General features: G+C 41.7%; 1 protein-coding gene across 1 annotated transcript; it reads right to left on the bottom strand.

Annotated features, from left to right (window-relative positions):
• Positions 65,514-120,311, bottom strand: PTCHD1 (patched domain containing 1). The gene is made up of 3 exons (XM_021080574.1): positions 119,903-120,311; positions 82,306-82,966; positions 65,514-70,837 (listed from the first exon to the last, which is right to left on the bottom strand). The coding sequence occupies exons 1-3, from the start codon at positions 120,251-120,253 to the stop codon at positions 69,183-69,185; spliced, it is 2,667 nt and encodes an 888-aa protein (XP_020936233.1). The 5' UTR covers positions 120,254-120,311; the 3' UTR covers positions 65,514-69,182.

Genomic DNA, 144,179 nt, shown 5'->3' with positions numbered 1-144,179 from the left:
TCCTGCTCCTCCTTTAAGGATTAATTCTACTTTTCTTGCAGCTGAGCTTATCTTTCTGTCTGAGCTGCTTTTTGGCATCTATCATATGCCCCTTTTGGCAGACACTGTCAACATCTCTATCATATAGGTCCTCAACACACACTGTTGATTCATGTAAACACAAATGTTGGCTTCTTATTAGGAACACTTGCTACTTTCTGCTTCCTGCCTATGGTTTTTTGCTGGTAGAATTATGCCCAGCTCATGTTTAGGGCAAGTGAATGCCCCAGAAGCAGCCTTCAGCAAATGATAGATGAGACGGTGGTGTATAAATTCTGACACTTGCTCACCCTTTGGTAGGATAACTCTGAGACATGTTCTGTAGTGTATCGCATAAGGGCGCCCACTCTAACCAATCCTGTTCAACATAGTACTGGAAATCCTAGCCAAAGCAGTTAGACAAGAAAAGGAAATAAAAGGCATCCAAATCAGAGAGGAAGAAGTAAATTTGTCTCTATTTGCTGATGACATGATGCTGTATGTAGAAAATCCTAGAAATTGCACACAAAAATTGTTAGAATTAATATAAAATTCAGTAAAATTGCAGGATACAAAATCAACATGCAAAAATCAGTTCTTTTTCTATACACTAACAATCTGAAAAAGAAATAAAACAATCCCATTTACAATAGCAACAAAAACTATGAAATACTTAGGAATAAATTTAACCAAGGTCATTAAAGATCTATACACCAGTAGCATAAGACTTTGATGAAAGAAACTGAAGGAGCCACTGATAAATGCACAGATATCCAATATTTGTAGATAGGAAGAGTTAGTGTTGTTAAACAAGTCCATAGTACCCAAAACCATCTACAGCTTCATTGTACTCTTTATCAAAATTCCAATGGAATTTTTCACAGAAATAGAAAAACTAATCATCAACTTTGTTGTATAGAACAACAAAACTCCACATTGCCAAAGCAAGCTTGAGAAAGAACAAAGCTGGAGGCATCATACTTCCTGGTTTCAGAGTATATCACAGAACTGTCATAATCAACAGTATGGTCCTGGCATTAAAAACAGACAGACTAATGAACAGAGTTGAGAGCCCAGAAATAAACCTTTACATATAAGGCAGCTACTATTTGACGAGAGCGCTAACAATACTCATTGTAGAAAGAATAGTCACTTCAATAAATGGTGTTGGGAAATCTGGAAATTCACATGCAAAAGAATGAAATTGCACACTTATCTTACATCGCCCATAAAATTAATCTGAAATTAAGGATTAAGGATTTTAAAGTAAGACTTGTAACTATACAGCAAACTGAACAATAAACAAAATGAAAAGGCAGCCTATGGGATGGAAGAAAATATTTGCGAACCATATATCTGATAAAAGGTCAATATCCAAAATATATAAACAACTCATACAACTCAATAGTAAAAAAAGTCTGATTAAAAATTGTATTGGGGAAATAACAATAAAAATAATAAGTTGAAAACACTGCACTGAGAAAAAAATAAATAAAAATATGGATAGAGTGCTTTATAGTGCAAAAAAAATGGTCAGAAGGAGTTTCCATGTGACTCAGCAGTGAAGAATCTGACTGGTAACCATGACGTGGGTTCAATCTCTGGCCTCACTCAGTCGGTTAAGGATCTGACGTTACCTTGAGCTGTGCTGTAGGTCGCAGACATGGCTCAGATCCAGTGTTTCTGTGGCTGTGGTGTAGGCCAGCAGCTACAGCTGATGCAACTGCTATCCTGGGAACTTCCATATGCTGTAGATGCATAAAAAATAATGGTCAGAAGATCTAAATAGACATTTTTAAAAGAAGACATACAGATGGCCAACAGGTACAGAGAAAGATGATCAGTACCATTAACCATTAGGGAAATGCAAATCAAAATGTCAGTGAGATATCACCTCACCTCATACCTATTAAAATGGCTATTGCCAAAAAGACAAGAAGAAGCAAGTGTTAGCAAGGATGTAGAGAAAAGGGAACTCATGTATTGTTGGTAGAAATGTCAATTGGTATAGCCACTATGGAAACAGTGTGGAGATTTCTCAAAACATTAAAAATAGTACCACCGTCTGATCCAGCAATTCCACTTTGGGGTATTTATCTGAAGAAAATGAAAACACTAACTCAAAAAGATATCCACACCTCTATGTTTATTGCAGCATTATTCACAATAGTCAAGACATGGAAATGACTTAAATGCCTTTCAAGGAATGAATGGATTTAGAAACTGTGATATATATATATATATATATATATATATATGAATGAATATTATTCAGCCATAAATAAGAAGGAAATGCTGCAATAGTGACAACATGGGTGAAACTAAAGGGCTTTATGCTAAGTCAAATAAGCAAGACAGGGAAAGACAAATACAGTATGATCTTACTCATATGTGGAGTATAGAAATGTCACATTCATAAGAAGAGTAGTTTGATGGTTATGTGGGGGTAGAGCTGGGGAAAATGGGAATATATTGGTTAAAGGGCTCAAATTTTTAGTTAGAAGATGAATAAGTGTTAGGAATCTAATGTACAGCATGGTGACTGTTAACAATACTATAATTTATATTTGAAAGTTGCTATGAGTAATGTTCTCATCATAACAGTAACAACAAAATGATAATTATGTGAGGTAAAGCATATGTTAATTAACCTTGTGGCAAACATTTTGCAATATATACATCATCATATTGTATACCTTAAACTTATACAATATTAAATGTCAATTTTATCTCTATAAACCTGGGGGAAATTTTTTTTTGTCTTTTTGCCATTTCTTGGGCTGCTCCCGCGGCATATGGAGGTTCCCAGGCTAGGGGTCTAATCGGAGCTGCAGCTGCCAGCCTACGCCAGAGCCGCAGCAATGCGGGATCCAAGCCGAGTTTGCAACCTACACCACAGCTCACGGCAACGCCGGATCGTTAACCCACTGAGCAAGGGCAGGGACCGAACCCGCAACCTCATGGTTCCTAGTCGGATTCGTTAACCACTGTGCCACGATGGGAACTCCATGGGGGAAAATTTTAAAAATAAATTTGATTTTTAAATTTAAAGTTTGGTTTAACTTATGCCATTGTCTGTGTTTCAGAGTTGAAGCTATTGCTTATTTTTGTCCCTGATCTTACACTTTTTTACAAGATTAAAAAAGAAGGGTTTTTTGGAGTTCCTACAGTGGCACAACTGGATTGGAGGAGTCTGCGGTGCCAGGATGCAGGTTCGATCCCCTCCCCAGTGTAATGGGTTAAAGGATCTGGTGTTGCTGCAGCATGGTGTAGATCGCAGCTGCAGCTTGGATCTGATCCCTGGCCCAGGAGCTCCATTTGCCATGGGTTGGTCAAAAAATGAAAAAAGAAAAAAGAAAGTAGAAGGGTTTGTTTTGTGAGGATACTTTCCAACCTGGGAAAACCTTACGTATTGTTTTTAGTGATTATGGAAGAAGAGATTAGGAGATTTGTTCATGTTTTTACCCAAGAGAACATCTTTTCATAGCAGTAGGCAGGAAATGAAAACTATTTAGGCACATTGAACTTGGCTAGAATGTTATAGGAGAGTTTTAGGTAGAATGAGTTAAGTGGGGGCTAGGAAGGAGAGAGGAATTAAAGCTAGGACTATTTTCTTTCCTCAACATTGGGACCAAGTACATGGCTTCTTTTTTCCTTCTTTTTCCTCCTACCCTTCTCCTGGTTATTTTGGGACATTTTTGCCTTAAGTTCAATGTGAGTGTCTGTATACAGTGTAGGAGAGGAAAAAATTTCATTTATATTCTTGTGATTGGTAAATGGAGTCTACAAATTAAATTGACAAAAGGCGTTTTAACAGGGCAAAACCCCCACAGAATTTATTTACACATGCAACATGCATATATGTGGGGGAACTCAATGATAAGTAACTTAAAGGGATGGTTATACTTTGGGGCTTATATGCCACCTTAACAAAGGGTGATAAATTGTGGAGAAGTGACTAGACAAAGGAAAGGGTAATTTGAGCTTCTAGGAGTGGTAAATTGTGGCAAGGCAGCTAGGAAATGTATGGCAGATAAAGGTTGTTTATTAAAGTTTGTTGTACAGGAGATGGGAATGCCTTTATGAATGGAAAATTATGTCCTGCTTGTAGGCAGAAAGGAGGAGGACAGAGAGTTCCTCTTGTGTCTGCTGTTTCTTAGTAGTCTTCCTCTCAAAATAATCCTCATGCCAAAGTGGCATCTTTCGGAGTGGCATTCTGATCTCTTTTACTATATTTCTCTATTTTCTTTCTTCATCTCAAGTTTTAATTTGCAGAGAGAAAGAATTAGATGGCATTGAAATTGAAGGGAAGATGTATGGGAAGGTGTCTAGAGCATCACTTAACTATAGAGCAATTCTGAAGGAACAGTTCCCTCAGGTCTCCTGTGATGTGAGTAGTCAATAAAAACACATCTAGTTATGCATAGTTTTATGGACCTTTCATATAACTCTTAAACAGTGCTGGTCGTTTTTTTTTTTTTTTTTTTAAAGCATCTTAGGTGCATTGTAATGCTGAAACTAAATACGGCATCTAGTGTAGCTCCTATCTCCTTGTCTCAAGTGTCTACCCAAGTGATCAGAGGGAAAGAGAGAAACTGAGTCAAAATGTGCTCAATAAATTGTTTAGACTTGGAAGATAAGTTAGTAGTAAATAGATGAAGCCTTTTGGATGGAAGTTGCCTGGAAACAATAGACTTATGCCCCTTAAACATGAACTTACTTGTTAAATTAAAGGAGTATTCAGAGACAATGTGGTGTATATATACAATGGAATATTAGTTGGTCATAAAAAGGAATGAAATAATGCCATTTGCAGCAACATGGATGGATCAAGAGATTATCTTACTAAGTAAACTAAATCAAATATTATATGAAATCACCTGTATGTTGAATCTTAAAAAATGATACAAATGGACTTATTTACGAAACAAATTTTTGGTTACCAAAGGGGAAATCAGGTGGGGGGTAAATTAGGTGTTGGAGATTAACAGATACACACTGCTATGTATAAAATAGATAAACAATAAGGATCTACTATATAGCACAGAGAACTGTATTCAGTATCTTATAATATCCTGTAATGTAAAAGAATCTGAAAAAGAATGCATATATATATATATATATATACGCACACACACATACACATGCACACGTATATGTATGAAATTGAATCACTTTACTCAGTTATATATATGTATTCAGTTTTACATAGATATAGTTGAATCACTTTGCTATATACCTGAAACTAACACAACATTGTATATCAACTATACTTCAATAAAAACATTAAATGAGTGTCCAAATGGCAACATAGATTTTTTAAAACAATAATTTGTAATATGTTAAATTCAGGCAAATAGCTAACATTACTTGCGTAACTAGTGACAGTTCTGAAAGGGTTATTACCCCACCACCCCACCCATTTACTAACCCCAAGGCAAATAAATAAACAGAATACCCTGCTACTTATTTTGGGATGACATTGCTTTGTAGTTGAGTTGTAGACTGTGGATTCAAATTTTCTGGGATCAAAGCCCACTTTAGAAATGATCTTTCTCTTCCTTCCTTTCTTTCTTCATCTTTCTTTCTTTTCATTTCCTTCCTTCCTTCCTTCCTTCCTTTTCATTTCCTTCCTTCCTTCCTTTCCCTTCCTTTCCTTTCCTTTCCTTTCCTTTCCTTTCCTTTCCTTTCCTTTCCTTTCCTTTCCTTTCCTTTCCTTTCTTTTCTTTCTTTTCTTTCTTCTCTTTTGGCTGTCCTGTGGCCTATGGAGTTCCTGGGCCAGGGGTCAGATCCCAGCCTCAGTTGCAACCTACACTGCAACTTAACCCACAGTGGGATCCCTTAGACCACTGTGCCAGGATGGGTAGCAAATCTGAGTCCCAGCTCTCCAGAGATGCCACCAATCCTCTTTTGCCACAGCAGGAACTTCTATAAATAATATTTAACAGAAGAAACTTTAGGGGTGTAGTAGAAAAGGCCATTGTCATTAATAAAGCTTTATAGAACCATAGACATGTGATCACCAAATAGATCTCTTGCTGAATTCTCTAAAAATCAAACAAAAAACTTGATTCCAAGATGTTTTATTTGGATCCTTCATCCTGTGGGCCCTTCAGACTTTGGAGGTGTCTTTTGAATACAGCCCTAACCATTAGCTGATTCTCTTGAATGATACATATTGAATTTAATATAACAATAACCAGAAAATACTCACTGTAAGATGAGCAAGGCATCAGCCCCACAGAACCACTTGGAACATGTTCTTTAACAGAGGTGGTTATTATTGGAAGAAGGTATCGAGTAAGCTTCTAGAAAGGCAAATACTATAGCTACCATAGTTTCCTATAGATATGCCCAGGTAGAAGGAAAAGCTGGAAGAGACCTTAAGAGAACTAAACCAGTGGGTCTCAAACCTGGCCGCACATTAGGATCACCCGAGGAGTGTTAAGCATGGTCCTTGCTCAAGATTGATCTCAGAGGTGTTTAACTGGGGAAGGGCCTGGGCGTTCTCCAGGAATTCAGATGTGCAGCCAGGGTCGTGCTAATGTAAACCAACTGTAATTTTCTGAAATGTAGAGATATTAAACCAGATTCCCCAAGTCTATACAGCTATATATGGGGTGGCTGGCTCTAGGCTTGTATTTTCCTCTTATACCATCCTTCCTCCTTCATTACCTTGGCAAATTCTGTTTCCCTCTTTCCCTCCCTCCATCCTCATTCACAGTCCTTCCTTTTGACTTGACAAAGCAAACAGTTTTCTGGCAGCGAAATGGTGTGTTTTGGCTCCAAGAGGTAAATTACTTCTTATGGACAAGCACTTATCCTCCAAGGGGAGCATACTTTATTTACCCTACTTCATAGCACCATGGGAGTTCCACAGAGATGTTAAGCAGCAGGATTTCTTTGTTTGATAAAGAAGGCATTGTATTAAAAGGGCACGACAGTTCTTTGGAAATACAAATAGAAAACAATTTTAGAAGCCTCCTGAATCTTGTACCTTTTGGTTTGGAAATGAATTCTGAGTTCTTGGGGGTTTTTCTGGAACATATGACTTATTTCTAAGATAGAAATCTTTCAAAAAACTACTTTGCAGGACTTGTAGGTTTCTGATGAGTTTTTAAAGAGTGGTATTACAGAGATGTTTGTGAAACTGGTAAAGGTTTCATGCGAAAGATGTAGAATTTCCTTTCTAAAATTAAACAATATTTCAAATATACAGAAAAGAGTAGAGGAGAATATAATGAATAACTGTGTACCTGCCTCTGGCTTTTATAAATCTTAATAATATACTGTAATTACAATATAATATAATCTGGTATATTAAATTTTTTTTACTAGAAAAAAATTTCAAAAATACTCCAAAGCAAATTGGGGTTCTTCTGTGGTACAGGAGGTTAATAATCTAGCATTGTCACTACAGAGGTTCAGGTTGCTGCTGTGGTACAGGTTCAGTCCCTGGCCCTGGAACTTGGACATGCCATGGGTATTGCCAAAAACTCCATTAAATATGTAATATACCAACTACTCATGTAGCCTCTTATCCAGCTTTAGTAATTATCATTTTGCCAACTATTTTTTTAAATTTATTTTTTATTTTTTATTTCTTTATATATATATATTTTTTCTACTGCACAGCATGGTGACCCAGTTACACATACATGTATATGTTCTTTTTTCTCACATTACGTGTTCCATCATAACTGACTAGACAGAGTTCCCAGTGCTACACAGCAGGATCCCATTGCCAATCCATCCCGAAGGCAACATTCTGCATCTATTTACCCCAAGCTCCCAGTCCCTCCCACTCCCTCCCCTTCCCCTTTGGCAAGCACAAGTCTATTCTCCAAGTCCATGATTCTCTTTTCTGTGGAAAGGGTCCTTTGTGCCATATGTTAGATTCCAGATATAAGTGATATCATATGGTATTTGTCTTTCTCTTTCTGACTCACTTCACTCAGGATATTTTAAAATATTCTAGCAATACAAGAAACAGAGGTGGAGGATAGATGAAAATAGTTCGCAAGTTTGCAGCAGCATGGGTGGAACTTCCCAACTATTTTCATCTATCCTCCACCTCTGTTTTCTGTATTGCTAGAATATTTTAAAAAAATATCCTACTGGACAGCTGCATGCAAAGCAATGAAATTAGACACACCTTCACACCATGCATAAAAATAAACTCAAAATGGCTGAAAGACTTAAATATAAGATAGGACACCATCAAACTCCTGGAAGAAAACATTGGCAAAACACTCTCGGACATCAACATCATGAATATTTTCTCAGGTCAGTCTCCCAAAGCAATAGAAATAAGAGCAAAAATAAACCACTGGGACCTAATCAAATGACAAGCTTTTGCACAGCAAAGGAAACCAAAAAGAAAACAAAAAGACACCTTCCAGAATGGGAGAAAATAGTTTCAAATGATGCAACGGACAAGGGCTTAATCTCTAGACTATATAAGCAACTTATACAATCCAACAGCAAAAAAGCCAATCAATCAATGGAAAAATGGGCAAAAGACCTGAATAGACTGTTCTCCAAGGAAGATATACAGATGGCCAACAAACACATGAAAAAATGCTCAACATCGCTGATTATAAGAGAAATGCAAATCAAAACTACCATGAGATACCACCTCACACCAGTCAGAATGGCCATCATTCATAAGTCCACAAATAACAAGTGCTGGAGGGCTTGTGGAGAAAAGGGAATCCTCTTGCACTGTTGGTGGGAATGTCAACTGGTACAGCCACTATGGAGAACAGTTTGGAGGTACCTTAGAAATCTATACATAGAACTTCCATATGACCCCACAATCCCACTCTTGGGCATCTATCCGGACAAAACTCTACTTAAAAGAGACACATGCACCCGCATGTTCATTGCAGCACTATTCACAATAGCCAGGACATGGAAACAACCCAAATGTCCATCGACAGATGATTGGATTTGGAAGAAGTGGTATATATACACAATGGAATACTACTCAGCCATAAAAAAGGATGACATCATGCCATTTGCAGCAACATGGATGGAACTAGAGAATCTCATCCTGAGTGAAATGAGCCAGAAAGACAAAGACAAATACCATATGATATCACTTATAACTGGAATCTAATATCCAGCACAAATGAACATCTCCACAGAAAAGAAAATCATGGACTTGGAGAATAGACTTGTGGCTGCCCAACAGGAGAGGGAGGGAGTGGGAGGGATCGGGAGCTTGGGCTTATCAGATACAACTTAGAATAGATTTACAAGGAGATCTTGCTGAGTAGCATTGAGAACTATGTCTAGATACTCATGTTGCAACGGAACAAAGGGTGGGGAAAAAAATGTAATGTATACATGTAAGGATAACTTGATCCCCTTGCTGTACAGTGGGAAAATAAAAAAAAATCCTAGACTTCAAGTAGTTTTAGTTGTAAATATTTTGGTATGCATCACTGAGGTTTGTTTGTTTCACAGGGCCACCATGCCATTATTATAATTAACAGAAATAGTGGAAATTTCTTAAAATTGCCTAATTCCCAGCCCATAATCAAATTTCCCCAATTCTCTCTCTCTCTCTTTTTTTTTTTTTTTTTTTTTTTTTTTTTTTTTTTGTAGGGCTGCAAGTGCAGCATGTGGAAGTTCCCAGGCTAGGGGTTGAATCAGAGCTATAGCTGCTGGCCTATGCCACAACTGCAACAATGCCAGATCTGAGCCAAGTCTGTGACCTACATTGCATCTCACAGCAACACTGATTCTTTTTTAAATTGATTTACAATGTTCTGTCAATTTCTGCTCTATAGCAAAGCGACCCAGTTATACATATATACATATATGTGTACACACACACACAGCCCAACAAAACTTTCACTGAAAAAGATACATGCACCCCCATGTTCATTGCAGCACTATTTACAATAGCCGTTGGATTCTTAACCCACTGAGTGAGGCCAGGGATCTAACCTGAATCCTCATGGATACTAGTCAGGTTTGTTACCGCTGAGCCACAATGGGACCTCCTCAGATTTTTTTAACTGTTGTTTGCTATAGCAAGTTTTTATTATCACAATTTTCAAATATAATCCAAAGTGGAAAGAAATAGTATAATGTACCCAGTATTCCATCACCCAGCTTCAACCATCAGACAGATGTAGTTTTTAAAGTGCTAAAACATTATTGTACACCTCTTTTGCTATCTGTATTTGGTGTGTTTCACTTCTGAGAATATTTTAAATAATGTTATTACATGTAAGTAATATAATGTAAACAATAAATATATGGTGTTTGTATGCTTTTAATAATACTTGAACATTATACCTATTCTTTGGCAATATGTCTTTCTCACTTGACATCATCTATTTTTAGGTTTATTTTAAAATGTTCCTTCTGTGGATCATCAATTTTTGCTGGGCTGAGCTTTTTCTGCATCAGTTGAGATGATCATGTATTCTTTTTCCTTCATGCTGTTAATGTGGTGTATTACATTGATTGATTTTTATTTGTTGAATCATCTTTGCCTTCCAAGAATAAATCTCACTCAGTCATGGTGTATAATCTTTTTAATATGTTGCTAAATTCAGTTTGCTAGTATATTCTTGAGGATTTTTGCATCAATATTCATAGGGGATATTGGTCTGTAGTTTTACTTTCTTGTAGTGTCTTTGGCTTAGTATCAGGACAGTGCTGGCCTCATAGAATCAGTTATTAAGTATTCCCTTGTCTTCAGCTTTTTTGAAGAGTTCGAGAAGGATTAGTGTTAGTTCTTCTTTTTAAACTTAACAAACATTTATTTTTCGCAGTTCTGGAGACTGAGCAGTCCAAGATGAAGCTGTCACCTTATTCAGTGTTTGGCAAGAGCTCTCTTCCTGGTTTAAGATGACCACCTTCTTGCTGTATCATCATATGGCAGAGAGCAGGAGCAAGCTCTCATGTCTCTTCTTATAAAGGTGCTAATCCCATTCATGAGGGTTCCACTCTCATGATGTGACTACCTCTCAAAGGTGTTAGTTCTTAAAGGTTTGATATAATTCACCATGAAGCCATTAGGCTTAGCTCTTTGTTGGGAGATTTTTGATTACTTATTCAATTTCCTTCATTTATAAGTTTGTTTGGATTTTCTGGATTTTTGTTCAGTTTTGATACATTTTATGCATCTAGGAATTTGTCTATTTCATCTAGATTGTTTAGCTTTTTGGCATACAGTTGTTCATAGTATTCTCTTATAACCCTTTTATTTTGTAAAGTCGTAGTAATATCTCCACTTTCATTTTTTAATTTTTGTTTTTTGTGTCTTCTTTCTTTTTCTTTTTCAGTGTAACTAATGGTTTGTCATTTCTTTTGCTCTCTTAAAAGAACAAACTTGGTTTCATTGAACTGCTTTAAAAATTCTCTTTTTTATTTGTCCCTGCTGTAATTTTTATTATTTCATTCCTTTTGTTAGTTTTGTGTTTATCTCAGTTATTGTATTGTTCATCTATGTTTGTCCTTTAAATCTTATATTTCTTTGTTAAACATTTCTTGTATCTTCTCAGTCTATGCCTCCATCCTTTTTCTGAGATCTTGGGTCATCTTTACGGTCATTACTCTGAATTCTTGTTCAGGTAGACTGCCTATCTTCACTTCACTTAGTCATTCTTCTGGGGTTTTATCTTATTCCTTTGTCTAGAACATATTTCTCTTGCATTTCATTTTATCTGAATTTCTGTGTTCATGGTCTCCATTCTACAGGCTGCAGGACTGTAGTTCCTCTTGCTTCTGGTGTCTGCACCCTGGTGGGTGAGGTTGATCCAGGGGCTCATGCAGGCTTTGTGGTGGGATGGACTCGTGCCTGCCCAGAAGCTGGATCTTGTCCCTCTTATTGACAGGGATGTGTTTAGAGGCGGCTGTGGGCTTAGGACGACCTTAGGTAGCCTGTCTACTGATAGGTGGGGCTCTACCCTGTTGGTTGTTTGGCCTGAGGTATCCCAGCACTGGAGCCTGCAAGCTGTTAGGTGGGGCCAGCTCTCAGTGCCAAAATGGCCACCTGGGAGAGTTCACGCCAAAGAATATACCCTGGAGCCTCTGTCACCAGTTGAAATTTCTTATTGAACAGGTCTAGTTGTGATGAACTCTCTCAGCTTTTGTTTATCGTCCCCCTTCCCTCTTTGCAACTACAAGTCTATTCTCTATGTCTCTGAGTCTATTTCTGTTCTGTAGATAGGTTCATTTGTGCCATATTTTAGATTCTACATGTAGGTGATATCATATGGTGTTTGTCTTTTTCTTTCTGACTTACTTCACTTAGTATGAGAATCTCATCCATTTTGCTGCAAATGGCATTATTTCATTCTTTTTTATGGCTGAATAGTATTCCATTGTGTATATGCACCACATCTTCTTAATCCACTCATCTGTCGATGGACATTTAGGTTGTTTCCATGTCTTGGCTATTGTGACTAGTGCTGCAATGAACATAGGGCTGCATATATCTTTTTTTTTTTTTTTGGTCTTTTTGCTATTTCTTTGGGCCGCTCCCACGGCATATGGAGGTTCCCAGGCTAGGGGTCAAATCGGAGCTGTAGTCACTGGCCTACGCCAGAGCCACAGCAACGCGGTATCCGAGCCGCGTCTGCAACCTACACCATAGCTCACGGCAATGCCGGATCCTTAACCCACTGAGCAAGGGCAGGGAACAAACCCGCAACCTCATGGTTCCTAGTCGGATTCGTTAACCACTGCGCCACAACGGGAACTCCCTGCATATATTTTTTTAAATGAAAGTTTTGTCCAGATATATGCCCAGGAGTGGGATTGCTGGATCATATGGTAGTTCTATATTCAGTTTTCTGAGAAACTTCCATACTGTTCTCCATAGTGATTATACCAATTTATATTCCCATTAACAGTGAAAGAGGGTTCCCTTTTCTCCACACCCTCTCTAGCATTTGTTATTTGTTGACATCAATAATGTTGGCCATTCTGACCAATGTAAGGTGTTACCTCATTGTAGTTTTGATTTGCATTTCTCTAATAATTAGTGATATTGAGTATTTTCTCTTGTGCCTACAGGCCATCTGTATGTCTTCTTTGGAGAAATATCTATTTAGGTCTTCTGCCCATTTTTCGATTGGATTGTTTGACTTTTTTGCTGTTGAGTTGTATGAGTTGTTTGTATAATTTGGAGATTAGTCCCTTGTCAGTTGCATCATTTGCAAAGATTTTTTCCCATTCTGTCTTTTCGTATTTTTAACCAGTTTCCTTTGCTGTGCAAAAGCTTTTGAGTTTAATTAGGTCCCATTGTTTTACTTTTGTTTTTATTGTCATTACTCTAGGAGGTGGATCAAATAAGATGTTGCTGTGATTTATGTCAAAGAGCATTCTGCCTATGTTTTCCTCTAGGAGTTTTATAGTATCTGGCCTTACATTTAGGTCTTTAATCCATTTTGAGTTTATTTTTGTGTGTGGTGTTAGAGAATGTTCTAATTTCATTCTTGTACACGTAGCTATCCTGTTTTCCCAGCACCACTTATTGAAGAGACTGTCTTTCCTCCACTGTATGTTCTTGCCTCATTTTTCATAGATTAGTTGACCACAGGTGCTTGGGTTTATTTTGGGCTTTCTATCCTATTCCATTGGTCTATATTTCTGTTTTTGTACCAGTACCATATTGTTTTGATGCCTCTAGCTTTGTAGTATAGTCTGAAGTCAGAGGGCCTGATTCTTCCAGTTGTTTTTCTTTTTCAATATTGATTTGGCTATTTGGCATCTTTTGGCTATTTTGGTCAGCCGTGGAATGTGTGCTGCTCATGTGGCCCCTGCAAGGGTGCTGGCAGGAGCCATGGAGCTTGTGCTATTCCCCTGGGTGGTTACTCTGCCTGTTGCAGCTTCTCTGTAGTTCTAAGGGTGAGGCTTCTCCCCTGATGTTGCTAGGCAGCAGCTCCTGCTGGGTGGCTCCCAGAGTCATGGCAGTTGTTGTTGTGCAGCCTGAGAGCACACATAGGGATCAAGGCTGTAGTGGTGGATCCCACCCATTCCCTCTAGCACCCCTAAACAATGGCGCCTAGCCTCCAAGCTCAACTGGGTTTCCTTAGCTTACACCCTCAAATGTGGTCACTGCAGATTCTAGTCCCTCCAGGCTGTTTCCACATGGCCTCAATATTTTCTCACATAGCCAGCTCCCCCTCTCTCTTTGAGTCTGATCTCTAAAGCCAGAGTTTCAGTTCCCAACCCCTGCCTGCACCAGCATAAAACGATTGGGAAGTGCCGGTGGTAGCACTGACCATTTGTGGAGTACTCTTTCTGTTTTAACTGCTTCATACCGATTGTTGTGTTCTCCTCCAATACTTTAAAGTTCCTTCTCTGTCCTGGCTGATTTCACTGCTGAGGAAACTTCCCTGCATGCAGCAGCTTTTCCTCTTTACAGCTCCCTCCTAGGAGTGCAGGTCCCGTCCTGCTTTCTTTCTCATTTTCTTTTTATTCTTTCTTTTTTCTTTTGTCCTACCCAGTGTTGTGAAGTTTCTCTTGCTCTGTCAGAATCCTGAGGTCTTTTATTTCGCAGAACAAATTTCCTGTGTGAATAGTTCCACATGTTGATGGATTTTCAACATACTTGTAGGAATAAGTGAGTCTTACATCGTACTACTCTGCCATCTTCTTCCCAGCCCTCTCCTTCCACTCTTAACTTGACTTACATTGAGGCTAGGAATTGTCCCAAGGTGAAAGATTAGAGTCTTCTCAGTTATTTTCTAAGCATGTATCTTGCCCTGGGCATGTGCAAAGCTTTTCAATTACCCATATACACAGGTGCTACTGAATGTCCTAATTTGCCAAAGAAATTCTCCCCAACTTTTGCTCCTGGGACTTAGGCAGTCTGTTGTATATTTCACCATTAATCTTTTGCCCCAAGTACCAGTGGGTTGTTAGTTGGGCTTCCATTGTTTTTGAACAACGCACTTTGCTTTTCTGGCCTTAGTCTGAATTAAATGAAAGGGAGATAAATAGTTCATATTTATCAGTCCTTCAGATAACTCCCAGACATACATACATACGTAATTAGAACTGACATCCATAAATAACTTATAAATGCCTTGTTTTCTCTTGCACCAGGAACTGCAGTCCTATACTGAACATGGGCTACAACACCTGCCACACCAGAGAGGGCTTGGGATAAAGCAAGTAAAAACTTCACAAAGCTTTCCTACTATTTTGAGGTTCCTTTTTTCATAATTCATTGTTTGCTGTAAACCTTTGACTGTTTTCCAAAGTTCTGAGACAATTGTTTTTTTATAGTTTCTGCTCAAAAATGAAGTTTCTGTGGGAGAATGAAAGCTTGGAGCTGCCTACTCCACAATTTTTCTGTAAGCTTTTATCATAAAGTTCCTTTTAAGAGAAACATCCCGCCCATCACCCCTATTCTTACACAAATCAGGTGACTCCACCTTTTTGACCATAGTTGTTAGGACCAAGGAATGTGTACCTGGTTCACAACTTGGCTTGAAAATATTTTGTTAGTAAAACAGATCACCTCTCTTGGGAATCTGAACTGAGAAAACAAAGCAAATAACATCAAGAACTGAGGCTATTTTGTACTATTTTGTACAAAATACTGTGTATTTTGGGAGGTCTCATGATTTAGAAACAGCAGCCAGGGGGCCTCATGGCAAGTTTTGAGAAAGTAGATATTTAGGAAACAGATATTAAGAGCTACAGAGAAGCCATAAATAAGAGATCATGTGGTTGGTGAGAGAAGACGTAACAGCCAATCCCCAGATTTCCCTTGGCTCTCATTGTCTTTCCATTTCCAGTGCTTGTGTATAACACACCCCACTTATCAAAGTTCCTTGTATGAATTCCTGTTTCTCACGACTTGTAGAACTCATTTGGAAGCTGGCACCATTCTCAAAGGCTTCCATAACTACTCAGACATTTATGCAATGTGTTTGAGTCTCCTTCCTAACATGGCATATATTTCTCTTACAAGGCCACCAACATTAATAATGAAAAGGAAAACATCAGAGCAAATGTGTCCAATGAAACCAACTCATGTGAAAAATAGTTCCAAATACCAGATATGACTGGATTCATTCATCCTTAACAGATAAGCAGTTTCCCTCTTTGGTTTTTGTTTGGCAAATTCAAAGCACAGTGGAAATTTAAATTTATCTTTGGGCCATGTAAATTCCTCTTTTACTTGCAGTAGTATACCACAGTGGAAAGGCTCTATATGAAAAGATGGTAGCTATGACTCAGGTGAGCTTCTCCAAGAAGAGTTACAACTGTATTTACTCAAAGGATTCATGTAGTAGCACTTAAGAAGGATGACAGCTGCCTTCTCATGGATAATAGAGACAGAAGGCAAAATGGGCACCAAGTCAGACAATTGTTCTGTGTTTGTTTTTTGAGTACAAGAGGGAAATGTACTCAGAGCAGCTGTGTCATACTGAGAGTGAGTAGTTATACTGCCTACAAAATGCCCCTGCTATTGCTGATATAAGAAGCTTCTAAAATGGGTGAGACACCAGAGCCAGTCTGCCTGCTTACATGCTGAGTCAAAAAAATGGAAAATCCCTTGGGGAGATTTGAGCACGCGATTGATTCTTGTGGAAGTGCTGCTGATTGAAAAGTGGCACATGGCAGGTGGTATATTCTCAATGGGATAAATGCCTTTCGAGTCCATCAGCAGGCACCTCAGGGGCCTGTGTTTAAATCAAGCTGAAGGGACACATGGGGCATTTTCCCTCTTGTTTTATTACTAGATATACAAATTTAGGTAAATAACGTGGAGTAGTGTTTCTTAATCATTTTTCCAAGTCATTTCTTTTTCTAATAAGCATAAAAATCTTATGCCCTCCATTAATGTTATTTGAAATTTCTAAGAAAATTAAAATGTGATTTAAACTAAATCAGTGTAATGAGACAAAGGAATACTTCATTTTCAGACTAAAGGCTGATCCTTTTAAAGTCACTAAACAAGATAACAAAGTTATCAAGTTTGAAGTTGAACTTGAAAGTCAAGTTATCAAGTTACTCAAGTTTCTTGAATGCTTTAAACATATTCGGTAACCTTCATGTTTGTCTCTTGTGCCTCTTTATATATGGAGAGGTGTTACATATATATCATACCTCTTTTGAGAAAGAGAGTTATAAAAGAGCACAAAATTGTTGTTAATACATTTGTGAAACAATACTTTCACATCTAAGTTAGCTATATCATTATAGAGTTATGATTCTACATTGAATCAAGAGAAGATGTAAGTACCAGAAAAAAAGGATAAACAAATACTCCTGGAAGAGAACGATAATAATAAGTTGTTTATGCCAAACAGCTTCTCAAGGTGGGTTAGAGTGGTCTTAAACGGTAGGAATTAGATAGAAAATGAAGAGAGGGTAGCATTTTTCTGTCTTTTAGGATCTTGTGTTCTGGTTTTTTATGTTTTTTTTTTTTTTTAAGAGAATGCCCTGAATCTGAGGACCCTATGTGTACTGTCTCCTCATCTCAGTGTTAAGCCTCCAGAACTTTATTGAGATCCTTGTAAAATCCTTTCTCAAGTGTCAATTGGTAATGTTGGGAACTCACAGGAGGACACATAATTATTTGGGGTAGGCCAGAACCCAACCAGTGATGTACATAAAAGAATGTGAAGAGACTGATGACAAAGAGGAAATACTTCTGTAGGAAAAAAATGGTAACTAGCCTGTGGCTGAACTTCATGATAATCTAGGTTGACTCTGGGCAGTGATGTTGAATGCCTGTCTTGCTATTACTTGGGAAATTAGGTAATGTGACTTCTAAGGTGGCTTGTAGTATCTTTATCTCACTGAGACATCGGGTCCTAAATAGAATGGATAGACATTTTAAAAAAAATCTCAGATTTTCATACATAATCTCTATCTAACAAGCTAAGAAAAACCAGCAAGCTGTCTCAATTCACTGGGCAAAACTTGAGCAGCAAACAATTTTAAGGACTCTTAGACTGAGTTTTTATTAAGAAATAAAGTAGGACAAGGGAAGAAAGAACTGTTGCCAAGGCTAAGGCCTGTATTGCAGCATGAGCTCCTTTTAATTGTGCTTGTCAGCACTTTGTTTTCTTTGCTTCTGCTTCCCTGTTTTTATTTTCTTCCCCTGTTCTGCATTCAGAGCCAAGTCTGGAGTGTTTTGAAAGCTCACCCTGTGCCCTGAAGCTCTTTTCTCTGGAAATGGTATAGACTGGCCACTTAATATTGTTCCCCTCTACTATTGTTGTCTGAGCTGAGTCAAGTGTCCTACAAGTCTATTTGGGCTCCATTTCCACCTCTGTTGCTCTATGGTTATATTACTTAGCATCTTTTCACTTTAAGGGGTTCCAACCTTGAGGGAACAAAAAACCCTTCAAATGTTTTCTTTGTCGACTTTCAGTTGATTTCAACTTGATTTTGGCCTCAAATGAAATCATGCGAGCATTATCAGTGTTGGCCTACTCTTTTGCTTTCTCTCTTGTCCCACGACCCAGAAGTTATCTCTGTTCATGCTAGTCCTTGCCTAGAGCATTACAGATAAAAGCATCAAAAGATAACCAAGCTTTATACTTAGAATCTTTAAAAACTTTTTATGGTTCTAAACAGCAGCAGGGTAAAATTTATACTTCTTAGCCTGGCCATTGGATCTTTATTATGTGACTCCGGCCTACTTTCTCTGATCCAGGATGGTGGGTTAACTTGCCTGCACGGGATATGTGCTTCTACACCACCAGGTCTTTGCTCATATCAGTAACTCTGCCACGAAGACACTTTCCCTAACCTACTTCTACAGCCTTCAGAGTCCAAATAAAGATGTCACTTCTTTCATATATTAGACTTATACCCCATCCCCAAATTAATTTTTTTTAACAGTTGTTTCAGTCAAGATAGGCCAGGTTATACTACAGTAGCAAATGACTTCTAAATATCAGTGATTTAAGTTCTCATTTATGTTACATGTCCATCTCAAGTCAGCTGTGTCTCTCCTCTGAATCATCTTTGCTCTGGGGCTCAGAGTGGCAGAGCAGCCTTTGTCTGGAATATAGCTGTCAGTCGGCATGGGGAAAAGCACTGGGTCTTAGCTCAGAAATGGAGAATGTCAATTCTGCTCATATTTCATTGGCCACAGGAAATCCTATGTCATTAGTCATTGGAATGAGGAAGTATAATATACACCCCAAGAGGAGCAGCTGATATATATTTTTTAATTGAGGTATAATTGACATATAATATTGTACTAGTTTCAGGTGCACAGCATAATGATTCAGTATCTGTATGCACTGTGAAATGATCACCACAGTAAGTCTTGTTACCATCTGTCACCATACAGAATTACAACCTTTTTTTTCTTGTGATTAGGACTTTTAAAGATTTACTCTCTTGGCAACTTTCAAATATGCACAATAATATTGTCGTAAATAATCACCATGCTATACATTACATCCCCATTACTTATTTATTTTATAACTGGAAGGTTGTACTTCATGGTCCCTTTTACCCATTTTGCCCACCTACAGCACCCTTCCTTTCTGGCAACCACCACTCTTTTCTCTGTAAGTTTTCTTTTGTCCTGCTATGTTTGTTCATTTGTTTTAGATTCCACATATAATTGAAATCATTCAGTATTTGTCTTTCTCTGCCTGACTTATATAGTTTAGCATAATATTCTCAAGGTCCATCCATATTTTTACAAATGGCAAGATCTGATTCTTTTTTATGGCTGAGTAATAGTTCATTTATATATAAAGAAAGAGCAAAAAGTTATATAAAGACAAAGAGCATAAAGTTATATAAAGACAAGATGAGTTAGCTCTAGAGATCTTCTGTACCTACAGTCAACAATTACACACACATACATACACACACCACTAGGTTTTTTCCATATCTTGGCCATTATGATACTGCAGAACTTAGTGGTACATATATCTAATTATACCTAATTAATGTTTTAAGCTAATTAAATAGCTTCTTTGGATAAATGCCCAGAAGTAGAATTGCTGAATTATATGGTAGCTCTATTTTTAATTTTTTTGAAGAACCTCCATACTTTTTCCCATAGTGGCTGCATCAATTTACATTTCCACTAACAGTACACAAGGGTTCTCTTTTTCCACTTCTTTGCTAACCCTTGTCATTTCTTGTCTTTTTGATGATAGCTATTCTAATGGTGTGATGTATTATCTCATTATGGTTTTCATTTGCATTTCCTGGATTATTAATCATGTTGGACATCTTTTTATATGCCCATCTGCCGTCTGTATGTCTTCTTTGGAAAAATGTCTATTCAGATTCCTTCCTGACTTTTTTTTTTCAATCAGATTTCTTGTTTTTTTGCTATTGAGTTTCATGAATTCTTTATATATTTGAATGTTAACCCTTTGTTGGATACATGATTTGCAGATATTTTCTCCCATTCCATAGGTGGCCTTTTCATTTGGTTGATGTTTTTCTTTGCTGCGCAGGAGCTTTTTAATTTTATGTACTTCCACCTGTTTATTTTTGCTTTTGTTGCCTTTGCTTTTGGAGTCAGATCTAAAAAATAATCACTAAGACAGATGTCAAGGAGATTTTACACTATGTTTTCTTATAGGAATTTTACTGTTTCAGGCCTTACAAGTCTCTAATCTAATGCATTTCATGTTAAATTTTGTGTATGGTGTAAGATAGTGCTCTAGTTTCATTCTTTTGTATGTGGCTGTCCAGTTTCCCCAGCACCATTTATTGAAGAGACTGTACTTTCCCCATTGTATATTCTTTCCTCTTTTATCATAAATGAATTGACCAAACCAGCATACCTCATTTTATTGCAATTGATTTTGATTAAAGACATTTTTTCAGACACTGATTTTTTTTTTTTTACAAATTGATGAATTTTGGCAACCTTGCATCAATCGAGTCTATCAGCACCTTTTTTCCAACAACTTTTGCTCACTTTTTGTTTTACTATATTTGGTAAAGTGATCTGTGATCAGTGATCTTTGATGTTACTACTATGATTTGCTGAAGGCTTAGTTGATGGTAGCATTTTTTAGCAAAAAAATATTTTGTAACTAAGGTATATATATTTTTTAGACACAATGATATTGCACAGTTGATAGATGACAGTATAGCACATATATAACTTTTATATGCACTGAGAAACGACAGAATTTGTGTGACTCTCTTTATTCTGATAGTTGCTTTCTTTTATTCATCTGGGAACGTAATCCACAATTTGCCTGAGATATGCATGTATATTCATGGGTTTATTTCTGGGATCTCTATTCTGTCCCATTGATCTATCCTCTGTTTTTAAGCCAATACCATATTGTTTTGATTAGTATAGCTTTGTAATGTAGTTCAAAACCAGGTAGTGTGATGCTGTCAGCTTTGTTCTTCTTTCCCAAGGTTACTTTGGTTATTTAGGATCTTTTGTGGCTCCATACAAATTTTAGGATTAGTCTATTTCTGTGAAAAATACATTGGAATTTAGGAATTTCATTAAATCTATAGATTGCTTTGGGTAATATGATCATTTTTTACAATATTAATTCTTCTATTCCATGAACATGAGATATCTTTCCATTTATTTGTGTTTACAAGTTCTTTCATCAGTGTCTCATAGTTTTCAGTGTACAGGTCTTTTATATCCTTGGTTAAATTTATTCCTAGGTATTTTATTCTTTTGGATGCAATCATAAATGGGATTGTTTTCTTAATTTCTGTTTCTAATAGTTTAAGGTTCATATATAGAAAAGCAACAGATTTTTGTATATTGATTTTGTACCCTGCAACTTTACTGAATTTGTTTATTAGTTCTAAAAGTTTTTTGGTGGTGTTTTTAAGGTTTTCTATATATAAAATTATGTCTTCTGCAGATAGTGACAGTTTTGCTTCTTCTTTTCCAATATGGATGCCTTTTATTTCTTTTTCTTGACTAATCAATGTGACTGAGGCTTTCAGTACTATGTTGAATAAAAATGGTGAGAGTGGACGTCCTTGTCTTGTTCTTGATCTTAGGGGAAAAGCTTTCATCTTTTCACCATTAAGTATGATGTTAGTGGTGGGTTTATCATATATATAACTTTTATTATACTGAGGTATGTTCCCTCTATATTCACTTCGTTGAATTTTTTTAAATCATAAATGGATATCGAATTTTGTCAAATGCTTTTTACACCTCTATTGAGATGGTCATGATTTTTATCTTTCATTTTATTAATGTGGTGAATCCTGTTCATTGATTTACAGATATTGAACCATCCTAGCATTCCTTGAATAAGCCCTACTGGATTGTGGTATGTAATCCTTTTACTGTTTTGTGGAATTTGGTTTACTAATATTTTGTTGAGAATGTTTGTGTCTCTGTTCATCAGAGATATTGCCCTGTAATTTTTCTTTTTTTGTTGTATTCTTGTCTGGTTTTGGTATCAGGGTAATACTGGCCTCATAAAATGCATTTGAAAGTGTTCCTCTTCAATTTTTTGGAAGAGTGTGAGAACGATAGGTATTAAATTTTTGAACGTTTGGTGGATTTCATGAGTGAAGCTGTCTGGTCTTAGACTTTTACTTGTTGGGAGGTTTTTGATTACTGATTTAATCTTACTAGTGATCAGTATATTCAGATTTTCTATTTTTATGATTCATTCTTGACATATTGTATGTTTATAGAAATTTATCCATTTCTTCTTCATTGTCTAGTCTGTTAGCATATAACTTTTCATAGTAGTCTCTTAATGATCCTTTGTATTTCTTTTGTATTAGTTGTAACTTCTCTTCCATTTCTGATTTTATTTATTTGAGCCCCCTCTCTCTTTTTCTTGGTGAGTCTAGCTAAAGTTTTATAAATTTTGTTTATCTTTTCAAAGAACCAACTCTTTTTAAAAAAATTTTTTAGGGCCATGCCTGTGGCATATGGAAGTTCCCAGGCTAGGGGTCGAATCAGAGCTGCAGCTCTTGGCCTACACCACAGCCATAACAACATGAGTTCCGAACCGTGCCTGTGACCTACACCACAGCTCACAATAATACTGGATCCTTAACCCACTGAGCGAGGCCAAGGATCAAACCTACATCCTCATGGAAACTAGTCAGGTTTTTCACCCACTGAGCCACAATGGGAACTCCCAAAGAACCAACTCTTAATTCACTAATCTTTTCTGTTGTCTTTTTTGTCTCTATTTCACTTATTTCCGGTCTGATCTGTATTATTTCCTTCATTCTATTTACTTTGGCCTGCATTTGCTTTTCTTTTCCAGTTCCTTTGGGTATAAAGTTATATTATATATTTGAGATTTTTCTCATACAGGCCTTCTAACAAGTAGGCCTCTATTGCTATGAACGTCACTTTTAGAACTGCTTTTGTTACATCCCATAGATTTTGGTACATTGTATTTCCTTTTCACTTATCTTAAGGTATTTTTTAAGTTCTTTGATATATTCACTGATCCAATGATTGTTTAGTATCATGTTGTTTAATTTCCACATTAATTGTGATTTTTCCAGTCTTATTATACTTGATTTCTAGTTTCATACCATTGTGGTCAGACAAGATGCTTTGTATAAAGATTTTAATCTTCTTAAGTTTATTGACGCTTTTGTTGTGGCCTATTCTGGAGAATGCACTTGAGAAGAATATGTATTCTGCTACTTTTTGGTGGAGTGTTCTATATATTTCTGTCAGTATTCCAAAGGGAGAGATCTCATTCAGCATGTGGTTTCAGGCTGATTGGAAGCCAGATCCTCATGCAGTAACTTTCAGAGTATGCAAATATACACAATCCTATGGGAGCACAGTTGTAAACTCTGTTGGCTTCTATACCAGGAGATCTGGAGGTGTCCCTTGGGTGACAGTTGCAAAAGTTGAGGCTCCTGATAAGTGTATAAGCTCCTTTCTGTGAGATGCCGGTAAGCTATAGTGAAGCTGAGGGTATGAAAAGATGGCATCCCCTGGCTTAAATTCCCTGAGAGCACCACTGTAACTTCTAGATGTGTGGCAAAACTGAAGTGTGTCCCTCAGGCTGAAGCTCCAGGACAAGTAAACAGACCTTTTTCACAAAGAAACTGTGAGTGTGTTTCAGTTTGCTGTCTTTGCTGTGCCCTGAGGAGGATACCCTGCCTAGAACTGTCTCTTTGATTGTCATAGTCCTGTGAGACCCAGGAATGCAGACCTCCCTGGCTACCAGAGCCAGGCAAGAAGAGGTGTCTCCTGTGTGCACTGCATGTGCCTGCCAGCTTTAGCAAGGCAGAGGGAGAACATAGGATTGGGGCCCACCTGCTGTTTTTAGCGAGGCAGTGAGAGATTGCAGGGTTTAAGCCCACCCTCTGATTTTAGTGAGGCAGTAGTAGAGCACAGGGGTGGAGCAGGCTGCACCTGCTGGCTTTATCAGGGCAGTGGGAGAATCCAAGTACTGTACAAGCCTGCTGGCACTAGCAAGGTAGTGGGAGAGTGCAAAAATGGCACCTGTTAGTACCTTCGTCCTCAGCGAGATTCCCAAAGAGCCCCTACCCCTCTGGCAGATATTCCAAGAATAGAAAACGAATCTTCTCAAATAGTTTATGCACTGTTCAAACAGCTGCTTTTGTGCTGGGCCTTGGAGCAAATGAGTGTGTATATGGACCCTTTAAGAGCAGTATCCCAGGTCTTTATAGTCCTTTGGATCTCCTAGATATAAACCCTATTAGTTTTCAAAGCCAGACACTTTGGGGGCTTGTCTCTCCAGTGTGGGTCCCAAGGGTCGGGTTACCTGATGAAGAGTGCAGACTCCTCACTCCTCAGAGAGATACTTCAGATTTGTGAGGTCTCTCTCTATTGTGGGTCACCATGCTGGGGGTGAGGTTCTTGGTGAGACTGTGTCTCTGCCTCTTCTTACCCATTCTCAACATCGACCCTTTATCATTCATTGAGAAGGAGCTGTTCAATTAGCTTTCAGGTCTTTTTTCAGGGTGAATTGTTCCATATGTAGTTGTAGATTCAGTGTGTCTATGAGAGGATATGAGTTCATGATCTTCCTATGCTGCCATCTTGGACCTGAAATGAGCAGCTGGTATACAGAATATTAATATAATCAACTCAACAATTCCCCGCATCACTTTGACTATGTCATGGTTGTATTTTTTACATAGTATTATTGTTTATTTGTCTTGTCCTTCTGACCTATTAATTCATTAAAAGCAGGGAATACATTTTATGTGTTTATTTCTATAGTTTATACTGTACCATCAAGGCACATAAGAACTGTTTAATAGTTGTTTGTTGACAGCTGGGGGGTAGATAAATGAATAAATAATTTTTGACTTGAATCCTGTTGGGACGCTTGAAAAAAAATCCTACTCTATTTAAAATTGCTCAGTGTCTTGGGAAAATCTATTTTTGGTGAAATATCCTTATGGTGTCTTTAGGACCTTATGCCTCTGAATTATTTTCATAAAATATGAAATCTTTGTGAGCCAGTTGGCATCATCATTAGTCACTGGAAATCATCCATTTGACACCAGCAAAAATACAGGCATGCCACACTTCTCACAAGGGCTCTAAGTTAGTGAAACACCCAGCAGTGAGAATACATCACTGTCCTTTCTGTTCTGAGACAACATAGATGCTGCTCTCCTTTTCTCCTGTTTGGCTAAGAAGGAGTAGTCTTAGACAAATGAGCTTTTTGGTACTGAATCAAATTTGTCCATAGGGCAGGGCTAACCTCACACAAGGGACTGTGTAAATGAGGTTGCTTCAGGTAACTCCAAGAAGCTCTTTCTGCTCCAAAATGATCTTTACTGTAGTGTTTCAGGGCTCCACATTTCCCCATGAGAACTACTTCCATGTTTGATTCATTGGTCAGTAGTTCTGTCTTGCTTCTGCTCCTTTTTCTGTACCCCTCATTAGAGGCAGCAGTTGTGTGTTGGCTTTTTTCCCATTCTCTAACACAGGCAGCTACATTAAAGAGTTAAAGTGTGCTGTGATAAATGCTATGATAGAGGCACTCCTGGTGTGCACAGACATGTCCTATCTATAGGATGAAGGTGGTCAGGAATTGACACATGAATCTTGAAGGATGCAGGGGTGTCATTTAACTCAGCAGTAGATATTTGAGACTGAGGAAATACCAGGTATCTCCATATGATATGTAGTGTGAAGGTTAGGAAGATCATTTGAGGCTTTTGTGAGCTGGCTGGAGTCTATGATGATGATTCTAGAAAATGATACTGGAGAGGTGAGTAAGGCCAAGTCATGGAGAGTCTTGTTTAAGACATTGATGGAGGCACTTGGTCTTCAGATTTGAGTTTTAGAATATTAATTTGAGGGGGAAGAGTAAAGCAATGAGTGTAAGTGGAGAGAGGGCACTTTTGGTGAGAAATGATGAGGACTATGACCTTAGCAATTGGCAGTTAGATGTCATTGTTGTAGGAAAAGTAGAAATAGTAGGAACCGACTTCTTGCATGTGGTGGTGGGGCCAAAGGGAAGGAGGAAGATAGAAAAGTCTAGGAGAATTGGCAGGTTTCTCATCTGTGTGAATAGATAGTAGTATCTTCTACTCAGGTGAAGCAGAGTACCAGGTTAAAGGGCTGAAGACTAAGGCTAGGGTGAGAGATGGAGTAACAGGTTTTAAAATATTAGATTTAAGGAGCTTATTTGACACTTAAATGGTGATGTGGTTATGTCTAATAGGTAACCAAGTTAACTAGGTTTAGAGCTCAGTAAACTTGTAGTAGAGAAAGGAAGTTGACAACTACCAGTGTATAGATTTCAATTAAATTCAATGGAGAGAGGGAGAGAAAATGAGAGATTGAGAAGGCATAAGGGAGAGACAGATGGAGGTAGAAAGAAATAAAAAATATGATCTGAGAAAATAGGAATCCTAAATCAGTCAGGGTTTTAGTTCCAAGTAATAAGAATTGAGATTGAGCCCTAGTTGTTTTAACAAGAATCACCAGGAGGTCAGGAGAACCAAGCATAGAGGTTTCACAACCAAAATAACTGCTCCAAATCATGCCAAGTGACTGTTAGGCTGCAGATCCTGTTGCTGCTTGTCTCATAGATTTTACCAACTCTGGTTCACTTTTTACCAGCATGGGTTTAGCAATAAAGGGTCCCACTTTATTTTGTTTTTAGCGTATGTATGTATGTATGTATGTATGTATGTATGTATGTAAGTATAGTTGATTTACAGTGTTGTGCTGATTTCTGTTATTAGTTTTTATACCAGGAAGGGTTCTGACAGGAGGTAGATGGCATGCTCAAAAGGGTCACAAAAGAGAATTTGAAGAAGGGACTATGTATTTGCAAAGGAACAGGAAGGGACAATGAAGCACTCAGGAGCTAGCCACAGAAAGAAGGCTTTACCACTCTTAGGTCTGAAGGGGGAAAGAAGGGAGCAATTACAGGAAGCCAGCAAGATCTAGTACTGTAGGAGAAAGGCTATGGCTTTACCTAGAGGAATACAGCTATTGCTAAATTGCATCTCAGCAAGGAAGAAGCAGAGGGAATAGACACCTCAGTCTCACTCTCCTCTTGCCCGCTTATCTCTTGCCAGTGTGTTTCATTGGCCAAACACAATGGAAAAATACTGGCAAGGGAAGACCTGGGAGATGTAGTTTCTGGAGGTCTGCTTCCTGAGCACAGAGCAGGGTGGAAAATGAATCCAAAGGGGTAAATGGGAATACCCAGCGCAATTTCCAGTTCAGATTGTGGTTGGCAGAGCCTAGATTATTTGACCATGGCTTAATTTCTAGGGAACTTGGGGAAGGAAGCAAGCCACTGACATTTTCAGAATGTATACTGGGAATCAGGCTGTGTTCGAATGATAGAGGAGAAAGACCAAACATAAAGAGTGACAGCTGTTCCTTCAGTGGTCAAAATTAATGCCCTAGGAAAAACAAGTGTTTAAAACTATAAACATGTAAAGAGCACACTTTGAAAGGCAAGTAAAATGGGGTGACTAAAGAGGAAGAAAAGAAAACCAGGGAAGACCATAGTCAGATAAGCAGAATCACCAGTGTCAGAGGCTTAGAGGGGTTAATTGGAACAAGAGCTGTTTCTCTGGGATGGTAGGTGTGGAAACTATATCGCCAAAAATGAATGAGAGGTGCTGAGGTGCTGAAAGTGATTGTATATTACTCCTTTTAGAATCTCATGATTTTTTAGAAAAAAAGAGAAAGACAAAATAATCACTTGTTTGGGGATGGTCATGAATTCAGATGAGGATATTTTGTAAAGAAGAGGAAACTTGTATGTTGCTTACGTGTATGGAAAAAGCTTATAAAAAGAGTGGGTGAAGGTACACTATGCACTACCAAGAGAAAGCCCCTCTTACTCTCTTTATCTTTTTCTCATTTGTCTATGCTTTGTCTTTCTACCTATCTACCAACCTATTAAAATTTTTAAATGGGATTATCCAAACTATGCTATTTATGGTTCATATTTTTTCACTTAGTTATATAAAAATAACTAAATATTGCTACATAGTTTTTCCAACTTATTGAGAAAAAAATGAAAAACATAATTATATGAGAAAAAAGAATGTATACATGTATGTGTAACTGGGTCACCATGCTGTACAGTAGAAAAAATAATGTACTGGGAAAATAAAAAATAAAAAAATAAAGTATACAATATAATTATTTGATATATATTCTGGAATGATTACCATTATCAAGATAATTAACACATCTATCACATAATTACTCTTTTAAGATCTGTTCTCAGCAACTTCTTCTTTTTTGTCTTTTGTCCACACTGGTGCCATATGGAGGTTCCCAGGCTAGGGGTCTAATCAGAGCTATTTCTGCTGGCCTGCACCAGAGCCACAGCAGTGCCAGATCCGAGCCGCGTTTGCAACCTACACCACAGCTCATGGCAACACCAGATCCTTAACCCATTGAGCGAAGCCAGGAATTGAACCCGGAACCTCATGGTTCCTAGTTGGATTCATTTCTGCTGTGCCATGACGGGAACTCCTGTTTTCAGAAACTTTCAAGTATACAGTACTGTATTATTTACTACAGTCACCATGCTTTACATTAGATCCTCAGAATTCGTTCTTCTCATAATTGAAAGTTTATACCCTTTGACCTACATCTTACCCATTTCTTCCTCTGCTCAGCCCCTGAAAACCACCCGTCAACTGATGAGAGTTCTTTTGTATGTAACTTGTTGCTTTTCTCTTGCTGCTTTAAAAATTCTCCTTTATCTTTAATTTTTGCCATTTTAATTACTGTGTGTCTTGGTGTAGTCCTCTTTGGGTTAATCCTGTTTAGGATTTTCTGTGCTTCCTGGACTTGGATGTCTGTTTCCTTTCCCAGGTTAAGGAAGTTTTTAGGTATTATATCTTCAGATACGCTCTCTGCCCCATTTTCTCTCTCTTGTCCTTCTAAGACCTTTGTAATTCAAATGTTAGTACACTTCATGTTGTCTTTGAGGTTTCTTAAACTATCCTCATTTTAAAAAACTCTTTTCTTTTTTCTGTTCAACTGAGTGATTTCTCCTATGCCAGTTTGCTGATTGATTCCTATCATCTTGTCTACTACTGATTCCTTCTAGAGTGTTTTTGTTTCAAATTATTGTATTCTTCCGCTGTTTTTTTTTAAATTTATTTTCTCTTAGTTAAAAACTTCTAACTTCTCACTCTGTTCATCCATTCTTTTCTCAAGTTCTTTGAGCAACTTTATGATCATTAGTTTGAATCCCTTATCAGGTAGATTATTTTCATCTCCATTTCACTCAGTTTGTCCTCTGGGGTCTTATCTTGTTACATTATTTGGAATATATTTCTATTTCATTTCATTTTGCCTGATTTGCTGTTTTCCCCTCTGTGTATTTGATAAGTCAGTTATATTTCCTGATCTTGTATAAGTAGACTTTTTAAAGCAATGTGCTATGCATCCCAGCAGCTCACTCCCCTTTGGTCACCAGAGATATATCATCTAGGAGGCCTTCTATGTGGGTTGCATGCACCCTTCTGGTGTACCAGGATGACATAAGTGGACTGTCTGGTAGCCATAGATGGACCTTGGTCCAATAGGTTGCTAGGCCTTGCTTTGTGTGGAGGCTGGCATTTACTGATGCACAGGGCCAGGTCACAAGGCAGCTGGACCCCAGCATGGGTCCTGGGGCTAGTCCTTGCTCACTGGTGTGTGGAGCCAGGCTTTGAGATGTGTGATTTCAGGGCCATTGGTTTCTCATCTGGTGTTGGCCTGCTGGTGGGTAGGGCCAGTTCTTAACATGGCTAGCTGCAGGGTCTGTGGTATCCCAAACCTGGAGCCAGCCTGCTGGTGTGTTGGGCCTGATGGTGGGGCAGCTAGCCAAAGGTCTCAAGGTGTCTTGGAGATGGTGTTGGTCTGCTGGTGAGTGAGACCAGGACGTGGTATGGTCTTGGGGCTGCTCCTGGCCTGCTGATGGATTGGACTGGGTTCTGGGGAGTCCTAGGGCTGGTACTAGCCAGTTGGTGGTTGGGCTATGTCCTGACATGGTAGGCTGCAAGGCTGTAGTGATCCTTGGACCGATATTAGCCTGCTGATAGGGATCCTAGGGATGCTGCCCACCCATTGGTAGGTGGAGCTTTGTCCTAGGACCACAGTCTGCAGGGCTCTGGATGCCCTGGAACTTGTGTCGGCTGGCTGGTGGGCAAGGCTTGTTTCTAACACTGCTTGCTTTGGGTTTGGAATATTTGACAGCTGGTTTTGGTTCACTGGTGGTGGGGCCATTGACTGAGGGTCCTGAGTTGTCCCAGAGCTGGTATAGGTTTGCTCATGGGTGGAGCCAGGTCTCTGGGAGTCCCAGGGCTGGTGCTGGGCTGCTGTTATGTGGGCTGTATACTAACATGGTAAATTATGGGGCCACAGTGGTCTTTGGACTGATGTCCACCCACTGGTGGGTGAGGATGGGTTCTGGGGCTCATGCTGGACCAGTGGTATCCAGAACCACGTCCTAGGATCTCTGGCTCCAAGGCCTAGGTGCCCTGGAGCTGGTGTCAGCTCAATAGTGGTCACAGCCTAGGTCTAGAGCATCCTTGATATAGTGCCAGCCTCTGATGGGTGGAACTAGGTCTTGAGGTTTCTGATTACACAGCTGTCTGTGTCCTAGAGTTGGTATTGGTCTACTTTTCAGTTCAGCCAGGTCCTGGAGAAGCTGAAGGCTCAGGGAGTCCTAAGGCAGCTGGCCTGCTGGTAGGTGAGGCAGTGTCTCTGCCTGGCTAACTACTTGGTGTGAGGCATCCTAGAATCAGTGCCAACAGGCTAGTAGATGTGCCCAGGTCTGGTGGTAATAAGCTAGAGGGAGAATTCCAAAATGTATTCCAGCACCAGTGTCCTTCCAAAAATGCTTTTAGCCGGCATCTGTATCCCCAAGGTGAGCTCCGATTGCCTCCTGCCTTTCTAAGATCAGTAGATGGGTCTGACATAGGTTCCTTTCAGATTACTGCTTCTGCCCTGGGTCTTGGAGCATGTGAGACTTTGTGTGAGCCCTTCTAAGAGTGGAGTCTCTATTTTCCACAGCCCTCTGGCTCTACAGCCTCTCTGGACCTCAAAGCCAAATGTCCTGGGAGCATGTCTTCCCAGCACAGGTCCCCTGGGCTGGGAAGCCAGATGTTGGGCTTTGACCACTCACTCCTTAGGGAGAACCTCTGCAATTGTAATTATCCTCCTGTTTGTAGGTTGCCCACCTGGTATTATGAGTCTTGACCATACCTCATCTCTGCCCCTCTTGATTTCACTGTGGTTTCTTCTTAAATCTTTTCTGCTAGACTTCAGGTATTTCTCATCAACGTTCGCCCTGTTTAATTTTGGTGTGCCTACGGGAGGAAGTAAGCTCAGGGTTTCCCTACTCTGCCATCTTGGCTACAACCTATGAAATTTGCTTTTTTTTTTTTTTTTTTGCTTTTGCTGCTCTTGTGGCATGCAGAAATTTCTGGGCCAGAGTCTCAAGACACATCAGTGAACAATGCTGAACTCTTAAACACTAGGCCACCAGGGAACTCTGAAATTCATTTTTTTTTTGTCTTTTTAGGTCTGTACCCACATCACATGGAAGTTCCCAGGCCAGGGGTCAAATTGGAGCTGTTGCTGCTGGCCTACGCCACAGCCACAACAATGCCAGATCTGAGCCATGTCTGTGATGTGCATCACAATCACAGCTCATGGCAACACTGGATCCTTAACCCACTGAGCGAGGCCAGGGATCAAACCCGCATCCTTATGGATACTAGTCAGGTTCATTACTGCTCAGCCACAATGGGAACTCCCCAAAATTCACTTTTTGAAAAATGATTCTAATATAAGTGATACCAAACAGTATTTGCCTTTCTCTGTCTCACCTGTTTCACATAGTATAATGTCCTCCAGGTGCATCCATGGTGTCACAAATTGCAGACTTTTCTTCTTTTATACTGGTTGAATAATATTCCATTGTATCATTATATGCCACATTTTCTTTATCCATTCATCTGTTGAAGGACATTTAGGTTGTTTCTATATCTTGGCTATTGTGAATAGTGCTGCAGTGAACCTGGGGATGAAGATATCTCTTTGAGGCACTGATTTCATTTGCTTTATGTATATACTCAAGAGTGAGATTGATAAATCATAAGGTAGTTCTATTTTTAATTTTTTGAAGATCCTCCGTACTATTTTCCATAATTTCTGTGCCTGTTAACAATCCCACAACAGGTTATAATGGTTCCCTTTTCTCCACATTTTAGCCAACATTTTTTATCTTTTATCTTTGGGGTAATAGCCATTCTGACAGGTGTGAGGTGATATCTTGTTATGATTTTGATCTGCATTTGTCTGATGATTAGTGATGTAAGTTCCTTTTCATGTACTTATTGGCCATTTGTATGTCTTCTTTGAAAAATTACTATTTGGGTTCTTCATTCCTTTAAAGGTTGGATTATTTGCTTTTTTGCCATTGTGTTGTATGATATCTTTATATATTTTGGATATTAGCCTTTTATCAGATATATGGTTTGCATATATTCCATTTGATAGGTGGCTTTTTCAATTTATAGATTTTTTACTTTTCTGTGCAGAAGTTCTTTAGTTTGATGTACTCCCGCTTGTTTATTTTAGCATTGGTTGCCTTTAGTTCTAGTGCTTTATCCAAGAAATCATCATCAAGACCAATGTTAGGTAGCTTTTAACCTTCATTTTTTTCTAGGAGTTTTACAGTCTCATGTTTTAGATTGCTAAATTTCAGGGCAATTTGTTATACAGCAACGATAACCAAAGTAGTGGATTGAAATAACATGTCCCAGACTTATAAAGCATGAAACTCATTTTAAAGTGAATTTTGTTAACTATTTTAACATTAAAAATCATCTTAACCTGCTAATTAAAAAATACTTGGAGTTCCTGTTGTGGCTCAGTAGGTTAAGAACCCGATTAGTATCCTTGAGGATGTGTGTTTGACTCCTGGCCTCTCTCAGTTGATTAAGGATCTGGTATTGTTGTGAGCTGTGGCATAGGTTGCAGTTGCAGGTCAAATCCCTCATTGCTGTGGCTGTTATGTAGGCTGGAAGCTGCAGCTCTGATTCAGCCCCTAGCCTGGGAACTTCCATATGCTGCAGGTGAGGCCCTAAGAAGGAAAAAAAACTCAATCCCCAAAGCTACTACAATTTTAAAATTGTTTTAATATAAATTTGTTTTGTTAACCAAACAGTACCTATATATATTTGAAAAAAATCTATGAGACATGTGAATATGTTTAAATGTGTAAAGCTTCATACCTATTCTTCAGAACCCCAAAAATCTATGGCCCATTGGTGTTAGAGACCAAAGTAATTCTTCTTATCTTAATAAATGTAAAAAAATTGGCTGTGATTAAGGAGTTAGTGGAACCAGTTCTTTGAAGCCCAGTGATGATTTATTATTGAAAGATTTTGTCTGCAGGCCAGAGTTCACATATTGACTGCAAAAAGTTTGGTATCTAGGCAATGGGTAAATATATATATATATATATATATATATATATATATATATATATATCACATTTACTTATATTTCATGATGTTCAGAAGTTAGTACTCGATTATTTTCATAGTTATGTATTTCCAGGAATTATTTTCTGAATACCCAGCTTGACTACTGAATATATTATAGATACTTATAAATTCTCATAATATCATTTGACCTTTGACATTTATGTTGATCAAATCTTGCTTTTAAATGTCTCATACTGTAAGATGGGAAGCCTTATCTAGAAAAGTAAGTTAAGGAAAAAAGATACTAGGGTTTTTTTCTTAAAGATAAAATGTCCAATTTTAAGCTAGTTCAGTGTTACAGTTGCATCAAGTATCAGTGTAATTTCTTTTACATTACTTGGTATTATGTGTCTGGTATCTTTTCAGAGCAGTTTGAAAAGCAATTGAGTAGACTATGTAAGTGTTCTTTCTAGTGAGCATTACCTGATACAAATGGATTATATAATAAGACCATTTACCTCTGTGGAATTCAGTGTGTGATAGATAGATCTACTAAATTTATTCCTGGCCTTATAACCCACAGGGTATAATGCTTAAAACTGGAAAAAAAAGTAATATCTGAGACTAAATCTACTGATGTTGAAACTTCTCCTATAAAATGAATGTAGCTAAACATATGAACCTATCTGAAAATAGAAGGAGGGTAGCTCATAAAATTGTGTTGGGAGCAAACCCCCATAAAGACTTTAGCCACAAGGGGGGCAGATACCAGAAGTAAGAGAGGCTATAACCCTATTATCTGTAAAAAGGTCACCACACCAAAAACCTATAAAAATGAAAAGACAGAGAACTATAACTCAGATGAGGGAGAAAGGAAAAACCCCAGAAAATCAGCTAAGTGATGAGGAGATTCTTAGCCTCCAGGAAAGAGACTTTAGATTGTTGATGCTGAAGATGATGCAAGACATTGGAAATAAACTGGAGGCAAAGATGGATAACTTACAGGAAACACTGAGCAAAGAGATACAAGATATAAAACCTAAACAAGAAGAGATGCAAAATACAATAACTGAAATAAAAAACTCACTAGAAGCAGCTAACAGCAGAATACAGGAGGCAGAAGAACGAATAAGCGAGGTGGAGGACAGATTAGTGGAAAATACGGATGCGGAACAGACAAGAGAAAAAAGATTGAAAACAAATGAAGAGAGTCATAGAGAACTCTGGGACAACGTTAAACATACCAACATCCATATTATAGGGGTTCCAGAAGGAGAAGAGAGAGAGAAGGGGACAGAAAAAATATTTCAAGAGATAATAGCCGAAAACTTCCCTAACATGGGAAAGGAACCACTCACTCAAGTCCAGGAAATACAACGAGTACCATATAAAATAAACCCAAGGAGGAATACACCGAGACACATAATAATCAAACTAACCAAAATTAAAGACAAAGAGAAAATCTTGAAAGCAGCTAGGGAAAAGAAACAAGTAACATACAAGGGAACCCTGATGAGGCTATTGGCAGATTTTTCAGCAGAAACTCTGCAGGCCAGAAGGGAGTGGCATGATATACTTCACGTGACGAAAGGGAAAAACCTCCAACCAAGATTACTTTACCCAGCAAGGCTCTCATTCAGATTTGAAGGAGAAATCAAAAGCTTCACAGAGAAGCAAAAGCCAAGAGAATTCAGCAACACTAAACCAGCCTTACAACAAATACTAAAGGAACTTCTCTAGGCAGAAAAGAAAAGACAGCAACAGGAAACAGAAATTCCACAAATGACAAAGCTCACCAGTAAAGGTATATATATATATATATATATATATATATATATATATATACACACAGTAAAGATACAAAATCATCCATGCAAAATTATACCACCAAAATCAGAAATCATGAGAAGAGGTAGGTACAAATGCAGGACACTGGAGATGAACTTGCAATTAAGAGAACAACAACTTAAAACAATCTCATATACATATAGACTCTTATATCAAAACCTCAGAATAACTGCAAACCAAAAATAAAATTGATACACAAACAAGGGCTCTCTGGAGAAGAAATATATCTCATAGTAAATAAGTGCATAATCCACCATGAAGGGGGTCATTTGACATCATTCTTGGAATGCTGAAGTCTTCTTACACCTGATTCTGATTTCCTCTCCATCAAAGAATTTATGATAATTATAATTAAATAATGCAACCATACAATTAAATAAAAAAAGAAAAATAAAATTGTGTTGGGACATTTGACTATTCATTGGAAAGAAAAAGTTGTTTTCTTCCTCATACAACTAACAATAATAAATTCCAGGAGGATCACATATTTAAATATGAAAAGTAACACCATATAATTATTAGAGGAAAAATTAAGAAATCATTTTCAATTTGGGAGAGGGGAAGGGAAAGGATTTTCTTAGTTTGGCCCCAAGGTTTTACCACATCAAAGAAAAACTGGATCAGTTTTACTATATAGTAGTAACCATATAGTAGTAGTAGTAATGGTAGTAGTATTAGTAATAATAGTAAAGTCATTTACATGACAAGACTAAAACAAATTTTAAAAACCCATAACAAACAAAGATGTCATGGGTTAAGAACATATTCTTTTTATGTAAAGATATTTTAAAAATTAATAAAATAGATAAACACTTAAATAGAACAATGGGCAAGAGATTGAAATAGGCAATTTTCAAAATAAAAATTCATATAGAGGCCAATAAACAAGAGAATATGATTAATTTCACAATAATTAGAGAGGTACAAATCGAAATGACAATATGGTGGTGTTTTTTCAGCTACCATCTTTTCAAAGATGAAAAAGATTGCTAATAGCCTGTGGATGAAGGTGTGAGGAAGCAGGCAATCTCTTGCACTGTGAAGGCGTTCTAAATTGGCTAACCTGGAAGGCAAGGTTGCATTAAAGTGTATTTACCATTTTAAAATTTTCTTGGTTAATGTTTTCTAGTTCTCTGCAAATAAGTCTTTCACCTCCTTGGTCAGGTTTATTCCCAGGTATTTGATTTTTTGGGGTGTTATTTTAAAAGGTATTGTATTTCTGTATTCCTTTTCTAATATTTCATTGTTATTTTTGACTCACTTCTAGGTAATTATTCTAAAGAGATAATCATATAAGTATCCCAAAGCTGTTTTATTTTAGTGTTGTATATAATAGCAAAATTGGTATGAACCCAAATCTCCATCCATCCAATAGAAAAATAAGTGTTCACTTTAAAATACTGTCTAAGTGTCCATTGATGGATGAATGGATAAAGAGATTGTGGTATTTATATGCAATGGAATATTATTCTGGCATTAAGAAAGGAGATCCTGACTCTTGCAACAACGTGGATGAACCTACAGGACATTATGCTCAGTGAAATGAGCCAGGTACAGATAGAAAAATGTTTCATGATCTCACTGATAAGTGGAATCTAAAAAAAGTCAAATACAAACAAGGATAGAATTGAATGGTTGTTACTAGGGGTGAGGAAGTGGGAGAAATTGGGAGATGTTGGTCAAAGGGTACAAAGTTGCAGTTATGACGGGCGAATAAACCTAGAGAGCTAATGCACAACCTGATGACTATAGTTAATAACACTGTATGGTAGAGTGGAGATTTGTTAAGAGAGAAGGTTTCAGATGCTCTTACAGCACTCATAAAAGGTAACTGTGTGAGGAGATAATATGTTAATTGGCTTGATTGTAGTAATCATTTTGGTATATATATATATATATACATTTGATATTTGATATATGTATCATTTGACATGGGAGTAATACCACAATCTACTTTGTACCTTTAAAAAAGACTGCAGAAGAGTTCCCTGGTGACTCAGTAGGTTAATGATCTGCTGTTGTCACTGGAGTGGCTCAAGTCTGATCCCTGGCCTGGGGAACATTCTCATGCTGTGGGCGTGGCCAAAAAAGACTGTATAATAGTGTGTATGGAAAGGGCACATTTAATTTACATGCATATAAAAGATAGGAAGACTAACACAGCAGAGAAATTTCTCTTGGCAGTGAACTGGGCTTCACTCTCATTTTTTTCATTTTTTGAGTTTTTTTTTTTTTTACAGTGAATTCATAATACTTTGAACTATGAAAAGACACTGAAAGTTTGCATTTTGAGTAAAACTGAAAATTAAAAGTAACCATTTTCCTTAAAGTACCTGTATTTTATATAATTATCTTGGGTACCTTGGGCCTTGTTTCAATCACTTTAAATAATTAAACGTGAAATCCTTGGCCTAACGGGCTTTCACAGAAAGAAAAATGGGGAAGGACCCAAAATTATCTGATTTTATCCCTTTTGAAAGACACTCATAACTTTGTCCAGATCAGATTGTATTTTTGTACACACTCCTTGACAGGGGGTCTTTTGGGGTGGGCGTGTAGCTGAATTCTTTCTTTGCTACTCCCTCCTACTCCCTTGTTTTTCCACTTCTTTTTGCCTATCTTGTTGAACAGTAGCATTGTAACAAGATCAGGCACTTGAGTCTATCTTCTCAAGGCCCTCTGGACAATATCTTGTTTTGCATGCTCAGAGAACCCAAATGAATAAATAACCCACACCAACTTCAATTTAAGGCAGCTGTAATGACAGCAAGCTTCACCTGAAATATTGGTTGGCGGAGGCCTTCAGCAGGTTATCCTTTGCTACATGGAACATCTGTGAATAGCTGCCATTAGAGAAAGGAGGTCACCCATCCAAAGCTTGGCCTTGCCAAGTCCCTCCATGTCCCTTCATTTCTTCTCTCAATAAATAATCAGAATGCTGCTTTTTACTTGGAGGTGTAAGGTCTCTGCAGTGGTTTTAAATCAAGGATGTGTATTAGAACTTTGGAAATATTTTTTAGATATAAAGATACCTGGGAAGTAACTCTAAGAGATTTGGCCAGATTTCTGGAATCTATTGCATTTTAAACATTCCTTAGGTGAGTCTCATGGTCAGATGGCACTGGAAACTATTGGAAACTATAACTTATTTCATAAGCCTGCCAAGTTTTGAAGAGCTGGAGGCCCATTAGGCTCCTAAAGATGTCTTTCAAGACTAATTTATTTACAAATAATATAAAATTTTGTTTTTTGGTCTTCTCTACAATTAGCAGCGAGCTCTCTCCTTTCTCTGAATGTTTGTAGCAGTTCTTGTATGTACTGCACTACTCAAATGATTCCCTGATCTGGATTATATCACTCATTCATGTTTAACACATATTTATTTAGCACCTAATACATTGCAGGCTCTGTTACAGGTTCATTTAGTATTTACTGTTCCTAATTCTTTCTTGCATCCACCCATAGGTAGTCTTCATCTCAAACCATTATAATAAGGAATTTCCATATGTTTCTGCCCATCCCACTATTGCTGAGTTCAGGGATTGTGTCTTACTTATATTTGTGTTTCTGGTGTTTAATGCCTCCCCTGGCATCTCAGTGAGTCCTCAGTGAATATTAGCTTATGTTAGGATCCTTGAAGGAATGGGGAGAACAGATGGTGTGGTCTAGGACTAACAGGCCTAGTCATCACTGGCTAGTGCCTAGAAGGCATGGGAGGAGTTGGTGAGAGTTGAGATTTAATAGGCAGGCAAGGCCAGACCATGAAGAATATTATATGCTATGCTAAGAAGTTTTGATTTTATATATAGTGGTTAGTACTATGATCTGAATGTTTGTCCCTCCAAAACTCATATGTTGAAAACCAAGGTGGTGGTATTAGGAAGTGGAGCTGATGGGAGGCAACTAGGTCATGATGACAGAGCCCTCATGAATGAGATTAGTTTCTTTATGAAAGAGACCCCATAGAGATCCCTTGCCCCCTTCCACCACTTGAGGACACAGTAAGAAGTCAGCAGTCTACAAACCGGAACAGGGCCTTCACCAAAACCTGATATGCTGGTGCTCTGCTCTTGGACTCCCAGCTTCTAGAACTGTGAGAAATTTCTAGTGTTTATAAGCCACCTAGTCTATGGTGTTCTGTTACAGAATGCACACGGATTAAGACAGTGAGTCACTCAAAGTTTTATGCACAGAAGAGGCATGATAACAGTACAGCTGGGAGGAGGTTAGGAAAAGAGCCAGGAGTCTGCCATGGTTGGTCAGTTAGGGTTTATTGTAATAATCTAGCTTAGGTATGATACAGGCCTAAACACAGGCTGTGGTGAAGGGTGAAGAGAGGATAAAATAATTCATGACGCATTTCCAGTGGTTTGCAGGAATTGGCTTGTACTAGTTTGTGATAGCTGATTCTGTACCTCTTTTCCCAACTCCATGATCAGTGACTTCACATTGTGGCTTAAGATTGGCCGTGGTGACAGTATTTACACTATGGAAATTGGCAAACACCACAAATCAGGGCCTTTTGTTTTAAATTTCACTATTTATTTCTTTATATAATGATTTTTATTTTTTTCCATTATAGCTGGTTTACAGTGTTCTGCCAGTTTTCTACTGTACAGCATGGTGACCCAGTTACACATAAATGTATACATTCTTTTTTCTCCCATTATCATGCTCCATCGTAAGTGACTAGACATAGTTCCCAGTGCTACACAGCGGGATCTCATTGCTAATCCATTCCAAAGGCAATAGTCTACATCTATTAACCCCAAGCTCCCAATCCATCCCACTCCCTCCTCTCCCTCTTGGCAACCACAAGTCTATTCTCCAAGTCCATGATTTTCTTTTCTATGGAAAGGTTCATTTGTGCCATATATTAGTTTCCAGATATGTGATATCATATAGTATTTGTCTTTCTCTTTCTGTCTTACTTCACTCAGTATGAGCGTCTCTAGTTCCATCCATGAGAACAGTATGGAGGTACCTTAGAAAACTATACATAGAACTACCAGATAACCCAGCAATCCCACTCTTGGGCATGTATCCAGACAAAACTTTCCTTGAAAAAGATACATGCACCCACATGTTCATTGCAACACTATTCACAATAGCCAAGACATGGAAACAACCAAAATGTCCGACAGATGATTGGATTAGGAAGATGTGGTATTTATACACAATGGAATACTACTCAGCCATAAAAAGAACAAAATAATACCATTTGTAGCAAATCAGGGCTTTTGCTTTTTTTCCTAGAAAGCCATTTTATGAAGACCTCACTGCATTTACCTTGGTTTAAAGGTCGCTTCCCCTAGAGAGTGTTCCCTTATTTCTGGTGCCTAGATAAGGTGCATCATCAGTGTGTTCTCATAGCATCCTACTCCATCCATGTTAGAATATTCAGTGGTCTTTATTTTAGTAACCTGTTTACTTCTTTGCATATCATGCTGGGCTATAAGATTTGTGATGGCAGTAACATGGCTGCCATATTCACAACTGTACCCCATGCTTACCATATAACTAAGTGTTCAAAGATGATGTGTGGATGAATAATGTTTTATCCCAGTAGTTCCTGTGGCAGATATGTTTCTACAGCAATTCCAGAAGTGGTGTATGTACATGGTTCATACTTTTTCTTCTTTAGGACAAGTTGAATGAGTCAGAATTACAATGTAATTATCAAAAAAGCCATATATGTCCTCAGCTCTTGAAAGATAATAGAAAGAGTAGGTTACTTCTCTGATCATAACATAAAATATTTTAAGACAAATTATTTTTTCATTTTGTTTTAAAATTTTCTCCTTGCAGATATGAAGACTACAATTTTCTTTGTATTTTTAAGTGCAGCATGGGAAGAAAGAGACTTTTGAAGATTTAAACTAGCATTTTATAATAACTGGAAAGTACCCTTTCAGTATTTTGATTTAGAGAGGAAACAAAAGGTATTAGGAAAAAAACAACACTTTCTATTACTTCCTCATGTTGTTGACATTATACTTGTCAACATAGATAACTTCCTGTCCAAGTAGATTTGTATACTTAAATGCACATATAAAACATATATAAAGCATAGTTATTAAAATAATGTTTCTGAAAAATTTATAACATAGCTGTGTTCATTATCTACTGTTATATCACACAGGGTCTTTAAACTTAGTGGCTTAAAACAGTGCACATTATTGGACTCAATTTCTGTGGGTCAGAAATCTGGCAGCAGCTTACCTGTGTGGTTCTGACATAGGGTCTCTCTTTCAGGTTGAAGTAAAGGTGTTGATCTGGTCGACAGTCATCTGAAGCCTTGAGAGGAGCCGGAGGATGAACTTCCAAGGTTGTTCATTTGCATGCATGGCAGGTTAGTGCTGGTATTGTCAGGAGATTTCTCCATTGGGCTGCTTGAGTGTCCTTGTGACATGGCAGCTCACGTACTCCAGGAAGAGTGATGTAGAAGAATGAGCAAAGAGAAAGCTACGGTGCCTTTTATTTACCTAGTCTATACCTTGCGTTACCATATTATATTCCTTGGAAGCAAGTCACTAAATACAGCCTACTACACTCTAGAGGGAGGGGGTAATTAGGCCTTAGTCTTTGGATGGGAGAGTATGAAAGAATTAGTGGACGTATTTTTAAATCACCACAATGGCAAAATGCATACATTCTCATTCTTAGTGGAAAAAGTCAAATTCAAAATCACTCATGTAAAATAAAAAAAATGAAAAAAACAAAATTACCCATGTAATATGATCAAAATTGGGATAGAAAAATATAATTAAAAGTTAAAGAGGGATTTCTCTTGTGATGTAGTGAGTTAAGGATCCAACGTTGTCACTGCAGTAGCTTGGGTAACTCCTGTGGCTAAAGTTTGATCCTTGGTCCAGGAACTTCCACAAGCTGCAAGCAAGCATGACCAGAAAAAAAGTTAAGAAGAAGAAAATTGTTAATAGATCGGTAATCACATAAGAGGTGTTTGAAAAGAGAACAAAAAACTTATGAATAAGAAGGCAAAATAATTGAAATACAGGACTTTAAGGAACGGTTCTTAAAAAAGAGTAAAGACAATGTTTTAAATGACTTAGGATAGCAGACAGGGGTAGGGAACAGATAGGATCCAAAGATGGAGGCAAGATGTCAAGACAGGAGATCAGACTATAGTAAGGAGATCCTGGAAAAAGGCAAATTTTGTCCCAGGCAAAAATCTATACATGCTTTCTTGAGAGCAAAGACTTGTTTCAGAGCAAGCCAAATTAGGTTCTTAGGAGAAAACAAGGCAAGTTATTTAGCATGCAGGAAGAATTCAGAGTGAGATTGGTGATGGGGCCTGATTCTGGCGTTAATGGTTTGTAGTTAAACAAGGTAACCTCCCCTAGGTGTGTGACCTGCCACACCCATCCTGTCTTTATTCCATGGGTATGTATTGCATAATGTTTTCATGCTTTCTTCTGCCATATTGAGTATTGATTTTCTGTTCCAACCACTTGGGACTATGGTAATCACATCTCCAGCTTCCCAAAGCTGGATGTTCTGGGTGAGAGGATTGCAAATACTGCAGATGAAGGGAAAAGTATAATTGCCCCAGGAGGTCTCACATGAAATTAGAAACTGCATTTGTGGGGTATAAATTGGGAACTCATGGAAAACAATGGAGTAAAATGACAGTGAAATTAGAAATCAAAGCTCCTCAACAGTCAAAGCACAGGTCCCAAAGACAGACAGTGCCACTTAATGCTCTTTCTGGCAAATTGTTTTGCAGCTTTGAACTTACAGTAGTGTGGGTCTACTTCTTTCGAATCATGGCACAGGGCATAAAGTATTCTTAGCACACACAGACTCGTCTCAACGGCCGCTTAGGAAAAGAGGATAAAAAGAGTCTCTAGAAACACAAGTTGAGTGGTGTCTTTCCCAGTAAGCTATTGTATGTATTGAAAAGTAGCTTTGCAGTATAAAAAATGGCTACACCTAAGTGGAATGGGTGCAGATTGCTTTGTTTCTCAAAAGAGTTTGTAGTCTTAAAATATTTCCTCCTCAGATGCTGCAGTTCTAGTTCACTTTATACCCTTCTAATGAAGCCAAGATATTTCCCAGAATTGTCTTCCATTTATAATCATGATTCTTACTTTTTCAATGTTCCTCCAAATGTGAATCACTCTCTCCTCTGCCTTTGGACCTTGACTCAACCCACCACATCCTTCACTTGTCTCACAGTCTGGCCAAAAACATACCTCTTCAAAATGTCCTATAACGTTTCCGTTGTAACAGTTTTACATTGTAACAGTATAGGAGTAGTTGAGACCATGGACCTATCTCCTAAATCCCAGCCATACCATTCATTCCCCAGACGACTTTGGGCAAGTTACTTAGCTTCTCATTATCTGTTTTCTTGTGTGTAAAATGAATTCATATTAGTGCCTATCTTACAGCGTTGTTGTGAGTATTGGAAGATAATATATATCAAGGGCTCAGAAAGCACTCAGTAAATGTTAGTTATTAATAGTAAAATAAGCTGCATCAGCAGGACTAGTATGTAAAGAGGAAAAGGCATGATTTTGTGAAACCCAGATCTGCAACTTAGTAGCATAATGACCTCGGGCATGTTACTTAAGCTTTCTGAGTCTTAATTTCCTTGTAGTTAATGGGGAAAGTAATAAATATACCAACTTGTGGGCTGAATTGCTTATGGAATGAGTGCAAGGCTGGTACTTAGAGGTGCTAACAAATGTCTGTTTTCTTTCTTCCTAACAACAAAAACGAAAACACAACTATTGCTTATTTTAATGAAGCTAATATGTTATTTCCTCATCACCTCCCTACCCCTGGTAATTAGTTAATTTAGTGGAATTTTGGTAAAGATAAAATTAATCAACCTATTCAGCATCCCAGAGAGAGAACACACAGCTGCTTGAATTTTTTACTGTGCAACTGGCTGGATTCGCATTGCTTGAATTATTGTCTAGGTTTGTTTACTTCTTCATAGGGAACATTTGCATTTCCAGGTAATATTCTTATGCCCACAGAATTTCCTGCCCTAAATTAAAGAATGGGAGTTTGTGAAGTGGAGGAAGGAAAGTCAGTAGTCAAAATTGACCTGAACCAAATGGTCAGCTGTTTGTTGGGGTTATGGCATTAACCTGAATGGCTGCTTCTGGAACCTGCTTTTAGTTTTGCCATTGTTTCCGCATCCTCAGTGGATATGGTCATCATCTCTAGATGTATCCCTATACTCTCATGACAATGACAATGAGAGTAAATATTGGCGTTTGGGGCTTCATCTTAACATTCAGCGTATACCTCAGTTTTGTAAAGAATCCTTTAGAGTCTGTGATCCATGGGCTGGCAGCATCAGCATCTACTGGGAGCTGATTAGATATGCAAATTCTTGCAGTGCACCCCAGACCTACTAAGGAGTCTCTGTGTTGTAACATTCCCGCGAGGTGATTCTTGTGCCAAAGTTTGAGAAGGCTGACAATCTAAGATTTCGCCAAATTTGGGTGATTTGTAACAAAATGCTTTGAGAAAGACCCCAACTCTATTTTTAGCCATGAAAACCTAAAGAATGTTGGCTTAATTTAAATTTGTTTAATTCTTGAAACTGAATCACTCTGTCTTCACTTCAGATTTTATTACAATCCTGGAGCTTTCAGTGACCTTGAAGATTGTTATGGAATTCTAAAAAAAAAAAAAAAAAATTAAACCTCAAAACAAAGTTAATTTTAATATCATTGAATAAGCCACTCTGGGGTAGAATATGGAACCATTGGAAACTAAACTTACAAAAGGATGGCGCAACTTTCCAAGTTTGAAAATCACTGTCCTCAGTATCGGCCAGGTGTATTTTATAATTGTGTCACTAATTGTACATATAAACCTGACTGGTCCTTTTGTTTTCACTTTAAACCCGTGCTTAATTGTAGTCTGTAGAATTATAATTCTTTTTTTTTTTTTTTGTCTTTTTGCCTTTTCTAGGGCTGCACCCGCAGCATATGGAGGTTCCCAAGCTAGGAGTTTAATCGGAACTGTAGCCACCAGCCTATGCCAGAGCCATAGCAACACCAGATCCGAGCCGCATTTGTGACCTACACTACAGCTAACAGCAATGCTGGATCCTTAACCCACTGAGCGAGGCCAGGGATTGAACCCGCAACCTCATGGTTCTTAGTTGGATTTGTTAACCACTGAACCACGATGGGAACTCCTAGAATTATAATTCTTAATGTAAATATGTTTCCTTACAAACCAGACATGATAAGTAAGTCAGAGTAGGACTGCATAAATACACAGCATGCTGCACTTTCACGGGACAGATCCCTCTTGAATTAGCTTTCAGTCCTCTGGTGCAATGTGTAATATCAGGGTAACCTGCTGTGATGCAGCCCAAACCAAAAACAACCTATCAGCTGTTGCAGAGGTTAACGATTCAGGCAGACTTCAGCATTTGATGAAGACTACTGTTTCCTATAAATTAACTGAATGCTATTAAATTTTTCATAACAGAAAATAAATATTATGACCACGAACCCCTCCATTTATCAAGCTTGAAAAGCAAATAAGGATCTGGAGGGACACAGACAAGAGAACGTAGAGAAAATACCCTAAAGGAAGTAATTTCTTATGGCCTTGTAACATGTGGCCTCCATATAGAGTTCCTGTTGGTGATTCTGTTACCTAGCAGGATAGGTCATTTGAGTAGTTTTTCCAGCAGTAGGGAATAGGTAAAATTATGGCTTGGACATTCACTACCAGCTGGCTTAGCTCCTTTCAGAGGGAAGTATTTTGGAAGCAAGGCCTGGTATGCATTTTGGACACTGGAGAAATGTCAGTCAGGGGCAGAAACCACAAGAGGGGCTGGCTTCCCTCTTTTTGCCAGTGAGATATTCCTATGACTGGTTATATATCTTCCTGCTGCTCAATGACTTCATCCATTGATGAAATGGGGCACTTGTAGGTCTTCCAATTTTTGCTTGAAAAATAAGTACAAGGATTAAAATATCCAATGTGAGGCCATGTCTGATAGTGTGATACCCCCTCTATTGACACAAAGTGCTCTTGTCCTCGCTGCAGAGAGTTGTGAAGCCTTAGGAGCGAGAAGGGTGAGGATGGCAAGGAAGTGGAGCATAGACGATGGCCGTAGATGAAAGTGGCAGGTTCCAAGACAAGCGGTGCGATTGGGGAATTACTCTTCAAGGCTGCTCGCCTCCATCCTTGGCTGTGATATAGAACCGTCCCATGTTCTTAAGTCCTTTGACAGCCATTCTGCTGGGAAGCTCCTTCCTGTGTGCTCATGTTCCCCAAATCACTCGTGTGTAGAATTGCTTGGTGTGCTAAATGTGTCACTCATAATCTCGTAGTAGCCATAGCACCTTCTGACACTGTCTAGCCTATGAGCCACTATTGACGCAAATCATCTAGCCTTAAAAAGTGGCTTATTTTGTTAAATAGGAAAGGAATATTTCTTTCTTTCTTTTTTTTTTTCTTTTTTTTTGTCTTTTGAGAGTCACACAAGGTATATGGAGGTTCCCAGGATAGGGGTTGAATTGGAACTGCAGCTGCTGCCCTATGCCACAGCCGCAGCAACACAGGGTATGAACCATGTCTGTGACCTACACCACAGCTAATGGCAATGCCAGATCCTTAATCCACTGAGTGAAGCCAGGGATTGAACCTGCATCCTCATGGATGCTAGTCACATTCATTTCCACTGAGCCACAGCAGGAACTCCGAAAGGAGTATTTCTGAGCTTAGGCCTGTAAATGCCATGCCCTCACCTATTTCTTATTTTTCCAAACACAAAACACCCAGTGTGGGCTCCCTTGATGCTTTTGGTATAAGGAGAGCAATGAGGAAGGACAGAGTGTGGATGGTAGCTCCTCCTTGTAGGGAAAAATTGCTCCTTTTTGGTCTTCCTTCTTCAGCCTAGTAACCACAGTTATTTTTGCATAGCTTTTCCTCAATCTTGAGAGTTTTGGTTCCGTTGCCACAAATGCTTTTGGGGAAACTGATTCTACCCTTGGAACCAGGGGTGAGGTCTGTCACTTAGGCCTGAACTGCTCAGAGTAATCCCATTTCTAGGTCATAGATATTGGTTCAAGGATGGAATTGTGACAAGGTACTAGAATATTCCTGGGTAGGAAGCTTCCAGGCTCTTTAGAGCTAGATTGCCACTCTCCCAATCTTGAAGGGGTTATAGCTCTGGGGGTCACTAGAGCTGTCTTGAGACCAAAAAGGGGAAAGAGTCTGAGGACAAAGTTGGCACATGGAGGAAAGAACCTAGGACTTCAATTTTACTGTTGAACTGCTGAATCAGACCTACTCTGAAACTTGAGTGCGTCAACTCTGGACTTTCCAATTACACAAGCCTTGTATTGTTTAAGCTATTTTGCTTTGGCTTTTTGGTTACTTGTGGTCTAATTCATCCTAATAATACATTAGGTGGATATGGAATTTGAGGAATGTGGTTAAATTAAGACAAATTTCCACTGTGCTTCCAAATTAGCAGAGGAGAGGTCTTGGGTCAAGATAGGGGGGCTGGTGGAAAGCATTGCAGACATGAATGAAGCTCTTGGACGATATCATTGATGTGTGCATCTTCCTTTTCTGTCTAGGTATAGGTTCCCCTGTAGACTGAATTTCTCCCATAGCTGCCTGTTATTGAGCAGATACTCAGTGACTATCACATCTAATGAAATGAAACCAACTCTGTGCCACTGGGAAAGCACATACACCTCCTCCCTTCACTTCTTGGTTTATTTAGTAGAGGTCATATTTTCACAGTCCATCAGATTCTGAGTCATTTGGGCTTTTTAGTGAAGAGAAGATCTTTGGGATGATGGGTGATGACCCTTTGCAAGACATTGAAAACAGATAGTGTCACAGAGCAGAAGAAGGGCAGGCAGCACAAATTAAGCCTTCATTCTGGCTATAGTTGCCTCCACAATGTTTTGTCACCTCCTTGTCCTTTTTAATTCTTTTCTAAGCTGTATTGACTCCTGTATCTTTCAGCGTCATTGTAGTGTATACTTATTATTCCTGAATGAATGTGTATTGAAGAACTTCCATTTTCTGTAAAATTGGTCAAGAATAAATAACACTCTGTTCACTCCTATAAGATGCTGATAGTACGTGCTTGGTGCCAGTAAGATGACTAAGATGTGTTTCTCTTGGGTGAGGGGGTCCCATGTTACCCTTTTCACCCTCTTGTCCTCACCATGGGTCCCCTCATAACTCATACCCACCACAACGTGGGGCCAACAGTTGATCTGAGTAGACTTGCCTTTAAAAATAATCTACTTAGTGTATGTTTCCAAAACAAATGGTTTAGTAGGCATCCAAGTTAATCCTGCAATGAATGTAATCTATTTTATGGAATCATCAGGTTAGAGTCAAGCAACAATTTTAAGACTCTCAATATATGAAGTATCCCAAAAAATTCTTGTATGGTTTGAATTTTTCATAAATGTACTTCTATATAAGATAAACAGTTTATAAAATGTAACAGGTAGTGCTTTTATACAAGATTTAAATAAAATTGTTAATGATTCATGTTATAACATTTATTTTGACCTCATGTTATATTCATAGCTATATAGAAAAGTATCAAAAATGATGACTGATGTAAAAGCTAACATTACTGCAATTAACTCAGCTAAATATAGAGCTTCCTAGTGGTGGCAAAATTTACAAATACCCTTTTCCTTGAGATATGAAAATTTTCTTTGATTTTAGAGAATTGTTACTTATTTTTCATCATCTGAAGCAACTTATTATCTTAGTAGTGAATTAGAAGCTAATATGAGTAGGAGAAATATTTAAGTCCCACCCAATTTCCCACTGCATTTCCCCACATGTCTCCTAGATTCTGAGTATCCTCTGTGTTTTCTTTGGTGGATGGTTTGAGGGAAATTTAGGTGACTTTTGTGTAGGAGGTTGGAAGGTTTGATGGCAAGTGGATGCAAGGAGTTAAAGAGGAATTGTTAATAGTAGCAGAAAATTATGATTTATGTTCAGTAGCTAGTAATAAAGTTCATTCGTTACAGAGGACCACTTTACTAGAGATGCTGTTTTTTACATGGACCAATTAAGATGTAAAACTTGTAATCACATCAACAAAGTCTTTTTGTTTAATCTTCCTGTCACTTGAGGAAAATAACCTTGCTCTGTAGAATCTCTCTTTTATAGTGGTATATGTTGCGATTCCATTTAAGCAAGGGAGTCTTTGAAATAGCAGGCTCCCTAGTTCATTAAGGAATGTGTTTGGCAGTCATTAGTCAAAAGACTGGTGGGCAAAACAATTTAAACCCAAGAGAAACTTAATTGAAAATTAATTTTGAAATTAAGAAAAAGCTTTCTGGAAGTATAATAGAAATCATTAGGGTTTCAACAGAAAAAAATCCATTTAGGTATGTTTTTTAATTGATATAGGCTTACAATATTATATTAACATTAGGTATACAACATAGTAATCAGTATTTTTGTAGATTATATTCCATGCAAAGTTACCATAAAATATTGACTATATTTAATACATTATATATTTGTAACTTATTTATTTTATATCTAGTAGTTTGTACCTCTTAATCCCCTTCACCTAAAAAAAATAGGAGATATCTTTCAGTAATATGTGTTTTTTTAAAAAGGTTTTTTTTTCTACCAATGACAAGTTCTAGGATAGCTAGAAATGACAGCTCCAAATAGCCAAACACTTGATGAGACAAAATACTGTAAAAAAATAACATGTTAAGGAAGTTTATTTAAATACAGATTAGTGCTCCACTCTTCCTCTTTCCACCCCCGCCCCCTGTCTCATCTCCTTCTTGCTTGTTCAGGTACTCTAATCCCATGGTAATTCCTAAGTGACAGCCTGATGTCTTGAGTCTTGTCACTGTCCCTGAAGTTCAGTTCATTTTGAGAAGAAGCTGAGGGTTTCAGAATGTTGCCTTGGGACCTAAGGTGCAGGGGAATGTTAAAATTGACACATTCTTGCTACCTGGAACCAAGAGTGAGTACTAGGAAAAATACATCAGGCAGTATTTCTCATTGTTCAAAGGGCAGTTGTTCTTGTCTGATTATTTCTTCTTGTAATAAGTACTCTGCCTGCTATGGAAGAAAGGATGTGAGAGATGTAGTAGAAAATGAACTATTTTTGCAAGTCACAATTTTTCCAAAGGAAAATCTGCCAGGGAGTAGTAAAAATCTGCCAGGGAGTAGTAAAAATCTGCCAGGGAGTAGTAGTGATTTTCTTTGAATATATCTTGAGGAAATGTTGGAACTTAATTGAAAAGTCCTTCTTCTTTTTTATGGCTGAGTAGTATTCCATTGTGTGTATATATACCACATCTTTTTAATCCAGTCATCTGCTGATGGACATTTAGGTTATTTCCATGTCTTGGCTATTGTGAATAGTGCTGCAATGAACATGCGGGTGCATGTATCTTTTTCAAGGAAAGTTTTGTCCTGACATAGACCCATGAGTGGGATTGCTGGGTCATATGGTAGTTCTATGTGTAGTTTTCTAAGGTACCTCCATGCTGTTCTCCATAGTGGTTGTACCAATTTACATTCCCACCAACAGTGCAGGAGGGTTCCCTTTTCTCCACAGAAAAGAAAATCATGGACATGGAGAACAGACTTGTGGTTGCCAAGGGGGAGGGGGAGGGAGTGGGATGGATTGGAAATTTGGGGTTAATAGATGCAAACTGTTGCCTTTGGAATGCATAAGCAATGAGATCCTGCTGTATAGTCCTGGGAACTATGTCTAGTCACTTATGATGGAACATGATAATGTGAGAAAAAAGAATGTATACATGTATGTGTAACTGGGTCATCATGCTGTATATTAGAAAATTGACAGAACACTGTAAACCAGCTATAATGGAAAAAATAAAAATCATTATATAAAAAAAGTTCTTGTTATTGGAGTTCCTGTCATGGCTCAGTGGTTAACAAATCTGAGTAGCATCCATGAGGACCCAGATTTGACCCCTGGCCTTGCTCAGTGGGTTAAGGATCTGGCGTTGCCATGAGCTATGTATGGTGTACGTTGCAGATGCAGCTCAGATCCCGAGTTGCTTTGCCTGTGGCAGAGGCCAGAAGCTATAGCTCTGATTCGATTCCTATCCTGGGAATCTCCATATGCCATAGGTGCAGCCTTAAAAAGCAAAAAAAAAAAAAAAAAAAAAAAAAATGTTCTTGTTATTGACATTGCTCTTTTCTGCTACTAGGTTTCAGATGAGAACAGAAAATTATATAAAGGAGTTTAAAAATTATAGCCTTGAACAGAACCCAGGAGCAGCTAGTATAAAAAGAAGCCCTAGAATGATAAAGAATTGTGAACTGGATGGTTCCTCCCTTTCCAGGCCTTTCTTGAGATGCCTTCTGAATGCTAGAACCTCCTAAGGAGCCATATACAAATAATTGAAACTTTGTATTCTTTCATCATATAGTACTCCAAGACACATAATTTAAAAGTTCTTTGTTGTGGTGTTCCTGTTGTGGTGCAGCAGAAACGAATCCAAGTAGGAACCAGGAGGTTGTGGGTTTGATCCCTGGCCTCGCTCAGTGGGTTAAGGATCTGGTGTTGCTGTGAGTTGTGGTTGTAGGTCGAAGACACGGCTCGGATCCCGAGTTGCTGTGGCTCTGGCGTAGGCTGGTGGCTACAGCTCTGATTAGACCCCTAGCCTGGGAACCTCCATGTGCAGCAGGTGCGGCCCCAAGAAGACAAAAAAAGACCAAAAAAAAAAAAAGTTCTTTATCATAAAACATGAGAACAGAAGAATTCAACTCCATTTTGCCACCTTGCAGAGGAGAGGTGTGAGGAGAATTTACTAAGGTACAAATGAATCTGAAGAGTATGTGAGAGGTCTTTTAGTAACTTTAAACTTATGTAAGACCAGGGAAAGGGGAATAGTTTACTTTGAAAACTGATATTTCTTTCTTTTCTCTTTCTTTCTTTTTTTTTTGTCTTTTGTCTTTTTAGGGCCACACCTTTGGCATATGGAGTTCCCAGGCTAGAGGTTGAATCGGAGCTATAGCTGATGGCCAACACCACAGCCACAGCAACATGGGATCCAAGCCATGTCTGTGACTTACATCACAGCTCATGGCAACACTGGATCCTTAACCCACTTAGCGAGGCCAGGGATCGAACCTGAGTCCTCATGGTTGCTAGTCAGGTTCATTAACCACTGAGCCACGATTGGAATTGCCAGATCTTTCTTTCTCAATACAGAACCAACCAAGAAATTGGAACACAGTTCACCATGAATCTACAGCATAGCTGGTGTGGCTCTCAGGGAGTTTGGAAAAATGTAGAACTTAATAGTTGAAGAAACACAGGTTTTTGGTGATATAAATCATTTGGAAGGCAATAATTATTTTAAAATGTGAAGGTTATAGTGAATGCCCGTTAATGGCATGTAGCTGTTTCAGCTATTGCTTGAAAAGTTATATGGAAGTCCCCAGGCTAGGGGTTAAATTGGAGCTGCAGCTGCCAGCCTACGCCACAGCCACAACAATGTGGGACCTGCACCACAGCTCACCGCAATGCTGGATCCTTAATCCACTCAGTGAGGCCAAGGATTGAACCTTTGTCCTCATGGATACTAGCTGGGTTCATTACTGCTGAGCCACTGGGAACTCCTAGATGCTGCTTCTTTTTTTAAAACCATTTTTTAAATTGATGTATAGTTAATTTATAATATTGTGTTCATTTCAGATATATAGCATAGTAATTCAGTTATATACATATAGACATATATATATATTCTTTTCCAGATTCTTTTCCATTATAGATTATTATGAGATATTGAATATTGTTCCCTGTGCTTTATAGTAGGTCCTTGTTATCTGTTTTATATATTGTATTGTTTATATGTAATTCCCCAGATCATAATTTATCTTTTCCTGTCCCTTCCCCTCCCCACCACTATCCCTTTTGGTAACTATAAATTGTTTTCTATGTTTGAATCTATTTCTGTTTTGTAAATAAGTTCATTTCTATCATTTTTTAGATTCCATATGTAAGTGATATATGATATTTGTCTTTGATTTACTTAATATGATAATATCTAGGTTCATCCATGTTGCTGCAAATGGCATTATTTCCTTCTTTTTTATGGCTGAGTAATATTCTGTTGTATATAATTACCACATATTCTTTATCCATTCATCTATTGTTCATAGGTTGTTTCCATGTCTTGGCTATTGTAAATAGTGCTGCTGTGAACATTGGGGTGCATGTATCTTTTCAAATTAAAGTTTTCTCTAGATATATGCCCAGGAGTGGGATTGCTGGATCATATGGTAGGTAGTGCTATATTTTACTTTTTACAGAACCTCCATACTGTTCTCCATAGTGGTTGTACCAATTTACATTCCCACCAGCATTGTGGGAGGGTTCCTGTTTCTCCACACCCTCTCCAGCATTTATTGTTTGTAGTCCTTTTGATGATGGCCATTCTGACTGGTGTGAAGTGAAACCTCATTGTAGTTTTGATTTGCATTTCTCTAATAATTGATGTCATTGAGCATTGTTTCATGTACCTATTGGCCATTTGTATGCCTTCTTTGGAGAAATGTCTATTTAGGTCTTATGCCCATTTTTTTTTTCTTTTTCCTTTTTAAGGCCACTGCTGTGGCATATGGAAGTTCCTGGGCTGGGGGTTGAATCAGAGTTGCAGCTGCCAGCTCATGCCACAGCCACAGCAACACCAGATCCAAGCTGCATTTGTGACCTATGCCTCAGCTTGAGGCAACACCAAATCCTTAACCCACTGAGTGAGTCCAGGGATTGAACCTGCATCCTCATGGATACTATGTCAGGTTCTTAACCCACTGAACCACAATAGGTACTCCCTTTTGTGCATTTTTGATTGAGTTTTTCATATTTAGGTATATGAGCTATTTGTATATTTTGGGAATTAATCCCTTATTGGTAGAGTCATTTGCAAATATTTTCTCATATTATGTGGGTTGTCTTTTCATTTTGTTTATGGTTTCCTTTGCTGTGTCAAAGTTTTAAGTTGACAGTGACTCTGATGGGGAGAGACAGGGATCTTTGACCTCTTGGTTTGAGGTAGAAGCTAGATGTTCTGTGAACTGAACATGTCTCTCTGTTGAATTGCATATTGTTCATAGTTAGAGGCAAACAAAATCTGCGTTAACTGCAATATCCAGAAGAGGGCAATGCACAGGGCTTGGCAGTAAGCATTGGTACCTAAGTACTCATGATATTCCCAGGTTCTTCTGCTTTTGGGTATGAGTATAGTTTGGTTTTACTTATAATTACATGGTGCAAATGTTAAGGGGTAAGCTATTGGAATATATATGGAATGGAATAGACACATTATAGATTGCAGTGTGCAGGTGGGAGTTAAGGACTGCCACAATCTGACCCAGAGGCACTTCTGCAAGCATCTTGATTCCAGACACAAAGCGCTTCAAAGACTCCAAGGAAGATAACAGTGAAGGCAAATCAGAGAGTGCCAAGAAGTTAGTCTCCACTGAGTAAATAACCTCAAGATCCAAATCAGTAGGGTCATCTACCCACACAGACACTGAGGTAGTTAGACACAACCTCTAACATTAGCATCCAGATATGTTTTAATGGTTAACCCTTAGCCTTTGAAACCTGAAGCAGTGGCTGGATGTTGGGTGGAGACCTGCAGGCAGTGGTGTGCTGAATTTGGCTCATGCCAGCTTGTAAGACAATTATTAAAATTTTAGGAATTTGTGAGCTAGTTATTAAACTGTGGATAGCTTGAAATTGGCTAAGTGCCACAGCCCCTTCCCCAGAAAGCCTGTGGTTAAAGTTTCTCAGCACACCAATGGATATGAAGCTTCTTATATATTCAAAGATAAACCTGGAATTGGAGCTCTTCTTGGTCCTGACACCAAAGACCTGGTTTTTCTGGAGTCACTCGGTTTCTTAATTTTGTTCATACTTCAGGATAACCTGGCTTCCATAACATGTGATGGGCCATGATCTTTATCTGCATTGCCCATGCCTATAGCTTTAGTCCTTCTATAACATTAACCAGTTTTTAATTTTCCCCTGGTGGTGTTACTCTTCTGGAGAACTTAACTAGGCCTCAGATTGGCTGCCTTGGGTCCTGGATTATGACCCTCAAGCCCCAACACCCATGATGTCTCAGAGAATTACAAGATTCTATTCATTCCCTGTGTATATCTTGGAGAATATTTCTCATTGTAGCAGACACTGCTGGTGCTCTGTCCATAGCCTTTGGCGCTCACCATTTTAGTGTATGCCAACAGAGGCTACAGAACACCTGCAGTTCTTCCTGCAAGGGCTCTTGTTCAGCTCATGGATGAGGCTAGTTGGAGGTGCTGGCAAGTTAATGCCAGTGTCTGATGGCAGTTGTATGTTAAACACCTCAGCTTCCTCATTCCTCAGGTGGAACGACTCAGGCACATTTTCCACAACCATCTCCCAGCAGTCTCCAGGGGGCTTGAGCCCCAGTTGCCCATAGGGTAACTGCTTCATGAATGTATCCCCCATGACCATCCTCCCCTGTATCCCCTTCCCTCTCCCCTGCCACTGCTCCTGGGATCACTTCCTAAATGAGGTAATGCACATACATCCTTGTCTCTGGGCCTGATTCCAGGGAAGAACCAACCTTAGACACTCATCTCCCTCATTTTTTTATGCCAACAACAGAATGGAAGGCATTTATGAATCACATTATGAAAAATGCTTGAGTTATAGTACCTGAGTAAGAAGATTCTTGATTGGCAGGTCATATATTAATATATGTTCGGAGTTCCTGTCATGGCTCAGTGGTTGACGAATCCGACTAGGAATGATGGGGCTGTGGGTTTGATCCCTGGCCTTGCTCGGTGGGTTGAGGATCCGGCGTTGCCGTGAGCTGTGGTGTGGGTTGCAGACACAGCTCAGATCCCGTGTTGCTGTGGCTCTGGGGTAGGCTGGTGGCTGTGGCTCTGATTTGACCCCTAGCCTGGAAACCTCCATATGCCACGGGAGCGGCCCAAGAAAGGGAAAAAAGATAATATATATATATGTTTAAATTGGCATCTCCTTATATTTAATGCTCTGTGATGGCCAAACATTTTACAGTGGTGCTTGTTTTTCCCTTTGCTGTGTAAGGTAAAAGGGATACACACATAATTGTTTTTAGTCCTGTGCTTTATTTTTAATATAAATAAATAGAAGATGACAAAAAGATGTATGTTTACTGAACATCACATTTGATTGTATGGCATTACACAGTGTGTCACAATATTTCAGCTTGTAATCACATCCTTTAGCTGCCATTGGTGCATAATTCTGTAACTTTTAGGATACAGTCGGCCTGGAAGCTCTAGTGCCTACACTTGCAAAAGTTTGTTTGGAAGCCACACTGGCTGAAGTCTACGGATATTTTTAGAAACATCTAAAGCAGTAAAAGAGTAAGGGATGGAGAGGATTTTCTTTTTGCACCCATGAGAAGCATGCAGGGGTACATATCTCAGAATAACTTGAATAGTTATTTCAAGTTTAAGCATTGGCTTCAGTATGTATATTTATTAAACTTATTCAGTAGTACTGATTCTTTATAAAATTCGTGTTTTAACCATGGAAGGTCAGTTGCCAAGGCCTGTTAACAACATTCAGTTTGACTTCCAAGGTTTTTTTCTTTGTCTTTTTTTGGTCATTTTTCTACAGTACGAGGTCAACTGAAGTGAAAGATTAAGTGGGCTCCTTTGCCAACAACCGCACATTTCTTAATTCATATAAATGTCAACAAATATAACAGCCTAGGATCTTTTATTTGATGACCTCCAGTTCATGGGACTCAGTGTTTTTACAGTTCCAACATCTGTATTCCTCTTCGAGCTGTTTGATAAGTATTTATTACACATTCTTTTAGGACTCCTTCTCAATGGATGCTTTTCACTTTGGTGACCTAGTGCTATGACTTAAGGGGATTTTTGTTTTTATATTCCTATGAATCACTGCTTTTCCCTGAAGAGATGAAGGTTTTCCATTAAGATGACATTTCATACCCTGGGGAAGATACCATTGCCCCCAAGAGGAAGAGCCTGGAATCTTGAGCCTTGGTGATGAGAGATTTTAATTTTTGCACCCCTCACTCCTGATTATTTTTTTAATCCTAGGAAATGACTTTTCCATTTTGTCAAGTAAAATCATTGTCCATCCCTGCCCCCACTGCAGGTTTTGATTCCAGACTGTCAGCACCCTCATTCCTATATAAGACTACCCATTAAAGCATAAAGCACAAATGAGGATATGCCGCAGTGAGTTTGGAAACAAAAAAATCTCATGTTTAAGGTGTAACATGAGCTTTGTCCTGATGCCCTGTTGATCTTTGCCAGCTAAAACATATAGCTTTTCACTCTGTTTTGGATTCCAACAAGAGCAAAACTCACCACCTTTATTGAGGAATATGGTAGGAGAATCTAATTTGAGATCTAAAATTATCCTCTACAATCCATGTTTAAGTGAAATTCTTTTCAAAGAAATCCCATTTTTATTTTTTCTTACCAGAAAAATGACAGAAATAGAAAGTGGAATATTCTGCTCTATCAGAGACTGTCCACGTGTAGAAGGCATTCAGGCTGCCTGATGACATCGTTGCAGAACTATGGGGAAAGGCAGTATTCATCTTCTTCCAACCTTATTTCTGTAGGTTTTAGCAGTGCCCTTTTATAGGCAGCAGCTTGAGTGTTGGCCTATCTTCAAGGGAGATTTGGACTGAGACGGAATCATTTACTAAATATCTCCATAAGTCTGGAATGTGCACATATTATTTTGCCGTTAGGATGGAAACGTAACTAAGTATATGTTGAAATATTAAAATGAGCTCATCCATTTTCTCGTTTTCCTTGGTCCTTATTTTCCAGGCTATTTAGGGAAATGTCGATGCTTGAAGGTAAAGCAAAGTGGGCAAAAATCCAAGGGATTAAATTTAGTTCTTATGTATGCCTTCCTACTATAAAATATTTCCAGGTTAGTTAACTAAATTAATTGGACATGCAGTTTAAAATGAAATTGTTCAGGGTTTGCTAGTGAAGGCTTGATGTGATATACTTACTTTTCTGACCTGGGTTCTTTATCTGCATTACAGGTTGGTTTCTGAAAAAGGAAGCCATTCTGACCTTTCTTTTGTTTACTGGAGAGTTATTACTGATGAAAGTGTCTACACAGTAATTATCCTGTGGATGTTTACATACCCCCCCAACTCTAAGCAGCCTCTCTCTCTCTCTCTCTCTCTCTCTGTGAGTGTGTGTGTGTGTGTGTGTGTGTGTGTGTGTGTGTGTGTGTGTGTGATGGAGAGACAGAGACAGAGAAGGAGAGGGAGAGATCTGATTTTAGTTTCCATGGAAATGGACTAAATAAGGACTTTAACAGACAGGAGTATGAGTGCAACTTTGCTATTCCCAGCTTAGAACTATTGAGAGAAAATCCGAAATCATCCCAGTCCTTTACATTATGAGATCAATATTGTAATTTGGTATCTGTGATACATAATTTTGGATTCAGACTTTCTTTGTGACAGTGAAATCAGGCGTCGGTTCAGTTAGCCCTGTGAAATAAGCTAAAAGGAAACCTCACGACCGATCCCCCGACAATTGCTTTGCCACATGCATGTGTATTGCTTTGTTATACTCCCCTCTCAGGCTTTTTTCCTCCTTCTCCATACAGGCATTGACCTCTAACTAACACACCTAGCATTTCCTCCTCCACTCTGAATATCTGTGGAAGATCAGAATTCTACACAAAGGAGAGGCCTAACTTATATTTTTCTTAGGTCTTTGTTGACTTCCCTTAAACGCAGGCATATAGGTATATAAGATTCTTTCTGCTACAAGTGATCATGTATTAAACTGAGGCCAGGAAATGGGTTTTCCTTTTAATTCTCCAGAGACAAAGATGTAACATTGTGACCATTAAAGCCAAAGAAGGCGCCATGTGCAAGGTTTTATAAAAAAAGACATCTGCTGCTAAACAAACAAAAACTCCAGACCTCTCTCTGTAAGACATTGTCATATAAACCTTTTTGATTGCTCATCCGGAAAAAAACAAAACAAAACAAAAAGAACACATACTAATTGCCCTTAAGGAGCAGTGAAATATCTGAATGTACAAAAGAAAGGGAAAGAAAAAAAGATACTTCCCTGACCCACTGCCATTTCACTCTTTGGTGTATGTCTATCAGAGGATTAGAAAACCCCATGAAAAAGTGAAAGCAGTAAGTTTGAAATCTTTATCCTTGGGGTTTGATATCAAGATCGAAAACAGGATGCTTTATTGGAAGATGGGTTTTAATATGAAAGGATAGTCAAGCAAGGGCTTCATGTATTTGGCCTGAGGCACTTCCCAGGTTTAGCGTGCTAAGTGACTTGGGGGCTGCTCCAGCCTCTAAATTCCCTGTGTAAGCCTGAAACGTTGCCCTCTGGTGAAGGCTGGTCAGATGGAGAGGAACTGTGGGATTGCCAATCATCAGTGGGATGGTTTTCCCTGCTGATTTTGTTTTTGTGTAGGTGTGGGATGACGTAAATACATATTTTAGGTGTCAGAAAGACTCAAGTGGTACAAAATATAGGACATCATTTTTTCCTGAAGGAGGTGGTCATTTATTACTGATTTTAAGTATCTTTAAACTGTCTTGACTTTAGGTTAAAAAAAAGTATAGTTTATTAATGCTCCTTGAGAGGCAAGTGTTTTAACCCTTCATGGGAAATTTTTCTGGGCAAGTTTTCAATTAATTCCACCTGAGCAGGTGTTGCCCGCCATGCATCAAAGTGGTGTGACTCACACTTTATCCAGCTTGGAGTGCAACTGTGGTATTTTTCCCAGTAAGGGTTTGATGCTTATCTATCTCAAATCTGACCAAGTTGGACTAATTATATGCTCTAGGATTTGAATATTCCTTTTTGGTTTAAAAATGATTGCTCCCAGAATTGCCTTCTTTCCTATTGTGAAGAAACCAAAGTAAGTTAGTGGGAAACTCAACGTAACACTGGGGTCTCTGTTAGAGAAAAAGATAAGACTTCTGAATGCTGCATTTAGTTGTTAATCTGATTAACAAGATGTAATCTTCTGATCAATTGCCATGGATACAACTTAAAAATTCATTGTGGGGGAATTCCTGTTGTGGCTCAGTGGGTTATGAACCCAACCAGTATCCATGAGGATGTGGGTTTGATCCCTTGCCTCGCTCAGTGGGTTAGGGATCCAGCCTTGCCCTGAGCTGTGGTGTAGGTCACAGACTTGGCTTGGATCCTGAGTTGCTGTGGCTGTGCTGTAGGCTGGCAGCTGTAGCTCTAGTTTGATCCCTAGCCTGGGAACTTCCATATGCCACAGGTGTGGCCCTAAAAAGCAAAAAGCAAAAAAAAAAAAAAATACTGTGATTTAGTCCCAAACTTTAAAGAATATTATGTGATTTCAGGAACTTCTTTCATTAGCGATGACAGTAATAGAGGGACCACATTTTGGTATGTAAACCTTTTAATGTCTAGGGTGAGGGTCTTTTCCAACATCACTAAATGTTTGATAGACCCTCTTCCCCTTTTGTCGCCCCCTGAAATTGAACTGCTAAGGGAACATTTTTGCTGTCATGACTGTTTCTTTGTTAATAATTGTTGGCAGGGGTTACCCTTTGATGTTAAAAAAAAAAGAAGTGCATTGGCTATCTAGATACACTTTTTATAGCTTTGAAACATTTGCACATTTAGAGGAATGAGAGAAATTTGGCCAAGAAATTATTAAACCCAAGCTGAAACTTTCCTTGTTTGGGCCTGGTGTTCAACAGTTCTGCTCATAGCTTCTAAGCTGGAGTGTGAGTACTCAACCATGGGTGGTTAAATTATGGAGTCATAGACAACAGAAATAGAACCTGAGTGTGTTCTCACCAAGTTACTGAGGAGGAGTAAGGGTTGAGAATTCAAAAGAAAATGTGGGGGTCTTTGTACTTTGAGAAAAGTATAGATTCAGGCCTGTATTTTTATCTTATAGAGATTCCTGAACAACTGTATTGTTCTCAGCTCATATTTTTATTCATTCCACAGAAATTTGATCCATTTCACCTTCTCAATAATTACTTTTTTTTCTGCCATAATCTGTCTAAATCTTAGGAACTGAACTAGGGCTCCTCTCTCCAGCTTCTCTGAGTGTCCACTCCCTGTGTGTGTATTTGTGTGTGTGTGTGCATGCATGTGTGTGCATTGTAAGTCTCTGGTCTTGGATAGTTCTTTCAGTTACTTGTGTGACTTTTCTCCCAAACTGGTGTTCCTTATCACCAGGTTTTCCTGCTTGGTACCTTCTTTCCTTGAGGGTGGAAGGTACTGGATTTCCCATCAAACTAGTGCTAGGGATTAATGGAAAAGGCCCACTGCTTCCTAAGACTGAGAGTTGGCAAAATGAAGTGACCACCCCATAGATTCTTCTTCCTTCCTCTCCACTTCTTTTTTCTTGTCTGAATCACAGAGCAAAAATTCCAGATAAATTTCCACAATTTTAGACTTTTGGAGAGATCTCTGGTTTTGGGTTTCTGCTGTTCTCACCTATGACTTAGAAAAATTCCATCAAATACAGTTTCTGACTATAAAACTTAGTTAGCACTTCATAAATTCCAAGAAATATTCACTTCCTTGGGTTTCTTTTTCTTAAAATATACTATTTGGCTAGCCTCAGATGTGCTCATGCACAGGGGACATATAAAAGGGGTAGATAATACTTTTTATGGTTCCCTACAGATAGCTGAAGCCTTTGATTTGCCAAACTCCACAAAGCCACAGGGCTGGGCCTGCTAAGGCATTTTAATGTGCTTCAGCTGTGTCAGGTATGTTGTAAAAGGCAGTGTGCATGTGTGTGTGTGTGCTTGTATGTATATGTTTATGTGTGCATGTGTATTACAGATGTGTTGAGTGTATGTGCACTATGTGTGTGTGTGTGTGTGTGTGTGTGTGTGTGTGAAGCAGAGCTAATGGTCCTTACCAAGTTTGGCCAGTCACTCATGGCACTGGGAGGCATCATGAAATTTGTCTTGGTGATTCTGGACAGGGGGCAAAGGCAGTTTTGGCAGAATGTTATTTAAAGAATAAAGATCTACAAGTCTGAGCCAGACTTGTTGAAGGTTCACCCTGGAAAATAAGTCCATCGTTTTGCCAAAGAGAATCATGTGGGTTTTCCTCAGTATGAACCTGTAATGAGTAATGGAAATGGGCCGAGTCTTTGCCATTTTCTAGGAATAAAACAATGCACTTTATAGATCTCAGTGAACAAAATCTTAAAACTTTGTTGTCAGATGCTACAAAGTGGGGCTAATAATCCTCCATCTCAACAGAAGGCTTCCTCTGTCATGGCTGGGCAGAGGACTATGTAAATGGTACTGTTAGCAGTGCCTCCTTTGTATTTGAGGGAGGAGTAAGCAGTGATTTCCCCAACCTTGTCCACAGGACTGCCCAGGTGCAGTTCCTGATGCCCAAAGTTATGCCGGAAGCAGCACAACCAACAGGTACAAAGAAAGTCATCTATTCCCCAGCTTCTCCATCCATGTACATTCTTGCTTGTGGCTAGGAGTCAAGAGAATGGGGCTTCAATTTGCATACCTGTGTCTAAGACACACCTCTCCTTAAATGTAACCATTATTTCCATGGCCATGATTTCCTGTTTGCCCACTACAAATATTACCAAGATGAATGAGACACATTCTCTCTCTCTTGAATGGGGATCACCTGAAAGCACCCCTTCCAAGGATGTGGTATGCTGCTGCCACCAGCCTGTATCTATATTCTTTAACAGGCCCCCATCCACATGTCACCTTTGCTGGCTGCCCCCTCTGCGTGTGTATGTGTGTGGGGAGTGGTTGCTGTAATTTTGAGGCTCTGTGTACTTTGCTGCAACAGTGAGGATGTGGTAGCATTCTGGTTTTCTTTCTGCCAGTAAGAGTATGATGCAGAGGGGTCCTTTTCCCAGTTTTGCCCTGGAGAGTGTGTTTAACTGGTGCTAGAACATAAATTGGACAATGAAAACATGTTCGCATATTAAATAAACAAATGCATGAATGAGGAATAAAGGAATGCAGGTAGGCACTTGGCTGGGCATGAAGAGACCAATACTTAGGAAGCATTTTTGGCTCCTTGGAGAAAAGACAGTTGAGACATTCTTGATTGCCCATTAGCCAAAATGAGGACACCAGGGTCACACTCCCAATGAAGTCTTTATTAACTTAGGATAGTGGTTCTTCACCCTTTTTGGGTCACGGACCTCTTTTGGCATCTGATGACAACTATGAACTCTCCTTAGGAAAATGCACATGTTGAACACATACACACGTTTTAGCATATAATTTAATTTTAGGGAGTTCAGAGTCCTGCCCTCCCACCAACTCATTCATGGTCCCCAGGTTAGGACCCCGTAATTTAGATACATAAAATTTGGCAGTCAAGTGTCAGAATGGAGAAAGGATTGGAGCTAGGAACTAGGAGACTTCGTAGTCCTATGTCTGCTTCTGGCTAGCCCTGTGCATGTAATTTTACTTCTCTAGGTTTCAGTTTTCTTAAGTGAAAAAGAAGAGGGTAAGCGTAATTCTATCTAGATTCATCTGGTGTCACCATTTGGGAGGGACAAGAGGCTGGCCCTTTCCGCAGGAACACCATTCCTTCCACCAGTGTCCCTCTGGGGGCTGCCTCCTCGGTGCACATCACTTTCTTTGTACTTTGAAAAGAAGCCTTCTTTCCCCAGGTAGGCTCCTCCAAACCTTTGCCGTGCTTATTTTAAGCGAACGTGAAAATCTATACAGAGGCCATAGCTCTGTGCTCACCTCACTTCCTCTTCCTTGCATGGCACCCTCACAGATATCAAAGGGGACTTCAAACAGATCACCTGGGCAGAAGGGGGGCAGGTGAGAGGCGGGCTGGGGAGGACATCCTGACACTGCCTATTCAGGTGAATGGATCGTAGCTCATTCACTTTCCTCTTTGCTTTCTCCTGGACTGGCATGAAACAGAAATAAACAGTTGTAACCACCACGGGGAGGAACTCTGCAATGTGTTGGCTGAAGCCATTCTCATTTCTTTGCCAGAGAATCCGGTAGTACGAATGTAATATTTTCCTTCATGTTGCAGTTTTCCCATGCTTTAAAAAACAGGAACTTGGTCTTCAGATACCTGCCACTTTTTGTGTAGCACAAACTTAAAAGCAAATGACCCAGGAGGGATGTTCAGATGACTTCAGACAAGGCAGCCATAAGTACTTAAATAAGCGCCCTCCCCTCCCCGCCCCATCGCCAAGTGCCTGTAGCCCTTTCTCTTGAGGATTACAGTCCAACTCCACCATCTAGCACTTGTGTCCCCCTTTACACTCAGCCTACTAAGTGGTGATCCAGCCAAATTCTGAATGTCCTGAAATGACCAGGACAATTCATTGCATCTTTATATAGCCCTAATTCTGGGCCCAAATCTGCAGAAAAGCACTTCTTTGCAGCATACATCCTGAGCTCTAGGGCTACTGTGTGGGATGGACAGATTACAAATAATAATGTCTTGAGTTCCTTCTCTACTCCAGGCTTCACCACAAGTGCTTTCTGAACATCTTCTCATTCAATTCTTAGAGTAAATCTGCAGCATGACTTGCATATAGGCTCTCCGAGGGCAGATTTTTTTTTTTCTGCTTTGTTCACTGCCATCCCCAGTTTCCAGAACAGTATCCGGGCGATATTAGGCACTCAGTAAAGTATTTGCTGAATTTAAAGATTGTTACTGTTAGTATCCCCATTTTACAGATGAGAAAACAGAGATTCACAGAGATCAAACACTACTATAAGCTGCAGGGCTACTTTAATAGGATCCGAAGGAATAAAAAGCCATCATGAGGAGGATATCATTTGTGTCCAAGAGGCTCTGCCTCATGCCACACCCCCAAGGCGGCTACCCAGCCCACCTGTTCTTGAGATAGACACAGCCAAGCTCCATTGCTGGGGCTGGAGGACAGTGATGTCATGGTCCCAGAACGCCACTTAGAACAATTGCCTGGTGGTTAGTGAAAATAAAAGGGTTATCAAGGGCCTTATTCAGAGCAGCATATTGTGCAAATAACTGTAGCCATGGACGATGGCATTTGGTTGTCTTACTTTTGCTGGAAAATTGAGGGGCTAAAAATTGTAGGCAAGGTGGGAGCAAAACAAACACAAACATCACAAATCAAACTAAAGCAAAACAAAACCCTAAAACATAACCCTCTCACCCCAAATGAAACTTATCAGCTGGAACAATGGAGAAGGAGTTTTGTCAGTGTTTATCGTATATTTTTCTGTGGAACAAATGTACTCCTTTTAGCCTGAGGAGCCCTCATGCTATTTCTTGGACCATTGCTATAGGACTTAACAATAATGCCCTATTTCAAGTATCATTTTCTTTCTTTCATACCCCAAGTTTCTTGTGAATTCACACCTTCTGCTGAGTTTTGCTCAATGAGAGAATATTACCCTGACTTTTCTTTTTTTCTTATTAATGGCCAAGAAAGCCCAAGTATCACAGTTTAGTTATTTTAGTTGACCAGGAGGAATATTTCTGATGAATGGAATATTTTCTTTGGTAAACAAACAACAAACACCAACTCAAAACCAACCAAATAAGCTTCTTTGGTAAAGTGAACATTAATGCCTTGGTTGGAATTAAATGAAAAATAAAACTTTTGCAAGTGTTTGCTAGGATTGTTCTTTCCCTCTTTATAGCAATTGGAAAAGTAAAACTTCATGAAGTAAAGACTTAAATTTTCTGGGAGTGTGAGTCTGAATTATTTCTAAAATGTCTTCTCCATGGTGGGGCTAAACCATTGCTATCAGAGCAATTATTAATATCAATATTAACAAATAAATAACACTGAACTAACAATAAATAATAAGTAGTAAATCTTGGCATGCAGAGTTCCCCGGTAAAAAAATTCATTCATTCCACAGTCAGAATTCCATAAGCTTTGATTTCAAGTGCTGAAAAGAGAAGTTGACAAGTTTGAAAACGCCCTTCATTTAAAAATACAATATCTCAAGGTATACAGAGACTCAGTCAAGTTGGAAAACTACTATCTGTCATAAAACAAAGTTCCACAGTAAGTCATTCTGGTTGACCAAACTGAACGGTTAAATTCTCAACAAAATCCACTTAATTGGTGTGCGTGTTGTATCAGTTTTGTGGAGTCATTGTAACCCGAGGTGCTCCACGTGGCACTAAATCAATGGCTGATTTAGAACACACTCTTCAGAAAATGACTTAGCAACATATGATTTAAGAATAAAACCAATCCCCTCTTCAGCTGTTTTATAAATAATAGCCTAGTTGCAGGCCCCTTGGAGAGAGAATTGATCGCAGATCTATTATGTGAACTTGCCCTTTTTCGAGGATTGCATTTGTCCTTAGATTAAAGCTCATTATCTTCTAGTTGAGTGCATAACACGTTGGTATGATCACTTAGTGTGTTTGCAGGAGAGACTGAACAAGTGTGTAATGCACTAGCTATGATCTCCTGCACATATATTTAGAACTCTGTGAACAACAGTACATGAAATAGAAAGCACAGGTTTGCACTTGGTGTGGTTACATCTGAATCATTTGGGCATTTTTGCTGTTTGGAAAGACAGTGGTAAACCTAAATCCCAAACATTACCCAGACGTTAAAAAAAAAGTCTGCCTTGTGGCCAATAAGTCCTTATGTTTCTTCCTTGGAAATGAACTTTGAAGGGAGTAATAGCCCTCTTATGAGAAAATCTAAAATTGGCCTGCCCTGTCTTAGGCATGCTAAAATGATGGAAACCCTCCAGTGGTGTGACCTTGGGTGAGTCGCTTTGTTCTCCTAGGTCTCAGTTTCCTCCTCTGCAGGGGATGGGGAAGTTGCACAGTACGTCCGCTAAGGTTTGCAAAGGTAGGGTCCTTTGGGGAAATGCTTACCACTATAGCTGTCTAAATAAGCTACGCCTCTAAAAGGGAAAAATACTGTAGACATTTGCCTCAAGTGTGACCAGGTTTTAGCTTCATCTTTATAAAGGAATGCAGGGGTCTGGGGCAACATACACAGCCTCTTCATATCAAACCACTTCTGTTTAGATCCTGTAGATACTGCAAGTCAACAGTATAAACATCTAGGCTCGATAATGTGCAGAAGGGCCGTGCAGCGAAGTAGAGGGGCGCCAACGACGGTGTGGGGGACCAGGAAGATGGAAGTGCAGCCAGTTGAGCAGGAAAGCTTGACTGTCATCATTGATAGATTTATATTGGTGATTATATCTTCCTCTCATTTCCAATTATCTCACTTTCAGCCCTTTATCTGCCTGCCTGAAGTTCTCAGTTTCAGGACTCAGAAAGGACTTTCTTTTCTCCTCTGTGTGTCTGGGTAAGCATGTCTCCTAAGCGGAGGCAGACTGGCACTACAAGTGGGAAGCTGGGCAAATAACCATGTCAGTGTTTATTTCTCCTTCCTCGGCTATGCGTGGGCAGATGTTGTTTCTGGGCATCCACACAAAAAGTGCACGTAGGGCCAAACCACAAACAGCTGTACCAACTGGCCATTTTTTTCCGTGTTAAAATGGAAATACTGTCTCTGGGTTCAAGTAGACACCTGCTTTTCTTCCATCATGCCAGGTATTTGGGTTTGGCTCTGTGGTTTGGGGTACTCAGAACCTCCTGCCAAGAGCTGTTAACTAATAAAGCAGATTCATTTGGTGACAAGCAACCAGAAAGTCCAAAAAAGAATCGCCTTAACTCTGCAGCACTGGAGCTGTCATTGGTTTAAAGGTACATTAACCAAACTATTCAAATGTTAAAAATGTGTTGATGGGGGTGGTGGTGGATGTGCTAAGTTCATTCCAGACAACAAAACTGCTTTATGTGGATGAGTTCAGAGGTGACTCAGTTTCAGTCCAGGTGATGGCTACTCCAACTATGTGCCTGCTTCTGAGATGCTGGCTTGCTTTTGCTGGCCAGAACTTCACAAGCATCTCCCTGGGGTGCTGGATGAGATGGCTAAGACCTTAAACCACAGACCCTCCTTGGAGCTACTGCTCTGCAGAAGTTCTGGAAGCCTTATTGTTTGAATAATGCACAAAGCTATTTCTGCCTTGGCAACTGACCTTTCAATCAGAGGTTTTTGTCACCAAACCAGCAACATCTGCAGTGTGAATAAGAGGATTCTGCTTGCTAATAAGCTTCCTCTTACTTGATCTTAGTTTGAGAGACTATGAGTCTCCTCATGTGTGTGTCTGTGTATGTATCTGTGTCTGTGTGTGTCTCATGTGTCTTTAGATTTTCTCTGATGACAGCCTTTTATTTTAAAGATTGAAAATACGCAGTGCCCATTTCCCTGCCTTGTCCTTTACTTTTTTTGGCATTGCCTATTTCTTATCCTTACAAACCCAAGAATAACTTTAAAGGTGTTTCCGTTAACATCATCTCTTTGCTCTTGATAAGACCTAGGGTGAAAGTATAACAAGCAGACACTATCACACTGTTGTAATTTGGTCAACCACTCGGGTACTATCAATATCCACCATTTCTACACACTCAATTTCCTCCCGATTTTCAGGATTTTTCTTCTCTTTCCTTTTTTTCTTAGAGGGTGGCAGGAAAGTCAGTATCACAGGTAAAATGGCAAAGCAGTGAAAGAAGGTGACAAATGCTATTAAAAACAAGCACCTGAACAGTGTACAGGTCAGATTTGAAGGCACAGCTGCAAGAGGAATCAGACCAACAAGATAGCAGAGGTAACTCTGTAAAATAGCTACCCCATGCACTTCCAGGGCATTTTTTACCCACTTAGTTCTTGTGAAATCCTTGCCCAGGACGAAGGTGGATAAGAGTGGAGCACAGTTGTCAATTGTATAGTTAATTCCATAAATTAAGCATAGCACAGAAATGCAGTCGAGTTCTACTTTCCATAATGTCATGAAACCTATAACTCCAAACTCCACGGACACAACCGTTAGAGTGAGCCAGACATTAATCAGAGCATCTGCCACCAGGAATGCCGAGAAAAAGAGCAGGAACAAAGCACTGATGCAGGAGTTGTGCAGGGGGGCTCCCAGAGAGGAGGCATATCGATCCATGTACACGAAGGACGGGTTAAAGACAATGAACTTCACCTTGGAGGTGACAGAAAGTCTCCTCAGGGTCTCCAGGAGATCATAGAGTTCTTCTCTGTTCGTTTCCATGGTCTTGGCCACCAAAAACATTCTGGAGGCCACTACATCAACCTCATCATTGTACTTTTTAGAGAAGATGATGTCCTCTTGAAAATGTGAAAATTGGGGGGCTTTCAGGAAGGAATTTCTCAACATGTCTGTGAAATTTTTCTTAGACAAGCCAGTGGACACATTGAGTTTCCGAAGATAATTTAAATAGCTCTCAAACCAGGATATTCGCACAAACCCCTTGGTATATTCTAGCACATCTTCTTGGACACTGGTGTTCCAGTATTCTATAGACTCGTATATGTAAAACCCAATCACTGGACTGTAATTGCTAAAGTACTTTTGCTGGGCAGTAGTGTACTCAATGGTTTGCGTCGCCGTCGCTACGATGTTACTAAGGTCTGACCCTTCACTGACCTGCAGATAGCCCATTAAGGCAAAGGAAATATAAATAAGGTAAAAGAGAACTACAAAAGGCTTGACATAGGTGTTGGTTATCCAGTCACAGTAATAGCGTTTGAGGAAACATACCAATAGGTGACTCTCGTAAGTGTTCGCTTCCTCACCGTCGGTCGTGTCCTCGCTGAACCTGGCTGTCAGGAGAAACCTGTACCATGCCGGCTTCTCCTGCAGTGCCTCAGGCTTTGGGACTTTCCTACAGAAGATGCTATGCTGGTAATTGTTTTCTATGTAGCCAGTGAACACCAGGCTGGAACCATAAAACGAGAGTACATAGAGGTAGTTGAAGAAGATTGCGATACAGGAATTGCAGCAGAAAATCCTGGCTGCCTCAATGTTCGTGAAAGGGCTGGCCCCGATGCCGAAGGTGACCAGGTACATGGCAGTGGTGAGAGAAAAGGAGAGCATGGAGTCTGCATAGACCGCTGCAGTTCTCTCTTTAACGTGTTGGTCTTCTCTAGTTTTCCTCCAGGACGACAACATTTCAAAAGTCCCATATAATCCATGACCTGAGGGGGCAGAAAAAGACCAGATCAAAAGTTTAAAAGACTCCTCTCTGTAGCGGGGAGAACCACCTTGGTCCCGGGGAACTCCTGGGTCCAAGGAAACATAACCCGTCCCAGTGGTGACAGGTGACAGGTAAATGTCAATGACTTCTCCTGCGGAGAGAGAGACTCCTGTTTGGGTGAATCATAAATGTTAATGGATAGAGGGCAGATAGAGGCGTTAAGCTCTTCATGCTTCCTTCTGGCTTAAGGAAGCGGGGCAGCCTTTTGCCCATAGGAATCTGAGAAGACATGTGCCTCTGTCTCCTGAGGATTATACGCATTGATAGCTTAGGGTTGTTGGTGCAGTTTGCAGAGTATTGGTTTGCCTTGGTTTGTGGAACACTCCAGAGAAGATGCCTGGCCACTCATCATTTTGCCTGTCATCCCCACAAGTCTGGTTGGGGGTCAGCACAGAGCAAGGCATGGGCAGAGGGTTCCCAGTTAACGTGCCATCACTTCGTTAAGTTTGGCCAAGTGGAAGGCTTTAGGGAAAATGAAGCACTGTATTTCATTTGAGCCTTGACGGAAACCTAAATCACACCCTCTTTTTTCCCTCTTCCCCAAGTATCAACGCAGGAAGCAATAAATCTGAGAAACAGAAGGAAGCAAAATAAGTAGGGACAAGTTCGAGTGAACGGGAAGGGTGGAAGAAGGAACAGGATTCACATGAATTTTCCCTGCAATGGATAACAACTAAAATTCAGGTTCAGGATTTATGTCTTTTGTCTCCAGGGATATGTTTTGACCAGTTTTGCTTGTTCATAGATGACGTATCAAGAAGGCAGTGACTCTGCTGGCATCTTTGCACTGTTTGGCAGTGGCCTCTGAGGGACAGGGCCAGATCAGCAATCTCTCTCTTGAACTACTTAGTGCCTTTGCCTGCTTGGTTAGTATTTCTGTAACCCTGGAATGGCAGAGGTACAGTAAGTGCCCTGTTTTGACTTTATTTTACTGTCTGAGACCACATCTAGTTTAACTTCTCCCACCTCTCCTGGTTGGAGCCAGACACTTCCTAGACGGGCCTCCCTGGGTCTCCAGGCCACTGCAACATTGAAATCTGCTCCCCACCCCCACCCCAAAGTGATCTGTTGTGGCTTTCAGTCACCCCTGTCTTGGCACTGCAATCAGCAGATCTCATTTTCTGCTTCTACACCTTGATATATTCAACCCCATTATTGAGGATAATAAAATCTTTACCCTGTGGTACGATAGTCTTGTTTTTAGAAAGGAATTTAAAATATCCAGCCAAGCACAATGCTGAGTGAAGTGAGTCACTGTTACCTTGTGTGTACAATAACTGAGCGCTTGTCTTCCCTCATGCACGGGCTGGTATTTATATACTTATTGTGAAGTCTTGGCCTCCAACCCGAATGCCCATTTCATAGTCATGATATAGGCCTGTTTCCTCAGAGGGATTTGGCATTCATCTCAATTTAGTAGGCATCGTTTTACAGCTACTTCTAGAGGTCAAGACTGTCAATTTGATAACTAGTACCATGGCCCCTATTAAATTGGAGGCACCTAAACTCCCCAGACATGAAGTAAAAAGCACACTTGTTGACTGGCAGACTGTTGTTAATTAGGTTTTAGAAAGTTAACATCTACTCTTATGAGGGAAAACTATTTATTAAGTCTGTTTCCACTGTGTTCTTAGGAAGGACCAACCGACCTTTGATTAAAAGTGATTGATTCCTTGAAATGAGGGCAAAAATGTCCCTCTGAGGCATCTGGACCTTACAGAAACAATACTGACCATTTCATCTGTGGCCATGTAGAATAAGTTTTGGTGGGCAAGACGTACTTCAGAATTTCACTGAAAAGAGCAATGGAATTGTATAATAGTGTTTTCTTGATAGAAACACGAAACTTCTATTTTATTTGCTTTTGAGGGCCACACCCACAGCATATGGAGGTTCCCAGGGTAGGGGTCTAATTGGAGCTACAGCTGCCGGCCTATGCCACAGTCACAGCAATGGAAACACAAAACTTTTAAAACAGGGCTTTAGTACTTAGTCATTGAATATGGTAAGAAAATAAAGATACATAGAGCAGGGTTAGAATCAGTCATATAGTAGGATTTAAATTAAGTCTGCTTTGTAGTCCTTTGACAAAATTGATATGATATTTTATAATGACAGGCTCTGCCCCTGACTCTTGTTGGAAAATACAGTAAGAAGCCATTTCTTACCCTGCTGTTGCATAATCTTAGAAACTAATTGAGAAGAGGGATTTGAATTACCAGAGCTCTTAGGTAGAAAGGGTCAAGCTTGAGGGTCCAGAATGAAAATGATCAAACTCAAGGAAAGGTGGGAGTAGGCTGTTAGCTTGTCTCTTGAGTTCTGTTGCCACACTTTAAATGGCTTGTCTTCTGGAATTTGATGATTTTTATTGAGTCCTGACTCTTTTTGCACATCACCTGTTCTTGACCCTGGATGCAGTTCCACAAAGTTTTCTAATTTTATTCACAGGGGCTTTTGGAAACTCTGCTTCTCCTTCATTCTTCTTGCCACGGGAGTGCAGGCAGACACACACAGAGGCCAGAAGAAGAGGCTTTGAGAAAGACTCTGTTTTACCTGGTCACTCAGTGTTTGTTGCTAGTCACTGTAGGCCTTGCCTGCAATGGCCCCCGCCGTTATTCCTGAAAGGCCAGCTTCTTGTTTCTCAAGCCACACCTCCCTATCAGCTGCCTCCACCATAAACTCCACATTGCAGTTGTGCACTGCCTTCCAGGGGCTCTCTGGGTTTCAAGGACGACTGCCGACACCGTACCTGGGCCTGCTTACTGCTGTCAGTCAAGGGAGGGATGAGCGCCTCCATAGCTGCACCTGCCTTCCCGGGGTGTGCAGCCTGGAGTGCCTGCCTGGCACCAGACCTGATTCACAGCTGGGTATTTATGTTGAAGAGGTTGGTCTGTTACCTTCAAGGACAGTTGATCCATGAGGCCCCTGGGTCCTGGCCTGGACCCGAGGGGAGACATGTTCTAAGATCTCTAGGACATGAGGAAAGCCCTGTCCTCCCCCCCCCCCCAAAGAATGTCTGCTCTGCCCACAATCACAGCTGAATTCCCTTTGGTTTGGCCTTCAAGAGTATTCTTTTCACTGCAGCCCCCTCAGGAAGAGTCTGTCTACTGAAGCAGCTCCTTTAGGTCTGGGGAATGGACAGGGCATGGGGACGGGGAGGGAGGGCAGAGGAAATCCTAGGTAGGAGGAGTTCCCAGAGACTCACTCCTTCACAGTTTTTCCTCCAGCCAGCCCTGGTCTTGCTTTTTATATCCATTGCAGAAACTGGGCCAATGAAAACCAAGGCAAGGCAGAGAAGAGAGATTTTGGTAGGTTCAGCTCCTCTCTACTTTTCTCTCTCATCAGCTGCCTCCTTTCTTTAGCATCACCAGACTTGGCCCTCCGTGGCCAGGGCCCTGCAGGTAATAGGGCTCATCATCGGAGGGGCAGGGCCAAGACCTGGGGCAGCCCGATGCCTGAAAGTAAAAGACTGCGTCATAGTGAGCGTGCCGGGAACCAAGTGACCTCCCAGGGCGGTCCCTCTCTTACAGTCCCCGTATGTAAAGCTGAAGAGTTGCCAGAGGGAACTGTTAAACAACATACATGGATTCAATCAGATTCTGAAGAAAAAGAAGCTTTTAGAGTATTCACGTGTCTTTTAAAAGCACATCCAAGATGTTTGTTTCTGTTTGGGCTCATTGCAGAGCCGTAGAGTTACATGCATAAGAACACACGCATCCCAGTATGTGTCAACACACACACACACAAGTCCAAGTTCTCATTATTCATGAGTGACTGCAGCACGAGCTTTTAGCCAGGCCCTGGGGTAAGGACAGTAGAGCTCCTCACCAATGTTCAGACACAGTTTGTACCAGGAATGCAATTTAAATTTTATTGGCAGTAGACTTTGGGCTCGTCAGCTAAAAAAATCAAATATGAAAGGATTCAGGCTAATAATTTTTCTTCTTTTCCAAAGAATTTTATATCTTTATGTTCACTTAACTTTCAGACTTTGGAGCCAATGAAGAGAAAAGGCAGCCCAAACGATAAATAACACTAATGGTGGAAAAACCTCCCTCAACTGGCTAATCCTCCAGTCACTTAGGCTGAGTCTCAGGAACACTCACAGATTAAATCTCACTCTCACCCAGACTGTTTCCTGGGACCTGACCAAAGCCTTCAGGGTTGTTTACACTGCACTAATGTAGGAATCCATAGATGAATAGTTTTGAGTTAACCTAACTTTACCTAGTAGATGCACTTCTGGAAAGTTGTTCATAAAGTCGATTATATTTTTCAATGTATGGAATGGTTTTGCTATCAGAGGCAGGCTGGGTGGTTTGTTTATCTTTTTGTCAATGAGTATCACAGGCACACTGATCTACTCTGTACGTTTGGATGTTGTAAGACTGCCTTCCCCGGCATACAGGGCCCCAGCACAGAGGCTAATGCCTTCGGGCGCTCCTCACATTTTAATCCTTTAATCCTAGCAGGATTTCCTCATCCTGAGTTCCTAAAAGTAAGGAATAACTGAGAAGATGAGGAGGTGAAGTGGGATGGCTTGCGGATGCATGATCTTTCAGTTTCAATGCAAAAATCTTTCCTATCAGGAGACAACGCAGCCATCTAGAGCATGCCTGGGTAATGCCAAATTTCATATATGGGAATAAAGTTACTACATTCTTCTAGAAAATCCATCGAGTGTAATGAACGCATGAGCAAAATCTGCTTAAAACATTTTATTCTTAGACGAGCTGCACTAAGTAGCTTGTGTTTATAAAAAGCTTTTCTTTCGATGACATTGACATAAATTCATGATTTTTGTTTTTTTGAGAAGAAATTGAAAGTGTATATATGTCTGGGTTGAGTAACATCTGTTTTCAGGGAGAAGTTCATTAATTGGGTTACATTTATACTTTGCCAGTTATAAACATTTACTTTCTGTGCCGAATTGTTTGGTTTATCATGGCCTGTTTTGTCTCACAGTTAAGAGTGAGAGGAAAGGTGTACTCTGCTTAACTTAAGATGGATTCGTACATCAGGGCGAATACACACGCCTTAGTCTTTCCACCAGAGGCTTGTCACATTTTGCTAACTCTAATCACAGCGTTGGTTTTTTTTTTTTTTTTTTTTTTTTTTTGTCTTTTTGCCATTTCTTTGGGCCGCTCCCACGGCATATGGAGGTTCCCAGGCTAGGGGTCTAATCGGAGCTGCAGCCCCCAGCCTACGCCAGAGCCACAGCAACACAGGATCCGAGCTGCGTCTGCAACCTACACCACAGCTCACGGCAACGCTGGATCCTTAACCCACTGAGCAAGGGCAGGGACCGAACCTGCAACCTCATGGTTCCTAGTCGGATTCGTTAACCACTGTGCCATGACGGGAACTCCACAGCGTTGGGTTTTAATCTGAGAAACGATTTTCCTTCACTAAAGAACTACAAATAAGAGTCTAAGAAATGATTTTGCTAAAAGCTCTTTCTTGTTTAAAGATAAGGTATTCAGATACTGTGTGTGGGTGCACTATGTAAAATCAGTGTGTACACCTGTGTCCCATAATATATGCTGTGGTTATTGTGTGATTGTGTGGTATCTTTTTATATAGAAGGCATATGCAATACATAAATATGTGTATCTATGGTGTATCTTATTCAAACAGATTTTATATATTTTCATATAAAATGCGTGAATATATACTATATAATATAGAGAGAAATGTATAGTATTTATATTCAAGCAATATCAGTACATAATATGTTATAAACAAAATATAATATGAAATTATGTAATACATATTATGTAATATATTATGATATATAATGTAGGTAATATGATATATATTATTCACTCAGTTTGTACACACAAACACACACACACACACAATGAATAGGAGGTTGATGTGAAATTTATTTTACTGATGAGAAAGAGAAATGTTAGTGCCGCTACACCAATTAGTGCAAAGAAGCTGCTAGAACCCATCCCTTAGGTTCCATCTACATTTTGCTTCTTGGCTGGTGAAGTAGCCTAGGTGAAATGCAGGGTCTCCTTGACAATAACTATGAATCTGCTTGCCTCGGGAGCTCCTATAGACCCATCTGGTCAGCGCTACCTGGCCTAGCAGTGACTTTCTGAGATACTAATTCAAATGCAACAACGAACTAGGTGTTTCTCCTTATGGTCTTTTTTTTTTTTTTTTTTAAACTAGCTCAGTGTCCTGAGGTTGCTTCCTGCTGCCCAACCTTCATGGAATCTGCCACTCCCCTATTCCCTAGACTAGTTGGCTATACCACCCAGGGGATACCCAGGAGACCTGGGTCAAAGGCCGAGCACCCTGATATTCTTCTGTCTAATTGAGCTCTGCCTTCCTGTACCTGTGCCCCTAGTTCCACTCTTGTCTTCCCTTGGGGTTAAGAATAAAACAATGAAACATGTTTGATCCATCCCCTCAAACCTATTTCTTGCCAACCCCCCCCCCCGCCTTACTGTAATATGACTGATGGAGCATAAGAATGAAAAGGTAACAACTATCCACAAAACTTGATTACACAGTATATTTGCATATTAGCCCCACAATGACCATAGGCCATTGCAAAAAGGATATTCAGGAAGAAAACTTTGAAAATAGTATATGGAATTACTACGATCTTATTTCAAATCAGATGTAAACAAAAATGAGAAGAACAAAACCCCTATAAATCATTTTTTTTCTAGAAACTACTGAACCTTTTAGTAAGTGATATCTAAGCAGAATATTTCCACAGCATTCTAACACTTCTACTCCATCACGTAGATTGTCATATTGTTGCAAATAATGGACTTCTACAATAATGTAGTAGGTTGAACTATAAGAAATTACCACTTTTGTAGTTTAAAAAGGGTCAGATATTTGTACCAATTTTGTAGGTCAAAAATGGTTGGATGTTGACGATTTTGTATGGTTTGAACTTTATTATCATCTGGCTGATGCCCCCTCCCCATTTCTCATGACTAGAAATATACCAGAATACTCATTAGGAAAGCAAAACTTTCCAGGTTTGCTTAAGTTCAGAGCAAAGATAAATAAGAGTTCCAATTTGTCATTTAGGACTAAATTTCTTATGCAAGAACTTTTTACCTCTTTATGAGCCTGAGCTCCACACACCGCATCAGATTCCAGGTGGCAGCAAATGAGAACAATTTCTCAGAGAACTGAACCTGGTCTTCTGGTTTCTGCCAACTACACGTAATCTTAGAATATACACCTGAATGAAGCCAAACATACCTGTTCTTAGTCTCCTCCTGGCACTTAATCACATCCATTCTTCCCTTCTCATTCTTGAATTTGAGTGGCCTGGCTAGATAATTTCGAAGGAAGAGGGAACCTAAATCTGACATTGACCTCAACATCTCAAACACTTGAAAGGGCTTGAAGAATATTTTTCTTGAGGAGTATTTTTTGTCTCACTCAAATCTCTGAAGCCTTTGTATCTTGATAAGTGCAAAGAAACCCTTATAAATTAGATAACCACATGTAAACTAATATCCCACATATCTTTCACTACAACTTCACTTCTCCCCTTTTAGCTATACAGAATGTACATGAAGCGCCAAACCTGTCATATGAAGAAGGAAAAAAACCCTTCCTTCTGTTCCCTTTTGTATTCTCCAAGATTCCATTCCTTTTCTGATTTGTGTCTGGTCAGCAAAGCCATGGCAATATTAAGCCTGTAAGGAGAGCCTGCATGTACAAAACTTATGCCAGTTTCTTAAGTCATACCCAACTGCAGGACGACGTTGTAAATCCTCATCCTTTAAAGGAAATTCCATAACGGATTAACACGATGACTGTCAAATGTTTACAAATGGCAGTTCAAGGACCTCAATACCTGGTATTAATGTAGTTTGGAAGGAAAGGCTACTACTTTCCACATAAGGGGTACAGATGAAATAAACTCCTCTTGAAATTATAATAACTAAAAAATGTCAATGAGCATTTATGATACTGTAGACCTTTAAGAATTTCAGCTCTAAATAAGCTGATGTGACTCATATGGACAGGGGTTTTGGCAGAAGTGTAGTTGTCTAATATGCGTGACACTGATTAAAAACACTCTAAATCCTGATGTATCTATGCTTACATCATTGCCAAAATGATTCATCTGTGTAGGATATATTCTTATTAAGCCAGAGATGTCATGTATCGTCTTTGCTAGAAACACCCAGTCACATCCCATTATGGTGAACTCTCAGAGTTTATCCAAATTCTTTCCTATTCTGGAATTTTGTCAGGTTAATACTGCCTGACACACATGGTATTAAAATTTTCCATTCTAAATCTTCTGTCATTTTGGCATTTGGCTGGATCTGGCCTTATGCGACCGGCATCACACTGAGAATGTTTAGTTGGTTGAATTTTAAGTCTATAATGTTTATCACATTATAGACCTATCGTTGGCCAAAGAAATGTCTGGAAAGGAAAAAGAGACTTTTTCTAAGATTCTTTTTCTTCTAAAGGAGACCATTTATTTTTAAGGTTTAATTCAATAGTATATTAATATCATAGAAAATCAAGAAGTTTTGCTTAAATCTGCTTAGTTTAAGCCCAGCCATTTTATCTTATAGACAGGCACATTTAGAAAGTGGACAAACAGTTTACTAACTCATAGGGCAAAACCCTTAGCACCGCATTTCTTCTTGGTCCTTTGAAATATTTATTGGCATTTTAGGATTGGTCATCAAAAAACCAGAATTAAACACTGGCCCTAAATGCAACATTTATGAACATACTCTTGCTTATACTTCATTTTATAATCACACTCCGAGAATGAAGAGTTTATCTGAGAAATACAGAAGGGCAACCATCCTAAATCCAGACACTGTTGGCTGTACGAGCTTATTAAGCACCCATTACATGGTGCAAAGTATTTATTGCAAAAGGGCCTTCACTACTAAAATGCGTAGCTTCCTTTCATGTTGTGACTAAGTAATTTGAGATCTCTTTGAGCTGAAAACGTACAAAAAGGTTGCCTACTGACTGTCAGCAGGGAAAACTGCCATCAAATCAATGCATGTAACATTCCTCACAAATTACAAACAAGGGTGTATTGGGCACTGCAGCGCTTGATCTTTTTTGCTGCACGTGCCAGCTTTTTCTGAATTGAATTCAGAAAAATTCAAGTTCAGTGAGGCTGGGTCTCTGTAGAGTTGTGGTGCTAGTCTTTCTGGATTTGTCTTTTAAAGACGCTTCCTTGCTAACAGCATGTTTTCATGGCTTACATCCCTCCCCACCCCAGATAGTACTGGTGTGTTCCTTTTGGGGTTGACGGGTTGACTTTTACTTACAATATTTTAAAGTTTCTGTAAAAAGTATCCGAAGCAGTTTTAAGAAATTTCAAATACTGTGGCTTATTATATTTAATAAAATTTAAGAAGTTTGGAGTATTTACTTTCATTTTACTTATAGTGAAATAGATTTTTTTAGGAAATTAATTTTAAGAGGTCTTGAATATTAATGTTTTACATAGAAATTAATTTTAAGCTCTAAATATTATAATTGGATTTTACTGAAAGAAATTAGTTTTTAGAAAGTTTTCAACATTGTTATCATTCTTGGAGCTCACTGGGCAGTACTGAATAGTGTCATAAAACCAGGAGTGGTAGTCCTTTTTCTAGCCCCGACATCTTTTTTTTTTTTTCTTACCTTAAGCATCTTAACTGTCTCCCTTCAGTTTCCCATAAACACTTATCCATGTTTATCTTCCTCCCAAAAAAACCATTACAACAAAAAACACTGTATTTTTGAAATGAAAAGCTTAAAAGAAAAGAAAAGAAAAGAAAAACCCAAGTATGTGACTAATCCTGAGCAAAACATCTTAATTTAAATCTTGACTCAAGCCTCCGTGGAAGCTACTCACACCCAGTCCTTACTCACTCTTCAAGGAGCCGCCCTGTATCCCAGACCCACATCGCCTTGCGGGTATTTTAAAGAGGCAGGTTCTGCTGCCATCTTAAAACACTGAATTCAGGAGGCAGCCTCCTTCTCTGTTGTGTTCAGCAGTGATGAGTAAACGGAGCTGGTAAATTCGCAGCATGCTCAATCTCTGCACAGTGCCCCACTTTTCCACAAAAGCTGCGAATGTGTGTTTATTGCCTGAGTCTCAATGCCCGTAGCCTGCAGGCCAGGAGGGAAGGCAGCACTTGGCACCCCGGCTCCCTCTTTGCCACCCATGTCCCCCCCACCCCCCGTCAGCCCCACAGCTGAGATTTCCAGAGGAAATTCTTTTCTTTTCTGCTGCCCCCAAAGAGGGCATGAGGCATACTAATGAACTCAACTGTAGTTATTTCTCAGCCAATGAGAAATGCCACTTCATTTGTCATGTCACTATCTGATTCCAAATGACATTTTAATTTTGCTAAAGGAATTGATGAGAAGTTGCCAAAGAAAAGGGGGAAAGCTAATGGTGTGAGTCCTTGGCCCGTGAGAACCCTGCCCTCAGGCTTGCCGGGCATGCCATTTTCAGAACCAGAAGGATAGGGCAACTGGGGTTACATTATGACCACTAGGGCTTAATTTTTTGACCATTATCGGTACTGGGAAATCTCTGCAGCCCCCCAGAGAGAATCTGGTGGGATTCTCACACCGTCATTTCAAAACATTCTCCTGAGCTCATAGCAAGGACAGGAAAAAGTCCCCTTCCTATTTCTGTCTCACTATGCCTTCACAGTTCTGGTGCATTGACCAGACCCTTCTGTCAGAGTGAATGTGCACGTCTACTCTGTCCACCAGGGAGGGAAACCGAGGGTAGCGGATGCGTCATTGCCCGGCCTGTGTGCCCACCCATTCACCATCCTTGCGCTTACTGAAGGCTTCAACATTGGTCACCTGCAGGAATGTGCTCCCTCTTCCCCAGGAGTTAAGGACCCTGGGGAGAGCCCTCACCGAATCACATACAGGGTTCCTGGATTCACCACACAGCTCGCAGCTTCCTCACCGTGCCAGGAGACCTGACGTCTCTCAAAGGTCCCCAGTGGGACTGAGCCACAGGTGCCCACTGAGGTAACCTGCTTATTAATGTGCCTTGAATGGCCTTCCTTCCCCATCTCGTGTCCTCACCTCCCAAATAAACTACTCGTGTCTACAGCCTTTTCTCAGGGTCTGTTTCTGGGGAAGCGCAGCCTAAGACACTGGGGCACAGAGAAGATTAATACCTGCTAAATACCACGCAGTTACTTAATGGAGAACCAGGGCTAGAACCCAGGACTTTGAGACTTCCAGCACATTTACCAAATCAGGTTACTTCTTGTGAACCACCCCCACCTTACAGAATCAGTCCCGGGGCTTCTGTGCAAAATGAAGATGCTATAAATGAAACAGTTGTTAGTTACTTTTTGCATGTTAGGACCCAGTCACCACCACTAGAAGGAGGAAACAGAAAAACAGGGCAGTAATTACCTAGCATGACGAAAGGGACTCCCAGGAAGGTGGAATTGTATTTCCCACCAGTAAGATTGATGATCCCGGCCGCGGTGAGGGTGGCCAGGCTTATGGTCACCAACCCGAGCAGGCCCAGCCAGGGTTTGCTGCGGACACAGTCCTGCATAGAGCAGCAGAGGATGGCCATGGTGACCACCAGGATCAGGCTGGTGACCAGGTAACGTTCCGATACGCGGCTGGTCTTCTGGAAATCTTCCCTCAGTGAGGAGGACGTGTAAGGGTACATTTTGACTTTGCTGTTAGACTTCTGGAACATTCGGACGGTGTCGCAGAAGCTGGACTCCCACCTCTCTGCCACCATGTCGTTGAGACTGTTGATTGACTGCAGGTAGTAGGTGAGCTGGACGGCCTCTGCGGATTTTACTCGGTCCTTGCTGTGCACGGTGACGCCTCCGAGCTGGTGCCCGTTGTAAACTGCCCTCCCGTCCTTTAAGTGAGTGATCGGATACGTGATAGCAAAATTGGTCCGGTTGGTGGCCCGAGCGTTCTTTAGCTCCTCCAGAACATGCACTATGTCATCCACGATGCAAGTCTTATCGTTATTCAGGATACATATGTGAGCAAATGTGTAATTAAATCCAGGCCTTGGAACCTGGATCCTGGTCACAGCAGCATGCAACTATGGGGAAAAAAAAAAAATGAAAGTCAGTGTTGATTACCAAAAACAAGACATTAATAAGTGACATTTGCTCTGGGAATTCAAATATCTCTGTTTTGGGGGGAGGGGGAGGGGAAAGGGAGTCAGACCATCCCTAAACTAAAGAATTCAAATTAAATGTTATATAACCTTACATCAGAAATAGGTAGTAAGGATGTAAAGCACACCCTGGACTAGGGGTCCCCATGGTGTGGCCCCTGGACCAGCAGTAGCAGCACAACCTGGGAACTTGTCAGAAGTGAAAATTCTCACACCCACCTCAGACCTGGTAAGTCACAGTCTCTGGGATGGGGACTAGGATTCTGGGTTTTCACAAGCCCTCTAGGGGATTCTGATAGAGCTGAAGTTTGAGAAGCACCAGCATTATTTCCACATGTGTTCTTGTAATTCAGTTGGTCTGTCTGAAAAATCTTACAGAGGTCCACCGTTCAGTCTCTGCCTTGAAAATGTAATGCAAAAAGTGAACTCAAGTGCAATTCCACGTGCCTGCAGGGGACCTCTGCACTTGGAATTGCACCACCATTCAATTCTATTCAATTGCTCTGTGACACAGAAGATAAGACGTTCACGTTGAGGGCCCTCGTGTTCTCTGCCTATGCGGTAAAGGAGCTGTAAGTGCAAAGCTGGGCTGCCATCATGCCAAAGGAGCACAGTAGCATTTGTTCTGCACACCTTGCCCTAAACCAAAGTTGCTGTGCCCAGGTTCTGTATGCCTGTGATTGAAATGCACATGGGAATAGAGATGCCTATTTATTATCCCCACTACATGCCAGGCATAGTTCTAGGCCCTTTATACGGACTAAGTCATTTCATCCTTATAAGAGCCTCTGAAGGAGGTCCAAGTACTAGCCTCATTTTACAGAAATGAAGACAGTGTAATGAGGAAACCGAGATAGAGAAAAGCAAAGTGACTTTGCCTAAGGTCACCCACTTAGTAAGAGAGAGAGCTGGGCTATTCCAGGCAGTCTGGCTCCAGAGCCTGTGCTCCTAGCCTCTCACCATACACCTCTAGGTTGGCAGTGCCAGCAGCTGAATAAAGGTTCTTGCTAGCAATTCAATCCTGAATTTGTGCTTTCACTGCCCCACCCCTAGAAAATGACAGGTGCTCAAGTTCAGATATGTAGGAGCACGTGTAATCCAGTGAGAAAAGAAGGCCTCCTCTCTGTGAAACTCGGCCAGTGGTGGACATGTAATTGAGTGTTAAATGAACGTCTAGGACTGTGCCTGACACCGAGTGGGCTCTCCCGTTACCACACACCTGATGAACGAAAAAGAGATCTCCTATGTGAAGGGAATAAAAGCCTCCCATCCACAGTTGCCATACGGTCTGTGCCAATGCACCTATAACCTTCTCAGCGGTTCCATGACCCTGATAAGATTTTCTCTTAAATCTGCTGTACACGGACTCTTCACTAAGACATTTTGCTGTGCATGCACGTGCCCAGGTGAGTGGGATATTTATTACGTTATTTTGAAAATGTCTGAGGGGCACCAGCTGTCCAAGTTCTTTAGTGAGCACAGAGTGTGAGTTGTTAATCCTAATTCTCAGTGCCTCCTCCCTCCCATCTCCTCATGGGCACCACCCCTGAGGTTCAGGATGCACTTCATTGAACTACATTTGGCTGAAATATTTTGAGTTCTTTCCTACACACACACACACACACACACACACACACACACACACACACACACACACACACAGAGCTGATCTCCCAGAGACGCCTAGGAGACCATTTTTCACAAAACTCTAACCATATGCTAAATTTTTGTTTTGATGCATAGGGATTGATGATGAGCAAAATGTCTTCAATGGTTTTGAACTCTTGGAGTGTGTTTTCATCTATTCTTCTCTAAGCTTGGCCCAGAGAATTTTGATTAAAAGAACTATTAAAAAATTCCAAAATTGAAAGGTTCCTTTGGAGGAGAGAAGAACCAAGAGGAATTGAAAGACAAGAGAGAGTTGTGATAAGAGTTAAAAGAAAGACTTTGTGGGAAAGATTGAGAATAGGCTAGAAAAGGAGTGGTATTGAAAGCATGCATATGTGTAATATTTAGTGCATTGTTTGTTCCCATGAACAGTCTAATAAATCTCCCTTAGAGTGATTACTAAATATGTCAAGAGAAAAAGATTGCCAAATAAGATGGTGTTAAGCCACAGGGCTGAACCCAATTATAGCAAGGGGATATTTTCCATCCATTCTCTAAGGCGACCATGCCATGCTGCGTGGGGAGTTGTAAACTATGTAGTGATCTGCCAACTCTGCAGATCTACTGCCGTGACCCCTGGGACCGCAGACCAAAGAAAGCAGACACTATGTTAACCCCTGTACCCCCAGATCATAGGAGGGAGGCTTAGAAAATGAGAACCTTGCTGAAGTTTAAGAGGGAAGATTTCTGAACTGTGAGCATGGAAGCTGCTGTGAGATTCACCTGTTTTGAATTTCCGAAGGAGAGGTGGGTAGAACATGTGTCACTCTTGCTTCTCAGTGGCAGGGAAATGCTGAGTGACAAAGCAGCCAGAGAAGGGGTGTTGGTTGAAGCTACCCACCTAGCAGTGGGAGTGTGTGGGCTTCTACTGTGGGGAATAAGAGGCATGGGAATAAGAGGCAGGGGAAAGGAAAATCAAGACTCGCTTTCGTGACTGCTGCCAGTACTTGGTTCTCACGCCTCCACATCAAGTGCACACACAGTTTACTCTTGGCTGTCCACAGAGCCACAGGCAGACACGCTGCACATGCCACTTGCACATCTACCTGGATAGGGTTTTTGGATGCCTTGACTTACTCTCCTGAAGGATCCCGACTCAGGACAGTAGAGACATTAGGAAGTGTTCATAGACTATATTCACAGGGGAAAGCAGAAGCAGGAGATGGAAGCTATGTGCCTTTTTCTTTTTTTTTTTGCCCTTTTTACTTACTTTTAATTTCTGCACTGAAAAAGAAGAGGAAGGTAAAAACAATGTGAGTTTACAGTGACTTCATCTTTGCCTTTAAATTAATCTTTGCTCTTGGGGACAGAAGGGGCACAGAAAGATGGGAAAACATTAAAGCATGACCGTGAAATGGTGACCAGAACACCTCAGTCCACAGAATGGATAGTCTCCATCCACACACAGGCTGATTATTAGTCAGAGACCCTCAGAAAAGGAAAGGAGAGGGAAATGACACTTGACCCTTAATATAGTCAGAATGAATCACGTGAATCAACGTATCATCCACAGTTCTCTAATTATATGTAGATTTTGGATTATTCACTGAACACACATTCAGTAAGTGCTCATCCAATCTAATGTGTTCTCAAGGATAGGATAATTTCCCTGAATTTAGTGTGCTCACACTTAGACATGGAAAATCACACAAGACATCTGACATCCAAAACAAGGGAGAGATCCTAGCAGTAGACAATGCTGAGTGCTCTAGCAGGGCCTAACCCAATGTCAATTTCAGTCACAATGTTAAATTGTGATTCATCCTAAGGCTTTGAACATACTGTGTTTATATTGCTAGATTCTTTACTCTCATCACCCTTCAGATTAAGAATGATGATAGTAACAGTAACTAGTCTGCTGATACTGTCTGTACTGTTTTCCTAAAACTTTATTCAATACAAGGCTCTCTGAAAATGGTGAAAACATTATTCCCATTTTATAGCTGAAGCAATTGAGGCCTAGAGAATCTAGACTAGGACAATTTTAGAACTTTAGTGAAGAAGAAGAGGACATGGGGAAGAATGGAGAACTGTCAGCTCACCTGGTTAAAATGACTGGTCTTGATGTGACTGAGCTATGGGATGGCCACACTTGGGGATCTGAGGTCCATTAAGAGAGACCAGAAAGAATCCAAGTAGCCGAACTTCATCTTTAGACAGCAGTAGTACATGGTAATGTTCACAGCTAACGAGGGGTAGGCTTTGAACTTACTGACTTTTCTTATCCTACGTCCAGGTTCTTTAGTTGCCAAATAAAACTTGTGAAACAGGCTTACTAAGGAAAAAGGCCGTGGGGTGTAATGGAATCCAGTAATAAGTCCGGACTTCAAGTCTGGCTTTTGCTGCTGAAGTAGAAGTGCCAAAGACCCTTGGAATGTCACTCGACTTCTTCAGGTCTCAGATTTTACGGTAGAAAAGGAGGTTGGTCTAGCTAATCTTTACAGACAGACCACTTGGTCCTAACATGGCAAAATTCTGAGATGAGTGACATTCACAAAATATACAATCAGATCCTCGGGGAGAGAAAGTTAACTTCATAAACAGCAATTGGAGATTCCTTGCAGCTGCTTGAAGTATGCTTTCCATCACATCGAAGTTCTTTTTAGGTCAATGACAGATCCGATAGTAGATGAAACCCCAAAAGAAAGCCATAGGGTAGGAAAATAGGTTTACTAGAAAAAAGAAAAAAAAGAGTCCCTTCTCTGGGTGATTTCCCCTTCTGGGGAGGCACTGGCTCTTATAATCCCCTTCTGCCAGAGCCTGGGACAAAGCCAGTGTGGGCTGCCGGTCACGACAGGCCAGAGTCTAATTTCCTCTCTGCCTCTCCTTGGCACACTCAGATCTTCCTCAGAAGACAGCAGGGCACCTTGTAGAGGAGAGTACAGAAGGGATTGGGGCGGGGGGAGGAAGTGTCTGCTCCGGAGTGGTAATTAACATGGGAATAATACCTGTGGGTTCCGAAGAAGATCTTTTCCAGTACCTTCCAGCTCTTTCTATATTTGTTTCTTGTTGCAAAGCGGGGGAGAGAAGGCGGAAAGGCCATTCTACCAGGCAGGGCAATTAACACCTCAAGCTGCCCCCAGCAAGCTCAGCTGGGAGGGGAGGCTCAGAGGAGGGGGCAGGGTTCCTGGTTCCCCAGGGGGGACCACTCTGTTGACACCACCTTAACAGGCTGCCTTCCTTTCTGGTCTCTCCTTCCCGCCCCCTCCTTCTGCCGCCAAATAAACTGCACACACGAAAACAACTGAAAAAAGGAGGTTGTTGGTTTGCCTTTCTAATCCAGATCATCTGCCCCCGAGTATTACCTTCAAAGTGACACTAAATCAAAATGGCTTAAAAAAAAATGCTTTCAAGGAATATCTGGTTTTCACTCCCAAATGAAATCTTCTCTTCACTGAATCCTTCCAAATTCCAGGCCTTGACTAGGGTCGGTGTTCTGCCACTGTAAGTGGGTAGGAACCGTCTGGCAAGGTATCCTCACCCAGGACACAAGAAAATACCTTGATGGGGATGGATGTGGTCTCTGCAGTTCATCAATTACGCTAGCTCCCTCGGCGTTATGTTCTGTCTCTGCATGATCTCACTCTCACCCACTCTCTTTCCTCTTCTTTTAATAGAAATGCATTACATCAGAACATCAGTCGCAAGTTGGGGATTGTTACCGTGATTCATTTGTAGTGCAGCCAAAAGCAAGTTAGTCATCCCTTAATAAGTGAACAGAAATATCATTCTGCCTTTGAAACATAACATGTTCAGAGGGCACCACATTTAAGCTGTGGACTAAACAAGTAACTATCTCTACACACGCTCCCTCTACACACGTGGGCCTGTTGTCATGCTGACCGGCTCCAGTGACAAAAGACAAATGGTCGCCTTTGTCAGGACTGTAGTGCCAGCGCAGGGATGGGAGAGTGGAATGGTTCTGTTTTTCTCCTTGCTTTACCAGAGGATAAACACTATATTGTGGGTAGTTGACCCTGAAAACCCCCACATTATAATTCCCCAAACAGGTTGTTTGTCTTTGTGGCTTTGACTGAAAAGACACTGCAGCTTTGGATATGAAGCAAATAAATCTGAGATTTTGAAACAAAAAATAGGAATGACGAAGGCAAAGGCAAAATTGCAAAATCTCATTGCAACTTTTGCCTGATTCCATGTTGGTCTAGATGAGAAAGAAGGTAGTGAACCACAGGTCCAATACTGTCTTTTTTCCTTCCAGGGTCTGGGAGAAAATTTGCCTTGTTCTTTTTACAAAAATAATTCCTTGATATGAAGACCCCTGGAAATCTGTAAAGTTAAACTTTTTGGTTAGAATGGTTATTTTTGAATACTGCTGCCCTCACTTGACTTTCACGGTCAATTTTAAACTCTGCTTGAGCAAGTTTGTGGGTCATGAGTTTTGTGGGGTAACTCTAAGAGAACAGGATGCTCTCAGAAATGGGAGAATGTTAAAGCTGATTGGCTAAGAGGCGAAGAGAAGTCCCAAGGAGCAGACATCAAGGTCCACAGAACAACGGTGGACCTGAGTGACAAAAACACTGGGTCACAAGTCAAAAGACTTCAATTTGAGTCCTGGTTCTGGATCTTGCTGGCCACGTGATTTAGAGATATATATATATAAAAATGAACTGAAAACATATATCATGCTACTTCCCTGCTTTAAGTTCTCCAATGGTTCCTCATTGTGCTGAGAGCAGAAATCCAACTCCTGACTGTAGCCAATAAGATGGCATACTGCCCTTGCAGACCCCTCTGGATTCAGATCTTACGGTGCCCTAGTTGCACTGCCCGTCTTTCTCTTGATTCTGCCTGGACCACCTTTCCTTCACATAGCCCCACTTGCTTCACTCCCCTGATCAAAGGTAATCATTTCCCCTAACCCCACTCCCAATTAAAAAACAGCACCCGGAGCATCACCGTCATCTTTGCTTGTTTTAAGTTCTTCATGGCACCAATTATGATAATGGCATTACATTCTGCGTCTCTTTGGTCTCTTTGTTTTGCTGCCTCCACCTGAATATGTGTTTTACCACACTGGAGTGTTTGTCTGTTTGGTCTACTTCTACATCTTCATTACCTAGAAGAGTTCCTAGAATGTGTTCTCAGTAGTTATGGTGTGAACACATGAATACAGTAATCTTGTAAGTGAACAGAATTTAGCATGCCTCATGGGCATGATGAGTGCCAATGAACTGATGGACATGCAGTGCATCATAAACTCCAGAGGGCTCCCCAAACACAGTTCTTACTCAGCAGGGAAGCATGGAGTGGTATCTTCTTCAGTTAGTGCCTTACAGCTGTCCAGACACAACTGCAGAATTGATTCCCAATTCTCCTGGAGATTCTCCCGATCTTTCCCAGGATTTGATAACGTCTTCTGCTTTAGTGGGAAATACATGGGTTACGAGGTCAAAATGCCACCAGTTCATGTGCTGCCTCTTCGTTCCCACTGTGGGACTGTGGCAGGTGCAGCTGGCTGTGTCGCAGACACAGCGAGCTGCCCCGGCTCCTTCCCACTTGAGCTCACGCCAGCCCTATTTCCAGCCTGATGTGGAAACAGTGAGGCATTAACATACTATCTCAATCCCAAGCAACCTGGACCGATGACTAAAAACAATGTGTGTATAAATAGCCCAGCTCCCTTGTCCCAAGGTGGGCTGCCTCCGCGCACGTGTTGCTGTCTCCCAGAGTTCCCCTGTGGGGTTAGGCTCCAGTTGCTTACAGATAACAGGCTTGACAGTGTCCCTGTAACTCACGTCTTCCCTTCCCCCTCTTGTGTTGCCATTCTCTCACTAGTGCTTCCCGGGCCTGTCTTCCAGTTATACCAGTCGCTTCAATTTCTTGACTCCGAGTCAACTGAGGGGGGAGTGCAAACTAAGACATTGACTTTAGGCATTTAATTCTGTTTCATCATCTGTAAAATGTGGATAAGCCTGACCTCATAGGGTCATTATGAAGGTGAAGTGTGATAACATATATCTGGTTTGGCATTTAACATTGGGTTAAACCATATGAAATTGCCGTTTCTCTAGGTTAAAAAGTGGTTCAGTATTGGTGGGTTTGATGGGTCACCTAGATGACTTCAGCTCTTTCCTCTCGTAGCTCCTCCTCCTCATAAGAGTCCTGTCAGAACCAGAGCTCCCCTCAGCGCGTGGAGGAGGGTAACAGACAATTTGATTTGCTCGCCAAGGGCCAGTTTGGTGGTACCAGGACAGGCTTTTTGGGAAAAGACAGCAGTCTGGAGTTAGGAAAGATCTCACGTATCCACTTAGTTCCTTTTCCAGAAGCAAAAAGTAAGACTTGCGGATTCTATGGCCATGACTCCCTTTGCCTTGTTCTTGAACTTCCTCGATTGTTCTTGAAAGATATATCCAATGACATGTAAAGGGGGCAGATTTTTGCTCACATCTTTACTGAGAGACTAAAGTGTAAACAGGGTTAATATAGCATGCATCAATACAAATATTTGAAGAGAAGAGCTGGAAGGTATGTGGGTTTTGTTTATTTGGTTTTGTTTGTTTGTTTGTTTGTTTTCTAGCTGCACCTGCATGGTATGGAAGTTCCTGGAGCAGAGACTGAATCTGAGCCACAGTAGCATCCCAAGTCTTTGCAGTGACAATGCTGAATCCTTAACGTGCTGGGCCACAAGGGAACTCCTGGATGGTGTATGTTTACAAGTTGACACTCCCTAATTCCAAAATAATGGACCAGCCTGAAACTATTCCACCTTTTCAGGTTAGCTTCCCAGTTAGATTACCTGCACATCTGACTGACAGGAAGGAAACTATGGTGGGGATGAACGAAGGAAACCGAAAGGTGTTAATTGCCTACAAAGTATTGGGCTTTGTGCAAAGCATGCTGCCATCTCATCTCATTCAATCCTCACAGCAGTTCAGAGAGGTAGATGTTATATTGCATTTACAGGTGAGGAAACTGAACCTCAAGGAACTTCAATAACTTGCCCATAGTCAACACATTCAGTAAGTGGATCATCCCAGATTTAAACCCTAGGTTCCTAAGCTTGTCCCCTAATAAGAGTTCCTTTGGCAAAGTAAAGACTTTACCCCCTACTCTCTCTGCTTGGGCCATTTGGATATAGAGAAACTTGTTTTGAGGTATTGGGTCAAGCCACCGAAGGACATGGTTAGGCAGCAGTTATGAACTAAAAGTGGTGATGCTGTAGGGAGTCACACATGACAGAGCAGCCTAGCGGAAGCAGCAAGACTCTGACCTGGCCTGAACAGTTCGGCCCTGCAAAATGCAAAATGTCAGATACCTATGGCAGAGACCTCAGAGTGAAGCTACAATTCTATTCCACCAACTGGAGATGAGGAAAACAGATGTGTGAAGAGACCAGACTTTCATCAGTCCAAAGAGCATCCTTTGCATCTTGTATGTTTTCTATGTGACTCTCCCTTGACCCCACGTCCACAGAAAGAGAAGAAAAAAAAAAATACTTTATAGAATATATCTGTGAAAATGGCTGTCAATTTGGGGATTTTTTGCAAAACATCAGATTGAAGTTGGGGGTGCTATAGGTCTTGGGTATGAGTCCTGTCCAAAGGCAATTTAACATCAGAATATATGTGCTCCATGAGGGCGGGAACTGTTTCACCCCGTCCTGTACCTCTGGCACATAGTGGAAGCCCAACCCAGCTGTGCTGACTGAACCTTCAGTGTTTGTTCCTTCTTGCTGATTTATATTTTCTCTGGTGACATTGAATGATACTTCATTTGTACCCAAAGGCTACTGTGCTACATGCATATCATTTCCATCTTAAATAAACAGATGACATTGAATTTAGTCCTGTCGCTTACACACTGCAGACAAATGGCTGACCTCATTAGACAAATGGCTATGGTTACACTGTAATCTAAAAAAATATAAGAGCAGAGAAACAATTTAGGTAGGAGATTGGGTACTGAAATAATAATGTGTTATGCTTAATTATAGAGTAGTTGGAATTTTTTCTAGTATATTTGTTTGTTGGATTTCTTTTTTTGGAGGGGAAAAGTTTCTTTAAAATACATAAAAGTTTAATATAAAATCCCCCATGTACCTGTGTCCAACGTCAGGTCTATTGGAAGATTCTGCCCCTGCTGTTAATGCTGTCAGTGTGTAAGGTGACCGTGTAATTTATCAACCAGACTGGAACACTTGTGAGAGTGCAAGAGGGCACTAGTAATTTCACAGGAACACCAGGCATTAAGTGGGACCATTGCGAGCAAAGCAGGAAGTTCTCCCACTCTATGATCAGAGGATGTGAGCACTGATGTGACTTCATCCATTTGGGCCTCACAATGGACATGAGATGGCAGTCCCTTGGTTTGCAGACCCTTCACTGCTGATGGCACCTAGACTATTGCAGGTGATACTTTCCTCTCATCAGTCAGGCCTCTGGGAAAGGAATCTGGAGAAACTCCTTCCATCCCCAACTATTCCAAGCACACCTACCCTCCCACCATCACAATTTCCTTCTATGCCAAGGCTCTGCGGTTTTGCAGGATTCAGCTCTTATATAGCCCAGTGGAGGGCATCCATAGCACCCTCAGAACACTGCATCTACCTGCACTGGGAACACTGGCCTTGCTGCAACTGACAGAAACCTTCAATTTGGCTCTCTCACTGACATGTGATTTTGTCCAGTTAGGAGCAGAGATTGCTTTTATGGCTGAGGATGTCACCCTGGGTGATTCTATCTTGCTTTGATGTCCATAGTGGCTCACAGACTTGGCCAATAACATTTTTCAAGGTCTCAGATATGATGTCGTGATGGGTCTCAAATGGTGGCAGGTGGGAGGCCAGAGCGTTTTTGCTTTGCTATGACTTAGAGAAAGTCTTAGACATTTCCTCACCAGTTATAGCAACGAACCATCTATTCACTATGAACTAAGTGTCTACACTATGTTGGACACTAATATAAGCTCTGGGTATATACAGAATATTATGATGTGGTCTTGTCCTCAATAAACTTAAGAGAGTCTAGTGGGGGACTTTAGCCAGATTCTCAGAATTGGTTAGCACAGGCGAACCACAAAGTGAAGTCAAGGGTTACGGTTCTATGATATGAGTAGCTAAAGGATGTAATGAGGGTACATGGGGTCTAGTATGTTGGGGCATATGTGTGTCTTTAGCAGTGGGGGGAGCACAATTAAATACCAAGTTGAAGAGGGGATGGGGGCCAGATGAGGGAGAATCTTCACATTCAACCATTCACTGAATGTATATTAGCAACTACCAGTAAATCTTGTGACAAACTATGTGAACAAGATAGATATGGCTCTGCCTTCACAGAGCATTCAAACTGGGGGGGGGGGACAAATAGGAAGTGAGGCAATTACAGAATCTGCATGGAGTTCTAGGATGGGAGAATTACTGGATATTAAGGGAAGGGCACCTACACCAGTCTCACTGGCACCAGAGAAGACTTCTTGAGGAAGTGACTTCTAAATTAGCACGTGAAGAATGAGAAGAAATTAACCCCAGGCAGAGGGGAATGAAGCTGCTTGGGATTGTATATCAGGTGGAGGCTACAGCATAGGCAATGTCGAGGCACAGAATGGGATGTCAGGGGGAAAGGGAGTGATTCAAGCTGGTCAGGGCACTAAGAGGAAAGCTGAAGAGGCAAGCAAGGTCCAAGCCACAGGAATCCTTGTCTGCTAAACCTGGAAGACAGACTTTGTCCTGTGGGAAACTGGGGGCCAGTGAAGAGTTTCACACAGCAGATGAGATGACCAGAACTGTTTCTTGGAAGGATCGCTGTGTCTGCAATGTGGTAGCTGGAATGGGAAGGCTGGAGTGTGGAGGCAGGGAAATGGACTAAAACATTAATGCCATAACTAGCCCATTGGTGAAATGAAGATCTGAACTATGGTGAGTGGTCATACTGGCATAAAGGAGGCAGAGGGTTGGCATATCTACCTTTTTACAGATCTGGACAGCTTAACCCAGGGAGTAAGCCAGATGGTAGAAGTTGATGACCACTTTTAAATCTGTAATACTGATTAAAAATTTGAACTGCATTTGTCAGGTTTGGTCTTAATGTGTCATCTGTCAATTACAGATTTATAGAGATACTGATCTAGGTGTGGGCTTTCATTTTTTTGAATGTATGATTCTAATGTGCAGTCATAGACCATACAGGTAAGACGTTCTTGGCCAAGTGCTTCAGGTTCCTCAGTAGCAGATGTGCTTGGCACCTTGTTCATATTCTCCAGCCCTTACCTCTTGAGAATACACCTGCCTAACTTTGAATGCCAGCACCCACCCCCTTTTGTCAGAGAGCCCACTTTGCCATCTGCTTGGCAGGCCAGAAGTACTGAGGAATGAATACCCCCTAGGAACAGACCTCAACCAAGGGCAGATGGGAGCTGGCATAGAAATACCCAGCTCTCTCCCCATGGGTGGTATTACTCATAGATGAGTGTGTTTTAAACTGGTTCTCAGTGCTTCCGCATGGTTTGGCTCTAGTTGCCCACAGCCATGGCTTGCTTGATGACATACCCTTTGAGGCTCCTTCCTCTTTATCTCACTGCCCACATAAACTACTTTTTCTTGATTTCTTACTTTAAGGTCTGCTTCTGGGGGAACCCAAACTAAGATGTCTAATAATGCTCAAAGCCCCTGGAATTAGAGTTTCCTGGTATCCTCAAAACACTAAGTCATTCTAAAACCAATCCCCCACTTTCTTGCATGTCCAGATAATGGTAATGTCAAAGCTCACCCCTTTGGGAGTAAAGTTATGATCTTTCGAGTGTCTCTTTATATTTAGTTTTTTGATGGTGGACACGTTTCTTTGATGTTGCCAACTTGCATGCAGTATGTTTGCAGCAAATATTTTTTATGTGGCTCTGATATGCTCATGAATGTAAATGTCCAGATGCTATCAATGGCATTTCTCCTCCATTTGGGGCACAGTCCAGTCTTTTCTTTAAGGTTTAAAACGAATCACATTTTGGGCTCAGGGTATATTGATGAGAAGAGTGCACTATAGCTCCTCCAGAAAGAATGAAGCCTGCATCCTGCCAGGAATGGGAAACTGTGAGATGATATGATGTCTCATTTGTCTTTCTGCTGATGATACAGGAAACAGGCATTTCTTTGGCTTTTCTTTATTTGAAAGGAAAAAATGCTCACAGAGTTAGCAGCCTCTTTGCATCCTTCTGGAACATCTCAGCAGGTAAGGTCTTGGGCTTCAGTGTTCTCTGTTGACAGCAAGTGCTGGAATCCTGCCCAATTTGGATGGGAGTCCCTATCTTTACATTTCTGGATTTCTGCTGTTACGGTGGTAGGTGTGTGGGAGAGACAGCTGATGTGTTCACTGGATCCCTTCCCAGGCAGTGATGTGCCTGGGGAGTATGTGCTGGTGGAGGCAAATTCTTCATGCATCGGCAGTGCTGCCAGTCCAGGTGTTGACACTCTCCATGATGGCGGTGTGTCGGATGTCAGTAAAACTGAGCTGATTTGTCTGCCAAGATGCAGACTGCTTTTCTTCATGTCAGTATTCACTGCAGCTGGATGCACTGCCCTGCTGGGATAGTAGTCTCTGTCGCCTTATTAAGTGGGTTATGGAATAGAAATGTATAGGTGTGTACAGTAGTCATCATCGAGGAATAATATATATACATTAAAGTGCACAAATCCTAAGTGTACAGCTCAGCGAATTTGTAGGTATATACCTATATAAGCACTGCTTGGAGCTAGACATAGAACATCTATGGCACCCAGAAGGCCCCCTCGTGTCCCTTCCAGTCAGTACCCCCACCACCCCCAGGAGAAAATTATTCTCACTCCTATCAACGTTGATTAATTTTGCTTATTCTTGAGTTTCCAATAAGTGGAATCATGCCATATATACAGCTGACCCTTGAACAACACAGATTTGAACTGCATGGCTCTACTTATATTTGGGCTTTTCCCAGTAAATACATTCTACAGACCTACATGATCCGCAGTTGGTTGAATCTATCGATGTAGAACCTTGGATTTGGGGGGCCAAATTGTAAAGCTATATATGGATTTTCCATCATGCAGAGGGTCAGCAGCCCTAATGACCATATTATTTAAAGTTCAACTGTACTCTCTTATGTCTGCCTCTTTGAATCAACCCACGATTTGTGAGATTCATCCATGCTGTGTTATCCGTAGCTTGTTATTTTTATTTTTGCTGCACAGTATTTCATTGCATGAAGATACCATGGGGTATTTTTTTTTCATTCTTTTGTTGGTGGATCTTTTGGTGTGTTTCAGTTTGGAATTTTTATCCAGAAAACTGCAGTGGGCATTCTTGTACAAATCCTTTTGTGAACATCTGCACTCATTTCTCTCAGGAATATATAGTGGTGTGTGGGTAAATCCTTAATAGTATGCTCTCTAACAAAAATAGCTCTGACTTGTAAGAGTTTGTAAATACTCCAACCATGGCCATTTCAAGCTACCAAGGGGATGTGAGGTAGGAGGCGCTGTGCCCAGTTAGCTTTCAGGAGCCTGTGGGAGCCGAGCCAGCCTCAGCAGACCACTGGAGATAGAGACCTAGGAATGGCATTTCAGAATCAGAGAGTTGGCACAGATTTAATTTGAGCTTTCCAAAGTGATTGTCCATTTTTACATTCCCACCAGCAGTGTGTGAGTTCCAGTTGCCCCATATCCTCAGCAGCACTTGGTGTCATCAGTCTTTTAAATATTTACCATTCTGGTGGGTGTGTCCTGGTATCTCATTTTGGTTTAATGTGCATTTTCATGATGCCTGCAGCTTAGCACCGTTGCACAGGCTCACTGGCCATGTGGTTATTCTCTTTTCCTGGTGTCTGTCAAAGCAGTTCCTCCCTTTGGTTATTGAGTTGTTGTGTCCTTTCTTTATTGATTTGTAAGGGAATATCTAAGTTTAAGACAAGTGGGGCTGGTTGTAGAGAATGCCAAAAAAAAAAAAAAAAAAAGAGCTCTGGAGGCTGAAAAGAGCCTGACACTAGGTCGCACAGACTTGTGTTCATAGCCAGCCAAATTAGTGACCACTCGATGATGTTGAGCAGATCCCTTTCTTTTTTTTTGTTTGCTTTTTTGCTTTTTAGGGCTGCACATTCAGCATATGGAAGTTCCCAGGCTAGGGGTCCAGTCAGAGCTGCAGCTGCCGGTCTATACCACAGCCACAGCAACGCAGGATCCAAGTCGTGTCTGTGACCTACACCATGGCTCACGACAGCGCCAGATCCTTAACCCACTGAGCGAGGCCAGAGATTGAACCCACATCCTCATGGATCCTAGCTGGGTTCCTTTCTGCTGAGCCACAATGGGAACTCCTAGAGCAGATTCCCTTCGAGCCTCGGTTTCCACGGCATCAAAATTGGATTACTGTCTAGAGAACTGGTGATTTCTGAATGAGACAGTGTAGAGTGCCTGGCAGAGGAACACGTCCCAGGTTCTTGGTCAGTGTTGGAACCTCTCCCCATCTCAGTCAGCAAGTGTAGCTGGCGTCTTCACCTATGAGTTTCTATTCATGAGGCACTCAATGGTTTTAATTTAACGCCTGGAAGTCCCAGCTTCTTGCTGGCTCTCTAGTGCTGTTCTCATCATGGAGCTACCGCCTGTCTCATGATGGGAGGGTTTTCTTCCTTGTGAGAAGCAGCATTCTCTTTCTGTGGGAGGCACGATGGCAGGGTTTATTAAACGTGCCATTCTGGAGTCCCTTATTTGATGTGAGGCGGGGGCATCGGCAAGGCCTTTTTAAAGCCCTGTTCCCTGTTTAGGGGGAGAAGCTTTTGCAGATCAGGAATAATAAAGTAGGGCTGCTTCAGAAAGGGCTGCAAAGGGAGCAGCCCAGTTTCGGCCCTCACCCTCCCTTCTAGGAGTTTGGACTCGTGAGTGGGGATGGGCTCAGCTCAGGCATCACCTCCTCCAGGAAGCCTGCCATGCAGATAAGGTCCTCTCTGGTCCCCTGTGTGTGGACACATCTGTCTCATCACTTGTCATATTGTACGGACATCTTCTTTCAGCTCTTTGAGTCTTACCCTTTGTTATATCCCCACCCCCAACCCAGTGCAGGCACACACACAAGACTTGAGACAGAAACGTTCTGGGCAAGCGAACACGCTCTTGCCCTGTCGCCTTGGCATCACCAGCACGCATTAAAAAACTTGCACTTGTATGGCCTGAAACCTAGCTAAATATTGAGAAGTGATCAAATGAAAGAGCTAGCTGGTTCTCAAAGACTCGGGGGAAAAAAGCAAAACAAACAAAAAACCAAAGAAGCAAGAGGAACCAGAACATGTGGGGAAAGATGATTGTTACAATGAATATATGTACTTTTATGTCTAAAAGCTAAGATGCTGTGACAATTTAAACTCAAAACAAAACGAAACAGCACTAGAATGTCTTCCTAGCCCAGCTCTCAAGAGAATATACAGGCAGATATTAATATATGCGGTTCTACAAAGAAGAGGACATTGGAATTAGGAAAAAAGAGACTTTTAAATTCTCAGTCTGTCATTTCCTCTTTCCTTTTCCAAGCCAAAGTAGCTTTATCAGAATCAATATAAAACAGCCTTCAGATCTCAAACTAAGTTTGGGTTCGTTTAAGAACAGAATGGGCTTAGGCGTTACTCTGCTACCTTGTGAAGAACAGAGCTGGTAGAAAGCTGAGACATAAACACAGAAGTATCCCTGTAAATGCCACCTTAGTATTTTCTATCACATGAACCATTTAAATAATTGTTCAACTGCAGTGTGCTTATTATATGTTCAGAGGTGCTTCTGCATTATTATCATGGATACTACTAGGCTTTGTAACTTCTCTTTTTAAGTTAAAAATGGGGGGCAAAATGTCATTCATGGAGGAAAATTGAAAGGCTAAAGGAGAGCTCTCAGTGGGGAAACCCAAGACTGTTTTCAGGAGGGGGAGACTGGTGACTTTGGCGGGTCACCCTAAAAAAGGCAAGCCATTAGCTACCGGCTGCCTCTCACCTGAAGCTCTGAGGGTATGGTTCACGGCCCCCGAACCCCTTCCGTGGCATCTGGGGATTTATTAGCAATGGGTGCTGACTGCAAAGGCTTCACTGCGTCTGCAGCCCTGCTGAACCAAGAGAGTGGGGACTGGAGCGAGCATCTGAATGGATTCCACAGAACAGCCTCACCCAGCCAAAATGAAAGCCTTGCTTAGAGGAAAACGGGAGGGCTGTCTGAGTGGATTTAGGAGAAAAGTTGGGAGGGGCTTTCCAGAATGTGCAGTGGGACTAAACAGCAGTAAAAACAAAGCATTTCACCTTGCTCTCAAAGCATTTAGCCTAGCTGCCTGAACACTGGTTTGTACAAATCCTTCAAAATTTGAGGTTAACGAAGTTGCTGTTGTTGTTTTGAAATAAGCTGAAGTTATGTTTGGGTGGCACAAACAACTAAACTAAGGTTTTATTTTCATTTAAAAATACATGTTTAAATAATCCATGGGAAGGTAGCTAGGTGGCAAGGATAATGGCTTTACACATTTTAACTCAGCGCCTTACAGTTCTGCTCCACATAAAACAAACGGAAGAGGAAGGGCTACCTCCTTAATTTATCCTGGCTTTCTCTCTGCTGCCTCCTCCTCCTCCTCTGTTGGTTCTGCGAGACCGGATTGAAAACCTGTGAGGTTTACCCTGAGCGTCCCACCCCCTCAGTTGGAGCCAGCTGCTCTTGGCCCTGCCCATTTGAACCACCTGTGGAACTCTGGGAACTCAGATGCCTGGGCTCACCCCCACACTTTTAAATCAGGATCCCTTGGCAAGCACTCAGGTATCTGTATTTGAAAAAGCTTCCCAGGGGCCCATGCACAGAGCCAAGGTTGACAATCCTGGAATCATTCATCAAATCCTGTTGATTTTGCCTCCAAAGTTTCTCAAATCCATCCTCTCGTGCTCCGTTTCCATTGCTCCTGATTTGGTTCTGGCCTTATAATCTATCTGGATGACAGAAACAGGTTCCTAACTCATCTTTTTTGCTTTTAGTCAATCCTCCAAACTGCCACCAGATTTATTTTTCTAGAACACAAATCCAAACCTGTCATCCCTCTGCTTTAAATCGTCCAATGGCTCTGCTCCGAATGAATGATGGAGCCTGTTTATTTCTTAGATGAGGATGGAGAACAGCTGCTCCTCATCCTGGGCAGGCATTCTCTTGGCCTAAAACATGGCAGATGGAGGTTCCCAGGCCAGGGGTCGAATCAGAGCGACAGCTGCCGGCCTACAGCACAGCCGCAGCAACGCGGGATCCGAGCCACGTCTGTGACCTACACCACAGCTCACAGCAATGCTGGATCCTTAACCCACTGAGCGAGACTGTAAGCTCATGGTTCTTAGATTTGTTTCCACTGCACCACGAGGGGAACTCCTCTTTTTAACTTTTTAAAGTAATTTGGGACTCACAAGAAGTTGTAGATACAGTTCAGAGTTCCCGTGTATTTGTCAACTCAGCTTCCCCCTAACGTAATAACATCTTACATAACCATAATTCATGATAAAAACCACGAAGCTGATTGGTACAATACTATTAACTCAACTACAGGCCTTGTTTGGCGTTCACCCGTTTTTACATATACTCTTTGTGTGTGTGTGTGTGTGTGTGTGTGTGTGTGTGTGTATGTGTGTGTGTAATGCTACAACATTTTATCACATGAGCTTAATTAATACAATTTCAAAAGGATCTTATTTTCTTTGTAGCAGTGGTTCTCAAGACTTAGAATTTATTGGGGGAGATTTTAAAAAGTACCCATGACTGGATCTGCTCTAGACCATCTTTAATCCAGTGTTTCTCAGACTTTAATTTGTACACAGATCAATTGGGAATCTTGTAAAAATGCAGATTCAGATCTGGTAGGCCTGGGGGAAGCCTGCAGTCCTAACAAGGTTCCAGGGGCTGCTGCTGCCAGCATGAGGACAAGATTTGGAGTAGACAACCCTGTTTTTAGACCAATGGAATGAGTATCGATGGGTATGAGACTTGGCATGGTATGTTGGAATTCCTCCACGGAGTCTACCATGTAGCCAGGGTTGAGAACCACTGAGATGCAGGATGGAATTCCAAGACTGTGTCACCCGTGGAGATCACACCATCTCAACCTCTGTTTGAACCATTCTAGGTCATTTCAGCCTCCTCTGATGAGCCATTCAAATGCTAAATAACTCTTGGAGTTAAGAAATCCTTGGAGTTCCCTTTGTGGTTCAGCAGTAACAAACCTGACTAGTATTCATGAGGATGCAGGTTTGATCCCTGGCCTTGCTCAGTGGGTTAAGGATCCGGTGTTGCCGTGAGCTGTGATGTTGCTCGCAGACATGGCTTAGATCCCTCGTTGCTGTGGCTGTGGTGTAGGCTGGCAGCAACAGCTGTGATTTGACCCCTAGCTTGGAAACTTCCATATGCCACGGGTGTGGCTCTAAAAGGCAAAACAAAACAAAACAAAACAAGAAAGAAATCTTTGCTTATATATAGTCCATATTCTTCTGAAATGTAAACATATCCAGCATGTGAGCTCTTTCAACTTCCTTCTCACTTTCTCACTTCCACTTTAATTGCTTCTCTGTACTTTTGCTCATCTTGAGACAAAAGAGAGGAAGAGACTGGCTCTTGGCTTTCACACCCAGATGCTGAGAGATTGCTCTTGTCAACTGGCCTCTAAGCCCATATATACTATAATGACAAATGCTTACTTTTTTCAGCACTTAACAAGACTTTCAGCTACTGACCCTGTTTTCTCTTACAGGAGAAAACCCCAAGCGATCAGATGGAAATTGCCCTCAACTTGCTGCCACCCTACCTATAAAAAGACCCACATCCATCCATTTCTATACTCCCTTCCTTTGAAAAATCAAGGTCATGACCCTGCCTTCTCTCTAAGATCACTCCTTCCATTGGGTTCTGGCTTTCTTTCCCTCCTTCCTGGTGTTGTTTATTCCCTCTTCTCCCATGTCCTCAACGATTTTCTACTAGTTCCTTCTCATGAGCTTTGAAATATGCTGTCTTTCCCCGATTAAAAAAGGCCTCATTGACCCTACTTTCCTTCCAACTTCTGCCACACCTCCCCTTCTTTAAGGAACTCTTTACATTTGCTTTCTCCAAGTACACTTCAAAGAGTGATTCATTCTCGCTAACTTCATTTCCTCACCTCCCACTCGCTTCTCAAACCACTCCATTCTGGACTTCATCCCAGCACTCAACCAAAACTCTACAATGACTTCTAAGCAGGTAAATCCAATGACTACTTTTCAGCCCTCATATTCCTAAACTCCCAGCAGAGATACACAATTAGATCAGTAATGCAGGGTCAAAATAGTACTTTAAAAATATCTATGATTGTTAAGCATTTTGAGATTTTCATGGGAATGCAGTAGCCTCGGTTAAGGCATGGGCATGGCTTCTTTACTGCTGCATCCCTAACTATGCGCCTCATAAACAAAGATGCTCAATTTGTGTAGCGTGACTTAAACCCTCCCTGTTTCCCATGGTGAATTCTGCGACACAACTTTCTCCTCTCCTCCTGCCTCTCGACGGGGCTTTCCAATATGTATCTCACTGACTGCTCTACCTTTACCTACCTTGTAAATTTGATATTACTCAAGATTCCGTCTGGCACTTCTGATCTTGTCACAGACATAAACTCTTCTTGAGCCCTGAGTTCCACCTTCATTGTCTGGCTCATCATCTTAATGCTAACCAATCCCCCGTTCACATCAATACCTCACCTCCCTTCCAAACTCCAAATCTGAACTCCCATCTGCCTCCTGAAAGTTTGCAAATATCAATTATGGCAATATTTCAACTGGTGTATATCCAACAGCTGAATCTTTTCCTCCAAATTTGTTCTTCCACCTGTTTCCTGTTATGGTTAACATCCTCCTTCTCTTTCTGCTTACCCAGGTGGGAAGCTTCTAAGCCAGAATCATCCTTTTCTCTTTATTTACTCACAGATCCAGTGAACCTCAAGTCCTGTTGGTTCCAACTCCCTAATTTTGAGGTTGTATTTTTAATGTATGTTCTAAAGCACCTTTAGTTCCTTGGGATGTTAATAGGGGTTACCAAAAAGGTAAAACGTATCCATGATCAAATAAATTTGAGAAATGCAGAACTGGACAGAATTAGATTTCTTTACAGAGGGACTTTAAAAAGGCTTTGATATGCTAATATGCATTAAATATGGGGCTCTGATATGAGAATACCACATATATTATTTTCCGAAGTTATTTGGTCACAGAACCAATTTCCTTTGCAGTATCAGAGGAAATTTTACTAAAACACATTTTGGAAAATGGTGATGTAATCTAGCCCCATTTTTTATACTTCTGCAGCTATCCTACTCAAAGCCTCTTGCTTACAAACTCCTATCAGTTTCCTAGGCGGAAGAGGGGATCTCTCCTCTCCAGTATCTTGCTTCTCCAACGTAACCTCTATACTCTATAAGAACTATCCTTAGAAATTTTGGGTCATGACTCCTCCTGGAGTTTTAGACATCCTGGCCCTTATTACTCTTGTCCAAGTCACCCAAGTCCTTACTGATTTTCTGCCTGCTTGCTCTATCAATTATTAACAGGAATGTTGAAGTCTCCAGCTATAATAGCAGGTTTGTCTATTATTCCTTTAAGTTTGTTGTATCAGTTTTGCCTCATGTATTTTAATACTCTCTTAGGTGTATATATATTTAGGATTGTTATGTCTTCTTGGAGAATTATTCCCTTTATCATTATGTAATGCCTCTCTTTATTCTTGATAATTTCCCTTGTTCTGAAGTCAGCCATATCTGAAACTAATACAGCTACTTAAGCTTTCTTTTGATTAGTATTAGCATAGTATATTTTCCCCTTTCCCTTCATTTTCAACCTGTGTCTTTATATTTAGAGTGAGTTTCTTTCTTTTTTTCTTTTTTGGCTTTGCCTATGGCATGCAGAGGTTCCTGGGCCAGGGACTGAACCTGCAACACAGCAGTGATAATGCCACATACTTAACCACTAGGCTACCAGGGAACTCCTAAAGTGAGTTTCTGACAGACAACACAGAGTTGAATCTTGCTTACTCTTGATCCACTCTGATAGTTACTGCCTTATTGGTATATTTATGCCATTCATGTTTAAAGTATTTATTGACATGGCTGGATTAATGTCTACCATGGTTGTAACTATTCTCCATTTGTTGCATTTGTTCTTTATTTTTTCCATTCATTTTTTGTCTTGTCTGGTTTTAATTGAAAATTTATATTACTCCCTTTTATAGCCTCTCTTGGTATAACACATCTTTCCAAAAAAACTTTAGAGGTTGCCCTAGCATCTACAATATATATTTATAACTAATCTAAAGTTCACCTTCAGATAATACTGTAATGCTTCATTTGTAGTACAGTTATAACAGAGTAGTCCCAATTCCTCACTCCTTCCCCTGGTGACATAACTGACGTTCATTCTACTTATCCATCTGTTATAATCAATCAGTATAGTGTTACTATTATTTCTGTAAACAAACAGCTATCTTTTAGATCAAAAATAAGAAAATAAAATAGATTTTATTTTACCTGTATTCTTTCTCTAACACTCTTCTTACATGGATCTGAGTTTTTGATCTTTGTAATTTTCCTTCTGCTGAAGAGAATTTCTGGCAGAACAGGTCTATGAAGTGTCTCAGTTTTTGTTTGTCTGAGGATGTTTTTATATTTCCTTCCCTTTGAAGCCTAATTTTACTGGATATAGAATTTTAGGATGGTAGGTTTTCTCCTCAACTCTTTAAACATTTCATTCTGCTATTCCTGCCTGTGTGGTTTTTGATGAGAAGTCTGATGTAATTCTTACCCCTGTTTCTATATGTAAGGTGTCCCCCCACCTCAATCTCTTGGCGTCTTTCAAGATTTCCTCTTTGTCTTTAGTTTTCTGTAGTTTGACTATGATATATCTAAGTGTAATTTTATGGGTATTCATCCTCCTTGATGTACCTGAATCTGTAGTTTGGGGTCTGTCATTACTCTTAGAAAATTCCTGGCCATTATTATTTCAGGTATTTCTTCTGTTCTTTTCTCTCTTCTTCTGACATTTTAATTATTTTGTATGTTATGTTGATATTGTCCCACAATTCTTGGATGTTCTCTTTCTTTGTGTTTCAATTTGTGAGGTTTCTTTTATCCTGTATTTAAGCTCACTGATTCTTTCCTGGGCTCTGTTGACTAATGATGGTCCATCAAAGCTGTTCTTCATTTCTGCTCCAGTGTTGATTTCTAACATTTCATTTTGATTTATGCTGAGAATTTTCATTGCAATACTTATATTATCTGTTCTTAATGTTGTCTACTTTTTTACATTAAAGCCCATAACATATGAATCATAGTTACTTTAAACTTCATGTCTGATAATGCTAACATCTATGTCATATCTGAGCATTGTTCTGATGCTTTCTTTGTCTTTTCAGGCCATTTTTTTTTCTTTTTTGCATGCCTTGTAATTTTTTCCCCAAAGCTGGACATGTGTGTCAGTAGGAACGGAGATAAATAGAATTTTATGGTAGTAAGGACTTATGTTAATCCAGGAGTTTGGATATATTTAATATTTGCTGTGGCTATAGGTACCAGAAGCATCAAAAATCTCTGTTGTCACTGTTTTTGTCTCTCCTAATAACTTTCACTTCCCTAAATCATCATCCATAGAGAGAGTCTGTCTTGCAGCTCTTCAATTGTAATCCACTATTATTATGCTGGATCCCTGTTGGGGTGGTGGTAAGGTATAAGGAGAGGAAATGCTATATAATCTTCTGAAGAAATATCAGTCTTTTTTTTTTTTTGTTTTGTCTTTTTAGGGCCACACCTGCAGCATATGACAATTCCCAGGCTAGGGGTCAAATCACAGTGGTCGCTGCTGGCCTACACCGCAGCCACAGCAATGCAGGATCCAAGGCACATCCACAGCTTATGGCAACATGGGATCCTTAATCCACTGAGCCAGGCCAGGGATCGAACCCATGTCCTCATGGATACTAGTTGGGTTCATTACCGCTGAGCTATGACAGGAACTCCAGAAATCTGTCTTTAAGTGGGCCTGTGCCTTGGGGCTATGACCCTCATAATATTTCTCCAGTGGTTATAGTTTTCTTCCCCTGTCTCCTACTCCCTTCCTTGGCTATGGCACTTCTAATCTATTTCCTCGAAGCCCTGATGCCTGTGGACTCCTTCTCCAACTTATGTGAGTCAGAAACGCTAACGGGGCCTTCAGTGGGAAGGAAGAACCTAGGATAAAGTTTCAGAACGGTGCTCTGGCCAAGTCCTCTTCTCTGAGAGTAGTGCTTTGTTATGGAGAAGAATGGGTGAATTTCAGGAGGATTACCCTTTTTCTACTCCCTGCCAGGTCTTTACCTTGGGTTTCTGATGGGATTTCTGGAGGGAAAGCTTAAGAAAGTATGAGCTGCATCATCCCTCATCGCAAAGACAGTGACTGCAGCCCCCGGGAGTCTCTCACATTCCTGTTACTCCACACTGAGCTTCCAGAAATTTGTCAGAATTACCATTTAGGTGTTTCTACCAGTGGCTGCTTCTCCAGGTAAGCAGATTGTGTCCATGTTTCAACGGATGTGCGCACCTCTATGGATTTGGGGATGGCAGTTTAGCTTCTGGCCTCAGTTATATGCTGTGTCCAAGGAAAGTCATTGATTTTCAGTTTGTCTAGGTTTTTCCTGTTGTAGGGATGGGAGTGACAACTTCCAAGCTCTTTACATGTCAACACTGAGACTGAAAGCTTCTTCTCCCTATCCTGTTACTGACTGAAATACTCCTTCAAGGCCATCAGACACCAGGGGCCATGCCTTACTCATCTATTTTTGTATTTCATGGGGGCAATGTGGTGTCGTTATTTTTTAAATGATGCTTGAGAAGCCAGATCAGTGTTTGAACCGTCCTTCTTCTGCATATTGGTTAAGCTGTATGATGTTTCAGTTATTTATTTGTGAAAAGCAGCACGACTGAATAGAACTTTTGTGATGATGAAAATGTAATCTATTCTATCACAGGCACATGTGGCTTTTGAGCACTTGAAAAGTGGTTGGTGCAAGTAAGGAAATTGATTTCTTATTTTAATTCATTTAAATTTAACTCAAATAGCCACAAGTGGCTAGTGGCATCTGAATTGGACAGTGCAGGTCAAGGCTTTACAAGTGTAGATGATGGATGATCAGATATGCTATTTTGAAATTCTCCTTGGGTGATTCAAAGTAAAAATACAGACTGACGTAATATTACATCATCTGGGAGCAAGAGGCCATGTAGCACAGCATCTGGTTAGTAAAAGGTAGTCACTGACTATATAGGCACTTTTTATAAAAGGAGATGGTGATGCAAAATGTATCAACTGAGTGACTGAAATATTTAGTCTGCTCCCCTGGAAATCCCCAGGGGTTTGTTCTTTTGTCCAGACAACCACGTGTGCATTCAGTGCAGATATTGTGAGAGTTGCGGGGCTTCTGGCACACTGTGCTTGATAAGGTTCGTTTACACATGTTCTCTCCTGTCTTCCAATACCGTGATGATGATATCGCTGATCCCATTTTATGGGTGACGAAATGAAGACCCCAGAGTTAAATGACCTGATCACGGACACATTCATGGTTCACAGTCTCAAACACGGAACTTTGGGGCTCTGCAACAATGCTAATTCCACAAAACCAGTGCTCGCTGAACTCCACTCCAGTTTCCTTCATCTCGCTGTGTTTAGCACTGACATAGTCAGTGGCTAAAACTGAACATTAGGGCCCTGTGCTCACGGACACCTCACCTCTGTCAACCACAGAGCTGGGTCCTCATCTCAGCAACACAACGTGTAGCTCCTATTTGTACCTGCTGTGCCTTCTGGTCTGATGTAAAGAATGCTTCTGCAAAGGCCAGTGGCAGGTAAGCCTGTGTGGGAAGTCTTGGGAAGAAAGGACATGCTGGCAATCACATGGTGATGGTAGCAGGACCACCACCATGTATGCATGTGGGGTGGGGCTCTCTCTGTCCCCCTCACCTAGGAGTGTCCTTTTCTCTAGTAAGCCCCTTTCTCATACACTCTAGCGCCTGGAGACGGGCAGCAGGGGCAGGGCTGTCTGTCCGATATGCTTGCCTTGAACTGCCAACTTAGAGGTTCTGGCTTATGGGGTACCCTTAGCACAGTAGCCATGACAGCATCATTCAAAATTAATGGCTAAACTAACAACTTTTTCACCCTGCTGCATCTGGTGGCCAGGTTTCTACAAAGAGGAGGAAAACCCACATTTTTAGAATTAGTTCTGGCAGCTAATTACTAGGAGGCTTTATAGTTGTAGCTCTCAATCTGTGGTCCCTGGACCAGTGGAAAGAGTATCCCCTTGGGAACCTGTTTGAAATGCACACTCTCAGGCCCTGCCTCAGACCTTCAGAACTGGAAAGTCTGGGATGCAATCCGTCATCCGTGTTTGGACAAGCCCTCCAGGCTGCGGCATCCACTCAAGGTGGAGAACCACTGCTTTAGAGTATGGGGGCAGTTAAATGGCCCTAAGTAGCCAGGAAATACAAAGGTTTCTTAGGTCTACCAGTCCACTGATGTAGTCAGTGTGGTTCTCTGACCAGCAGCAGCAGCAGCAGCAGCCGCCCTGGGAGCTTGTTAGAATTGGAGAAGCTCAGGCCTGCTGTCCCAGACCTATCGAATCAGAATATGAACGTTAATAAGAATTTGTAGGGAAATTTGGAAGTACTTGCATTTGAGAAGACGTGCTAATCTTCGCTTAAACCGAAGTTAGTTTTGTCTGAAGAGTTTAGACATAGAGAGCCAGAGAGGCAGAGGCATTTTCTTTGGTGGATTTGATTTTGATCTTGAATAATTACAGAGTTCTTTCATAACCCCATGAAAAAAAGAAATTTGAGAAAAGGAAAGGTGGGGAAATGCACTGACCTACATGATTAAACCCCCCCAGTCAGCAAAATTGTATACTTCATAGTTTCAAAGGGCTTTACAATTATCACTCTGCCTGGTTCTCCTGATCACTGGCAATTCCGACACACTCTTCCCTTTGAAGTGCTTGCAGATCTACTTATGTTGGCAAGATTTCCCAGGGAAATGCCGCAGTCATGTAAATTAAGTGAGAGAGGAGAGTTATCAACCGTCTCACCTAAATTGTGAGAGAATCCCTTTCTGGCTTGTCAGGCTGTGAGGAGCCATGAAGAGAACCTTGAAACAGGAACCCACAGCCTCCCAGAGCTTTTCCTTCCAAAGACACTTCTGGACAGGAAGTGAATGCTTCCTTTGTGTGCAGAGCCCTGTCAAGCATGAAGATGTGCTTCTGAGCCCCAAGAAACCACCTTGATGAGCTGGAATGCAGTCTGCCTGTCTATACGGACAGCTCTGCCTACCTCAGAACTTAAGAGCTGTATGCTCAGCATACGATGAATCCAATTGTCTGTAATGACTCAGATGGGGTCATTAAAGACCAACAAATTGCCAATCTGAGTACTGAGAATGTAGATTGAGCACCCATTATTGCCTCTTGGATCAGAGGCAAAAAAAATGCCTATGAGTATTTACTCAACAAGCAATAATGGCTCTCCAAGAGCTGGCACATATGAGGAGATAACAGTCATTTTCCAAAGCAAATAGCAATAACGATAACACACCTTACAGAAGGGTATGGTTACGCCAAGCCTTCACACACCTTCTTTCACTGCACCCTTACCATGAGTGGGCGTGGGGGATGCTGTTAAACTCAGTGCAGGTAGGAACCTGCTTCTCAGGGAGGTTAGGTGACTTACGCAAAGTCACATACTTTGGAGAATTGGGATCTGAGCTTGGCTTTCCTGGCTCCAGATCCAGTGTTCTGTTCACAAGAGCCAAATTTGAGCCTTGCTACTCAAAGTGTGCTTCACTGACCAGCACTATCATCATCATCTGAGAGCTTGTCAGGAATTCAGAATTGCAGGTCTCACCCCAAGCTGAACCAGAAGCTGTATTTTGATGAGATGCCCAGGTGATGTATGGGCATAAAGAGTCTAAGAGCAGGCAATCTTTACTCACTGTGACCACTTGCTTATACGCTATACCAAAGCCAGAATAAAAAAAGGCAGCAATGCAAAACTCACAAAATTCAGGTATTGCATATCACAAAGATATTTTTTTGAGCACTTATGATAGTTCTATAGCAGAGATGCAGTTTTTATTGAGACAATTAGAAGGAACTGAAAAAGCCATAATATTTGACAAATTCATGGAGCACAAGGACAAACAGGCAAAGGAATCTCACCTTTACTGCTGAGAAATTAACTGTTCTAGTGTTTCCGTGAAACTCACCAGAGGTACAGTGATTTAGTACTGGCATCGTTTTAAAATTTTACCTCTTAGAACAAGTCTTTCCGTTATCCTGGGCTCCCTCTTAAGAAATGCAAGGCTGGAGTTCCCGTCGTGGTGCAGTGGTTAACGAATCCGACTAGGAACCATGAGGTTGCGGGTTCGATCCCTGGCCTTGCTCAGTGGGTTAAAGGATCCGGCATTGCCGTGAGCTGTGGTGTAGGTTGCAGATGCAGCTCGGATCCCGCGTTGCTGTGGCTCTGGTGTAGGCCACGGCTGCAGCTCCGATTGGACCCCTAGCCTGGGAACCTCCATATGCTGTGGGAGCGGCCCTAGAAATGGCAAAAAGACAAAAAAAAAAAAAAAAGAAAGAAATGAAATGCAAGGCTGAGTAACATCAGGTTGATGATCTCTTGGACACTGATGCTACGGATGGGAAAATCACTTGTCCTTTTTTTAAAAAAATGTTTTTCATGTTTACATTTGAGTATCGGTTTGGTCAATGTTTTGAGACCTTACTTCATATAAATAAGGACATGTGTAGTAGAGAGCTGACTTTGAAGGTACTTGCTAGGAACTGCAGAGTGCTCTGCCCTCCCAAATGGGAATGGACCACTGGAGACTGAGGTCAAGTTTATACCTTTCCAAACTGTACTTGAACCAAAAAGGAGATCAGGTGTTTGGTTTTCTAAGATTTTCTCCTCATATAAAGTAAGTGCCAGCAGATCCTGAGGAAGAATGGGTGCTTCTTGCTTGTTACCAAGTTTGAAACCAAAATTTGTCAAGGATGAGAAATGAAGACTCATCTAAAGAAATCCCATGGTCATCCTACCTGGCAAAATTATGTTTGACTGAAATAAATCAATAGGGAAGGGAGGGCACGATTTGCTTTCTACAAGCCATCAACTAGCAACAATTTATTAAGCACCTGCTGCACAGTCCACGTTATACTAGTTTCTACGAAAGATGTGGGAGTATAAAACATTGTTCTTGCCCTTGAAGAGATTATGGTCTTGCTTAAGAGAAACTTATGTCACAATACAGCAAATTATATAACAGTATCTAGTTAAGCATTAAAGACTGTGGATGCAACTGCAAACTAGATAGATTTAAAGGAGGGAGGGGGCCATGAATTTGGGAAGGCCTTATAAATTAGGAGACCTATGAGCTTATGCGTTTCATTGTAAGGGGTGGGTGCATTTCTGGAGAGGAGAGCAACACAAGAAGATGTGTGAAGATGGGGGCTGTGAAATGAGGGCCTGCAGACCCCTCTTGTCTTCATAAAGGGAAGTCGGGCTGGAAGCAGGCCACTAAGACGTGGGGCTCTGGCCTATCAAACCACAAATCCGGGTGCAGACCAGGCCCAGTTTGGAATCATCTTTCTCACTATCCAGTGGCAAAACTGAAAACAGCAGTTACTTATCAAATTCAAGAATAACTTAACAGCTACGCTGGATCATTCTTACCTGGGTCATAGCCATCTTGTTGAATGAAGGGATGACCATCTCTGAGCTATGTGCCCCCTGAGAAAGAACTCCTAGATGTCTTTCTCCAGACGCTGTAAGACCCTTAGTGCAGATGCTCTCAGGGTCCCACCCATATTCTCTCAGCTCACACTCAGCTTGACATGTCAAGGCCACTCACTGCGAACACCTACACCTCTCTGCCTGTGGCTTTTATAAAACAACAGCAATGACAAAAACCAGTTCTGATTATAGAGACACACACGGCATCTAGATTTGCTAGAGAATTTGCATAATGTCCCAGGATGCAGATGAATCAATGAATGATGGCTGGAGAGTAGGGGAATGAAAATCTGCTCTGTCCCCCACAGTTGGGATAACCTGGACACATGTTCTCCGGTGTCTCCCAGAGGTCCCCAGTGAGACTGAGCCTCGGGTGCCACCCTGGATGCTTGCTTGAGAATACTCCCCTAACTGGCCTCCTGCTACTCCCTGTTTCACATCCTCACTTCCCTACCGATGTTTTCAGATATCACCTCCCAAGGTAACTGCTTGACCTCAAATCCGCATCTCGACCGTACTTCAAGGCCACACATTAAACCTAAAGTGGAAGACCTGACAATGGGGAGCTTTCATAATACCAGGAACAGTATTCTCAAGAGCATTTCTTAGAGAGCGAGAAGATAAAAATAGCTTCCCTCTTCCTTCATTGCCTTCTTTTGGTCAAAATATGAATTCTGATGTTGAAGGCACAACATATTATTCAGGGCTTCCCATATGAAGTAACAACTAGTGTTGATTTCCCTTTTTTTTTTTTTGTCTTTTAAAGGTTAGAGATTACTCACCTCCCCTGCTGGTCATTAAATCAGTCTGGCAGGATTCCTCGGAAGTTCTGTGGCCTTCCGGGCGTGTGGCGGCAGCACAGGCAGTGCTGCAGACAGGCCTGCTTGCTGTGATGTGCTACCAAGCAGGTGACTTCAAAGGTCTGCTTCAAGCCTATCTCAGGGATCACTTGGGGCTCACACTGAGCCCCAAAGTCAGGTACCAGATGGCATATACCACAAAGTCAGAGTTGTTCAGATCCCCTCGCTCCCGGGCCAAGGAATATTGCAACCTCTCAGGCAGGAAACAAAGAGATCCTTTCAGCTTGCTTCTCCTTCTCTTTAGTTTACACAAGAAGTTACTAGTTAAAAGCTCAGCTATTATATGAGGCTTACAAGTCTGGTGAATCCTGAGATGTTCGGTCTTTTGGTTTGTTTAAAAAATAATCATCCTTCTCTAACTCTAATTTGGCATCTCTCAAGATTCTTGGAGTCATTAAAAAGGTGGGCTTCATCTTACACCTCAGCTTTCTGTTGAAATTTCAGTTTAAATGAGCAGTTTACCCAAAGTTTGGCCCAAATGCTTATCTACAAGGGGAAGTAAAAGATGGCTCCCCCAGTCTAAATGAGAAAAACAGTGGGCATTTGGGGGTACTAGTCATACAAATGAAAGGTGCTTAGAAATCAGACAACCCTAGAATGATACTAGGGTTGGATACTTGGATGCACCTTTGGATGTACCTCTTCTGAAAGGCAGGAACAGTGGAACACAATGTCACTCCTTACTTTGCTCCTAGTGCAAAAATTAAGTGCAAAGAAATGGTTGGTCCAGCAGATGCACAATGGCTGCCCTTTCTGGCCTGGATTCAGTCTTTTCTATTTTTTTTTTTTTTGGTCTTTTGTCTTTTTGTTGTTGTTGTTGTTGTTGCTATTTCTTGGGCCGCTCCCACGGCATATGGAGGTTCCCAGGCTAGGGGTTGAATCGGAGCTGTAGCCACTGGCCTACACCAGAGCCACAGCAACACGGGATCTGAGCTGTGTCTGCAACCCACACCACAGCTCACGGCAACGCCGGATCGTTAACCCACTGAGCGAGGGCAGGGACCGAACCCGCAACCTCATGGTTCCTAGTCGGATTCGTTAACCACTGCGCCACGACGGGAACTCCAGTCTTTTCTAAAAGTACCTGCCACTTTCATGAGTCATCCACGGGACCGGACTGCCCAAGGCATCATAGCACCTGTCACCAGACAAAGTGCCCTGAGAGGCGAAGAGCAGATTTCAGTGTTTGCGGAGATGACCTTTAAGGTGCCTTCCAAACCCAAGGGTCTTTGAGCTCCTGTTCTTTGGATGCAAGCTCTTCTTTTATCATTTTCTGTTCAGAAAGGCAGAGCAGCTGGACTAGGCAACAAAGTGCTGCCTCCTGCCTCCTCGGCGGGTCACTGCTCACAGCGGGCTGTCATGTGCTGTTAGGAGAAGCCTGGCTTAGTGGGTGACTGCTTCAGATTGAGGGTCAGCCTGCCAGTAATGGGTAGTCCGACAAGCCTCGAGGCCAGAGCCAATTCAGCAGCTTCGCCATTCAAGCAGTCAGACCTTCCCCAGTGTCCTGGGTTCCTCTACCCTGGGACAGAGCTAAGGGAGGGCAAGATTCCTGCCTCTTAGGAAAGGTGACACTTGAAAATCTGGTCTTTGCTCGAATGCCCAAATGAGCATCTCCTCAGAGGTCACAGTACTTATCCTCAAAGTTCTCAAAGGTTTTTGGATGTGAACTTCCCTTTGGCATTTTTTTTCATTTGACATAACCAATGCAGATAAAAAGCAATCCTCACACAACAGAAGAAATTCACAAATGAAGCCTTTCAAGCAGGATTTGGGGCCAGATAATTCTTTGCTGCTGAGGGCTGTCCTGCACACTGAGGATATTTAACGGCATCTATACCCTCCACCCACTAGAGGCCAGGGGCAACTCATCCCTCAGCCACTGCTAAATGTCTCCTTCAGGGCACAGTCACCCCCTGATTGAGAACCACTGCCTTAGAGGTTATTTAACAGCATTAACCTCTGGAAATTGCTCCAGGAAGGGACTTTTGGAATACAGGAAGGGAATTTGGCATATAGGAACTTCTTCACTAAAAGACGAAGAGTAAATATTTTAGCCTTTCAGAAGTCATCTCTTATCTCATATTCTTTGTTTTTATTTTGTTTTGTTACACCCTTCTAAAAATGTAGAAACTCCTAAGCTCAAAACTAGGCTGGAATTTGCCAATCCTTAGACTATAGAGAAAGAAATGATGGCAATTCCTGTAAGGACTGAAAGTGCTGAGACAGTATTTGAAAAACTGGGATCTGGAGCCAGCTACCAGGTCTTTGTGACCCTGAGCTAGCAGCTATGCTGCCCTTCGTGGAAAGCTTGAATTAAACAACTCCGAGTTAAATTCTCTCAATCTCATTTGCAGCTTAATTCTCCTTAATATGTTTAAACACCAAAAGATGAAATAAAATAGAAACTCAATATCTGCACAAAATGGGATACCCCTGTAAGTAAGAGGAAGACGATCTGCATAGTGAGGATGTGTCCTTTCCTTGGTTTGGCATAAAGTGTCCTATGATGTTCCTCTGGAGAAGAGGACGCTGTGCAAAGGAGATGCTCCTACCCAATTTGAAAACGGAAATGTGTCTTGATGTGACGACAGAGGTGATCAAGGAAGGAAGAATGGCGTCTTGGGAAAAAGAAGCCTACGACCTGCCTTTAAAGTGGTAAACATCTGAGCAAACTAGGGCTGGGTGGCTAGGCAGATAGTTTCCGAAGGTCTACTATGCGCCACGGATGGTGTGAGGCAATGGAGTCAAATCCACCTGGACCCGGCCAATGAACAGCACTCAGACAGGAAATCGCTGCATTCAATCATGCAGAGATTTTTTTTTTCCCGGAAAATATTCTTTCTATTTCTGTATATTGCTAATTACAAGTGTCTTTACGTTGGGCGTGTAGAGTTTCTATATGTGGATTTCCATTGACACCAAGCAGTATCAGTCAAGAGATTGTCCTTAAGATCCAATAGTCACCGTTAAACAATGGTATGGGATGGGGGTGTCAGTCAAATAGACTTTATTTGGATAGAAGAAATGCACATTTTAAATAATTCAAGTAGTTTTTCATTTGGGAGGCAGTAAATGATAGTGAAAAGAGTACTGGGCTGGGAGTCAAAACCCTGGGTCATAGTCCTGGTTCTGTCTTTGTCTTTCTTTCTGTGGACAAGTCAGTTAATTTCTAAGGAGCAGCTTTCACAGCTATAAAATGGAATTAACACCACTTTTCCTGCCTACCCTGAGGTGTTTACTGTATTTAAACATACTACATGTTTATAGCTTAGAAGCTGTTATAAAGATGATATCATAATTATAAGAAGTGAGCTAAACTTGTTCTTTACAGAGATAATTCTGGAATAAAGCAAGTATTGTCTCCATCACAGGCAGATCAGTTAGCAACGAAGACCTGCTTACACTTCATTGTAGGTGATCAAGAAGAAATATGTCCATAAAAGCTTGTGAGGGCACTATTCTGAAATTTGCATCATGGATTTTTTGTTAAAATATAACAATGACTTAAATTGAATCTTCTGGAGAAATGAAAACTTTTGAAGATCAACGTGTATTTAAAGGTGTTCAGAAATTAATGGCTGATCCATTACCAGCACCATCAGGCCCCACCTACTTTCACCCCAAATTACATCTTTGCCCCGCAGCCCTCAGAGGAAACCACTGTTAGGGAGAGTCACCCCTCTCGCAGATTGTGGTCAAATCCTAGGCTGCAGAGGTCAGAGTGGCAATCATGTCACTGGCATTAATTTGAGAAAGCACCTCCAAAGCAGATCAGCTGGATTTTCAAACATGGATCATTTTTTTTTTCTGTGATACGCTCACTTATATTTTAAAAAAACAACCTGAATTTTCATTTGTTGTCATAATCCCTTCCCAGTCTATTTTTGATCAGAAAGTAGCTAGACTAATATCCCAGGAGGGATCTCTTTCCCTGAACAGGTTCCACCTCAGAGCACCATGAGGAGTAAGTACTGCCAGTTACTTCCTTTAGTTTTATAGTGTGGCCGGAGAAAGCCCCAAACCCTGGTTATGCTTCCTCCACTTTACTTCCAATGCAATGCTATAAAACAGGCAAGGGCTGGTTGGTGTTATGGACAGTGTTAACTGTCAGTGCTGTCTTTCCTTGATGCCAGCAACAAAGTATCAGAATAATGTAGTAAGGGCAGAAACAGTGACACTCTCACTCCTAGTACCTTTTGTAGAGGACAAATCTTTCATGTCTCCAATAGGAAAAAAAAAAAAAAAAAGAGAGAGAAAAAACAGTAAGTGCTTGTTCCCACACTTAATATTACCATGACGACCGAGGACCCATTTTTCTGTTCCCCAGCTTCATACCTCCCCAAAATAGGGGTTGGATATAAGAAGGAAAAATGGATATATACAAGTGAAGGCAATTCCCTCGGTTTCATGAGTCTGGCTTTTCATAAGCTCTATGAATTCATCTCACCAGAGAGCCATCAGCTAGCAATGAGTTCTGACCACTATTACACTTGATTTTGATTTCCCCCAGACACCTGGAACATGAAAACACATCCCGTCCCTTAAAACAATTCACTCACAAGACCGCCGTCCTTTAAAGTTGCCCTTTAGGTATGGAGGCAAAGCCAAGCCTCCCTCTCTCTCCAGCCCCAACTTTCTCTTCTAATATGGTTTTCTGTCCTGAACAGATCAAAATCAAATAGGAGATAAACAATCCAGTTGAAAAGAGATCTGATGTGCCTGTTGATGTCTCATTAACCTTGAGAGTGAATGTAACTGGTGACTGCCCGTCACAGTGGCGTGACAGTTTGTTAGGAGAAAAAAAGCCAGTGGAAACATCACTTCAGAAAATACAGAGAGAAACATCATTTAGTAGACCATCTATCAAAAGATGGGGCAGCTTTCTAACTGTCAGGACTGGCTAAATTACAGTTTCCTTAAGCCTGTGATGAAACTACTACTTGTTTTTTTAGGAAAGCCTTTGGAGCAGTATTTATCTGTGTGTCAAAAGACATTAACTAACATACTGGGGGGAAAAAACCACTTCGATGTTGGAAGTATAGTCCTGAGAAAAGCAAGCAACTCGGGATTAATGTTACTAAGGATCTGTGATGAGTGTGTGTGATGATGTGTGTGCCATCAAAAATATCACGGGCCACCCAATGGGGGAGGTCCTAATTCTACTGAGTCCCTAGTCAGATTCCCCTCAGTACTAATTGCTGATTGACAACATGTCCACAAATAGAGAGAGGAAAATAATAGAGGGAAATTAGCTTGTCTCTAAGGATAAAGGGTTACCTGTAGACAAAAAGAGAAGGAAGGCATCCCTCAGGTTCACTGGCTGCTTGTTGGGTAAACAGATGAGAAATCTCACCAGCCTCCAATGCCAGAACTGGCCCAGAGACCCACACAAAACCAGCACCTTCCATCCCTCTGCCCTAGGGCTCCAGCTGGGACTGGTTCCCATCCGCCCTCCCCAGAGGAGAATCTTAAGTAAACAAGACCCATAATCCCCACCAGGACTTGGATGGAACATTCTCACCTATTTTTTGCTTTTCTCTCCCAAGGTCCCCACTTTTCCATCTCTAGTCCTCACTCCTCTGCTTTTCTTAGGAACTTCCTGAAAGTTATCACCATTAACCTCACTGCTTACATCAAACTGCCACCTCAGGCTGATGGCACAACCTGTTTGTCCGAGTGTCACCCTCCAAGCAGCTGCTCTCCTCAGGGCCACACAGCCTAGCTTCTGTCCTCACCCTTCTGGCTCTGCCTCTCACCCTCTCGCCCAGATGCACCCTCTCGCCCAGATGCAAAAGTGGATCAGTCGAATCCCCCATTTCCCAAACAAGTTTTTGCATTTCGGAGGGGAGGAGGTGCTGTGGAAGATGAAACTACTGCAAATGACAGACATCATTTCCCACCCTAGGAGACAGAGATGGCTACCTCGCCCCGGGGACGAGGGCATCAGGGCAGCCCCTGTCCTCGCCAGGACCGCACTGCTTTCTGGGGGTGGGAGGCATTTTCTTCACCAGCCCACTTCACAGTCCTCTGCCCCCTCGCAGCCCCCTTGAGCAGCCTTTCTCCAAACACTCCGGGGCCAGAGGAAGTGAGAAAAAAGGAGGACAGGGGAGAGGGGGCTCGGGATCCCTCCAACATAGTATTTTGTTTCCAAGTAGTAGGACTTTCTAGAATGTCTTCTGTAGTTCGGCTCCTTCTGGCCCAGTTACCCCAAAGCCTCCCCGCCCCCCAGACCACTGCAACCAAAACAAGCGCACCGACCACGGCACGGTGGCCGCCGCCGCCCCAACTGTTGCAGCGGCTGCCGGGGTGGCGGAGACGGCGGCCAGGGCAGGGCCGGGCCCCGACTCGGACGCTCCCCGCCCAGGAGGTTGGGCGGCTCCGGGTGGCCTTCGAGGGGCGCGCAGTGCAGCGGAGCCCCTGCGGCAGTTGCCTGGGATGGGAGAGGCGGCGCTCTCAACCCGGACCCCCGCGCACAGCCCGCCCAACCGCGGCAGCGGCGCCCGCAGAGGCTGCCGCGCCCGCCCCCCTCTCACCTTTAAGATCAGGTCGGTGTGATGCTGGTCCAGCATGTTGGCTTTCTGGAAGGAGGTGACGATGACCCGGCCGTAGCGCCCAGGGGTCTGCAGGTCTGAGTAGAGCCGGTGTTTGGAGCGGTTGACCGGGAAGAGGCTGTTGACGAGGTTGCGCTCGATCTTGGCGAGGCTGTGCTGGGGCGCCAGCAGGTGCTCCACGCTCTCCTCGACCTGGTAGCGGCTGAAGCTGGCGCCGAGCAGGATGGAGATGAGCACCGGCGCCGAGGCGAAGAAGACAGGGTGACTGGCAATGAAGTGGCCGAGCCGGGAGAAACACGTCCTCAAGCCCCTGTGCAGAACCTGCCGCAGCATCCTAGAGCAGAGCGGGCGCGGGAGGAGGGCGAGGCGCACGCTCGGCGCGGGCTCGGGCGGCGGCGGCGGCGGCGGCGGCGGTGGTGGCGCCCGCGGCGGCGACGGCGGCGGCGGCGGCGGCGGCGGAGGCGAGACCCGGTGCTCTCCCGGAGCCGCGGCACCACCATCGGGGAGTCCCGCGCCGCGCCTCGGGAGGGTCCCCTCGGGCCGGAGACACGCCCTCCTGCCCGCGGCCGCGCCGGCCCGGAGAGCCCCCCAGCTTGGCGGCCTCCGCGCCGCCCCCACCCCGCCCTACCCCGTGCGCCCTCCCCACCCCCCGCCGCCTCCCCGCCCGAGGGGCTCCGCGCGGCGGGGCAGTGTCCCGGCTCAGCGCGGGAGGGGCCCGGGGCAGCCCCCGCGGCGCGTCATGACCCCACTCACCCGACCCCCGAGGCCAACGACGGGGTGGCGCGGGGAGCGGCGGCGGCGCTATCGCGGGGAGACTCTGCGCGCCAGCCTAGGAACACGAGGAGGGAGAATTCCAGGCTACACCCAGTCCCCTCCCCTCCCCGCACTCCCCTCCCCCGGCCCGGCCCGCCACGCACGCCCTCCCCTTCCCTCCCCTGTCCTCCTCCGGGGAGACCCAGAGATGAATAAAGAAACGGCCCCGATTTTCCAAACAAAAAGTAAAGAGTTTTCCCGGGGGGCGTCGGGCGGACCCACTCAGAGCCGAGTCCCCCCAGAGGCGGAAAGGAGGAGGCCGAGGACTGCGTGCGCCCCGGCTCTCGCCAGGCTCAGGTGGTGGCGCGCACTGGCTGGTGCGGAGAGGGGGTGGGGAGCGAAGACGCTCGAACGTGGAAATCACGCCTCCTCTCAAGTAAGAGCCATTTAAAATATCCCCAACACTGCAGCTTCCTCGGGACCACAGAGTCCGGGTGTGCGTCTGGGGCACGTCCACTCCGAAGGCGCCTGTGGAGAATCTTTCTTCTCGCTCTCATTTGGGGTCGCTCCGAACTGGGTTGGACAGTTCTGATGTGCGCCCCTCAACCTCCCCACTCGGTCCCCCGGTAATAAAAGTGCTGATAATGATGCTTAGTCGGTAGAGCCGCTGTTCGCCAGGGCTCTGGTGCTCCCGGACTCCCGCCTCTCCGCACTGCCTCCTCCTCCTTCTCCTCCTCCTCTCTCTGTCGTCACTGGCGGGTCTGGGGGACCTGGTGCGGCGGGGCTGGAGCGGGCGCCCCTGCGGGCGTAGAGTGTTTGCGAACAGCTGGTCAGGGAGACAGTAGCGTTACTCTCCTTCTCTCCTCCACCCCGCCCTCTCCTCCTCAAATGCTCGAGTGTGGGAGTGGGGGACACATTATCTCAGACCTGGAGAGAGATATGGTCTCCGAGAGTGTCGAGCCGCAGGGGGTACGGGGGAACCCGGGGGGCGCCGACGGCTCGGCAAAGTTGGGCGTGTGCTTGTGCGCGCCAGCCGTGAGCTAGCTGGCAGCCACCGTGGTTCCCCTCGCACACCCCCTCCAGAGAATTCCCCGAGAAGGCGGGCGCCGGCTTTGGGCCCGGGATAGACCTGCGGCGGCGGGAACGGCCACGCACAGGTACAATTTGGCGCGGTTCGTTGCGCGCTCCAAGCCCCGGGGTTTATCCATTGCAACACCGACCGAGCGGGATCTCGGAGTCTGGGCCACTGAGGCGCTCTTGTCCGGCCAGGGTGGCGGGGAATGGGGCGCGGAGAGGGGTCCCTAGGTTTCGCGCTCCGAGCGCTTGGCCTTCCCATCCCATGCCTCGGGTCGCTCTTGCTTGGCCTCTTAATGCCAAGGGTCAAGCGAGAGGCGGCGGTGACAGGAGGCGCGGCTCTTGGAGTGTGGCCCGCACTACTGAGCATGGACATGCATATTAATCAAATCTGAAGGTAGACAGGGTAGGGAGAGGAGGAGGAGGAAGAAGAAAAGCAGGAGGAGAGAGAGGATGAAGAGAGGGAAGGAGAAGGAGAGGGAGAGGGAAATGGGTGGGAGAACGCGGCTAAGGGAGGTAGTTCCCTAATGTTTCCGTCACAGATTCCCTAATGCCAAGCCCTCCACTTCTCAAACTGAACTTGGGAACTTGCACATTCGAAACAGGAAGTCGTGGGACGGGAAATCCTCCTTTTTTTGGTTCCTCTCTTCCCTTCCCCCCCACCAGACCCTCCACCCTGTATTCCCTCAGCAATACCTGCAACTGCGGCGCTGCCCACCCCGGGGGCGCACCCGCTCTGCTCTGTCTGCGCTCCCTAGATCCTTCGACCCAGCCGTACTCTCGTCTACTTTCTCAGCTCACTCTCGCTATTCCCACGCCACTCTGTTTCCAAAGGCTCCCTCTGGTTCACCAGCTGCTTCCAGTCAACATCGCCCCCCCGCCCCCCTCCCCGAATTGCCTTTCTCGGGAGGAACACCTTGGGAGGGACTAGGAGTTCCCCCGCAACACTCCACTCCTGCCCTTCCCCCATCATCTTAATTTCTGCTCTCCGAGACGCCGCTGCTCTGCAGCGCTTTGCTGATTCACGATGATCGAGGAGGGAAAAGCCTCATTGACTTGTGCCCCTGCAAGCGGCGACGGGAGCGCGAGCGGCTTGCGAGGGCACACGCTTTGGGAAACCACCCACCACTGTGCAGTCGAGGTGCTAAATGGCAGGGTGGATCCCTTGCGTGGCTCTCGGCCGGGGCAGATAGAAAGAGGGAAAGGGCCGGGGGAGGAAAGGGGGCGGGGGGTGCGGTGGCAGTGGGAATTACTGCGAGCCCAGTTCTTCGCGGCCGAGCCGGCGGCAGCTGGTGGGTGGGCACCTCTCAGGAGGTCTAAAGTCCGTCTCTGGGCGGGGAGCAAACAGATGTTTCCTGTGCCCAGATGCCAGAGCAGCGACAGAAGTAAAAGGAAACTAGCCGGCAGGTCGGCTGGGGAGGCTTTAACATTTTGGCAAAGCTCTTTTCATCCTGAGGTCTTTGTCCCTCTAAATGGTTCCCTCCTAATCTTGGTTCGCTCTTGCCCCTAGAATTTTCGGCCTTTTAATGTAAGTCCTCATGCAGGCTGAAGAGCAAGGCGTCCCCTCTCTCGCTCGGTGCCTGAGCTGAGTCCTAGAGCGGGACAAACCCTGCAGTGCTCAGCTGGCCGGTGGGAGTGTTTTTCTCCCACAAGGAAAAGGCCTTTCCTTTGAGACTAGGCATTTGCTTCTAGCCCTCCCATCTCTGTTCCCAGTTCTTATGTATACTGGGGAGGGGGGAGAGACTTCCATCCTACTGGCTTTAATTCAGAGACTGTATTACCTGAGAGTGGGTCTTCATGCCACTTTTAAATGCGGGAAATCCAGTTAGTATCGTCTAAATTGAGTTGGAGAGAGGGAGAGATTGAGAGAGAGAGAGCGAGAGCGAGAGCGAGAGCTAGAGCAGGAAGGCACACAGAGAGGGCATTGCTTCTTCCCATTTGATTTTTCTTCTCTTTAGATTCAGATGTTCAGGGGAGCATTGAGGCTAACAAAGAGCGGCATTTAGGACAGTGACCTTGGGCACAGAGCTTCCATTAGTACATTCGTAAATTATTCCTTTTTCTGATTAAAAATTAATACATATTAATTGTAGAAAATCTAGAAAATAAGTACAAGGAAAAGGAAACCCGAAGATGCCTATATCCCTGTACTTTCACCACCTTTCAAAGATAACCTCTGTTGATAATTTATTGTACACACAGATAATATAACAGAGAGGTTAAGACTATTGGTCTATAGCCACTAAGTTGAATTAAGTTGTCTGTTACTTATGTTTGGTGAGTAACTTAATCTCTTTATGCCACACTTTTCTATTCTGGAAAATGGGCATATTAATTGTGTTTACTCCACAGAGTTCCTTAAATTGAAAATATAAGGCACTTAAAACAGTGCCTGGGATATCACAAACACATAGTGAATGATATTTGTTACAATTCTGGTCTGCTCTGGATGAATATATGTATGTGAACTAGGTAGTCTCTGCCATCCAGAAGCTTTCCTGGTATAATCAGCTGGGACTTGGCATTGCTAGGACCTGCCCTGGTACTCACAGCTAAGCTTTGGTGTTCTGTTGAGCAAAAAATCATTCCCCCAAATACATGGTGGATAAGGTCATTTTTGTGTAACTGTGATGGATCCAGTCAAAATTAGGAACACTCCAAAATCATGTCCGAACAAAGATAAAACAGGAACCCCGTCCAAATCACAAAAATGATCAAATATGTTCCTACCTTGGGTAATATGAGTGGCTGTTGTGGTGTGTTAAAAACAAATTGCAGGGAGTTCCCACTGCGGCTCAGTGGTACCAAACCCAACTAGTATCTATGAGGATGTGGGTTCGATCCTTGGCTTTGCTCAGTGGGTTGAGGATCTGGCATTGCCCTGAGCTGTGGTATAGGATCAGATGCAGCTTGGATCCTGCATTGCTGTGGCTGTGGTATACCGGCAGCTGCAGCTCTGATTCAACCCCTAGCCTGGGAACTTCCATATGCCACACTTAGGGCCCTAAAAAGCAAAAAGCAACAACAAAAAAGCAAAAAACAAAACCAAATCAAAAAAACCAAATTGCAGCTTTAGCCTTGTTCTAGTCTTTTCTCTCTCGAAATAAAAATTTTAGTAAGACACCCAGTCCTGAAACTACACCTGCTTCCTGTCAGAACCCAAACCAGAACAAGCCCCACTGCCCTAAATCATTAACACAAGCCCAAATCCTACAAATCTTTTCCAGCACCTTCTTATTGAGACACCCCTCACTTCTCCATAGTGCATCTTCTCCCTTGCTGCAATGAAAAATAAAGCCAGCTTGTCCAATTACTGGCACATTCCTGGTGATCTTTGGCAAGAGGGCTTTGGCAATGCATATACAATGTTTATACACTCTTATTTTCTAAAATATGAAAGTCATAATAAACATTGTTTGATAACCATTTTTTCCATCAAATAGATTATGAGCATTTTCTCACGTCACTATTGCTATAAAACATTTTAATGGCTGCATAGGATTCATCATATGGCTGAAACTTTACCTTATACCACATTGCTGGACATTTAGGTTTCTAAAACGTTTGCTTTTGTAAATAGCACTGAGATGAACATCCTGTAGGTAAATCTCAGACTGCACCTCTATTTTCTTAGGGTCAAATATCCATCACTACATTTTAAGTGGATAGCTCCTAAGAGATGCCTTTCTAGTTATTGTTAAATTGGAAGGGACAAGGGCATTCCTTTGCAGAGATTAAATTTCTTGGTCAAATAAATGAAATATTCCCACCTGGGGGGAATTTCTATCATCTGTTACACTTGGAATCAGTCTCTTAGCTCAGCATTGCTCAGAGATGCCCAAGGGATTGATCATGGTGTGGAAAGAGTGTGGACCCCAAAGAAAAGCTTATTTGGTTTGAAAAGGCTAGAAACAAAGGTCTTCTCTGGTCTAGCAAGTATGTCAAGCTTTAGCTTTCAATAATCACATCACCATTTCTGCCTGAGAAACAACATATTTTCGTGCATATCTCTTAAATCTAGACTTTTCTATGTCAGTCATGAACTGTGCATAGCAGGATACTACAAAAGATATTTGGGTGGCTGCAGTTTTGGAGTGGTACTTAGCATAGTATGTTTATCATCAGTTGATACTATCCTTATCTCAGTAACCCTGATGTATTTCTCAGTGGAGGGTGCTTCTGCCATCCCAAAAGATGCCATCTAGGTAAGATTTTTTTGGAGAATGGAAACACATGCAGGGAAGGAAAAAAGTATAACAAGCATTTACCTTTCAGAGTGGGGAAGGTCCCCTGATAAACACCAGTGTTTTTTGTGGGGATGCCACCATAAAATATCTACTAGGACTCAGCCTTGTTTTGACCAACAAGCTGTTTTATGCAGAGCAGCACCATATTCACAGAAAATTTACCCAAAGGGAGACTTCTAAGATAGTTTAAACTTGCATTTGAAGAGAGAACTCATGTGTGTGGCAAGTCCTAATAGGCTGCTTAAGATAAAGAGGCATACTGCTGTGTATAGATGATCTCCTCTCAAAAGTGTGCTGATTGAATATCTGAGGCTTTCAGGATATTCCACCAATTCAATAGGCTCTCAATATCATCATGAGTCTTTCGTAAAAATGATCAATCATGAAGTAAGGAAAAAAATCATACAAAAACATTTTCTTGAATAAACACAGGACTCAGGGCTAAGAGAGGGGTGTTTCATACATCAATTCAGGGAGAAACATTTTGGAACAAGTTACTTGATATCTAGGCTAAACATGCCACCAGTAGGTTGAGGTGGCCAGGTCCAAATCTTTTCTTTGCTCTTTTTCTCCTAAAAAGCAGAATGTGTGACCTGACCTTTTCTCCATCTTTCAAAATCCTTCCATCCTTCAAGATCCTCTTAAAATTCTAGCTCGTATATCTAATAAGCTTTCTCTGACTGCCAAACCAACATTGATTAATTGAACTCGATTGAACAATTTTATTTGGATTATTTCAGTGAGCAAGTTTCTATTGTGGTCAGCAATTAGGAGAAATTGACCAAGGGATTCTCTGCTCTCAAGAAATTTTTAGTCAAATAGGTTTAAATATATATACTGAGTATGAACCAGAGAAGGGAGATGTTCACAGGAGAGGTAACAACAATTTAATGGGGGCTCAAAAAAGGCATAAATGATATGTGTTGGTCTCTAATCTTAGAATACATTTAGCATAGCATTAGCATCTTGCTGTTTTGAGCTTCTTTGTTATCTGCTGTTGTCTTTGTATTAATGATATGTAAATATTATATATCAGCTTTTTTTATAGGCTTTTGATCACCGACCTGGGCTGACAGAGATCCCTTTCTCTCTTGCCTTGTGTTGGTCCTAAAGTTTTGAGCTTGGTCAAAGAAAATGATCACTCCTTATTCTGGGAATTCCTGTGTAATGCCACTTGAAATCAAACTAAGTGCAACTAAGGTTTTTTGTTAAGTTAAACTGGCTTTCCTTCCATAGCATCTAATGAGGAGAGTCTAGTACTTTATTTTCTTTCAGCACCAGGGACAGATCCACTCAAGCTACCTAATGCTCCCCTTTCCAGCTCCCATCACTTTTAAATTGGTTCTAGGGACATTCTAAAGAGTTTCTTAAACTGATATAATCATGAAGTTGATAATTTTTTCTAAGCCAGGCCAATTAAAATGGCAATAAATTTAAGCTGGTGGACCACTAAATCCATATGACCATCACATTTAAAATTGTGCCCAATAATTTTATGCCTTTGTGATGACTTTGTGTGGAAGGGGGAAGAATATTTAAAGGAAAACCTTATAACTAATTATAAAATAAAATTTCTTGAATTTTAGGAGTTATTGGGCTGAAAACTAACAGGAAGGATAGAAAATAGGGAAAATAATATTTTAATGTATTTTATGTGCTAAGTTTAGGTCTAGGCTCTTTCCCATATCTTGGCTTATGTAATTTGCAAAGTCACTCTATGGGCTATAAGTACTGTCAAACCCATTTTAAAGAGAGGAAATTGGGAATTAAGGAGATTAACTGTTTTATACAAGGTCACACTGTCATGGAAATATTAATAGAATCCAGGCCTATCTAATATCAAAATCCATGTTTTTCTGTTCATTTATTCTTTTAAGCAGAACATTATTTGATTCTTTTCCTAAAATGTGTTGACTAGATATTATAAAGTGTCAAAAGCATCTTAATCAGATGATATAATATGCCATGAATATTATAAACAATTTAATGCTATTTCTGTATTTGCTATTCACTTAATAGTGTTATAAAGTGGCAATATCATGGCCTATCCATTAATCAGTTTTTCATTGTTTGGATTCATTTCTGATGTTGGTATTCCCTAGAGGAATTCTGTGGACCAACAAAAATATTGTTATGGAACCCAAAGTGTTTGCTGATCTAATCCAACCCACTCTTTTTGCAGATGGCAAAACTTCTGCAGTCCTTGTCTGGATTCTACAGAGAAAAATCCTTCAAAATGTTAAAATGGAAAACTGTCAAGTGGTTCCAAAATACATAGCAGAAAAAGCAACCAAATAGACTCTGACCTTATGCCTGTTGAAATTCTTCCATTTTTTAGTGGTTCACTAGTAGTCATTATACTGCAAAAGGAAAGATTATTCTCTTCTTTTACTTTACTGTGTAGAGTGAATAGAGACCATTATAATCACCAGATCCATTGTCTTATGTATGTACATAGGGACATAAGAAAGCAGGGGGTTTCCTGATACAACTCTTTGCTTCAGGGCAGTCTTTCTTTGATGTTTATATATTTAATCCCTTTAAAATTGTACTCCAGAGCATAACCTAAGAACAAAGCACTTCATCCCTTCTGTTATTAGAACTGTGTACTACTTGCTTTGACTTTTAAAAATGACAGAGCTACAAGGCATTCTGTTCCCCACGGCTGATCATTTCCTTCTAGTGAACAGCATTATGTTGGTGAATTAATTAATAGTAAAGTCCGTTTACATATTCACAAATATTAGAATTGTAGAAAAGTTACATCAGGAGGCAGCTCCTAGGAGAGACTAAGTGAGAGAAGAAAAAAAATCAAAGGTTCTTTTTTTCAGACAAAGCACAAGACTTGGCATTTCTAGGGCTGCTTTGCTTCCACCTTCAGGCATCTTCTAAATATTGTAAAGGGGATTATTCTAGATGTGGAAAAGTCTGTTCTACCTTGCATTGTAAGGTTTAGCCTCAGGTGAATGCTATTACCTCCTGTGGTCTGCCTAGCAGCAGAAACTAAAGTAGTTTGGCTACTGGCCTAGCCATCAGCAAATATGGTCCTCCGTCTAGCTCTGTCTCATCACTATATTTCAGATTTCTGTCCATAAAAATCAGAATAATAAATATGATGATGATGTCTCCTGGGTAAAGAGATTTTTAGGTGTAAAGCATGATAATGAATGTAAAATACTTTGAAAAAAAACCCCATACCCATTATTGGGCTTGCAAAGTCCAAGGCATCTTGCTAAATGTGGAGCACGAAGATGTGTAAAGAACTTGCCTTTGAGGTGTCCACAGTGCAATGGAATGAGGCCAAAAAGTGAAACAACAAAATTGTGCAGTGTAGCAGAGACATTGGTGCTATGGGATCAGTGAGAAGGTTCCCCTAACCGAGTCTGAAAAGCAGAAGTAGGGTTTGGAAAGGCTATGAATGGTAGGTGTACAGGTGCTGTGTGGTGCTCCATCTTTACCCTCTTGGCCTGATCTAGAAGTTCTCTCTAAAAGTTCTTTCTGGATTTTCCCGTCCTTTAAATTCTCCCATTTGGTGAAAGACTTGTTTTTTTATATCTCAAAATGTTAATTGAAAATCCCTATAATACCCTAATAAAAATTCAGATAATGAGGTTGTCTGGAAAATATACTAGATTGGGAAATTTCACTGTGACTCAGCAGGGTAAGGACCCGACATTTTCTCTGTGAGGATGCAAGTTCAGCCCCTGGCATCACTCAGTGGGTTAAGGATACAGCACAGGCTTTATCTGCAGCTCTGATTCAACCCCTAGCTAGGCAACTTCCATATGCTGCAGGTATGGCCATAAAAAGAAAAAAAATAAGAAAGAAAATATACTAGATTGGATTAGTGTATTACTTAGATGAATGTGGAAGCTCATTGCTTGGGAGTTTTGGATTTCAGATTGTGATGTCCACATCTTACAATGGATGCCCCAACCCTCCCTCCAATTTCAGAGGATTCTTTTAGCCATGGGACAACAATGATGGCAGTTGGGGACCACTGTGATGCGCTTTCATTTTATACTCAGAAGAGGAAAGAAAGAAAGGGGAGGCCAAAAGGAGATGAAAGACTTAGAGAGTTGTGAGAAGGACACAGTCATAATGTGCCAACTATTGTTTATGGCTCTGAGGGCAGCCAGAGGAGGGTAGTGCCTGAGGTATAATAGAGGGTCTGGTTTGGACCCACTTGGAAGTTTGTCAAATTCCCATCTTCCCCTTTCTCCCATTTCAGACTGCTCTCCCCAGTTTATTCCTTACCGTTCCATCCAACATTTATCTGTCCAGTCCCCGTAACTCTGGTCAATGGGTGGTGAGGTAAATTAAAGGATGGGAAAAAGAGAACAATAAGAACATATGAGTTCGTGGCCCTTCCACCACTTTGGCACCTCCCTATTTATTATCAGTCTGGTAAGCAATCTGTTTAATTTGCCTCACCTGAAGCGATAACACTTTGGTCTACATAAAGCACTGGTATCATCTTAGCCATGGTAATGAACTCCCCTATAGAACAATAAAGGTGAAATAAGGTGGTGACAAAATCCCACAGGAAGGACTATTAACTAATGTTATTAAGAGATACTTTCTTCGTGAAAATTCCCTCCGATGTGATATTTCATTTTTAATAGTCCTTGGGAGTTTAAAGAAAAGAAATACCTTTTTATTTGTCTGGCTTGCTCTCCTGGTACTCATAAAGGAATCTGGGCTGTGCTTTATGATGCCAAACCCCTCCGGTCAATCTAGTCAATACAATAATAGAACAATAACCAACCACATTATTTGGTGTTATATAGACAAAACAGCTAATTGTTTGACTGAAATATTCACATGCAAATCAGTTATTTTGACATCATCTGGGCACAATCCAAGTCAATATTTAAACAGTAATTTAAAAATCATTAATTGGAACCATATTTGTTGATTATCTCATATATACAGGAATTTTTCTCATTTAACAGATGGCTTTGCATCAATCCCATCTTAGAAATTAGTAAACACAGATTTTTCTAACTGTGGAAAGGAAGTAAATACATAAGAAGGGGCCAGAGGCAGAAGGCAACTTAAAGATGACTTGGAAAACGGTGGCGGTGGTAGTTCATTGGTGGTGGTAAGATAATGTGTTGGGGAGATGGCACTTGGGAACTCAAACATTGGAGGCTGTGATTATTAATCTGCTGTGTTAGAGTGCTAGGGCTGCCATAGCAAAACACTGAAAATGGGGCTGCTTAAAAAGCAGAAGTTCATTGTCTCAGCTCTGGAGGCTGGAAGTCTGAGGTCAAGGTGTTGGCAGGGTTGGTTCCTTCTGAGAGCTGTGCGGGAGGATCTGTTCCCTGCTCCTTTCCTACTTTCTGGTAGTGTGCTGGCCATCTTTGGTGTTCCTTAGTTTAGTCAAGGAGCATTCACATGATTTTCTCCCTGTGCATGTGTGCCTCCAAACTCCCCCCTTTTAGGAGGACATCAGTTATGTTGAATTCGGGGTCCATTCTCCTGCGTTTGACCTTATCGTAACTAACTACATCTGCAATAACTCTATTTTCAAATAAGGTACTGAGGCTTAGGACTTTAATATATGAATGGGGGGACACAATTCAGCCTATCATCTGGTATAGATTACTGTTCTGTTATAGAGATTAATACTACCTCCACAGAGGCCCAGAAGTCTCTCTGAGCTCTGGCAAGAGTTGTCTTTGATGGATGCTTTGGGGTGAAGATAAGGGCAAAGTAGAAATCTGCTGTCAACTCGACACTAGGAACCTAAAATACTATTTTTTCATTTAATGCCCTTTTGATGCTTCCTCTCCACATTTAAGAGGACTGGGACTAAAAGTTGCCTTAGGATTTGGGGCCCAAGAGAATCTTGAACTTTGGTGAATCTCCCATATTTTTTTGAGGGTGCTTTAGATTTCCCCTTGGCTTAAAGATCATAGTGCAAGAAAGCTCCTACTTTGTGTATTTTGTACATTTTCCAGGCTAGTTGAATACCCAGAAGACTCATAGGTATTTTTTAAATTTTCAGTAAAATTACTCTCTCCCACAGGAGGTACTCTCTCTCTAAGTTTTCATATTTTTAATCTAACGAATGTGCTTTCAGAGTCTTTCCTTCCATTTTATTTGAAAACATTTGCCTGAGTTATCCAGTTTACCTGCCACCATCCCCTTTCTCAGGCAACAGCATGGCCATCTCTACCCCATCCTCACCCTTTTGTGGCTTTTAATTTGAATTGGGGTGAATCCCTTGGCTACCATTTCCCACCTGGAAGAAAGGCAGTGGAGGTCACCCTTTTAAATATCTTAAATGCCTTAGTTGGAACCATCATGTCTCAGTGGTCAGCCCTTGATGTGAATGATGTGTTGTGCTTTGCAAGGTTATCTCTTTCCTGAGAACGTCACTAGCAATGCCCTGGTAGACTTTTTCTGAGTAATGTCACAGAATATTTGTATCAGTGTGAAACTGGCCTTACAAGGCACCTTGCCCTTACTTGTGATAAGGCCTCTTATCTTGCTCTGCTTCATTTGAGAACTTCAGAAGTGGCTCCTTTTAATTGTTGATGTATTTTCTTGAGAAGATTTTAGTAAGAAAATAATAGAAGCTATGTCCACATGATAGAAGAACAACTGGAAGTTGAGTCTAACCACTAGGCACTTTGGTGGAAAAAAGTTGCCAGGCCAAGCAAGGCACCTCTTGGCTATGTGTTGTGTAATTTGTACATACATATTTCATGATTACATGTTTATTTATGTGCATATACAAACAAAATTATGTTCCTTAGTTGTCAAGTAGAAGTTATTGAAGTAAAACATGATTGTCTCTCTGTACAAATCAGTGACAAAATATTTATTATAAGCCCACTGTGTGTATCACTTGGTGGGGCCAGATCGAAGGAGGCAAAAGTGCAGATTCTTGTTCTCAATGAGCTTTATATCTTGGTGGGGAGATGAGATTCTTCCTTCATTCAACCTAAATTTATTGGGCACCTAATATGTGCCATGTCCAATTCGAGAACTGATAAATGCTGTAAGCTATCACCCCTGTGTAAAAAAGCTCATAGTTTACTGGAAGATGTAGAGGAGATGACAGAAGGTGACAAAAAGCCTGGTGAAAGCTTTGATAGAGGAATGTAGAGGGCATTGCAAGGGTTGGAATTAGGGGTGTCTAACTCAGACTGAGAGGATTAGGGAGGCTTCCTGGACATGGAAGATAACTATGACCAATGCATAACAGTGTTGTAAGTGTTTAGCACTAACTGAATGTTACAAGTGTAAGTGACATTCAAAGATGGGGAAGTCACTTCATCCTGGGGTGATGAGGGAGAACTTCATTAAGGTTTGAGTGAAAGTTGATGTCAAAAACTGCGCATACCTGGTCTCTCTGCAAATATGCACTGGAAACTCTCTGTAGAGTGTTGAGTAATAAGACAAGACCAGGATCCAGGATATGTTGGAGCTAGATATAATTAACCAGAAGAGAACAAAAATGACCAAAAAAAGGGAAAAATGAAAAATAAAAAAGGGAGTTCCTGTTGTGGCTCAGCGGAAATGAATCTCACTAGTATCCATGAGGACACAGGTTTGATCCCTGGCCTCCCTCGGTGGGTTAAGGATCTGGCGTTGCTGTGAGCTGTGGTGTAGTTTGCAGATGTGGCTCGGATCCTGCGTTGCTGTGGCTGTGGTGTAGGCCAGCAGCTGCAGCTCCGATTAGACCCCTAACCTGGGAATCTCCATATGCCGTGGCAAAAAAGGCAAAAAATTAAAATTAAAAAAAATTAGAAACAAAGAAACAAACAAAAAATTAACCAGAAGAGAAGCAGTTGACATTGAGTCTGAACCCAGTTAATAGTGCTATCCAAGGGATTTCACCTAGGCATCAGTGTTTGGGTAGGCTAGGGGGTTGCTAGGGAGGGGTGGGCCGTAGATGCGTTTGGGAATGGAGGAGAGTTGTTATTTTGAGTTGATGGATAGATACTGAAATGAGGAGGCTCTTCTGGTGTGTGAATTAAGAATGCTTTTATCTACAAGAAACCCAAGTAAGAGTGGCTTTAACAAAAAAGGACTGGTTTTTCCTGCGTAATCCAACATCTAGAGGTAGCCACTTGTCTTTGGTTTTGGTGGCTCAAGAACATCAGAGATGGCATCTCTGCCCTTCTCCTGGCCTTCCCTTTTTGTTTGTTGCCTTATGGTTGAAATATGACTATCACAATTCTAGATATCAGATATACATTTCAGGCAGGAAAAGGGGGCAAATTCATATCTGTTTCTTTGATAAGGAAAGTAATATTTTTCTCCAGACGCACCCCAGCAGATTTCCTTTATGTCTGAATGGCCAGACCTTTATTTAGCACATGGCTGTTCCTAAAGTCAAGAGAGGTTGGAAAAGAGATTGGGGTTTTAAGCCTGTCCGAAAAGGGAGAAGGGGATAAGGAATGAGTGTTGGGAGGATATAGCAGGAACTAGGTTGCATGTATTTGGGCGCCTGCGCAGGCCTAAGCAGGGCTACCTGGCCCCGGGCTGAGGTGCATGACTAGGTGCAATACCAGTAGTGGCCCCAAGGGGGAACCAAAGAGAAGGACACTCGGCTGGGCCCCACATAGTGCTCATTTCACGTCTCTCTGGGGTTGCTCGTTTCCACCGTTGTTGCTTCTATACTGCTCATCAGAGTCCAGATTCTTGCCCTGCCCCTCGGACGTTGGCTTTCTCTTTGATTCTGTCACTGGCCCCCTTCTTTTCTTACTCTGCCCAAACCTGGAGAGAACTCAGGAAGCTGACATTGGCAGGGCCTGACTCCTGCCAGGCCTAGAAGCTGTGCCAACCATGAGGTCCCTTTGGGTAGGGTTTGAAGTTGCCAAGTCTCACATCCCAGCCAGACAGAGAGGAGAAAAACAACAGGGGCTTGAGTGCCCAATGATCGAAGCCAGGCCAGTCAGTGTGAAGCCAGACTGCAGTCACCCTGAGATAAGAAATCTGTTCTCTGAGGACAAATCTGATTCTGTACTTCTGAATTTTCACCATGGTTTCTGCCTTTCCCTTTAAACTTGATAAACTTTTCCAGAAACTCCACCCTTGTCATCTCAGAACAAAAAGAGGAATTGCCCACATCACACCGATGAGACCTTATCTCTTTCATCCTGGGCCAGAAATGGGAGGAAGCAACCTATTTCTAATCTGTGATTCTGGTAGGGATAGGGTGGCTAGTGAGATAAATACCCTGGAGAGGGTAGCCAGAGACCAAGGTGATTTCTCAGTGTGTGTTCTCTCACAAGGGCCTTAGTTTTAGAAGTGATTCCCAAGCAATGTTGTTGGTGAGATCTGGATATCAGGATCTCTGGTGAAGCTGACATGTGATGATTTGAACCAAAGCAGCCCTTTGCCCCATTGAGTGGATTTTAATCACAGTGTTTAATTTAGTTTGCATTTCATAGAGCATTAAAGGTGGGCATGAATGTTTATTAAAAGGTGGCATGGCCCACAAAAGCTGAGAAACACTGCTAGGGATGGTGACACAGGACAGAGTGGGGTGTGGTGTGGAGACAAGTAAGACAAACTTATTTAAGTCTGCCAAGTCGCCTAAGGCAAAAACTTCTTTTGAAATGTCACTGAGAGGATGTGGCCACTGTAATGCATGGCTGAAGTTAGGAACTAGGTTTTGGAAGTCTGGTGAAGCTTGTGAACGCCCTCTCAGAAAATATTTTTAGGAGTTCCTGTTGTGGCTTATTGGTAACGAACCTGACTAGTATCCATGAGGACATGGGTTCAACCCCTGGCCCCGCTCAGTGTGTCAGTGGGTTAAGGATCTGGTGTTGCCATCAGCTGTGGTGTAGGTCACAGATGCGGCTCGGATCTGGCATTGCTGTGGCTGTGGTATAGGCTGGCAGCTGCAGCTCTGGTTTGACCCTAGCCTGAGAGCTTCCATATGCTGCAGATGAGGCCCTAAAAAGACAAAAAACAAAAAAAAAAATTAAATAAAATACAGAGGATAACAAAGGAAACCAATTATATTGAAATAACTGCTATCAACATACTAACCCGCCCCAGATTTGTGCTGGAGTAATATGTGTGTGCGTGTGTGTGTTTTATTAACATGGGAAATAGTAAGATCTAGTGAAAGGTCTACCGAGTGCTGTAATTTTGAAGTAGTGGTGAGTGTTAACAGTATCTTGAGCTCTGTAACCACCGAAATGTGATATGACAACAAACTTGAATTTGATTGGTGACAGACACTGCTAGTACTGCTGAGGTTTCCTGCCTAGGTTGAGATGAAGGAAGTGTTACATTTCAGGTAGAGACTGAAAACAAAAAGGTAAAAAATTTCCCATTCAAGTCAAAGACCTCCTGAAATCCACCCGGAGACCTCATGGGGGGTCCACAGGTTTAGAACTTCTGACCACAACCAGAAGAGAAGAGGGGACGACCTAGCAGCAGGGTGATGTTTCCATTAAGGAGGGCAGGCGGAAGTCCAGACACTGATCATGGGGACAGTGCTGTCATTTGTCTCAGGCATTGTCCCTCTTTTCCAGAGGGGCCTGGAGTAGAAGCCGCACTCCATTTTCTGGGTCTGTTTGGACTCTTAGATAACGCCAAGTCCAGGAAATGGTGCTGTTAATTTTTTATTGGCAGTGGACTTGGTTATCTTGCAGGAGATTAATGGATTTAGAGTCTGGTCCAAGCCTGTGAGGGTTTCTGGTGATGGTTTGCTCCCAGCATTCCTGGCCTGACAGAATCCGATGAGTGTTCACACAGTGTCAGCCAGTGTAATGTTTATTTGCCTCCTTCCCGAATGTGCTAGATGCAAATGAAAAGCCAGCATCGGTTACAAAGGGAAAGGTGCAAGCGGAAGATTTGGCTTTGGGTCTTCCCTCTTTCTGAAATGGCCCTGGGACTCTCATTGCTAGCACATGTTGAGTCCTCAGTCAGAGGACTGACTCAGTCCTCAAGACTCAGGTTCATCCTTATTCTCATTTTGCAAGCAGAGGACGAGGACTGGTGAGGCAGTCAAGACTGAAGAGCATGTCTAACAGAGTGTGATGAATAGAATTGCCAACCAAAGAATCACCGTCCTTCTGGCCATGGACACAGTTAGTTTCACTTTTAGAAGCATGGCCACCAGGAAGCAGGTCGTTATAGAATGCCTAACATGTGACCACCAAGGTGGGGATGGGGGCCTCTTTAGCTCCGATGGCCAGGTGAGGCCTCTCTGAAGAGGTGACAGTGGAGTTGAGAGCTGAACGAGGAGAAGCAGGCAGCCGTGCAAAGGTCTGGGTCAGAGTCCCCATTGGGCCAGGTGGAAGGCCAGCGTTGAGTGAGGGGAAACGGTGCCGGAGATGGAGCCAGAAAAGTAGGTGGGCCCAGAGCTTGGAGGGCCCCAAGGTCACAGTAAGAAGTTGGGACTGTGGTCTGGCGGACATGGGGAGCCCCTGGAGGATTTTAAGTAGAGTGGCCTGCCTGATCAGCATGCTCCCATTTCTTTCCCCCTGTAGCTCGGGCTGCCGTGTGAGGGCCGCAGACATTGTCTCCTGGGAGGGAATCCTGCCCGCTTGCACGAGCTCTGTAGCTGGGAGGATAATGAGGAATGGCTGGATCCACGTTACAAGCATAGATAATGGGAGTTCACTGATGCATGAGATCAGGAAATGAGGTAAATGACCTGGGGGAGGGGTTGCTGCGTGAGAGGAGACCTCCTAGAAATCTGCCTTGATTGGCAGCACTGTCTGTGGGGAAAACGGTGAATTATGTAAAATTTATCTTGTGTCCTCTGACACTTCCCTCAGGGCCCTTTCTCAGCGCCACCACGTTTTCAGACTCTGATTTCCTTTGTGGCTTCTCAAGGGTTGTAACCATACACCTCTTTCTTAGACAGCAGTATGGGGGTAGTAGGAAGACAGTAGGGTTTAGAATACAAAGGGACTAGGGCTTGAATCCTGACACCTGCCCCCACTTGTGGTGACCTGAGCAACTTGCTTCTTTGAGTATCATTTGTTTTTCATCTACGAAATGGGATAAAAAGAGTCGTCTTATCGAATTTTTTGGATACTGAATGACAAGGTGGATGAAAAATGCCCAGCCCCAAGCAGACTCTCAGCAAACTCTTCCCAACTTCAAGTTCAATTTACCTCTCTTGTAACCCATTTGGGCTGGGGACAGACTGGCTAGCTATTCAGTAATGAATTAAATCATGTTGAATTGTTGCTCTGGTTCTTAAAGCTGACCACACATAAAAGCAACTGGGGAACTTTAAAAATTACTCAGGCCTACACCTCACCTCCTAGGGGTTTTGATTTGATTGGTTGGACAATGTCAAAGAATCATTATTTTTAAAAGCCCCCCAGGCATTTATAATGAGCAGCTAGGTTTGAGATCCCCTGTTAAATTACTGGACAATTTTAATTTAGTTAATGACCATCAAGTAAGCACTAGCCTCTCTAGAAAAATGTTGATAGTTGTAAAGTTTTAGCCCACGTTGGAGTTTTTACTTGAGGAACTGAGGGCTTTTTTATTTAAAGAAAAGAGTCCTTCAGTAAGTAGCTAATATTTATCGTATATTAACTATGCAACAGAGATAGTGTTTTAAATTCCCTTTCTACCCCTCCCACCTCTCTCTCTTCCTCCTCTCTGTCTGTCTCATCTCTCTTTCCCTTTCTCTCATCTGCCTGCTTCAATACTGTGGCTGACATTGGTGAGGACCCCTTCTTAGGCCCTGAATTCCTCTATGTGGAATTCCTACTTAAGATCTCTTCAGGGGCTTTCTATAGCACTTAGCCTGACGAGCAAAATTTTAATGAGGTCTCTCTCTCTCTCACCTTAGCTGTATTGGCCTTTTTTCAGTTCCTTAAAATATTCCACCCTCCCTCCCCTTCTCAGGGCCGTCACACGTGCTATTTCCTCCAGCCTGCTCCCTTTACAGCCCCTTTGCCCTGAAATTCTGACTTCTGATACTGTTTAAATATTCCTTTTGTAGTGATCTGCCTGTTTTCCTGCTTGTCTAATATCTGTCTTCCACACCCTACTGTAAGCTCCCACCAAGGCAGCTCACTGTTGAATTCTCAGTGCCTAGCCCAGCACGAGAGTCCTTGTTGAATAAGTGACATGGCGAATATGTCTTTCCTCAGGGTTGGACTCAATCAGGAGTGGACCATGGGTGGAGACAGATTCCAGTGCCAGCCTCCCAGAGGACTCCCAGTGACTGTTCTCTTCTAATGTGAGTCTTTGGTGCTGAATCCTGTCAGGTGGTCACTCTCAGCCACCCACATGGCCTCAATGCACTTTGCTGTTATCTGGCTGCAGTCAGGGCCATGAAGTGACTTTAAATAATGTTAAGCCCCACACAGAAAGGGTTGAAATCTTACACTCTTCTGTCTGAGAGACTTTTTTGCCTCTGTGCTAGTTCCTGGCTGGGAATTGATCCATGAGCTGAGGGGCAGGGACCATTTATCCAGCAGTATTATGTGCCAGAGGGCTTGACTCACTTCCACTGGCCCAGGCCCTGATTTGGTCAAGGTGTTTCATTATCAAAATGCTTCAGTGGCCTATGGGTCAAAAGTGAGATTTTACTACTAGTAGTATACAGTATGATTTTGGTGCCTGCCTGTACCTCCTTTAGGGGGATGAGTGGTGTATTTAGAAAACAAATCTCCCACAAGTTCCCGTTGTGGCTTGGTTTAATGAATCCGACTAGGAACCTTGAGGTTGTGGGTTCAATCCCTGACCTCGCTCAGTAGGTTAAGGATCCGGCATTGCCGTGAGCTGTGGTGTAGGTTGCACACCCGGCTCGGAGATCTGGCGTTGCTGTGGCTGTGGCATAGGCTGGCAGTAACAGCTCTGATTAGACCCCTAGCCTCGGAACCTCCATATACTGCGGGTGCGGCCCTAGAAAAGACCAAAAAAAAAAAAAAAAAAAAACACAAAAACAAACAAACAAAAAAACCCCAAAAAAACAAAAACAAATCTCCCATGTGATTTTTTTTGTCTTTCTGCCTTTTCTAGGGCCACACCCGTGGCATATGGAGATTCCCAGGCTAGGGGTTGAATCAGAGCTGTAGCCACTGGCCTAAGCCATAGCCATAGCCACAGCAGACCTGAGCCGCATTTGTGTCCCATACAGCACAGCTCACGGCAATGCTGGATCCTTAACCCACTGAGTGAGACCAGGGATCGAACCTGCGTCTTCATGGATTCTAGTCAGATTCATTTCCACTGAGCCATGAAGGAAACTCCCCAAGTTATTTTTAGTCCCCCATTCCCAAATATGAAACTTTTAATGTTTCAAATTTGAGGGGCAGAAAGACCCATACATACCATCGAAAACACTTGCTGAATGGTTTTAGCCTGGGGTCCCTCATAAGCAGACCTGGAGACAAGATATGGATGCAAGTAGTTGATCTGGGAGGGATCCCAGAAAGCACTGGTAGCAAAGGGGCAAAGTGAGACAGGAAAGGGAAGGCAGCCGATGCAGAGATGTGTTCATGGGAGCCTTACGGTTGTGGGCGACTGACCATCCGTTCTGCCATGGGCCTCTGCAAGATTGTGTACGACATGCCTCAGACTTGTCTCACCCAAGGGCTGAGGAAGCTGGAGTGTGTGTCCACTCACTGCCATCCTTCATGGTTGACAGCCACTGTGGGGGTGTGTGTGAACAGAGTGTGCTCCTGTGGCTAGAGAGGCCTTGCAGGCAGGGGGCCTCAGGGACTTGCCTTGAAAGACACAGGCATATAAGAGAATAATGGATGGCAAGAGGATGTGGGCAGGGTGCCAACAGCTTCTGCCATTTCTGCTACACCGAGGATCTCTGTGAGTGCCACATTGCTAATGGTGGCAGGAGTAAGAGTTCACTATTTTGCTGGAGGCCGATAGGTTCAAAACTGATGATAATTTAGGCAGATATACAGGACATATATTATAGAGCAAATGTTTAGGACATATGCATAGCTTCAGCAAATACAAATAGATAAATAAAGAAGGAATGCCTCTTGAATGCAAAGTGGTATGTTTTACCAGTCAGCACTACCCCTCTTCCCATTCTCTAGATAAGCTGGCAGGATTGGGGGGCAGAGGTGTGGGGGGAGTAGATTTAAGAAATACCAAAGACATTACAAAACAATTGTCAGAAAAATGTGCCTCTTTACATATACCTTTCCAGCAGTTAACAGGGAAGATAAGAGTGAGTGGATTTAAACCGATAAATTTATTAAAAAAATAGTTTTTTTTTCTGCCTATTTGATACAAATTTGAGCTTCCACGCTGAATGTAAGTTGTCCTATAAAATTAGGGTTTATGAGACCAGCCCTACTTGAACGGCATATCATGAAGAAGAGGTGAAAAGAATAGTGGTCCATGATGGAGAAAATATTGATGTGCAGAGGTCGAGATGGGTGAAGGAGATGTGTGCCATGTGTGGTGGAGGCTAGGTGGGGAAAAGATTAGAATTTAGGATGAGTCAGCAGCTTGCCTCAGAGACTGGTAAATGCAATAGAACTGTTGTGAAACATTTGTCTTATCCTCTGTTTCCTTTATATGATTTCCTGTGTTTTCCCTCCACTGAAAGATAAACTGAAGCAGGGTCTGTTAACTGAAAGAAATTATTTCTCAGGGTAAGGCCTTATCCTGCCACACAAATGTCATCTGGAAGCGTTACGAAAAAAAAAATATTTACTTTGGCTTGTATTTCGCTTTGGGTTTGACTGAAAACCATTAGCATTTATTCCCAACTCCCCCCACTGCCTCTAAATCACTGAGCCAAAGACTGGTTTCATTTTCTTGAGGTCATATTAGCTCTGGGCATGAGCGGCTCAGTAATGCTCAGAAAAGGAAGCTAAATGCTGCAGTCAACATCTGTCTGAGCTCTGTGTTAAAGTCCTCACCTCTAATCATTGTGTTAATAATTTCTAGAAGTGATCTTTTTAAAACCAAAGTTATTTACTTAGGGAATCATCTTCCTGCACTTCTTGAAATATTTGTTGCTTAATATTTCATCAAAATACAACACAACCAAAGCACTAGAGAAATAAAGATACCCTACAGATATAACAACATAATTATGGCATCCATGTGTAAAAACCAATATCAAAGTGTTGGCAGTTTTCTAAATGATTTTCCAAGCTTGAATTTGTTTCCTGGCTATGATCTATGCTGGGCGGAAAATATGCAGTCTGGTGTTGAAAGTGCAGTTAGCGCTGAGGCTGTAAGATGTCAAGGGTTGGGAACCTTTTCTTAAGCTCTGAGCTAAGGTTCTCCTTTTTGCTCCTCTGTGGGGTTGACTGTGTTCTCTTGCCAGAGTCTAGGCATGGTTACATGTGTGGCCTCTAATTCTCGTGAGGCTTGGTAGCTTGTATGACTGGCTGGTAAGGGCAGCCTTTGAAAAGATCAGCAACAAAGATGTGGTCGCACGTGGTCTAGCATCATTACAAATCACCACCGTTGACATTTATGCAAAAGGATTTACCTGTGGGGTTAATGGCTAAAGGAACTCCTTGAGGACTCCCAGAGATCGCTTCCATCAGTGCTGCCTTTCGATGTATGCAGCATGCCCTTGGAAGGGGGCCCAGAAGCCACATCACAGTTGAAGGAGGAAGAAAGGCCGAAAGAATTGTGGTGGGGAATGGCAATTTTATCCGAATCACCTCTACAGCTTCTAAAAATAATGTATTGATCCTTTCCCCAATCCCTTACCAGTGATGGAAAAATCCACTTTCTTCCTTCGTTGACAGTTGCTGCCTCAGTGAGAATATCAATTAGGATCTAGTTAAGAAAAGAGAAACTACGCCAGGAATTTAAACAGAAGGGATTTAATGCAAGAATTGGTTGCACAGGTGTCAGAAGGCTGGCGAGCACAAGGGGAAGCCTAGAGAGGTCAGAGATGAATGGCTGCAAGAAGCAGTTCCTGCCCTGCGCTGGTAGGACAGGAGGGAGAAAGGGTGTCTTAGGACCCGGGAACTTGCAATAGGTGCATACTGGGACTGGTGCCTGGACCTCTGTGGAGCAGGTGCCTTGCTGCTGGTGTTGGGGCCAATGAGGGGATGATCCAGTGGGTGCTCGATAGACTAGGTATCGTGGCCCAAAGAGTGAGGGAGCACAGGTGACTGATCCTCCAGCTGCTATTGGCACCTCCGAGGGTGCAGGGTGATCCTGCTGTTGGAAGGGTGCTGACCGAGACTGGGAAAGAAGTAGGAAGTCCCCTTTCTTCTCTTCCCACATTGGTTTTCTCTGGAAGATCTTCCATGTTCGGTCTCCCACAGGCAGAACTGGACCGGAAGCCAGCTAGCAAGGGAGCTGGGAAGATGTGGCTTGCAGAGCTCCAGCTCCAGGTTCACAGAAAGGTGATCTTAGAGCTGAGAGATAATATGTAAAGGACAGTCACAGTGACCCTTTATTACTAACAAGAGTGGGCCTTTGTCCTTGACCCTGGTCTCTGCTTTCTATTCCTTCTCTCTATCCTGGCCATAAAGAACTCCCCCACCTGGCTTATTCCTTGCTTGGCACTCCTGAAGGGTGTTGCACAAAATGAAGATGCAAGGGGCTTTGGTTTTGACTTTATGTCAGCACTATTTTCTCCACTCCTGTCCTTCTGAAGAACCTGCTGAAGCTTTGGATTTTTAATTGAATGAGATAATACAAATTTGCTTTGACTTTAAAACATGCCATTAATTTGAACAAGATTCAAGAAGTTGAGGCTTGAGAGAGACAGGCAATGAAGACGAACACATCAGAAATTTCAACTCAAGCAATAGATGAATGCATCTCCTTCAGAATCCCTTGTAAAGTACTTTGGTGTTTACAAGTCAAAACATTCTTATTCTGATTAATTGGAAGGATTTAATAAGGTCTTAAAATTGTCCTGGTTCCCTTTTAAATGAACCAGCAAGCTGTAAGGTTCCCTTTGATCTGTGTATGCAAATTGATCTTTGAGGCTGATGCAGGTGACAGTGGAATTTTCCAACTGCATGGCAATATATGCTTAATTATACATGGTATTGTTAGAGACACCCATTTTTCATGGAATTATGAAGGTTTCATAACTTGGGCAAAGTCATTTAATGAAAGCACTACTGAGATTGTGGCACTGATATTCTAAGTAACATCTCCAGTCATCAGTGATTGGGCTTTATGGGGGTTTTAAATTTGTGACAAATAGTTCCCTTTATGTCTAAGGTATGTGCTTTATTAAAAACATTTTTTATTTGTCAGTGGAAGTTTTTGATAAG

This window comes from Sus scrofa, chromosome X, assembly GCF_000003025.6.
Source record: "Sus scrofa isolate TJ Tabasco breed Duroc chromosome X, Sscrofa11.1, whole genome shotgun sequence".
Taxonomy (NCBI): domain Eukaryota; kingdom Metazoa; phylum Chordata; class Mammalia; order Artiodactyla; family Suidae; genus Sus; species Sus scrofa.
This window is presented reverse-complemented; position numbering and strand designations above follow the sequence as displayed.

Excerpts from the sequence above, each read along its gene's own strand:
- PTCHD1 (XM_021080574.1), bottom strand. The coding sequence starts at position 120,253 with ATGCTGCGGCAGGTTCTGCACAGGGGCTTGAGGACGTGTTTCTCCCGG. Across the intron at positions 82,967-119,902 it reads ACACCGACCTGATCTTAAAG|TTGCATGCTGCTGTGACCAG; the intron begins GTGAGAGGGGGG and ends TTTTCCCCATAG. Across the intron at positions 70,838-82,305 it reads AGTCCCTTTCGTCATGCTAG|GTCATGGATTATATGGGACT; the intron begins GTAATTACTGCC and ends CTGCCCCCTCAG.